The 144,179-nt window shown below is 35.8% G+C and overlaps 3 protein-coding genes and 2 long non-coding RNA genes across 24 annotated transcripts; 3 read left to right on the forward strand and 2 right to left on the reverse strand.

Moving 5' to 3' along the window:
* Nucleotides 1-33,608: 33,608 nt before the first annotated feature.
* LOC131594755 (uncharacterized) lies at nucleotides 33,609-47,569 on the forward strand. 13 transcript variants are annotated; one of them, XR_009281488.1, is made up of 11 exons: nucleotides 33,609-33,968; nucleotides 35,120-35,215; nucleotides 42,628-43,125; nucleotides 44,023-44,123; nucleotides 45,330-45,425; nucleotides 45,509-45,601; nucleotides 45,680-45,750; nucleotides 46,183-46,326; nucleotides 46,431-46,508; nucleotides 47,056-47,161; nucleotides 47,312-47,569. XR_009281488.1 is itself a non-coding variant. In XM_058866955.1 (3 exons), exons 1-3 carry the CDS (start codon nucleotides 33,849-33,851, stop codon nucleotides 42,850-42,852), a joined length of 441 nt encoding a protein of 146 aa, XP_058722938.1. In that variant the 5' UTR covers nucleotides 33,616-33,848; the 3' UTR covers nucleotides 42,853-44,010. The 13 variants fall into 13 exon arrangements, 3 of the variants coding, with proteins under 3 accessions (XP_058722938.1, XP_058722940.1, XP_058722939.1); XR_009281491.1 differs by lacking the exon at nucleotides 42,628-43,125 and adding an exon at nucleotides 46,864-46,962 and having other exon boundaries at nucleotides 33,612-33,968; nucleotides 47,056-47,169; nucleotides 47,312-47,554; XR_009281490.1 differs by lacking the exon at nucleotides 42,628-43,125 and adding an exon at nucleotides 46,864-46,962 and having other exon boundaries at nucleotides 33,612-33,968; nucleotides 47,312-47,554.
* A 4,938-nt stretch (nucleotides 47,570-52,507) lies between these two features.
* Nucleotides 52,508-55,165, reverse strand: LOC131599103 (serine carboxypeptidase-like 45). Of its 3 annotated transcripts, none has more exons than XM_058871581.1 (6): nucleotides 54,663-55,159; nucleotides 53,847-53,949; nucleotides 53,637-53,765; nucleotides 53,459-53,523; nucleotides 53,254-53,371; nucleotides 52,508-53,120 (listed from the first exon to the last, which is right to left on the reverse strand). In XM_058871581.1, the coding sequence occupies exons 3-6, from the start codon at nucleotides 53,760-53,762 to the stop codon at nucleotides 53,049-53,051; spliced, it is 381 nt and encodes a 126-aa protein (XP_058727564.1). In that variant the 5' UTR covers nucleotides 53,763-53,765; nucleotides 53,847-53,949; nucleotides 54,663-55,159; the 3' UTR covers nucleotides 52,508-53,048. The 3 variants fall into 3 exon arrangements, 2 of the variants coding, with proteins under 2 accessions (XP_058727564.1, XP_058727565.1); XR_009282557.1 differs by having other exon boundaries at nucleotides 52,513-53,120; nucleotides 53,459-53,551; nucleotides 54,663-55,157; XM_058871582.1 differs by having other exon boundaries at nucleotides 53,847-55,165.
* Nucleotides 55,166-74,393: 19,228 nt separating this feature from the next.
* Nucleotides 74,394-75,260, forward strand: LOC131597130 (uncharacterized). Its single transcript, XM_058869842.1, has one exon. It carries the CDS (start codon nucleotides 74,394-74,396, stop codon nucleotides 75,258-75,260), a length of 867 nt encoding a protein of 288 aa, XP_058725825.1.
* An 851-nt stretch (nucleotides 75,261-76,111) lies between these two features.
* LOC131594756 (uncharacterized) lies at nucleotides 76,112-85,341 on the forward strand. The gene is made up of 2 exons (XR_009281496.1): nucleotides 76,112-76,453; nucleotides 84,342-85,341. It is a non-coding gene; the product is annotated as an uncharacterized LOC131594756 (long non-coding RNA).
* Nucleotides 85,342-105,982: 20,641 nt separating this feature from the next.
* On the reverse strand, nucleotides 105,983-109,711 carry LOC131594757 (uncharacterized). 6 transcript variants are annotated; one of them, XR_009281498.1, is made up of 9 exons: nucleotides 109,323-109,708; nucleotides 109,167-109,246; nucleotides 109,037-109,086; nucleotides 108,620-108,839; nucleotides 108,152-108,269; nucleotides 107,979-108,042; nucleotides 107,249-107,657; nucleotides 106,454-107,149; nucleotides 105,983-106,359 (listed from the first exon to the last, which is right to left on the reverse strand). It is a non-coding gene; the product is annotated as an uncharacterized LOC131594757 (long non-coding RNA). The 6 variants fall into 6 exon arrangements; XR_009281500.1 differs by having other exon boundaries at nucleotides 107,979-108,269; nucleotides 109,031-109,086; nucleotides 109,323-109,711; XR_009281502.1 differs by having other exon boundaries at nucleotides 107,979-108,269; nucleotides 109,163-109,246; nucleotides 109,323-109,711.
* Nucleotides 109,712-144,179: the final 34,468 nt, after the last annotated feature.

The following is a 144,179-nucleotide window of genomic DNA, read 5'->3' on the forward strand; positions in this document are numbered from 1 at the left end:
TTGGTCAACTCCTTTACTGCTAACTAAATACCTTGGACTCTCGCAAAACTTACATTCCTCCAATTCCCCATCATTTGTACCAAACGCGTTGTCATAAAACAACATGCAACCTCTAATGCAACAATCAATCTTTTGTATTTCTAATCCCAACTTCGACACCATACTCTTTGCATCATAATAACTTGTAGGCATGTTTTCTTTCACAGGTGTAGCGGGGAAAATCTGAGATCGAAGCCATAGGATTGGCTTGACTCAATATTTCGTTTGAAATCGCCACCGCACTTTATTGTTTCCAAAAGAAAAGGGAAAAGAACGTAAAACCCAAAGTTGTTTTTAAAACAAAAAGAGAACTCAGGTTCGGGTGTTGATTATACAAGGGGAAGGTTTTAAGCACCCCTCATATCTGTGCTATTCCACAGGAACCTTTTTGAAAATCTGTGTCGTGTGTGCTAAAAAAGGGTTTGTTTTATTTTTAAAATAAGCTCGGCAAGACATTAAGCCTTGTGCCTACATACCTCCTCGGTGCAATGGAGAAGTCAAAGCTAATTTAGTTCCGCTAAAAAGGAAAACATTTTAAAACGAATAAACACTTTATCGTCGTCGGAGAGAAATACTCAGCCATTGATCTTGAGATGAGAACAAACGAGTTCTTTGCATCGCTAATGAAAGAAGGGCTCCAACTCGGATAAAATCAACGAGTATGCCACTAGCTCTCTCACGCGGAAAAGATCACATTATATCAATCAATTTCAAAATCGTGGGGTATAACCACTCGTTTCGACAATCAGTCGTGTCTAAACTTTTGAAGAAAAATGCCACTAAGGGAAAAAGATATTTTTAAAGAAAAGGTTTTAAAAGAGGTTTTACAAACATAAGAAGGTTTTTGAAAAAGGGAGAAGATTTTGAAAATTTAAGAATGGGAGGAGATGAAGAGGCTATCCTATTGCATTAAGCACATTAAAATTCTGACGAAAATCGGGCAGAGTAACGGCTGTTTTCGGGTAAAATCCTTATCTCACTGCCTTGGACTTAACCATCAAGGACTGTCAAGGAAATACCTGCATACACAAATAGACAACAATCCAATGCCAGACAGACAGAATAACAGCATAGTAACAACAGAATAAGGGTCCAGAGGCACTAAGTCCATAAGTCCGAATCTCCAAAATGCTCGGGATAGTAATCAATAGTCCGAAAGAGAGCCTTAAACGTTTTTTAAATTTTTGTTGTTTATTAGTGTTTTAGCATAAAAGTAAAGTATGGTCCAAGTGGACATAAAGAAAATAGCGGAAATACAAACATGATGAAATTATAAAATAAAGCAGTAAAGCGAAAAATAAAAGAGCGATATAATAAAATGCGGAAATTAAAGTCAATTGTTAGATGTTAAGGATAACCATCTTGAAACTTGTCAAGTATGTAATCAAAGTTAGTAATAAAGATCGATGGTGAGTGAAGGATGTTCTCGGATTTAAATTCAATGGACATTTATCAGAAGCTTGATAAAATCATAGCGACTACACGATAAACCTCCATAAGTCTTAAATAAAACGCATACAATTCTCTTCCATATTTGATCTTTTTGATTCGGGACACGAAATATTGAGCTATGTTAAGCAGATCGCCAAGTGATTTATGTAGAAATCACCCTACAACGAGGCCGGTCAAAACTTTATGTGCTAATGCATGCGAGAGAAGCGATATGTAGATCACTCTCCGAAAGCAATACCGCACGAAAAGAAAAATGAGGAGTGATCTCGTCTTTACCAAGAATCCATAAGAATCCTCAAGGTATTAAGACTTTCATCGATCAAAAGAAAAAGAAATAAAAGATGGAACCACATTAAAAGCTCCTTTCATCCATAATTTCAATCACTTAATTTTGCGGATTTGGATTCTCATCCTATCGACGCCCTAAGTCCATTGATATTAGAGAGAAATTAGGCCTCTAATTTGTGATTCAAATAAAATATCAAAAGAATGGAGTAGAAGAAGAGTTAGAACCAAAAACAAGTCAAAAATAGCAAAAACAAGCATTCTGCCTCACTGGAAATCGATTAACCTCTGTAGGAAATCGATTTCCTGCCTGCAGAATTCAGATCTGGCGCAAAAAACAGAGTGGAAATCGATTTCCCTCTGTAGGAAATCAATTTCCTACGCTCAGTCTTCAAAAAAAACAGCATTATGAACTATAAAACTTGATTTAGACAAACATACAAACACCTTATGATCACATATCCATTGGAGCACAAATTTTCCACCAAATCACCATCAAATGGGACCAATATAGCATCAAAGATGCATTGAACACAAGCAACAAATATCTACATCTTAGAATTTAGGAATTTACCAATTCTTGAAACAAATTGTTGGAGTAACTTCAAGAACAAGCACAAAGTGTGTAGATCCTTCAAAATTGGAGATGAACAAACAAAGCAAAGAGAGAATGTAGGAGGTTTAGTTCAAAACTAGTAAGATTCAATGTGAATCTCACTAATTCTATGAGAATGAACTTTGGGTGAGGGTTTTGAAAAGGGTGAGAAATGAATTTGCAAGCAATTTTTTGGCTCTCCAAGCTTGAGAAATGAGAGAGTAGAGACCTCTATTTATAGGATGAGAGCAAGAGTAGTGGCAATTTGTTCATTTGCTCTTGGTTAATTAACTTGTGTTTAATTGGTACTTAAATGGTATTTAAATGGTAAAAATGGTAAAATGAGGTTTAAGTGGGTTTAATGAAGGGATTAATTTTGGTGAGGTGGAAAAATGGCAAAGTGATCAAATAAAAAGGTGCCAAAATGATGTCAAGCTTCCCTCCTTATATTTTTTTGAATTTTGCGCACAGGAAATCAATTTCCCATAGGGGTAAATCGATTTCCACCTTCAAATTTCCAAAAAATGTTTTCTTGCACTGTTTTGATTTTTGCCCAATCTTTTACTTGTAAAATATAAACAAAAGAAACAAAACATATATTATTTTGATTTTGGTTAGTATGAACAAATAAAAAGCTAAAAGTGCTTGATGATTCCCCTCAGAGACACTCACAGTATCAAAGATAGAGCCTCACAATGGTGCTCTTGATTAATGATTAATATGCAATTGATGTATGATTTTAGGGTCAAAAATTGGGGTATGACAGATGCCCCTATTTAAGTTTCTTCGGTTCGGAGATACAATGATTGGAAATCATCATTTTGACGAAATTGAAGAGACTTAAATACATAAAACACAATTTTTGAACCTAATACATAATGCGATGTTTAATGAATGCATATGATGACGATGAAACACGACAACACTGGGGAGGCAAAGGAACTCCACTGGGGAAAACAAAAATGTCCTGCGAGAAGAACTCCACTGGGAAGACAAGACTCTGTTGGAGAGACGAAACTTTGCTGGGAAAAGAAACTTCACTGGGGAATACATTTCGCGCCAGAGAGGTTAAAGCATCCTCTTTCACTGGGGATGAGAAAAGGGGCATCCTCTTTCACTGGGGATGAGAAAATATGCATCCTCTTTCACTGGGGATGAGAAGATATATCACCTTTCACTAGAGAATCAGAATACCCATCTTTCCACTAACAAAGAACACACCATCGTTCCACTGATGATATGAATAGAAATGCATCGACGTACCACTGACGATAAAAATATAACAATATACACCAACGTTCTACTGAAGGTGAGCAGAGAGATGCCCCGTCGTACCACTGACGATAACAGATACCAACGTTCCACTGGAGGTAGAAAAGAGAAATACATCGTCGTACCACTGACGATGAAGATAACCATATACACCAACGTTCCACTAAAGGTGAGAAGAGATGCACCGACGTACCACTGACGGTGAAGAGCAATCAATAATACTTTGCTTTTCTTTTCAAAGATTGAGAATGCAAACACAAATGCATAATCTCAACATTCATCATCCAGCGACCAAAATTCAATCCATGGCCAAAATGGAAAGAAACTGCCAAATAAGACCAGATCAAGTGAGGGAATAACTCACTGGATTTCTGTTCGTAGGAATTTTGAACAGCACAACTGAAACATATTATCCACCTAGAACCAATTTCAGTGGGTGTCGCGGGGAAAAATCATCGTTTGTGGGATGAGACACCTGATGCCTTCTTTGGGCTCGAGTGCTCAAGAAAAAGATTTTTCTTTGTTTTTGTCACGACCAAACTTTTTATTGTTTCCAAAGTAGGAAAAGGAAAAAAGCTGCAATAACCTTAAAAGTGGGGGAGAGATCTTGGGTAAGAGGGTTGGTTATACGAAGGGAAGGTATTAGCACCCAACTTATCTATAGTACTCTATAGGCTTCTTTGTTATGTTTGTTTCATTCTATGCTATTGAGAGGTTCTGTTGTGAAATAGGTGGGAAACTAAGGTGTTTGTTTGATTATGCTCGCAAAGATCATCGCGATCCTCTGCATACATATCCCTTAGAGGGAATCAAAGCATCTGTAGCTCGGGGTCTAAGGGTGCTAAGGTTTGAGTGGTTTGAGGGAGAAGTTTTGCTCGCCAAGGATACGACCTTGTGCCTACGTATTCTCAAAGGGATGTTGAGAATGTCAGAGCAATCGTAGTTCCCACTTATGCTAGTGGAAGCAAAGGATAAGAGACAAATGTCATCTAAATGTTCGATGTATCTAATCTATATCATCACATACATCTGTTTGATTTTGTTTGAAATCTTTTCATTATAAGCCCTGGGCTGTGCAACTTATGGTGCTTAGAATGATAAAGATGTTTTTGTTTAGCCAGCCTTGTGGCAAAAAAAAGATGGATTAGCCAGCCTTGTGGCAAAAACTTTCAATGAAGTCAGCCTTGTGACAAAAAGTTTTGATTAATCAGCCAGCCTTGTGGCAAAAGTTTCAATGAAGCCAGCCTTGTGGCAAAAACTTTGATTAATCAGCCAGCCTGGTGGCAAAAGGTTTGATTGATTAGCCAGCCTTGTGGCAAAAGAGAAATTTGATTGATTGATTGTTTGTGATGATATAGATGAGATACTCCTATCATAGAGATGATAAATGTCTAATCTCCTAGGGTATTTGATTTGGATATTGGGATGCTTATAAGAAGCCCGTGGGTCCTTGTACGAAGCCCAAGAGGAAGCTATTCGAGGGTCCTTGCATTGTAAGCCCAAGAGGAGGCTATGGGAGGGACAATCGAGGGTCCTTGCATTGTAAGCCCAAGAGGAGGCTATGGGAGGGACAAGTCGTTTGTACGAAGCCCAAGAGGAGGCATGGTATAGTTGGTTTGAGCTCTTAGAGCGATTTCACCGGGAAACCATACTCTATGTCCTAACCTAAACTAAGGGATATTCTTTGCACGAAGCTCAATAGGAGGCTATGGGGAACCTAGTGTTGTACTAAGTTGAACAAGTATATATAACACAATCACAGATATGAACAAGTACGAACAAATATTGACAAGTACATGAACATATATGAACAATTATATATGACAAGGTGTGTGTATACAATGGAGTTTATGAAGGAAACATACCTGTAAGGATGATCCGTTTGTATGCACGGGGGCTCGGGACTTATACTCGGGGAGAGGCCCATTGAGTTTATTCAAAAGCTATGTAAACAAATATTTACAAAGGGGCTTGGGACTTATACCTACATGGAGGCCCATGGTATTTTTGGGAAGATTTAAAGAAAACCTTCATTTTTGATTTGTTATTCAAGGTTAAAAACAAATTGATCGAGGTATGTACAAAAAGGTGTATGTACAATGAAATACCTAATTTCATGTAAGGGAATGGGACTTATACCTATGTGGAGGCCCATGTTTTATTTTATAAAACATGGTTGATTGTTTTGTTAAAAACGCGAGGTTTCGTCGTTTTGAAAAGCTGTTTGAAAGTTTTGTTTTGAAAAACAGTTTTCTGTTTAAAGAAAAACTGTACAAAGAAAAAGGAATGGGACTTATACTCTCTAATATTCGAGAGGCCCAGTTGTTTTGAAAATCAATTGATCAATCCAAAAAGATTTGATCAAGAGTTTTTTTTGAAAAGAAAACCAAAAAGAAATGGTTTATTGTTTTGAAAAACTTTGATCGTTTGTTTTAAAACAGTTTGAATTTTGACAAAAGTCAACTTAATTAAGATAAAAACAAATTTTATGCTTAATTAAGACCTAAGTGATTAGGGTTTGATCACAAAATATTTACAAGTGATTAAGTTTTGAAAATTAAGTGAAAAAAACTATTTTTAAAGTATTAAAAACATTTAAAAACAAGTCACTTTAAACTTAATAAAAACACATTAAATAAATATTTTTTTGTGATTTTTTTGGATATTCATAAAATATATATATTAAATATGAAGTGTGCAAAAAATGAAGTAAAAATAATTAATTTTGATTGGTTAATTAATTAGATGAAGTTGTAAAGAAAATGAAGAAAATATGTGTTAAAAAAATGGTTTTGTCTCCACAAGGGTTTGAACCCACGCCCTCACTCTCACTAACCAAAACACTTACCAACTGAGCCACGCTTGTGGGTTGTAATACACACGCGTTCCATTGATTATATTTAAAAACAAACCTTTGAATTTTCTGAATCAAAAAATGGCGCCAAGAACACACCTTCAACTGAAATTCGAAAATCTTCAAAACTGTGTTGTTTTGATCAAGTAAAGGGTCTATCTCACTCGGTTTTGCACGAGGAACATGATGGTGATCTCACAATTCATTTATTTTTGCTCTAAGGTGGTTAATTTTCGTATGAACATGAAGAACCCTAGAACTGAAATTCAATGTGAAATTGTGTGTATGCAAGTTATGATGCAATTGATTGAGGGTTAATGATCCTCATAGGTGCAGAAACAAGATGGTATATCAATATTTTTTTTATGATGCATGTATGTATGAGTTTGGAGTTCATGAGGCTTACCTTAAAAAACGGCAAAACTGGAAATTGAATTTCGAGCTAGAGGTGTTACAGATGCTTTGTAATGATCTGGATAGCTTCAATGATGATTATGGAAGGTGTCTGGATGCTTGGAACAACCTGAATTCATCTGAGCATGGTCATGGAACCCGATCTGCAGAGCTTTGGAGTATGAATCAAATTTGAAGATTCAGAGGTTACAGGTCATGAATGATGGTTGGGATAGCTCACATATGGTATATGGAATGTGTTTGGATGATTAGCTTGGACAGAATTGGCCTGGAATTGATTTTGGCATGATAAGGCTAGTGTTATGCATAGTTGGGAAGTGAGATGATGATTCTGAGTTTCAAGGTGTTTTGGGGTGTGTGAGTGGTTCAAACACTTCCTAATTGATGTTTAGAAGTTGTTGAAATCATCACTTTGGCCAGAACTTCAAGGATTTGAAGGTTGGAATTTCTACCCTCTTTGAAACTTATGACTTGGATCTTAAGAAAGAAGAGAGAAAACCTATGCTTATGAGGTTTTGGTGTGATTTGAAGAGTGGAAATGACCTCTATTTATAGGCCAAGCTTTCTGAATACAAAGCCTTTGCAAGTGGATCAAAGAGTGATGATTTGGCTTAAGAGATAGAATGGAATCTTTTACATTAAATGCAAATGGTTAAAATGACTTAACCATGGTTAAACTTCCAAGCTTCTTATCTCCTTCCATTCTGATCTTCAAATCAGAAAATATCTCTCAATTATTGCATTGATGCATCATTACTTGCATTATAGGTCATATAGTGTTGAAACTTAGTGAAAATGGTTTGAAATTTCATGCATAATGACCTCTAATGACAAAATTCAAAACCATGGCTCCACTCAATATTTTTTCATGCTCTTGGACATTTTGGAAAGCTCATGTTATGTACTTCAAAGCCCTAGTTGAAAGTTTCTTCAAGACCTTTAAGGAAATGGGTGAAAAAGAGCCATGAACTTGGAAGAAAGTGAGATTTTAAGTGTATTTTTCAAAAGATACCAACTTTGAAGCTCCATATCTCTTAAATGGTTGATCTTTTGGAAAAACATTTTATGTGACAAAGTTGTTTATTGGATCAAAATCTACAACTTTCATGTTGGAAGTTTTTTTCAGTTTGTAGGTGAAATTTTGAGTTATTCCCTTCCAAAGTTTGGAAAAAACCATTGAAAAACACTTAGAAAATTTTCTAAGTATGAAAGTCAAAATTTTGACTTTTTGATTCTTGATTGATTTTCTTGATTTTCCTTGATCAAATGACTTCATATATCATATATTGATGATTTGAAACTTCAAAAGTCATGGTTGACCAAAATTTCCAAAAAGTCAATGGTGATCTTGTACAGTTGACTTTTTTCAGACGAATCGCGTTTCTGGAGATTTCAAATGAACCAAACTATCCTCACCAAATGAATGGTATGAATGGATCATGTTGAGTTATTGGAGGACCTTGAGCCATGGTTTAAGTTGTGGCACCATGTTCTGATTAAAAGGTCAGTTGTTCAGGTGAATTAGGTCAAAAACCCTAATTGTCGACCTGATGAAATTGATGACCGTGGATCTTGAATTGAGATACAATTTCCATGGGATATTGTCATAGGGATTATTTGAAGATGATTAAAACCTTTGAGTGATCCCCTGGAGCTTTTTAGGGTTTCTCAAATGTAATCCCTGATTTCAGTCCCTGATAGTTCAAAAACCCTAATCTGATGATTTGAAATTTCACTGTTGATCAGTCCCTGTGTAGGGGATGTCCTGAGCCAATAGATTAGGTCAAAATGATGTACTTTGGGTCTTGAGGTCATGTCCCAAGTCATTAGGTCAAATCCTGAGCAAAAGTCAGGGGTATGCTATCTTCAGTCAAAACCCTAATCTGGTTGATTCAAAGTCTCTGAGCTTGTTGAAATGAATCTTTGAGGACCAAATGTTGATTGTTGATGAAGATGATTCATTTGAGATGAAGGGAGAGCAAAACCCTAATTGTTATTTGTACTGATGAGTGATTTCTTGTTTAAACCCTGCTGAGCACAAGTAGCAAACACAAGCTATGCAATTTGTTAGAGATGCAAATGATGCATATGCAAATGATATGAGGTGGTATGTTAGGTCAAAAATTGGGGTATGACAGTGGGGATTTCAAGGATATTGAGTATTTTTTGCTTAAGACACTCTAAATGAAAGAGCAATCTGATTGACAATAAACTTCATGATAGCAAATATAAATGCATGACTGTTTTTGATGCAAGTTAATGATGCACATGCTGCCAAAACTTAGCACAAGGATTAACTCAAGAAATAGAGTACAAAAATAACATAATCAAGCAATGTCTCAAGCTGAACATTAGAGGTATCATCCACAAACATGAGCAGAAATTGCTACAAACTTTTGATGGCCTCAGAATAAATGCTATCCAACACCAGGGGAACATCGGAGTTGAAAGAACAAAATAGCTGAGTTCTACATCATATTTGAACCAGGCCAAAGGTACACCAACTGGAATATATTCTTCCTCTTTTGCATGGATACATCAACATATCCATTCCTTGTAATGCACTCATGAATCAAAGTAAAACTTCTTTTATATTTTTTCAAAAAATATTTTGTTGAGATCAATTTTCTCTTTGTTTCAAAAATTACTATCAACAATAAATGATATTTTGAGAGATATGGATGAAATAAGATTGCAAATAACGGGCAAGGGTTTAAACCTTTTTAATAGAATGGTAGCCTGCAAAAGGCAAGACCCCACAGATGATTACCAAGTTTAGAAAGTGGTAATTTTATGGAAAAGGTACATTGAAATGTAATGACCCCATCCTCTCTCTCAACTTGGAATTCCTGAGCAAAGGCTTCCGTTGAAATGTGTTGAACTTCTTCATGATAAACAGATGACTACTGATGATCATGTCTTGTCTGATGTAGTTACTTGCCATGGATCCCTAACTTTTGCCTGGACCGCCCTTTCGGGTTTTCAGTCCACCGGGTTTTTTATTCTGTTTATGTCTCTAATTTTTTCCTTGACCGCCCTTTCGGGTTTTCGATCCACCAAGACGCTCTTTTTTTTGCCTAAGCCGCCCTTTCGGGTTTTCAACTTAGCGAGCTGTTCTTTTATTATTTTTAGGCGAAGAATTTCTTGACTACATCAGCATTCACGGGACGTGGGAGCTCTTCTCCATCCATAGTTGCAAGAACTAATGCACCGCTAGAGAAGGCTTTCTTAACAACATATGGTCCTTCAAAATTAGGAGTCCACATGCCCCTTGAATCGGAGGTGAAAGACAAGATCCTTTTGAGCACGAGGTCGCCTTCTCTGAATACACAAGGTCGAACCTTCTTATCAAAAGCTTTCTTCATTCTTTTCTGATATAGCTGACCATGGCATAAAGCCGTCATTCTCTTTTCTTCTATCAAATTCAATTGATCAAACCTGCTCTGACACCACTCAACCTCAGATAACTTGGTTTCCATTAAAACTCTCAACGATGGAATCTCAACCTCAATAGGGAGCACTGCTTCCATACTATAAACCAAAGAAAAGGGAGTTGCCCCGGTTGAAGTACGAACAGATGTACGATACCCATGCAAAGCAAATGGGAGCATCTCATGCCAGTCCTTGTACGTAACAACCATCTTTTGCACAATCTTCTTAATATTCTTATTTGCTGCTTCAACAGCTCCATTCATCTTTGGCCTATAAGGCGAAGAGTTGTGATGTTCAATTTTGAAACTTTCACACAGTTCTCTCATCATACTGTTATTCAGATTCGAGCCATTATCAGTAATGATCTTGCTTGGTACACCATATCTGCAGATAATGTTATTCTTGATAAATCTGACCACAACTTGTCTTGTCACATTAGCATATGAAGCGGCTTCTACCCACTTGGTAAAATAATCAATTGCTTCCAGGATGAATCGATGTCCATTCAAAGCCTTGGGTTCAATCATGCCAATCATATCAATACCCCACATAGAGAAAGGCCATGGAGAAGAAATAACATTGAGAAGTGTCGGAGGCACATGAATCTTGTCAGCATACACTTGACACTTGTGACACTTCTTTACAAACTTGTAGCAATCAGATTCCATTGTCAGCCAATAGTAACCTGCTCTAAGCATCTTTTTAGCCATCGAATGTCCATTGGCATGAGTACCAATAGAACCTTCATGAATTTCATGAATCAACATGTCTGCTTCGTGTCTATCCACGCATCTGAGCAAAACCATGTCATAATTTCTCTTATACAAAACATCAGCATTGATGAAGAAACTTCCAGCCAATCTCCTCAAAGTTTTCTTATCCTTATTTGATGCCCCAAGTGGATACTCTTGGGTCTGAAGAAAATGCTTAATATCGAAGTACCAAGGCTTTTCATCTGTTGATTCCTCAACATGTCTGCTTCGTGTCTATCCACGCATCTGAGCAAAACCATGTCATAATTTCTCTTATACAAAACATCAGCATTGATGAAGAAACTTCCAGCCAATCTCCTCAAAGTTTTCTTATCCTTATTTGATGCCCCAAGTGGATACTCTTGGGTCTGAAGAAAATGCTTAATATCGAAGTACCAAGGCTTTTCATCTGTTGATTCCTCAACTGCAAATACATGAGCAGGTCTATCAAGACGCCTGATTGTAATCCGGGGCTCCTCATTATGGAAATTCACTTTGTACATGGAGGACAATGTGGCTAAAGCATCAGCCATCTGATTCTCATCTCGTGGGATGTGGTGGATTTCAACTTTGTTGAAGAATGTCAATAGCCTTCTGGCGTAATCTTTGTAAGGGATTAAACCAGGATGACGAGTTTCCCATTCTCCTTTTATCTGATTAATCACAAGCGCAGAATCTCCATAAACATCAAGGATCTTAATCCTTAGATTAATGGCCTCTTCAAGCCCCATGATGCAAGCTTCATATTCAGCAATATTATTTGTACAATCAAAACATATCCTTGCAGTGAAAGGAACATGCGATCCTTGCGGAGTTATAATAATGGCACCAATACCAATGCCCATGAACATTAGAAGCTCCATCAAAAATTAAACCCCATTTGGATCCAGGCTCTGGCCCTTCTTCTGGCAACGGTTCATCCCAATCTTGAGCTCTCAAATACATTATATCTTCATTCGGGAAGTCCATTTTGATAGATTGATGGTCATCAATTGGTTGGTGAGCGAGATACTCGGCTAACACACTTCCTTTCACAGCTTTTTGAGCTCGGTATTCAATATCATATTCTGATAACAACATTTGCCAGCGAGCAATCCTTCCGGTTAACGCAGGTTTTTCAAATATGTACTTAATTGGATCCATTTTGGAAATCAATAGGGTGGTGTGATTCAACATATACTGTCTCAGTCGGCGAGCAGCCCACACCAAAGCACAGCAAGTTTTCTCAAGCAGCGAGTATCTTGTTTCGCACTCGGTAAACTTTTTGCTAAGGTAGTATATTGCATACTCTTTTCGACCAGACTTGTCATGCTGACCCAACACACATCCCATTGAATTCTCAAGCACTGTGAGGTACATAATCAAAGTTCTTCCCTCAACTGGAGGGAGCAAAATGGGAGGTTCAAGCAGATATTTTTTGATGTTGTCAAAAGCTTTTTGATAATCTTCATTCCACACACATCCCTGATTTTTCTTTAAAAACTTAAAGATTGGCTCACAAGTAGCAGTCATATTGGAAATGAACCTGGAGATATAATTCAAACGTCCGAGGAAACCTCTCACTTGTTTCTCAGTCTTTGGTGCTGGCATTTCCTGAATTGCTTTAACTTTATCAGGATCTACTTCAATTCCTCTCTGACTGACAATGAAACCCAATAATTTTCCGGAACGGACATCAAAAGTGCATTTGTTTGGATTTAAGCGGAGACGATACTTTCTGAAACGCTGAAACAACTTTAAAAGATCCTCCATGTGCCCTTCCTCTGACTGGGACTTGGCAATCATGTCATCCACATAAACCTCAATTTCTTTGTGCATCATATCATGGAAAAGAGTGGTCATGGCCCTCTGATACGTCGCGCCAGCATTCTTCAACCCAAAAGGCATTACTTTGTAGCAGAATGTCCCTCATGGCATAATAAAGGTTGTCTTTTCCATGTCTTCAGGTGCCATCTTAATCTGGTTGTATCCTGAAAAACCATCCATGAAGGAAAAACCTCAAACTTTGCCGTGCTATCTACCAACATATCAATGTGAGGTAGAGGAAAATCATTTTTTTGGACTCGCTTTATTCAAATCTCTATAATCAACACACATGCGAACTTTTCCGTCTTTCTTTGGAACAGGCACAATATTGGCAATCCATTGAGGATACACAGAAGTGACAAGGAAACATGCGTTTATCTGCTTCAAGACCTCATTCTTAATCTTCTCTGCCATATCGGGATGACTCCTTCTTAGCTTTTGCTTGACAGGAAGACATTCAGGTTTCAACGGCAAACGATGCTCCACAATATCCGTGTCCAACCCAGGCATGTCTTGGTAGGACCACGCAAAAATGTCAACATACTCTTTAAGAAGCTCTGCAATCCTCTTCTTAACATCTTGACCAAGCAGTGCCCCAATCTTGACTTCCTTTTTATCTTCTTCAGAACCCAAGTTGATGACTTCTAATGGCTCTTTATACGGTTGAATGGTGTCTTCCTCGTGCTCAAGCAGTCTGGATATCTCATCAGGAATACATTCATCACTCTCTTCTTCCGCCTCATACACAGGACACTCGAAGTTAGGAGAGGGTGCAGGGTCATTACTTTCAACGGTTTTATTGATTAATCTGCACAAGTGATTATTATTTCAGGAAAAGGAAAGATATATGCAAACATGTAATCGTGCAGATTATGGCAAATGAAAACATTTTTTTAAGGTTTTTTTGTGTTACCACTTTCCAGAAAAAGCAAAAAGATAAAAAGCATGTATATGCAGAAACAAAATGACTTTTATTGATGATTTTAATGTTTAAAACAAACAGGAAAAAGCCCCAACAACTTCACTTTCATCTTGGGCAGAATGAAAGGATTTTGAAAAACATAAAAGCAAATTACTTTGAAGCATGAGTACACTCAGGAATATCAATGGTGATCCAATTCTTAATCATCTTTCCATGTGTCACAAAGCTCGGCACTTCTGGCTCTGATTCGTCTTCAATAATAGCGTTCACTTCTGGAGGAGTCTTCCCAGGATATTCATACACCATGTTCACAATAGATGCTTCATGAGTCGGCAACGGATTGTTCTGCACATTTGGGCCAATATCACGGAAGGAAAGCATACCAGAACGGACCAATCTTTGAACTTCATTCTTCAGAGGCCAAAAATTTTCCAAATCATGCCCAGGAGCATTCTGATGAAAAGCACAAGTGGCATCAGCCTTATACCACCAAGGGAGTTTCTCTGGAACAGGAGGTGGTGACCTTGGTTGAACCAACTTCTTATGAATTAGTGCAGGATAGAGTTCAGTATATGTCATGGGGATAGGATCAACATTAACTCGAGGATACGGATTCCGCCTTGCTGGTTGTTGATTAACAGGAGCTACAGGCATTGAATTCACAACAGGAGTTACTGACGCCACTTGTTGAGATTGATTTCTGAATCGACTATTCCTCCCATGAGAAACAACATTAGCATCTGATTCCTTCTTCTTCTGGAATGAAGAACCATACTTCTTCGCACCACCAGACGAATTGTCATTCCGAACCAGACGGCCTTCTCGCACAGCTTCTTCCAACCTAACACCCATACCCACCATTTCGGTGAAGTCTACATGAGCACTTGCAATCATCTTCTCATAGTAAAACGGACCAAGAGTCTTAAGGAAAATCTTAGTCATCTCTTTCTCTTCCATCGGAGGAATCACTTGGGCGGAAACCTCACGCCATCTCTGAGCATACTCCTTGAAGGATTCCTTCTCTTTCTGCATCATAGCTCGCAATTGATCTCGATCAGGAGCCATGTCCACATTATACTTGTATTGTTTCACAAACGCCTCAGCTAAGTCATTAAAAGTGAGAAAATGGGTGCTATCAAGGCCCATATACCACTTAGAAACAGCTCCAGTCAAACTGTCTTGGAAATAATGGATCAACAGACGTTGATCATCAGTGTGAGTGGACATCTTCCTTACATACATCACCAGATGTGCCTGAGGAAAGGAATTTCCTTTATACTTCTCAAATTCAGGCAGCTTGAACTTAGCAGGTACTTTCACATTGGGAACAAGGCAAAGATCATGCACATTCTTTCCAAACAATTCTTTCCCACGCAGGGCTTTCATCTCTTTCTGCATTTCTTCAAACTGATCTTGGGAACCATCCATTCTGTCATGAATTTCACTTGGAGCAGCATCATAAATGGGCTCTGGGACAAAAGGACCAGTATGAACAATAGGAAATGTGTTGACCATAACAGGAGTCAATGGACGAGTCATCTCAGGAACAGACAGATAACCTTCAGGCATACCCCAGGGATATCCATTAGGCATACGTTGTTGAGTAGCACCAACAGGAACAGCAGGAATTGTTGTAGCAGCAACTTCAGAAATCACAGTGGCCTGACCCTGAGCTTGGGCATTGGGAGGAGGAACCTGATTCTGATTCTGAGTCTGAGCATCCATTAATGTCTCAACCAGAGCAGTGAGACGATCCACACCAGATCTCAAAGTAACAACCTCTTTGCGTAGCTCACGATTCTCTTGTTCAAGACCTTACATCTTCTTCTTGCAGTTAGCTCGAGTGTTATACCGGTGAGATAGCTTGATTTTGTATGAAGAATACTGAATAAGACCTCGGGAATACTCTCGGAAGTAAAGACCAAAATGCGGAATGATGCATGAAATGCAATGCAAATGATTTTTATTGGTTTTCAAGGAACTTTAAGACATTAATTGTAAACATTAGCAAAAACATAAAACATAATAACATTCTTTCATTAGTAATGGGAAAGCTTACAAAAGGATTCAAAGATCCAAAATTACAAAACAAAGGAAAAGCTAAAAACTAGAAGGGAACACTTCTGACGAAGATCCAACTCCTCTCTGCAGCTTCCTACGGAGCTTCTCCAATTCATCTTCATAAAAGGCCTTCAAATGAGCATTCTCGACCCTCAGCTTATCAGCAACTTCCTTCCATGCAACTGAATCTTCATGACTACTAGAGGAAAATAAATCCTCTTGTCGTCTCTTTCGCTTTTCTCCATGTTGTTGAAGTAACTCTTCTTGATGACGGATCTGATCATCCTTTTCCATCAACCAACCATCTTGGATATCAAGCATTTCATCCTTTTCTTTCAAGTGTATCTTCAATTCTTTATTCTCCATTTTCGAAGCATGAAACTTCTTCTCCCAAGCATCTCTTTCCATTCTCATCTGGGCCACGAGCTCTAGATGCTCTTCACTACTCTCGATGGGAATAGTGGAAGACAAAGGTGGAATAATGAGTAGAGAAGGCTCCTCGAGTAAGTAAGGCATCTGAAAGGTGTGAGCTCTAGCTTGAACCCAATCAGTATAGTCTTTGAGAGCAACACATTGCTTCTTTCCCAAATGTCTGTTCCTATCGATATGGTGCCAAGCACGCACAAATCGATTTCTCATATCCAAATTTCCATCCTGATTAAGATAGAAGATTCCTGACACAAGAACACTAGCGGGTCGCTCCTTCATGGGGTAACAAAATTGACGCCTTGCAAGAATGGGGTTGTAGGTAATTCCTCCTTGTATACCAAGAAGAGGTACATTAGAGAATTCTCCACAACTATCAATAATCTCACCAATGTCATAAGCAGGATTGTACCAATGGATATTCCCATTAGTAAGAGGCATGATCTTCTGAGACCAAGAGAGACCATCAGGGTTGCTCAAGAAATTCTTAGTCTGAGGTAAGTGTAAAATAAACCACTTATAGAGAAAAGTAGTGCAACAGTTGATAAGTCCACCTTTCTTATCAGTCCTATGGGGAATGGAATGATAAGTATCCCCAAGCAAAGTAGGCACAGAATTCCCGATCATGAAGATCCGACTAGCATTAACATCGACGAAGATGTCAATGTTGGGAAAGAGTATCAAACCATTGATGAGCAAGGCCAAAAATATCTCAAAAGCAATCCTACTTCCTTTACTAGCCAACATAGAAGCCTTTCCAATCAAGAACTTAGAAGTCAACCCTCAAATTCCTCCTTTTTTGGTCATATTTGCTTTCACATCTGATATTTTCAACTTAAGAAGCTCTGCTATCTCATCAACCTGAGGCTCTTTCTCTAAACCACTAAACGGTATATCATTCGTAACTGGCAAACCAATCCAATAAGAATACTCCTATAAAGTGGGCATAAGCTGATAATCTGGAAAGGTAAAACAATGATAAACCGGGTCATAAAACTGCACAAGAGTCTCAAGAATACCCTTTTCCACTTTGGTCTTCAAGATAGAGATCAATTTCCCATAACGGTTTTTGAAGTTGTCAAGATTAGGAACCAAAGTTGCTAGCTCTTTCAACTCTTTTGCATTAGAATTCCTGAAAGTGTACTTCTTGATGCTTCTCTTTTGATCCATGGTACCTATGATGTTTACAAACAAAGTCTCTAAGTTCCTTGAAAACCATTTGTGAAGAACATTTTTATGAATGCATGAATGCATGGTTTATGCATCAACCACAATCAAGAGCACACAAGACCACATCAAATCACACAAAATCACACAATCCAGGTTCAAAGGTTCGACGTCACGAGCATGGAGCCATGGGTCTACCCATCCCACAAGGTGTGATCTAGGGAATTTTGTACCTGCCAATCGGGTTCTACAAAGGTTCCCAGAGTTTTCAATCTTCTATCGGATATTACCGGCACGCACAATTGCTCATGGGCGCCAATAATATGCCTAAAAAGACCTCGTCTGAGCGTAGTATCGCATGACAACAAGCTCAAATTGGTACTTGATCTTGTTTCTGCACTACATCCTAAAAAGGCTTAGATGGGTTAAAAAGGTTATAGGCCATTCAGCTTCTACGGACACTCACTATTGAAAGTAATAGCGTTATCACGATGGTTCGTAACAACCTCTACTACCTTCCATGAGGCCTCCACTGATTGGGGTTCCACCATATGACGCTCATGGTAAGGATTGCTCCTGACATGCGACTATTGGTCTTACCACCTCCTATCTCAAGTTACTCACCAAAGTCCGGGTTAGAACTTTATCTCATCACAGAGGAACCATCGAGCACCAAAAAGAAAAAAGAAAATAAACAAACAAAACACACAACAATATATACAAATAAAACACACAGATAAACAAAAATAGGCTTAACACACTTAAAACTGGGTCCCCAGTGAAGTCGCCATTTTTCTATAGCGGGGAAAATCTGAGATCGAAGCCATAGGATTGACTTGACTCAATATTTTGTTTGAAATCGCCACCGCGCTTTATTGTTTCCAAAAGAAAAGGGAAAAGAACGTAAAACCCAAAGTTGTTTTTAAAACAAAAAGAGAACTCAGGTTCGGGTGTTGATTATACAAGGGGAAGGTTTTAAGCACCCCTCATATCTGTGGTATTCCACATGAACCTTTTTGAAAATCTGTGTCGTGTGTGCTAAAAAAGGGTTTGTTTTATTTTTAAAATAAGCTTGGCAAGACATTAAGCCTTGTGCCTACATACCTCCTCGGTGCAATGGAGAAGTTAGAGCTAATGTAGTTCCGCTAAAAAGGAAAACATTTTAAAACGAATAAACACTTTATCGTCGTCGGAGAGAAATACTCATCCATTGATCTTGAGTATGAGAACAAACGAGTTCTTTGCATCGCTAATGAAAGAAGGGCTCCAACTCGGATAAAATCAACGAGTATGCCACTAGCTCTCTCACGCGGAAAAGATCTCACTATATCAATCAATTTCAAAATCGTGGGGTATAACCACTCGTTTCGACAATTAGTCGTGTCTAAACTTTTGAAGAAAAAGGCCACTAAGGGCAAAAGATATTTTTAAAGAAAAGGTTTTAAAAGAGGTTTTACAAACATAAGAAGGTTTTTGAAAAAGGGAGAAGATTTTGAAAATTTAAGAATGGGAGGAGATGAAGAGGCTATCCTATTGCGTAAAATAAAAGCTAAGGAAAGAAACAGTCTAACCGAAGAAGAAGCCAACACTTGACATTGTGAGTCAAGGTAGATTTCCCATCCTTTGGACTTATCAATACCAAACCAACACATTACCACTTGGGGATCCAGAGAAACTTATTATCTTAGCACCACTTTGCATTAAGCACATTAAAATTCTGACGAAAATCGGGCAGAGTAACGGTTGTTTTCGGGTAAATCCTTATCTCAATGCCTTGGACTTAACCATCAAGGACTTTCAAAGAAATACCAGCATACACAAACAAACAACAATCAATGCCAGACAGACAGAATAACATCATAGTAACAACAGAATAAGGGTCCAGAGGCACTAAGTCCATAAGTCTGAATCTCCAAAATGCTCGGGATAGTAACCAATAGTCCGAAAGAGAGCCTTAAACATTTTTTAAATTTTTGTTGTTTATTAGTGTTTTAGCATAAAAGTAAAGTATGGTCCAAGTGGACAAAAAGAAAATAGCGGAAACATAAACATGATGAAATGATAAAATAAAGCAATAAAGCGAAAAATAAAAGAGCGATATAATAAAATGCGGAAATTAAAGTCAATTGTTATATGTTAAAGATAACCATCTTGAAACTTGTCAAGTATGTTATCAAAGTTAGTAATAAAGATCGATGGTGAGTGAAGGATGTTCTCGGATTTAAATTCAATGGACATTTATCAGAAGCTTGATAAAATCTTAGCGACTACACGATAAACCTCCATAAGTCTTAAATCAACTGCATACAATTCTCTTCCATATTTGATCTTTTTGATTCGGGACACGAAATATTGCGCTATGTTAAGCAGATCGCCAAGTGATTTATGTAGAAATCACCTTACAACGAGGCCAGTCAAAACTTTATGTGCTAATGCATGCGAGAGAAGCGATATGTAGATCACTCTCCAAAAGAAATACCGCACGAAAAGAAAAATGAGGAGTGATCTCGTCTTTACCAAGAATCCATAAGAATCCTCAAGGTATTAAGACTTTCATCGATCAAAAGAAAAAGAAATAAAAGATGGAACCACATTAAAAGCTCCTTTCATCCATAATTTCAATCACTTAATTTTGCGGATTTGGATTCTCATCCTATCGACGCCCTAAGTCCATTGATATTAGAGAGAAATTAGGCCTCTAATCTGTGATTCAAAGAAAATATCAAAAGAATGGAGTAGAAGAAGAGTTAGAACCAAAAACAAGTCAAAATAGCAAAAACAAGCATTCTGCCTCACTGGAAATCGATTTACCTCTGTAGGAAATCGATTTCCTGCCTGCAGAATTCAGATCTGGCGCAAAAAAAAGAGTGGAAATCGATTTCCCTCTGTAGGAAATCGATTTCATGCGCACAGTTTTCAAAAAAACAGCATTATGAACTATAAAACTTGATTTAGACAAACATACAAACACCTTATGATCACATATCCATTGGAGCACGAATTTTCCACCAAATCACCATCAAATGGGACCAATATAGCATCAAAGATGCATTGAACACAAGCAACAAATATCTACATCTTAGAATTTAGGAATTTACCAATTCTTGAAACAAATTGTTGGAGTAACTTCAAGAACAAGCACAAAGTGTGTAGATCCTTCAAAATTGGAGATGAACAAACAAAGCAAAGAGAGAATGTAGGAGGTTTAGTTCAAAACTAGTAAGATTCAATGTGAATCTCACTAATTCTATGAGAATGAACTTTGGGTGAGGGTTTTGAAAAGGGTGAGAAATGAATTTGCAAGCAATTTTTTGGCTCTCCAAGCTTGAGAAATGAGAGAGTAGAGACCTCTATTTATAGGATGAGAGCAAGAGTAGTGGCAATTTGGTCATTTTCTCTTGGTTAATTAACTTGTGTTTAATTGGTACTTAAATGGTATTTAAATGGTAAAAATGGTAAAATGAGGTTTAAGTGGGTTTAATGAAGGGATTAATTTTGGTGAGGTGGAAAAATGGCAAAGTGATCAAATAAAAAGGTGCCAAAATGATGTCAAGTTTCCCTCCTTATATTTTTTTGAATTTTGCGCACAGGAAATCGATTTCCCATAGGGGTAAATCGATTTCCACCTTCAAATTTCCAAAAAATGTTTTCTTGCACTGTTTTGATTTTTGCCCGATCTTTTACTTGTAAAATATAAACAAAAGAGACAAAACATATATTTTTTTGATTTTGGTTAGTATGAACAAATAAAAAGCTAAAAGTGCTTGATGATTCCCCTCAGAGACACTCACAGTATCAAAGATAGAGCCTCACAATGGTGCTCTTGATTAATGATTAATATGCAATTGATGTATGATTTTAAGGTCAAAAATTGGGGTATGACAACAGGAGTCGCGTCCAACATCATTCTCGCAAAGAATTCTAAACACTGATCAGGAACATTCCCATTTGATTTCGCAGCCAAAAGTATCACACACATTGATAGCTTAGAGTCGGAAGACCCCTCAAACAATGGTATATTTATTTCTTTCAACAGCTGATAAAACCTTTGAGCTTTCTCATTCGGGAGCTCTTCTCCATCTAAGTCTTGTGGTTCATCATACGCCACATTCACCCCTAATGCGTTAGTGAACATCTCCTCGACGAGATTAAATTGCTCCTAGCATTGCATATGTGATGAACTACTCCCTGGATCAACTCTATTTATATCTGGTTCTATATGTGTTTGACTGCTAGAAGCCTCTCTATTCATCTCTTGCATTGTTTCCCCATTAGATGTCCAAACCCAGTAATTTAGCCTAAAACCCACTCTCTCCAAGTGACGTTTCACTTCACAAGGATCACTAATAATATTTCTGCAACCACAATTTAAACATGGACACCTTACCCCTCCTTCCTTGCGACAACATTCTTGAGCAAACGCATATGAGAGAAACGCGGCAACTCTGTTGAAGCAAGCATAGCGGCAAGCAACAAAAAAATTGGAAATATTGATCCGGGAATTATCGTCCTCGGAGATGGAGAGATGCCATTCAATAGTTTATACGGACTCGAACTTTGGATTGAATGAACAAAAGATAAAAAGATATGAACAGGTAAAAATGAACATATTCTTAGAAGAGAAATAACTTATCAGGAATGTAAATATATTCACTCCTCACAAACATACACTTACCAACCCGTTATACTCAACCTACGATACTCATCTATGTCATCACGTATCTCTCACAAAAGCGTCCATCTCTGGAGCACAAACGAGATCATCTCACAACAAAGGTTATCTCTAACGCGAAGTCGCGAGAACATCCGTATTCTCGCGTCGGCGATCTCTCGCGCGCCGCTCAAACACGAAAGCGTTAAGAACAAATACAAACAGTGAATGCTAGCTCTAAATCTATCTCTAGAGTTCAGAACCAACAGATTATCATCCTAGATAAAGATTCAAGCAGTTTATCTCTAAAGCAACCTAAATCCCCAGCATAGAGCAAAAATCCAGGATAACATCAACACATATATGTAAAGCAAGTTAAATATAACATTATAATCGGTAAATATACATAAGATTCAAGTAAATATACAAACAAACCCAACCAAAGAGAAATACACAAAGAATAGAGAAGATAAACCAAACATCTCGCGGTTTGTCAGCTCCAGTTGATGAGAAATCCACCTCCGATCTTCCAAGTGCATGACCCAGTGTTGTTTTCTAAGCTAATCTTGATCTAAGAATGAAAATGATGGAGTTGGAACCAAAAACTCTCCAAAACCATACCCTAGAAATGTTACAAATGAAGAAATATAAACACAATTTCTGCTACGGCCGCTTAGCGGCCAAACCTCGCTGAGCGGACTACACGTATTACAAAATATCTAGAACAGTAAACAGGGATCCGCTTAGCGGCCAGGAAAATTGGTTCGCCACTGGAAAGCGCGCTGGACGGGCGCTCAACGGAGCTTGCTGAACAAACATTCTCCAAAATGGCTCCAAAATCGCTCCAAAGTGTTCCAAACTTGCCCACTTCATTCCAAGCTTCCCAAAATATAAAATACCTACAAAAATATAAAGAAAAGCTAGTAAATGATACATAAAACAAATGAAACTAAAGTATGCGAATATATACACAAAAGTGGGGATTTTATTACAAAATCAGAATGAATATAATCGATAAGTGCCACAATTATATACTCAAAATAACAACATTTTGGCACTTATCAAACTCTCCCCAACTTGAAACTTTGTTTGTCCTCAAACAATGTCAAATAAATCAAAGAATCAAAAGTAATAAACCAAATAATTGTGAATCAACAAGTTTAGAAAAACCAAAAACAAATGTATGGTTCAACACAAAAACGTATAAACAAAGTAAATACTTACCACTATCCTACAACGACAACATGTAAACGAAACGAATCCTAAGCACAAAAAGCATACAAAACATTCTAACACAATACATGCTATCTCATGAATCACACCTAGAAAAATTTCATCAATGGATTAAGAACACACAAAGGTGAAGGACTTTTAACACTCATCCAACAATCTTGCAAACAAAAGATTAAATTATGCATTCATCCAAAAATCACATTGAAATTACAAAAGCAAGAATGGCAAGGGCTTTTCAAGGTTGTAATGTGGCTTGGTTAACAAACAAGGGATATGTCCTAAGGCTAATCGAAACAAAAACTTGCATAAATCTAAGGGAGTGATCAATCCACCAAAGATTCAAACAATAAAACCTCGATTAAACTTCTTCCATAACCACAAGTTTCTCAAACCAATCACAATGCTTATTAGCACAATTATTCACTTCTCTTTTCTTGTTATTTTTCAAAACTTTTTCTCCTTTTTTTTTCCTTTCCTTTTCTTTTCATTTTTTTTCTTTTCTTTTTCTTTCTTTTCAACCTCATAGCAACAACCACATAAGTAACAACCATTTATCTCCCTAACTTGAATTCAACCACACCATCATATGAATACTCCATACTTTCTAAGGCAAGTTAAAAATTCATACCAAAAATCATGGTTGAGGGTTCAAGAAAACAAGGAATCAATCATCCATGCAAAAATGACAACTAAACACTCAAAGATAAGCATTTAGCAAAAACAACATGGACATTGACAAAAAGCTCAAAAGGGTTAACAAATGATCACACACTCACAAGGTGAATTGACTATTTAGTTATGGTGGTTGTGCTCAAAATGAAACAAAATGCCTTGATCATTTTCATGCTTTCATAAAATCAACATAAACAAAAGATTAAGCATAATAAAGTCCCGTTAAAACAAAGATTGTGGCCTCCAGCTTATTTGAATAATGGAAAGCTTCCTCACATTTATGGTTTTGGAACTAAAGTGATTCAATCAACAAGCAAGTAATGCAAAAGAATGAATGGTATGGTAATTGTACAAATGAAAAGTTTCCTAAACATGCTATGCTATAGAAAGCGATAAATGAGTACCTTGAATGATACGACTTAAAAAATAATATCCTACCATACATCCGCAAGTTGAAACACTCAATCTTCGGAAAATCACCTCAAAAATCTTCGAATTACCGACAAAATTCGAGTACAAACAACAAATAAAAGAATTAGAAAAATAAAACTAATATATATTACTAATTATCCTTGGTAAAAGTGGGAAAAAATGAGTGAACCAAGTGGAATAGGAACCCCACTGGTACAAAGCAAGAAAACAAAAATTTACTGTCATCGCTTAGCGGAGCTAGGCTCGCTTAGCGGATGACAGAAAAACCAGAAAAATCAGAACAGAAACAGCTGTTCCAATCTTCCTCCACTTCACCTAAATACCTCATAAACATAAACATAACCAAAACTTTACAACCGTTGGGGTGCCTCCCAACAAGCGCTTGTTTTACGTCGTTAGCTCGACGCCTTTATTGTTTTGGTGTTTGGAAAGTAGCTTCCTCCAATCATGCCATGGTGACGTATCACCGCACAGCCTAAAGAAAGTTTCCTAACCAACCACTCAACAAACGTTACGACTTACGAGTACAAATATATACAACAATTTCACAAACATAAAAGAAAACACAAGTATAAAAATATGTACACAAACAAACACATATATACAAGTATGAACACATACATGTATTATTATACAAAAAGAGAAAAGTTGGTGAATGTTGGATACGCAAGTTGAAAAGTGAAGATTTTGAATAACGAACTGGTCCGATCTCAACGTGTTTCACCAACATTCACCAACAAAGTATACTTGTATGCAAACATATACAAGTAACTATATGGTGAACATAAATAAGTAAACATGTACAAGTAAATATATACACGTGAAACTATACAATATATACGTTATATACAAAGCTCAAAACCACGGAAACTATTGCGATGCAATCCACATCCATCCCCGACAACGGCGCCATTTTGTTGAAGCAAGCATAACGGCAAGCAACAAAAAAGATTTGGAAATATTGATCCTGGAATTATCGTCCTCGGAGATGGAGAGATGCCATTCAATAGTTTATACGGTTTCGAACTTTGGATTGAATGAACAAAAGATAAAAAGATATGAACAGGTAAAAATGAACATATTCTTAGAAGAGAAATAACTTATCAGGAATGTAAATATATTCACTCTTCACAAACATACACTTACCAACCCGTTATACTCAACCTAAGATACTCATCTATGTCATCATGTATCTCTCACATAAGCGTCCATCTCTGGAGCACAAACGAGATCATCTCATAACTAAGGTTATCTCTAACGCGAAGTCGCGAGAACATCCGTATTCTCGCGTCGGCGATCTCTCGCGCGCCGCTCAAACACGAAAGCGTTAAGAACAGATACAAACCGTGAATGCTAGCTCTAAATCTATCTCTATAGTTCAGAACCAACAGATTATCATCCTAGATAAAGATTCAAGCAGTTTATCTCTAAAGCAACCTAAATCCCCAGCATAGTGCAAAAATCCAGGATAACATCAACACAGATATGTAAAGCAAGTTAAATATAACATTATAATCGGTAAATATACATAAGATTCAAGTAAATATACAAACAAACCCAACCAAAGAGAAATACACAAAGACTAGAGAAGATAAACCAAACATCTCGCGGGTTGTCAGCTCCGGTTGATGAGAAATCCACCTCCGATCTTCCAAGTGCATGACCCAGTGTTATTTTCTAAACTAATCTTGATCTAAGAATGAAAATGATGGAGTTGGAACCAAAAACTCTCCAAAACCATACCCTAGAAATGTTACAAATGAAGAAATATAAACACAATTTCTGCTACGGCCGCTTAGCGGCCAAACCTCGCTGAGCGGACTACACGTATTACAAAAATATCTAGAACAGTAAACAGGGATCCGCTTAGCGGCCAGGAAAATTGGTTCGGCATTGGAAAGCGCGCTGGACGGGCGCTCAGCGGAGCTTGCTAAACAAAACTTCTCCAAAATGGCTCCAAAATTGCTCCAAAGTGTTCCAAACTTGCCCACTTCATTCCAAGCTTCCCAAAATATAAAATACCTACAAAAATATAAAGAAAAGCTAGTAAATGATGCATAAAACAAATGAAAACTAAAGTATGCGAATATATACACAAAAGTGGAGATTTTATTACAAAATCAGAATGAATATAATCGATAAGTGCCACAATTATATACTCAAAATAACAACATTTTGGCACTTAACCCCAAGCAATCTCATTTATTTGCGTGAAGATTTACCCCTGGCTAATTCCCCTGGCTATTCTAAGGAATTCTTGTAGTGTATATAGCTCTAATGGTTACTGAATAATCAAATTACTATTGCATTTTTAATATTTTAAGAGTAGATTTTATAAAAAATAGGCAATATTTATAGTCCCACTTTTTTTCTTTAGTTTAATACAATCTTATTAATAAAATGGCTAAATAATAAATAGAATAGATAAAAAGCAATCAAAATAGAAATAAATTTAAAACACAAGACGTGTCCAACAATTATCAATATACAAATAAAAATCAACAAAGAAAACACCACCACCACCATAATAAAAACAAACAAACCAAAAATATAAGAAAAGACATTCTAGATAATATTCGAACTGTGCGACTGTGAATAGTGTTAGAATGACCTCCAACTGAGGAAATATAAAATTCCCCTACGCTAAATTAAAGAATGATTGAAATGAATATCTATAACATTCATGATAAACTAAGCTTCTTAATTTTAGATTTTTCCGTTGTACAACAATTAAAAATTTATGAAACACTTTTCTCCTATTACTATGTTAAATTAATATAATAATACTTACAACAAACCAATTTATAATATGTTTTTTTTAGACTTTTTTCATATGTATAAAAAAAATATTTTTTTGCACCTCATTTAATTAATTAAATTATTTTCTCTTAATACTATAAATTTTGTTGTTCCAAACTAATTTAATAATATTATAAATTTTATTACCATACTAATTTAATAATATTATTTAGAAAATTTCCTCAAATTAATTTAATAAAAAACAAATAGTATAACGGTTTATAAGAAAAAATAGTATATATTTTCTCAAACATATTAAAAAACAATGAGAACAATATAATAAAGTTAATTATATGTTTTAAGCATTTAATATTGACATTTTTAAATAAGATATTAAAGAAGTCTTTGAAGTGTAGTCATACACAAAAAATCTTTATCACTAATCAATTAATTAAATTTAGTTTAAAAAAGAATAATTATAATATAAAAACTTGAATCTATTTAAACAAGTCATACACATGCACTATAATTTTTTTACACGATAATATTTTATGTATTGTTTTTTCAGTTCATCTTTAAACCTGTTGGGACATTTGTGTGCATGGATCATGAAACTATGGAGAGGAAGAGGATGGATGTAGCAAGGTTCCTTATTCGCACAAAATATTCCCTGGTCCTCAATGAAACTATCAATATTGGAGTGAATGATAATGCATATAGTATCAAACTGGTTGAGGACATGCATGGTCCTAAGAGGATTGTTGTACCCAAAGAATGGCATGATGGAATTTTGCATGAAGGTTCGTCGGAGTCGGAGGTAGGAGACTGGGAGGAAAGTGACGGGGACGTTGGGGAGAAGCATTTCAGTGATGTCAGAAGCGGGGCAGATGAAAAGGAGATATCACTTCATAGCCCAAGGGCTACTGTAGCTATGGGGGTTAGAGGGGAAGGAGAAACTCAGTATGTTTTGGAGGAAAGCACTCAACCTTTGACGGAAAAAGTTGGTGAGTCAGGGGATTTTCAGAGAAATAATAGGGATTCTAGGGGAAAGTCTACCCTCTCTGCGCCAACTGTTGCGACAAAAGTTAATGATGATGGAGAGGGGGTATTAAATGTGGAGGAACTTGATAGGTCATATCAAGAAGAGAGAGAGGAGGCTTGCAAAAGTCAGCGTCACGTGGTATCAATAACCACTGGAAATTGTGTATTGGGCCTGGTGGATAAGGAAGGTTTGGATGTTGGTCAGGATCAAGTAGAGTCGGATCCAATTTCATCGTTTGGGCCTGGGAGTCAAAGAAAGCCCAAGAAAATTAAACAAGTGACCCAGATTTATGAGAACTTAAAGATCCCCTTTGCTCCTTCTTATTTTTTTTGGCTCTTCTCCACTCACAAGAAAATCATATCCGTCATTCCCTAAATGTGTCACCAGCGAGAGATGAGATTCATGGATCGCATTCAGGAGGATCGGGAGATTCTCTGCTTTGTGGAGAATCCATTAAAGACTCAGGGGTGGAACAGGGGAACAAGCGTATTTGGAAATCTATTCAAGGGGTACCATGATGGGTGTGGAAATCTATCAAAGAGTTGGGGGTTGAGGGGGAAGAGGATGATGAAGTGTTTGAAGGGGTCGCGCGTGACATTGAAGCAAGAGAACGAGCATGTTTTGATGCGGGGAAGGCGAAGATCAGTGGTGTCCAATGAATTTTGGAACTTTCAACATAATAGGGGGTGGTAATTTGGTAAAGAGAAAGAGGGTCTGTAAGATTTTTTCAAAGGCGAAGGTTGACTTATGCTTCATTCAAGAAACAAAGATAAAAAGTATGGAGTAGAATATTATTAAGAGTTTGTGGGGAGTGGAGGAGTGTGAATGGTCGGCGCTGGATTCTGAAGGACAATCGGGGGGTGTAGTTACGATTTGGAGAAAAGGAGTCATCAATTCTGAATTTAGTTTCAAAGCTAAAGGATTCCTGGGAGTTAAAGCTTCTTGAAGAGGTACTAACTGTTATTTTGTTAATGTATATTCCCCTTGTGGTATTGTTGATAAGAGAAGTCTGTGGAGTCAATTGTTGGAATGGAAACATAAACTGCTAAGAGGAGAATGGATAATAGGAGGAGATTTTAATGCAATAAAGGTAGGGGGTGAGAGAATTGGGAGGGTGTCAGCCAATTGAGTTGAAATGCAGGAGTTTTCAAACTTTATAGAAATGCTTAAGGTGGAGTATCTACCGGTGTTAGGGAACAAATTCACATGGATAAATTCCAGCGGTAAAGCGAAGAGTAGAATTGATAGAATCTTGCTTTCGGAAGGGATTATCAATCTGTGGAAGATCGTGGCTCAGGTGATGGGGAACAGAGACATCTCAGACCATAGGCCTATGTGGGTGAAAGCTAGAAATGTGGACTAGGGACCGAAACCATTCAAAGTGTTTAATTATTGGTATGATCATCTGGAATTTGTAGAGTGTGTGATGCAGGAATGGAATTCGAAGCACGTTCAAGGGAGTAGTGCATTTGTTCTAAAAGAAAAGCTGAAACATCCTAGGGATAGATTGAGATGGTGGAATCAAAGAGTATTTGGGTGGCTGGATGTGAAGATAGAGGATGATGTAGACGAATTAAATGCAATAGAAGAGGAAAACATGTTCATTTCAACTTCGTTGAACCAAGATGTGTGCGAGAAAAGGAGACAAATTCAGCACAGTATATGGTAAAATCTCCACTACAAAGAGAGTATGCTGAAATAGAAGGCAAGGGTGAGATGGATAAAAGAAGGAAATAATAATTCAAAATATTTTCACTCTATGTTGAAGACAAGAAATAAAAGGAATATGTTAGTTTCTATCCAAACACCACAGGGTGTTGTGGAAGGAGTGGAGGAGATAAAAAGTGAGGTGAAAAGGCATTATGAAGGGAGATTCAAGAGGCTGGTTAGACCAAGACTGAAATTGCAAGTGCTGGAGTTTAATAGGCTCTCAAGGGAAGATATAACACTATTAGAGGAGGAATTCTCAAGGGAGGAAATTAAAGAGACTGTGTTCAATTACGAAGGGGACAGAAGCCCAGGGCCAGACGGTTTTAATGTTTCTTTCATCAAAAAAATGCTGGGACGTGGTGGGGAATGATATAGTAAGGTGTGTTCAAGACTTCCATAGCAAAGCTTCTCTTCCAAGGGCATTAACAGCTTCGTTCATTGCTCTAATTCTCAAATTTGATCATCCTCAAGGATTAGAGGAATATAGACCTATCTGTTTGATTGGTAGCATATACAAAATAATATCCAAGCTCCTAGCAGCAAGATTAGGGAAAGTCATTGGCAAGTTGATATCAAAGTCTCAAACAGCTTTCGTACCAGGTCGTCAGATCTTAGGTGGTGTGTTAGTTACCAATGAGATTGTAGATTTGGCAAAGATATCAAAGAAGAGCTGTCTGTTGTTTAAAGTAGATTTCGCCCAAGCCTATGATTGTGTAGATTGGATGTTTTTAAAGCAGATGCTATTAAAGATCGGGTTCGGACACCGATGGATTAAATGGATGGATGTGGGAGTGTTTAATAGTAATATGTCAATCTTGGTGAACGGGAGTCCGTCAAGAGAATTTCAAGTTCAAAGGGGACTACGGCAAGGTGACCCGTTGTCACCATGTCTTTTCACTATTGTGGCTGAAGGACTTGCAGGACTGGTGAGGCAGGCTATTAGAGGAGGAGTATATAGTGGCTTCAAGATAAGTGAAGATGTGTCATATGACTTATTACAATTCGCAGACGATACCGTATTTGTTGGGGGATGGTTCATGGAGAAATGTGTGGGCAATCAAGATCATGTTGGGAGCAATTGAGATGGTATCGGGGCTGAGAGTAAACATGTGGAAAAGTAAGCTTTATGGTGTAGAGATTGATCAATCCTTTCTACAGGCAGCAAATCAATTTCTGTGTTGTAAAATTGATAGCATACCGTTTAAGTTCCTAGGGATAACAGTTGATGGTAATCCGAGAAGATTAAGTTTCTGGAATCCGATTATTGATAATATTAGGGCTAAGTTGTCTCCTTGGATTGGAAGGTTGCTTTCAATAGGTGGAAGAGTGACACTCATCAACTTTGTGATAACAAATATTCCTGTTTACCATATGTCCTTCTTCAAAATGCCAGCAAAGGTGTTAGATACAAGTGTAAAGATGCAGCGCAATTTTCTATGGCATAATGCAGGGGAAAAAAAGGTGTTGATTGGATAAGTTGGAGCACAGTTTGTATGAGGAAAGAAGATGGAGGGTTAGGTGTTAAAGACATGGAAAAATTCAACAAGGCTTTGTTAACTAAGTGGCTATGGAGGTTCTTGATGGAAGAGGGAGCAATATGGAAAGGGATTCTAGAGGAAAGGTATGGTCTTTTATATAAAAGATTATTATTTAAGAAACTAAGTGGTAGGCACTCCTTAGAATCAATATGGTTGAGAGACTTGATGAATATTGGTGATAGCAGTAGCGCTGTAGGATTCACTCGAAATATTTCAATTCGTATTGGCGGTGGAAGCAAGGTGCCGTTTTGGAGCAGCAGATGGTTGGGTAGAAATGCATTGCGCTGTGAGTTTCCTAATCTGTTTCAGGTTCTGGATTGTGAAGTCAAAAGTGTGAAGGAAATGGGTGAGTGGGTGAACAATCAGTGGAGGTGGCGGAATATGGAGTTTGAATCAAATCTGAGCCAGGCAGAGTTAGAAGAATGGGGGGAGTTGAGACAGCTTCTATTAGATGTAGCACCTAAGTGGAGGGAGAAGGATTTCTTTGTTTGGCCATTAAATGGATCGGGGGTGTTCAATGTAAAAGACTATTATGGGAGCATGGTTTTGGAACAGACTGATATGGAAGAGGAGCCTGCGACCACAAAAGCTTGGTCAATAGTGTGGAAGTCATGGATGTCGTCGAAGGTTAAAATTTTTGCTTGGAGATTGTTCAAAGATAGATTGGCAACGAGGGTAGAGCTTGTAAAGAGAGTCATTGTAGAAAACAACGATGCATCATTTTGTTTATTTGGCTGCCAATGTCAGGAAAATATTCACCATTTGTTCCTTTCTTGTGGTATAGTAGTCAGGGTGTGGGGGAAAGTTTATCAGTGGCCTGGAATTGCTCAGCAAGTTCACACAGTATGTTGTGAAGACTTTTTGCATATGGTGGGGGTGTTGAAAAGGAGCTGCGTGAAGAGTAGGGTGGAAGTCATATGGGTGACAGTTTATTGGTGTATCTGGAAACAACGTAACGACTTGATCTTTAACAATGGTGTAGTAGACTTAGAGGAAATTGTCCACAATGTGAAAATGTTTACATGGTGGGGGTTAGCAATTGGTAACAAACAAAAGATTTACTGTAATTTTTATGAATGGAGCCATTGTCCTCTAGATTATTTGTAGGTTTTAGGAGTTTACATGGCTGTTAGTTGGATCTATCTGTATTTGTCTGTAACTGTTTGAGAATTTTCTATTCTCTGCACATGTTGCATCTATTTATATACAAATCTCATTGATTATAAATAAAAAAAAAATGCATCTCAAAACTCTAATTGTATTTTTTTTTCAATGATATTTTTAGATAAAATGTATAGATTCTTCTATTATACAATAATAAAATTTCTCGTGCACGGATTTTCTACTAATTCTTAATAAAATTATATTTTGTAATGAAGAATATATTTTAGTCAAACACCAAACAGTTACAATTAAAACAATTGTTTTAATTGCGTTATACCAATAGACGATTACTTTGAAGATATGAAAAATTAAGTAAATTTCAAATGTTATTGTAAAAACTATTATTAAAAATCATTATTATTGATTGTAAGAGAATTATTAGTAAGTATCAAAGAAACTTGTTAAGAGAATTATTATTGATTATAAGTATCATGGTAATAGAAACTTGTTAAAAAGATTATTATTTTTTTCAATAAGCAATTGTATTAGTAAATCGCATTAGGGGTGCAACCCTCACAATACAAAATAACCTTATAAATCGGTAAAACAATCCAGAAGTATCTTGTACCAATCGTAAAAGTAATCCTTCTGATGTCTTATAAGTTATAACTCCTATAATAATTATAACAATTTTTACAATAAAGTAATTCTTCATAATAATTTGTAATAATGTATAGATATTAAAGATATTTAAATATTCTAATAGAAAGTTATATTACTTAGTTATTTTTTAAATTTCCTTGATTTTGATAAAAATATTTCTCATAACCTTTTAAATAAAATATTGTATTCTTACTATAATTGTTTTACTGAGTATGTTGTATTCTTACTATAATTGTTTTACTGAGTATGAATTATACATTTTCCTTTTAAAATGTTTATAACACGAGATTATTTATTTCATAAGCATTAGAAACAATAAAAAATTATTTACAAAAACCAAGGCGGCATCCCTCACCCAACATGCTCTTACTTTCATCCTATAAAGTCTGAGATTTCTCACCTCATCCTAAAAGATAAAACGGATCTACAAAAAGAAAAAAACAAGGCCATATTTCTCCTTTCAACACTTCATATCACCTCCCACGAAACCAACCTTCTTCAACACCATTGAACAACATAAACCGAATGTATAGCCACCATTGATTCTCATCCAACAACAATATTCTTGTTCTCTCATTTACACAACTATGACTCTGACCGATCCGCACATCTCACGACACCGAGGCGCACAAACCTGCTCTGCAACTGTGAAAGCCCCACTACTACCAAGTCATGATCTCGATCCGTCGTCGCCTTCGAAGCTACCGGTAGTTTGTTTTTTCTTTCAACCATCTTCATTTTGCTTGTATTGCTTTGTGTTGCACTGTTTTTGTTAAGAGTGTTCTTGACGTGAGAACATTTTGGTTCAACATTTTGGTTCTTGATATATTTGTGCATATTCCATGTGAGAATAAGAGAATTCTTGGGGTTGTTTAAATCAATTTTGATTTTTAGACTTTAAATGGTGTTTAGTAAATTTGTATTAAAAACTCTTTTCGAAAAAAGAATTAAAAAAATTGTGTATGGCAATCTAAGTTTTTAAAACAGTTTTATAGATAAAAAATAGAAAATCTATTTGGCAATAAAACTGTTTTTGGGATGACCAAATAAAAATAAAACTTTTAGATATTTCATTTTTTAAATTTATTATATTATATTAAATAATTAAAAATATAAGAAATAAAGAAAATTATGTGTCAGTATAGATAAAAATTAGTAATAATATAATTTAAATATTAATTAATATGTTTTATAACTTAAATAGTACATTATTGTTTAGAGAAAATTTTTTTCTTTTAAACTGCAGTTATAATTAAAAAGAGAGTAGTTATTATTAAAATAAAATATAATATTATAAGGGCTTAATAATTAAAAAGCAGTTGAAGAAATTAAACAAATTTTATAAGATAGCATTATTGTCAGAAACTTTTTTTATTATTACTAGATAATAACATAAATATAAATATACATGTAGTGTGTTGAACACAAGCTGAAATTTAAATGTATATGGCTTATACAAAGTTTTATGAGTGTAATGTTGTGCTCTGTGTTCCACTGATTTTGTTAAGAGTGTTTTTAATCATTTTGGTTCAACTTATTGATGAAAAGATAAATTTGCGCATTTTCATGTGAGAATAAGAGATTTCTTGTCTTTATTTAAGTAAGTATTGTTGTAAATAATTTCCAATAAGGTTGGTAGATTATTTTCCTTTTACTTTACGTTACGATTTCAGGAGTTTATCTTAGCCGCTGCCTTACTTTATTTTGTTCTCTCTTTCTATTTTGTTTAATTTATATTCACTCAAATCAATCCACACTAATAGGTTAGCCCAACCGATCCAAACCAACCCACTCTTATAATTTTATTGAATAATTTATAGTTTTTTTATTATTTTACCACTGTTATTTAATTTTGCAGGACCTGAGTGTTCTACTATTGGAGCATTTGGTCAGCATGAGTCTTTTAAACCCACAATCAAAAGATCAAAAAGTATTTGGTCAGAGCTCGACTAAGGTGATTTTTACTTCAATTTAAATTTGCAATCTTTTAATTTAGGAGTACTTATTGGTTTTTATTTATATTTTTTAATTATAGATAGTTCATTTAAAATTTATCTAATTAAATGACTTTAACTTCAAATTGAAAGAGAATAAAAAATAAATAGTTTGAAGATTTTAGTTAACGGGAGTGCGACGAATGATTTTTCGGCCCAAAGAGGTTTGCGTCAAGGTGATCCTTTGTCGCCTTTCTTATTCGTGCTTGCTTTGGAAGATTTGACCGCTTTAGTCAAAAAGTCGGTGGAAGTGGGGGATTTTAAACCGTTCAAATTTGGAGAGGATGATTGTGTAGACATTCTTCAATTTGCGGACGATACCGTTATCCTTGGAGAACCGACTTGTGACAACCTTTGGAGTATGAAAGTGATTTCCAAGAGTAATATTATAGGAGGGCATATTAGTGATTGGATGATGCATAAGGCAACATCGTTTCTAGCTTGCAAGAAAGGTAATGTTCCGTTCAAGTTTCTTGGCATTTGGGTGGGTATCAATCCTAGAAGGAAGAAGGGGTGGAAGGAGGTTCTATCTCATATCAAAAATAGACTTTCGACTTGGAAAGGTAGAAATATCTCCATTGGAGGTAGGTTGATTCTTATCAATTCGGTTCTAAATGCTATTCCAACGTTCACTCTTTCTTTTTATAAGGCTCCTAAGAAGATCATCCCAGAGATAAGAGGGCTTCAAAGCAACTTTTTGTGGAGTGGCAATGTTAACAACAGAGGTATTCATTGGATCAAATGGGATGTTGTTTGCAAACATAAAAGCAAGGGTGGATTAGGGATTAGGGATGTCAAAGAAATGAATAGAGCATTACTTTTAAAATGGAAGTGGAGGATTCTAAGGGAGAAAATGCCATTTAGAGTAGATTTCTAGAGGTGAGGTATCATAATCCTAGATTGATTGTTCAAGTGTCTAGTGGAGGTGGTTTAAACAAAGACGATTCTATTTGGTGGACGGACGTGATCTAAAACGATTTAAATCCAGATATCTTTGATGAAGGTTTCTCCGGTTGTGTGAAAAGCATTTTAAACAAGGGAGACAACATTCTTTTTTAGCATAGTATTTGGTTGGAAGATCAATCTCTTCGCGGAATATTCCCGGAATTTTATGATAGATCAACCAAAAAACTGTGCACGGTGGAGCATATATCGCAATTCATGGATGGCGTTGATTTGTGGAACTCTTCTGAGCTTTTTGCAGAGGCGGAAATCGCTGCCAGCAACTCTGTTCTGCAGCTATCTACAGCCGAAGCTGCTGCTGGTGCAGACTCAGTGGGGTTGCAGTCGTAGGCAGCGGTGCTGGCCCAATCACTGCACGACTACTGGCAGTAGGTTAGGAGGGATCAAAACGCGGAGGACTTGCATGTTTGGATTCTGAATGGGAACGGAAAGTTTTCGGTCTCGAGCTTAACAAGCTTATCGGAGGATAACTCAGACTTCGCTTGACTATGGACAAGGTAAACAATATGAGAGTCATTTGGAACCTGTCGTTACCGCTTAGAATAAAGGTCTTCTCTTGGAGTTTTTTGCTAAAAGAATTCCTGTTAAAGACCTTATGCTACAGCGGGGTGTTTCCAATTTTCCAACGTATGATTGCGTTTTTTGTTCGGCTCAACCGGAAAGTTTGAAACACTTGTTTTTTGATTGTTTGATCTCTAAAGAGGTGTGGGAAAGAATATTTATTTCGATGGGAGAAGCTAGCCATATTTCTTTTCAAGATTTCATGTGTTTTGAGTCTATTCAAAACAAGGTGAAGAATTCCAAAATCAAGGCCTCGATTAATGTTATTTGGATAGCCACTGTTTGGAGCTTGTGGATAATGAGAAATTCTATTATTTTCGAGGATAAATCGTATAGTTTTGATGAGGTGTTTTCTAATACTTTGTTTCTCTCTTGGAGATGGTTAGGTTTATCTCATAAATTAGCTCAGGATAGTTTTTATGTCTGGTACAAGAGACCTTTGGATTGTTTCAAGTATAATTAGTTTCCTGTGATGTAAGGGTTGCACCCCTAGTGCGATTTCTTTTAATCATTTGCCTATTGAAAAAAAAAATAGTTTGAAGATTGAAAAAACATTAGAGAAACAAAATAAATACTATTATCAAACTAGAACATACAAAAATTACTGACACTAATGGATGAATCAGAAGAAGGTGAACTAATTTAATGACACTAATAATAGATAGTTACATTATAATTTAACTAAAAAAATTGTTTATGTGAAAAGCTTTTAGAACTATGGGAGACTGATTTCTGAGATCTTCGGCTTAAACTCCTAACCTTAGGGTTAGGGGCCTTGGTCTTGGGGATTGGTTTTTCTGGTTTTTGCTAGCTGTTATTTTGTTTTCTGTCTTTTTTCTTCAAGATGAGAGATTCTGGAGTAGGACAATGGCATACGGTTAAGGGAGGTAGGAGAAGGGTTTTGAAATGGGATATTGCAAGAGAAGGCCAGAGGAAGCAAGATGGAAAGACAGTTTCTTCATCTTTCTTTGTAACAGAATTTGGTGATAGATGGAGAGCAAGAGATTTGTATTTTGAGTTTAAGGAGTTGGGTGAGATAGAGGAAGTGGTAATTTCACCTAGAAGAGATAAATTCGGTAGACGCTTTGGTTTCGCTTGGTTTTTGAAAGTTAAAGATGAAGAGTTGATGGCTACCAAGTTGGACAATATTGTTTTAGAAGGAAGGAAGTTATTCGCGAACCTACCACGTTTTAGTAGGGCAACTTCAGCTCAGGGTAGGAGTAAAGTTTCTGCGGTGTTGAAGAAGGATCTTGCTAACAATAATCTGAAGGGTCACGGAGGTAATGGCAAAGGAACGTTTGTAAACGACAGATCCTATGCGGATGTTATTAATAACAGAAGTGGAACATCAAATGCTTTTGGTGGCTCACAGGGTCCTAAAACCTTGTTTTTTCAACCTAGCTATGAAGAAACTAATCAATACATTAAAGCTTATACAGGGAGCATCAAAGAACCCGGGAAGATGGTGGACTTTAAAAAGTTGTTTCATGAAGAAGGTATCTTCAACATTAGGGTTACTAGCTTGGGTCCCAATTTCTGCCTTTTGGAGGATTTGATAGGAGCTGATGTTGAATGCTATATTGAGGAGAGGAAAACTTGGTGGGAACAATGGTTTAGCTTTATTAAACCATGGAAACCACAGGATGTAGATGCAGAAAAGTACGCCTGGCTAAGGGTTATGGGTGTTCCATGCCATGCTTGGGGAGAGAGATGCTTCACTCTCTTAGTTAAAGAGACAGGTTTGTTTGTTAAAAGTGATGAGAGTACCTCGCTGAAGCAGAGGATGGATGAAGCAAGGATTTGCATTAAAACTAGGGCAAAGGAGAGGATTGATGACACAGTTAGATTATCCATAAAAGAACAAATTTTTAATATAAGGATGGTGGAGTTTTTTGATGGGTCTTGTCATATACCAATAGCGGGTTGTGATCGGGATGAATCTGAATCTGGGGATTCAACATCGCCGGAGTTTGGTCTGTATGATGAAGATGGAGGCAAGGAAGGATTGTTCATGGAGGAGGTAGATTCGGCTCAGAAGAAGGGTGATGGGACGGGTGATAGGTGTGAAGCTAATAAGGAGGAGTCTATCAAGGATAGGCTGCAAATTTCACAAAAAGGAGAGAATTGTCAGATACATGAGGGAAAGGAGATTTTTGACGCTTCTTCTCCTGGGAAGAAGGAGTATTCCGAGGCAATAAAGAAGGGAGCATTAAATGCACGCGTGGGAAACTGTTCCATAAGTTGTGTGGGGGAAACAGAGGGGTTGGAAAATACGGAAGAGTTTAAAGGCTCTGCTGACTCAGCTTCGGTTAGTAACGGTAATACTCATCTTGGGCCGGTTTTCCCTTTGGACCAAATCCATGGGCCTGGAAATATTCTGGATAGCCAAATTGGGCCGTTATCTTTTGATGAAGAATGTAGGAGGGTGACCCAAGGGGCTCCGCCCGTAACCAAACAATTAAACCCAGTCAACAAGAATAATCGAAAATCCAGAAGAATGAGATTCGTTGCGGACCTGGGTAGCAATGTTCCAATTGCTAATTCTTACTATGCTTGTATTGCCCCCAGATCGGTTTCTCTTGGAGACGATGGAAACAGCAGAACGAGCAGTAAGGGTCTCGATTCCAAGGCAGGCGAGAATAACATCAAAGCTTCGTCTTCTGATTCGATTTCTTCAGGTGAGTCCTATTCTGTTTCCTCTATAGCCGAATCTGATATTGTTAGATGCAATAAGCGTCTTAGTGAGAAATCGGATGTGGGGATGAAGGTGTGGAAGTCTATAACTAATCTGGGTGTGGAGAGTGTGAAGAAGGATGTCGTTAATGAGGGCCTCATTACTGCTATGGAGAATAGAGATAAGGAGGGGTTGAGAAGTCTGAAGGAGTTGAAGAAAGGTGTACGATGAATCTGCTTTCATACAATATTAGAGGGGGAGGTTCTTTTTCTAAAAGAAAAAGAGTGAGTTTTTTAATTCAGTCTAACAACATAGATGTTTGCTTTGTCCAGGAGACTAAATTAGCTTTCTTTGACGATGCTCTGGCTGGTTCTTTTTGGGGTAATAAAAATGTAAAGTGGACGGCGAGCCATTCTATAGGGGCATCGGGAGGGATGGTAATCTTATGGAGGAAAGAAAGTATTGTGGTTAATCATAGTTTCTTAGATAACGGATTTGTTGGTATCAATGTGACGTGGAAAGGAAATGTTTATAATCTTGTAAATGTTTATGCATCTTGTAACAGATTAGTGAGGAAGCATCTATGGGAATCCTTAATTAGAATAAAAAATAGTAGGTCTAATGAGGAATGGTGTGTGGTGGGTTATTTTAATGAGGTCTTGAGAAAAGAAGAGCGTATTGGGGAGGGATGTTATCGGAATTGGGGAGGAAAGGAAGAATTTCGTAGCTTTGTTGAGGAGATGGAATTAGTTGATATTAATTGTGTTGGCGGGAAGGTTACATGGTTCAAAGATAATGGGAAATCCATGAGTAGATTAGATAGACTCTTACTTTCGAAGAAGTTGATAGAGAAGTGGGAGGTGGTTGATCAAAGAATCGAAAAAAGAGACATATCGAACCACGCCCCGATTCGTCTTAATGTGGGGAAGATAGATTGGGGTCCAAAACCTTTTTGCTTTAATAACTCTTGGTTCAAGCATGAAGGTTTTAATGCTTTTGTGGGTGAGGAGTGGAAGAAGTTGGTGTTTAGAGGAAGGGGGGATTTTGTGCTTTATGAGAAATTAAAAAAATTAAAGGAGCGTCTTCGGGAATGGAATAGGGAGGTGTTTGGTTGGATCGATTTGAGAGTGGAGGAAGCATCGGCAAAGATAAATGCTCTTGATAAGGATATTGAGGAGAATATGGGGGATGATGTAGAGGAGGAGGTTGAGGATAGAAGGAAGGCTACTATAGACTTTTGGTCTCACTTGAATCTTAAAGAAAGTATGCTTAGATTAAAGTCTCGAAATCTTTGGTTGAAGGAAGGCGATAAGAACTCAAAATTTTTTCACAACTCTTTGAAGGAGAGAAATAGACGGAAAGCGATTACTTCTTTGGAAGTCTCTAATGGGTGTTTAGAAGGTGTGGATAATATCAAGGAGGAGGTTAGAAGATATTTTTGTGACTTTTATAAGGAGGACGTTAGGGAGAGACCGGTTCCGGAGGGTCTTTTTTACAACACCCTTGAGGAAATGGAGGTGTCTTGGTTGGAAAGAAGATTTTCGGAAGAAGAAATTAAAGAAGCGGTGTGGTCGTGTGATGGGAACAAAAGCCCCGGACCGGATGGTTTTACTCTTGAATTCTTCAAAAAGAATTGGGAGTTATTAAAGGAGGACGTTTTCTTTTTTGTGAAGGACTTTCATGAGAAGGCAAAACTCACTAAAGCTTGTACTTCTTCTTTCATAACGCTTGTGCCTAAAGTCAATAATCCTCAAGCTTTGTATGAATATCGTCCAATTTGTTTGGTGGGTAGTTTGTACAAGATTTTGGCTAAGTTGTTGGCAAATAGACTTAAGAGGGTTATTGGGAAACTTGTGTCTAATAATCAATCGGCATTCATAGAAGGAAGAAATATAACGGATGGTATTCTTGTTGTGAATGAGTTGTTGGATTTAGCTAAAAGAGAAAAGAGGAGTTGCGTGGTGTTGAAAGTCGATTTTGAGAAGGCCTACGATAGAGTAAGTTGGGATTTTGTTAGATATATGTTCAAAAGGATGGGGTTTGGAGTCCGGTGGATGAGGTGGAAGGAGTGCTGTATTTTTACTAATTCTTTGTCCGTTCTTGTAAATGGGAGTGCGACCAAATATTTTAGAGTGGAGAAAGGCCTTAGGCAAGGCGATCCCTTGTCTCCGTTTGTGTTCGTTTTAGTCATGGAGGTCCTTACGGCTTTAATGAAGAGATCTAAGGAGTTAGGGGAATTTCGGGGTTTTAAATACAAAGAGGACAAAGAGGTGGATTTGTTACAATTTGCGGATGATACTATAGTTTTGGCCGAAGGGGATACCGCGAATTTATGGAGTTTGAAAGCAATGCTAAGAGGTTTTGAATTGATGTCGGGATCGAGGATTAATTTCCACAAGAGTAATATCTATGGCATTAATGTGGGTGATTGGTATTTAGATGCGGCCTCGTCTTTTTTATCTTGTAAAGTGGGTTCTCTCCCTTTCAAATTTCTAGGAGTGAGAGTTGGAGAAAGTCCTCGGAAACTCTCGATGTGGAAGGATCTCTTAGAGCCGCTTAGGAAACGTTTGAATGTGCGGAGAGGTAGATTCCTTAATTTGGCGGGTAGGGTGGAGTTGGTCAATTCGGTCCTAAACGCTATTCCTATTTATTCGTTATCTTTTTACAAAGCCCCAAAGAAGGTGTTGCAAGAAATTAGAACTATCCAAAGTAAGTTCATTTGGGGCGGAGTTGATAGCAAAAAGACCATCCATTGGGTTGGTTGGGATACGATTTGCAAACCAAGAAAGGAAGGTGGATTGGGAGTGAAAAATGTGGAGATAATGAATTGAGCATTATTAAGTAAATGGAAGTGGCGTATTCTAATGGAAAAAGAGGCGGTGTGGCAAGACTTGTTAGAAGCTAGATATGGTAATACGAAGTTAAAAGTGTTGATTGGTGATATATCGATCTTGAATAAAAAGGATTCTCATTGGTGGAGAGATTTAATGTTATCGGATAATTATGAGAGACTCCTCTTCAACAATTTCTCGAGTGCAATTAGGTGTAATGTTGGTAACGGAGTTCATACTTCTTTGTGGTATGTGACTTGGACGGGGCAAAAAACTTTGATGGAATCTCATCCCGAGCTTTTTTCTTTGTCTGAAAATTATTTGGATTCCATTAATCTTGCAGGGTATTTTATTGAAGGAGTTTGGCGTTGGAATCTTCCGGTTTGGTTCGGGGAGGGGTCGGCTGAAACCATTGCGGCTGTTACGGCGGATATCTCTAGCAGGCAGCGCTTCTGTCCTGCTGCTGCTGCTACTGGCAGCGCCAGTTCTGTTCAGCCTGGGACTGGTTTTGAGTCCAGCACTGCCATGCCTCCCGAGCAGCATTTCGAGGCTTTTTTGCGGCCTTTGATGGAAGCCCTTAATCGTGTTCCGGTTAGGGAGAATTGTGAGGATACCTTCTCGTGGGCCATGAATTCTAATGGATGCTTCTCCGTTAAGTCTTGCTATGAGTTTTTTATGGCCTTTCTTTCAGGTACTTCTTTGGACGGCATTAAGGTCACGGCTTTGAACTATCTTTGGAAGTGCAAAGTTCCCTCGAAAATACTAGTTTTTGGATGGAGATTTATTCACAATCGTTTGGCCACAAGGGATCAACTGGTGATAAGGGGAATTTTAGCGGAAGGTACGGATTCTTTATGTCCTTTATGCGGTGTGGAGGAGGAAAGTCTTCCTCACCTATTCTCGTCTTGTGTTCTCACTATCTGAATATGGAGAAGGGTGTATATGTGGCTTGATATATCCGACTATTTAACTCTCGAGGAGTTTGGAGATTTCTTTTACAATTGTGGGAAAGTCTCTTGTTTAAATAAGAGAATGTTAGTGGGGAATATTTGGCTTGCTACGGTTTGGTCAATATGGTCTAAGCGAAATGCGGTGATTTTCAAGGAGGAGCCGTTTAATTTCATCGAGTGTATGACGGAGATAGTACATATCTCTTGGAGGTGGACTTCTACTTATCATAAGCCGGTTAATCTTTGTAATTTTCATTTATGGAATATTCGACCTCTTGATTGCTTTGAGAGGTAGGAGCTTTCCTCCTTGTATTGGGGTGGAGCATCCCTTTTGCTCCCTTTAATACTATTTGCTTATTTAAAAAAAAAATTATAATTTAACTAAATTAATATTAAACTTTATATCAAATCTAAATTAATTGTTTGTTTTTTTATGCCAAAATATATATACATATATCAAGTAACTAATTTTAAGTTATAAAACATAAGATAGAGACAAAAATTAAATAGTTTTAAAATAGAAAAAAAAAGTTAGCAAGTAAAAATAGAGAGACCAGAATTAGTTTTTTGGTAAGAGAAGAATATTTCTTTACCATAATCTTTGTTTTGCAATTTATATTTAAATATCATTGGTATTTTTTAAAAAGTTAAAAAACATTTACTAATAAAATAAGAAAACTAAAAGATAATTTATAGAAGGCTAATTTACAAGCAGTTAGAAAAAAAATTAAAAAAACACGGATGCTATATTTTCTCTCTCTATTTTTTATATTTATTTAATTTTCCAGGACCTAGAGCCTCTACTGTTGGAGGAGGAGCATTCGGTCAGCATGGCCCTTTCATGTCCACCATGAGGGGTTTGATAAAAAATAGTACAGCAGAAATAAAGGTAATTTTATTTAACAGAAATGCTATTCTTACACCTACACCGTATGTACGGACGATACTGTTCATGTACGGATGACACTGTTCATGTACGGACGGATACTATTCATGTATGGCGTGAAAACTATTCATGTACGGACATTTATTTTTAATACCTGAACGTGCATTAACCAACTTCATTACTGCATTAACCAATTTTTACACTGCATTAACCAAGTTTGATGATCGCTAAAAATTATTTTTAATACATAGATGTTGCATTAACCAACTTTATTACTGCATTAACCAAATTTTTACACTGCATTAACCAAGTTTGGTGATTGCCAAAAATTATTTTTAATACCTGAATGTTGCATTAACCAACTTTATTACTGCATTAACCAAATCTTTACACTACATTAACTAAATATGATGAACAGTGTTTGGTGTAAGTATTTAATGTAATAAATGGTGTAAGAATAGCATTACTCTTTTACTTAAACAACTTGATTTTTCTTTTTGTTGTAAGGCTTGATTTTTCAACTGAAATACAATTTTAGACTTACGGCAACTTTTAGTATAGTAGCATGTGAAGTGATAAAACTATTTATTTTATTATTTTTATTTAACATATATATTATAATATTATTATTATTATTATTAAAAATTTCTATACTAAATATCGTAAAATAATGAACGACATCTCTCCTTAGCTAAATTAAACACTATGTTAAATTTCATAAGTATAATTATGTTTTTATATAATTAACTTCGATGATATTATATAAAATTTATGATATAAAATTTTCTTAAGTTTTTTTATTTATGCAAACTTATTACTTATAGCTATAAATTTGTTAAACAAATATTAATATATTACTTGTTAATTTAGACTAATATGTTGGGTTATATTAAAAAACTTTATAGAGTTTGATTATTTCTTCTCGTTTAATTTTCTTAATAAAAAAAATTAAAATTTGAATAATTATGTTTTATTACTTAATTAATAAAAATAATTGTTGTACTAATTTATTTTTACAAAACTATAGGTACAATTTTTTAGTTAATAATTATGGCTCTGTCTAATATTTAGACAAAACTCAACACTTTTTCTTGCAACAAGTGTGCAAAATCCGACACTTTATTATTAATAAAACTATCTATGCAATATCATTTTATTAGTACTAATTAAATCTTTGATAAAAGTTATCGTAAAATATTATTATTACAGTGGCAAACATGCTTTATCTTGATTCTCCTGCTGGGGTGAGTTTTTCTTACTCCACCAACAGTTATGACTATTTGCTTGTTCCTGATGAAATGAGAGGTAATAAACTTTAAATTTAGCAATTTTTATATTATTTTATCAATGCTATAAATTTTATCATTACTAACTCTTGTGATTTCCAGGAAGGGATCACCTTGTTTTCCTTCAGCATTGGTTCAACAAATTCCCAGATTTCAAGACCAATGAATTCTTCATGGCAGGAGAGGGCTATGCAAGTAATATTTGTGTTTAATGATTTTTTATTTTATTTTTGGATTTGGTTTATTAATGATTCTTTATTTGATTGTCTTCAGGTCACTTTGCATCTCAACTTGCACAACTCATTCTCGAAACCAAATCCGAAATAAATTTAAAGGGGATTGTTGTGAGTAAAAAATATTTTTCATTTTAATAATTATTAGAATAAAAATAATTTCTTCATTTTCTTTCGAAGGACATGGAAAATCATTTTTCTACAATACTGGTTTTTCTTTAGTACGATGGGAAAAAAAATTTAGAATTTTCAAACCGTGCAAGATAGATTTTTTTTTTATTAATATAATATATTTTTCGTAAATATTTGTTGTAAATAGTTTTAACATGCTAATATAATATATATGACAAAATATGTGAAAAACCAACACCACCTATAACATGCTAATATAATATATATGACAAAATATTTGAAAAACTAACACCACCAGTAGTAGTAGCCAATGAACAAATAAATTTGTGACTCTCTTTATTTTATTAGATGATAAATAGATTTTAATACTATATATGAAAAATAACAGACTTATTTAATGGTTTTCTTCAGATAAGAAATACTCTTTTGGAGTAAGATAATGACTATAACTCCACGGATGATTTATGTGGTCATGCTTCTATTAGAAAGGAGTATATCACTAAAAAAAAATATAGTGAAGCTTGCGAGGATACTAATACAAAGATGTCCATTGAGGTGTGTAAGGAATATATGGATTTTCTTAAAAGGATATTTTCATGTATATTTGTTTTAATAATATTTCACTTTATTAACTTGAGTTTACATTTCATCATGTGCAGGTGAATGGTTATACTAACACATTCAATGTGTATGCTAACACATTCCTAGCCCCTCGAGAAAATGAAAGTTACCTACAGGTATATATTATTTTTTTTCCAATTCTTTAAGTTTAAATTCCCCTTTATAAATTTGTTTTTAATGTTATTCTTATGCCTATTCTTTTTCGTTGTTTAGTAAACAGAAGATAAAACTTATGTATGCATTAGAGAAGCAACTAATGCATATATGAATAAACAAGGAACATTAAAATCTTTACATGCATAGCCGGTAGGGAGTTAAAAATGGTCCATTTGCAATCAATAAGTTTTTTCATTGACATAAATATTTTGTTATATGGTTATAGTTTATTTTTCTAAAAAAATTGTTTAGAAAAATTAAGTAAGCAACTTTCCTTTGATTTTATTTAATTGCATTGATTTCTTTAAGTATTAGGGTTCACTTCTATAATCCCTATGAGCAGTTCAACCCAACCATCACTTTACTAGAGACACTTGTTAGCTCAGGTGTTAGGGTACTAGTATTTATATTTAGGTAATACTGTAATATTATATTTTTATTTCATCTACTACTAATCTATTTAATATTTAATTCTTTTGACTAAGCAAAGTTGTTTTTTCCTTGCAGTGGTGATACTGATTTTCTCATTCCATTTATAGGGACATGGTCCTTAATACGTGAAAAGGCGAAAGATTTTCAGTTAAGACAAGAGATTATCAAACCTGGTTTCAAGGTTGTCACGTAAAATATTTGTCCTATTTAAGTGTAAAAAATTTGATGTGTATGAATGTTTAGGCTTAACAATTTTTTATCTTTTTTTTTACCCTTTAATTATCACTTAATTTCCTATAAAACTAACTTATTTTGATATTTGGTTTGTAAGATCGTTGGACAGACCAAAGTTTTTCAAGACATCCTAACACATGCTACAATATTAGGAGAATGTCATTGAGAGTTTCTTCACCAAAGAATATGCTTCTGATGCTGAAGACTTTTTTAGAAGGAAAACCACTGCTAGAAAGGCACCCTTTTCCTTTTAAGAATAGGCATAAAAGTTAATATATTAGTGATGTTTGAAAAGTTCTATTAGACCATCATTGTTGTGCAAAAATAAAAATTCTCTTGCAGTTTTTTTAATTTGATGTTTGATTAAACTATTTAGAGAATAATTTGGTATAAATATAAGAGTTTTTTTTTTTGTGAGTGCAGTTAGAGACTTAAGTACACAACAAACCATGTAATTATCATTACAACAACCGCTAATTATCATTACAACTACTAACTCACAATCTTCATAACAACAGAATCAATTAAGGAGAAAAATAATCATAATATCAAGTTCAAGATCATATGTGAAACAACTTTCATAACATGCAGAGATTTAAATCTGAACAAAATGTGAACTAGTTTCCAACTACAAAGTAACCATTCAAAAGAAACAAGATCTTAGTAGTTGAGTCAAATTTACAAACATGGGCAATGAACGAGATATTCCACTGAATGTTGTAAGGCTCCCTAAGTAACCAGCCGTTATTCCTATGGCTAGATGCTCTGACATGTGAAATATGTCTTTTTTGAATTCAACACCAAGCCTCCCCGTAGGAAATTAACCAATCTAAATTGAAATTTAAAAAAAAAAAAAAACACATTAGCATCATGTTACTTGAATCAAGTTCCTTTTATGTGCATTTCAAAATGGACTTAACAAGTTTCACATTCACCTAACAGCAATTTAAAACTTTTAAAAATTGATTATTTTAAACCAAGATACATAAGTAATTTAGAATTCTGTTCTATTGATAAATAAAGCATGTTTCTAGGATTGTGTTGGCCTGATTGATTATGAAATAATATTTAGAAAGATGCAGAAAAATTTCTTTCTATTGTTTATCTGTAGATCATGGATTTAAGATACGCAAAGTGATATCTAGTTAGTAACTGTGGGAATCCAATTGGAAGCCATCTATACTGTACAGAAAAGCATATAAAACCAAAACAAGTAACACTCAACACCCAGACACATGCAATACCCTACCAATACTATTGCATTCCAAATAGTTTGAACAAAAGAGTATTTGTACCACACAACAAAAATTGAAAACTCAAATTGGTTTAATCATGTAAATGGAAATCAGGGATAGCTAAATAAAATGAAAATAAAGGAACAAATTGAAAGAGGGGAAATTACATAAGATCACGGTGGTTGTTGTTGTTGTTGTTGTCCTATCAGGAGAATCATGAAATTCATCTACCTCTTCCACCTGCTACTCCTTGAGATCGAACTCGAAAGTCTGTTCGATTTGGTATCGCTCCTGCTCCCTCTTGAGAAATCTTTTGTTATCTGATTCCATTTTTGAAGTGTTGGAGGTTTGTTCAGTTGTATGCAAAATAACGAACATTACTATTGTTACAAGGAATATGGTGAGAGACCTAGCTCTACTAGGATTTCATATGGTGTGAGACGAGAGTGAGAGCTTTGTTAGAGTAGGAAGTGAAATAGAAATGAGTGAATATTAGGTATTACCTGTGATTTATGTCCACCCCGAGTTCCAACATTACCTATTCATCCAAAAGCTACGTACTATAAAATTAATTTTTTTTTTTGGTTTATAACCACCGGTTTAGTCCGGTTGGCATCAAGTGGGTCAAGTCCACTCCCGATCGTAGTTGCGGGGGATCGAACCGTGGTTCTCCCTACCAAGTCCAGCGCCAATCACCACTGGACCAACTAACGATTGGTGCAAATTTTTTAAGGGTTAAATACATTTGTAGTCCTTATAAATACGTGACCCTGCATTTTTAGTCGCTATAAAATTTTCCTTCAATGAATGGTCCTTATAAAATTATTATGCACTTAGTTTCAGTCCCTACTGTCAAACCAACGTGTATTTTAAAATGATTATTTTACAGACATGTTCATAATGTTTTAAAAAGTTCCTAGAAAAAAAGAAACTCAAAAATTTAATTTCTAAGTTGAGATTTTCATTACGTTTATCATTATTTTTTGAAATTTGAAAAATTCATATTTAATTCTTCTCGTATTAAAAAATTTTAAAACTTGGTAAATAAGTTATTTACAGTATTCTATACATATATAAAAAAAATTATTCAAAAATTTAAAAATTAAAGGGTAATTAAACAATTTTTAAAATTTTAGAAAATAGCAGGGACTGAAATTGCATGTATAAAAATTTTAGAAGGACCATTCATTGAAGAAAAAATTTATAGGGACTAAAAATGCAGGGTCGCATATTTATAGGGACTAAAAACATATTTAACCCATTTTTTAATTTTACACTCGAAGAAGTTGTCTCTAATAAATAAGACGAAAGGAAGTTTAAAGAGGGTGTCCTTTGGCGTCAGATAGAACCAAGTCTCTCAAATATTTGGGACATTGAGATTTCGAATACTTGGACTAGATTCAATTATTTGACATGTACTTTTTTATGAATTAGTGGAAATTATCTATACCGTAGTTTGGTTTTCACTTATTATTTTACTAGATATCACACACTAATTCATAGAAAAAGCTAACATAATATATTATGTTTGTGGTGGTGGATTAATATTTAAGGTCTCACTCAAATACCTACCTATGATAGTGGGATGCACAATACCTCCAATTTGTGGAGTGTCATAGACAAAGGTATGTGCTGTGTTAGGTAAAATTAGGGTGATTTTGTGTCTTTCTCTCATCTTCACATGAATCTTTTCTTTTTTTTCACTTTATCTATCATCAAAAGTATGAAGTTTCAAAATCAGGACATTGGACACCATGGTGCAAGTTGTTGTACAATAACCTTTTCTAGCATTGGGCAGCAACTCAGGACATGTTTCACATGTTGATTGGTGGAGAAGGGAGTAAAAAAATTTGGTTTCAATCAAGAGCTTGAAAGCAACGAGAATCTTCCCAGAAAGCACAAACGCACATGTATTTTTTAGCATTATCCCTTTAAATCCTGGTTTATACAACAAGGAAGGAAACATATAAACATTGTCCAAGACAGGTGATATTGACATAACTCTATTTTTGTTATATTTTTCTTTTGGCTCTTTCAAAAAAAACTCTATTTTTGTTAGTTTCATCATTTTAAACATTGCTTGCTTATATGACAGCTGTAAGCCCTTGATTTCATTCATTAATTTATGACCAATTTAAACATTGTTTATATGACTATTGTTTAGCCTCAGTTTCAAATATGATTAATAAACTGATAATAAATTTATCTTTGTAATATTATCCGAGTATTTTTTTACTATAATCCATCAGTTATGAATTGCTTCTGAAATTACTATTTTATGACTATGTTACTTTTGTACTATAAGTCAACTACTATTTTTAGTAATTAATTATAATAAAAGAGTAACTATTTTTTAATTAATAATATTAATGACTTTTAAATTGATAATGAAATAGTGGGATTATAGATTTAGTTTTTATTAATTAATTATAATAAAAGATAAACTATTTTTTAATTAATAATATTAATGACTTTTAAATTGATAATGAAGTAGTGGGATTATAGATTTTCTTTTAATTAATTAATTAATTATAATAAAAGAGTCTTGACGGGAATGTTTTTATAGAGAAGTTGTAGGGTTATATATATATATATATATATATATATATATATATATATATATATATATATATATATATATATATATATATATATATATATATATATATAATTAATAATATTAATGACTTTTAAATTGATAATGAAGTAGTGGGATTATAGATTTGCTTTTAATTAATTAATTATAATAAAAGAGTCTTGGCCGGAAAGTTTTTATAGAGAAGTTGTAGGATTATATATATAATATATATATAATTTATGTTTTTACCAAATTAGTTAATGTAAAAAAATTAATATTGAACAAAATATTTAATATTAACGGAAACATGAAGTTACTTATAAAAAAAAAGTAATACTAACGGGAACATGAAATTATTAATCAAAATATTTAATATTAATGGGAACATGAAGTTATTGAACAAAATATTGAATATACTAATCAAAATATGAAGTTACTGGTCAAAATGTTGAAAATTAACAGGAAAATGAAGTTTATGATCAAAATATTAAATATTAACGAGATCACGAAGCTTACTGATCAAAATAATAAATATTAACGGGAACACCGACTTATTGACAAAATATTGAATAATAACGAGAACACGAAGTTACTGATAATGTTTTTGAATATTAACAGAAACATTAAGTTACTGGTCAATTTTTTTTAATATTAACGGGAACACGAAGATATTGATCGAAATAATAAATATTAAAGAGAAGAAGGAGTTACAGATCAAAATAATGAATATTAACAGGTACATGAAATTACTGATCAAAATATTAATACATTAACGGGAACCAATTTGGAATATTATTCAATCTAAAACAATATAAACTTTATTTTCTTAATTACTTTTTATTTTTAATATTCAATTTTTTTAATAGTAGTATTTTTATAATTTTTTCATTTTAACTTAAATTTAATCTTTTAATAATACTTTTTATTTTCCTCAATCCAAATGTGGGTAAAAGACGGGTACCCGTGCGAACGCACGGGAATCACACTAGTTGAACTCACAATGACACACGCTCCATCCAATTTAACCATTTAATTCCGAATCCCATACTTTTCATCACAAACCGTAGGTAATTCCAGCTTTCACAATCATATGCTTTCTCGTAATTCACTTCAGAAATAGACAGCTTCTTCCTTCCCTGTTAGCAAAATCCAGCAACTCGTTGACAACCAAAACTCTATCCAAAATATTCTTATTTTTGATAAAGGTTGATTGTTTCTTCGAAATTAAGCGGTCGGTCAGTTGTTTAGAACCTTATGATAAAAAACATGTGATATTGACATAACTTTTTTTTTATTAGTTTCAACATTTTAAACATTGCTTGCTTATGTGACAGTTGTAAGCCCTTGATTTCTTTCATTAATCTATAACCAATTTAAACATTGTTTATATGACTATTGTTCAGCCTCAGCTTCAAATATGATTAATAAAGTGATACTAAATTTATCTTTGTAATATTAACCCGAGTAATTTTTTACTATAATCCAGTTATGAATTGCTTCTATAATTACTATTTTATTACTATGTTACTTTTGTATTATCAGCCAAGGTTGGTTTGAAGAGAGAGAAAGAACATGAATAAATGGTAGATGAAGGCAAGATGGGCAGCAGCAAAGAAGACACAGGAGAGGTTCTAAATCCATCAGCCAACTACAATTTTTAGTAGGGTATATTTATAAAAAATACCAGTCAATACACATTTCATTAAAATCACATCAAATGTATTCAAAATAAAAAAAATAATGTTACATAATTGTATTTTTTGCTTAAATAATGTTATATAATTGTATTTTTTTCCTAATATCTTTTTTTAATAATGGAATGGGGTCTCTTTCGAAGTGGTTTTCCTTCCAAAAATGTCTTCCACATCACAAATGTTCTCTCCGGTGGAAAAGCTTCGGCTGAATATGACTCGCGCCTTTTATTGTCGTAAATGTTAGAATATTCCCAAGTATTGGAAGTGGTTTTCCTTCCAAAAATGTCTTCCACATCACAAATGTTCTCTCCGGTGGAAAAGCATCGGCTAAATATGACCTGCGCCTTTTATTGTCGCAAATGTTAGAATATTCCCGTATACTTGGATCCATCCTGCCACCTTGACCAGTAAATATCAAAATAAGTTATTTTTACATGTATGAGTGGAAGAAAAGATAAAAATTGATAATTACGATTTTAGATTGTGGATACATATTCACATGTCAAACGTATACTAATATTTTCATATTTACCTGCACTCCTTGAAACCAAGATTCATGCGGCCTTGTGATTTCCAATCCAATTTTTTTGGCCATTTCCTCTATCAAGAACTCTGTCCCAATAAATGGAATTACAGAATATTGATCACCACTGCAAGAGAAAATAAACAGCTTTAAATAAATATTAAATATTGATAGTAAAAATTTGAAGGAAAAGAATTTGGTATTAAAGTATTACCTAAATGCTAGAACCCTTACACCAGCCTTGACAAGGGTCTCTAGAATAAAGATGGTTGAAATCAGCTGATTTTGGGAATTATATAGGAAAAACCTATTAGATAATAAAATTAGTATCACTACTCAACAATTTTTTTTAACTAATACACTCATCACATTTCGTAAATTAAATAACTTACGGACTGCAAGGTGACCAACTTTTGATCCCTACAAGCACGGCATGAAAAGCTTTTTGTATTTTTTTTCTTGTTCATGATGTAGGCAATTGTTGCATCTCTTATGCATACAAAAGTCTTCTCACCCATTTGCTAAATAAAAAATGAAGGCGTAAGAGGGATTATTTATGTGACATAACAATGTAAAGTTTAGATTGGATGAAATGTATATACCTTTAGGTATTCTTGATTTTCAGGATTTTAACCTGACTTTTTGTGGGTTTGAAAGACTCATGCTCCAACCAAATGCTCCTGCTCCAACTAGAGAATCCAAGTCCTGTAAAATTAAATAGCCGTGGTAAAATTAAATGAAAAGTAATAAACTATAAATTACTCAATAAAGTTATGAGGATGGGTTGGTCTGGTTGCCACTATAGTCTATAATTTTCCTTCTTCTTCTCAGTTTGTTTTTATGTTTTAGTTTAAAGTTTTGTTAATCAAAGCGATAGAAACCCGCCTATAACCCACAAAATTGAAAATTGAAAAAAATGGCAAAAATAAAACAGGCATACAAATTATGAAATTAAATGCCCTTTCAGAGAATCAAAGAAGAGATAACAGGCATACAAAACAGAAACAATACAACATCTATATTTCATGGTACTTAGCAATAAATCAGAATATCAACAAAATCAGACTAACTAGGCCTATGTTTGGTACCGAAGTGAAACACCGCTACCGTGCGTTCAAATTAGTTTCGACCGTGAGTTTGAAAAGCTAGTGATTTTTCACCGCTAGAGCCAAAGTTTCCAAACATAGGCTAATTCTTTCAGTTTTGCAAAGTATACATATCAATCAAGAGCCGTCAGATTATCAAAATCAGGCATATGAATCGCAAAGGTAAAATCTATACATATGCTAAATATTGAACTCACACAGGTTGAAACTCATTAACCGCATAAAATCATATCAGAAGAAACTACTCTAATGAAAGCAACAATAAATCCTTAAAACTAGACTCGCATTGAATAACGACAAAGTAAAGCTCACCGACAAGCCACAACCACAAATACTAAGCACAGCAAGACTCGTCCAATGGTGACCGCCACCATGGGGAATACTCTCGTCAACCTCCGGCGTCGTTGAAACCATTTCAGACCGCAACAACCTTATCAAAACACCAGTGCCATCACTCTGCAAACCAGAAATAACAGCCTTAGCCATTGTAATACGCCTAAGCGGATCTCTTCTCTTAACCACCTTCATACTCAAATCACGTTCAAAAGAGTAATTGTTAAATTTTTGTTAAATGGCATATCATCACGTTCTCTCCTCTCTTCACAAATCTCATCAAAATATTCCAATATCTTCTTTTTCTTTACAATCCATGTGCACTCTAATTCTTACATCAAAAGTGGCATTATATGTGCATATATATACACTCTTCATGTGCACTCATTCCTAGCTATAGAATTAAAGCATTTGTAGGACAACATTTTCACATGTATTATATGATCAAATCATTGCTTCTTTAATTTCCACTAACGACACTATTTTACCTTTTCCTTATTCATGAATTACTCATCGGTGTACGACCAAGTCACCAAACACAATATACTTTTTCATATTATTTAAGATTGCCTTATAATACATCGATATATGACCAAACATTATATAGTTTTCATATTATTTATGATTGTCTCATAACTTTTAAGAATAATATAATATAAAATTTAACTTTAATTTATTAAAAATAATATATATAAAATTAAAAATAGTTATTTAAATTCTTTAGAATATTATTCATTATAAGATTTTGAAAGAAGACTCAAGGGATATTCATTTTTCAAGGGAAAACACCAATTATAAAAAAGTGTCAAAGCACTATCAAAACTATACCCCACGTACCATCCATTTACCCTACTTTAATAATTTTGATGCGTTTTATGTTTTCTTAAAAAACAAGAATCTATAGGGATCCAAATTGACTTGTGTTGTGTCTACTACTTTCTATTCTCTATTGTCAGTCAATTAATAATTGCAAGCATCTTTTGGTATCAACTATCTATCTTTACTTTTATTGTTTCTATGGTTTACATTTCTGTTAAAAATGAATAGCTACATTAATTAATACCAATAATAATTAAAGAAGAGTGAAATGTAAAATATATAGAAGAACTAAATTAAAAAATGCATTTTTATTTTCAGTTGTCAAGTTCCTAATTCTTTTCTGCTACTTAATTACCATCTTCAGTCTCAAAGCAAGTGGTCATTTAATTTCATTTCAATATTTTTTTTTTTATGTTTGTGCTCTTGGTTATCTGAATAGTACTTTTGGAAAGGATTCAATTAAGCTTCAGCTTTTCAAGGTTTTTCAAACTTAATTCCTTCCTTGCTTTTAGTTTTTCAAATTTTCGGTAGGAATGTATTAGAGAGGCCAAGCTTCAAGAAACTCCATAACAATAATATTTTAACTTTTAAGAACTTTTTAACTTAAACGCATCTATGGGAGTTGTTGTTTTTTTTTTTTTTAAATTTAAGATGCTATGCTAGTTGTTTTTTTCCGTATAAAAGAAATATTTGATTATCCAAAGGTGTCCAAAAATATTTTTAAATTGTTTTATGCAAGTTTATTATTTATTTTTATTTAATTAGTCTCTGAATAATATATTTTAATATTCATTTTATTTCTTGAACTCTCGTTTTACAAATAGAAGAAAAAACTAGATTATTACAGTATTATTTTTATTTAAGGAGCACTACAATTTGAACTTAAAAAAGAACAATGAGAAAAGATTTTCATTATCATTATTTTTATTGAAAGAGTACTACAATTTGGCCTTATAAAATAACAAAGAGAGGACATAGAAAATGAATAGTTTTGATATTTTGAGAGAGACAGATGATAGAGGAGAATAAAGTGAAAATAAAGTTTGAAACAAATGGAAGAGAGAATTAACATGGCATGGTATAAATGTTGTCAAGTTGTAATTGGTTGAAATTGTTTGTTGTCAACTTCTTATTGGTTTATATTTTGAGAGTTAGGTGATGGTTATTCTTCACATTCACATGCATTTGAAGAAATTCTTGAACTATACACTACTCGTACTTGTTTCTCATTCATTTGGTTTTGAGAATTTTTTTTAGTATTTAAATATTATTCAAATATTTGACTTGATTGGTTAGTGTTGTTATATATTTACCCATAATAACCACGTAGAATATAATTTTGTTTTAAAAAATAGTTATGTTATAATATTTTAGATATATTTTGAAAGAAACTCTTTCAAATACTTTTTTACAACATTTTTATTTAATAATATGTCAATCTTAATTTTTGATCATTTATTTTTAACTTAAAATGTTAGTTTAAATTTATTTAATATATACGAAATTTATTAATAATAAATTTTAAAAAAATGAAACTTATAGTCAAAAGAAGATAAAAAATATAATATTGTGAAGTTAGTTTTTTCTTGTAAAAATTTAAATATGTTTACTATTAAGTTCAAAAAGAAGATATTTCAGAATTAAAGTCAATTATAATTTAGAAATAGTGAAAATAATTAAATATAAATTTTTATATAATTACAATTTTATTAATAAAATTATATAAACCAAAAGAAATGATGTATAAATAAAATTGCTATGAGATTTCATAACAATAATGTTTTAAGAAATTTTTTAACTGAAACACATCTTTGATCAAAAATAAATTTAAGACGCAATAGGAGCCATTTTTTTAATATGGCGAATATGACTTTGTTTGGAAGTTTGAAGGGGAAGGGAGGGGAAAATTTAAAAAAATATGAAGAATTGAGTGAAAAGAATAGAGACATTTGGGTTGAGAGAGTTCTGGAAGGTTAATTTTATTCATAACACCAAAAATTCCCTAATTTGGAGAAATTTCATATTTGTACTGAATGAGGATTTTGGAAGATTAACATCAATTTTCTAAATATCTTTTATATTGTTATAGTATTCTAAAAATTAAAAATATAATAACGATTGACATTATTTTATCATTCTATACAAAATAATTTTAAAAAAAAATATTTCGAAAGCTTTTCCCTTCCTTCATCTCCAAACTCGCAAAGAGAGTCTATATAGCTCTAATAGTTACTGAATAATCAAACTACTATTGCATTTTTAATATTTTAAGAATAGATTTATTAAAAAATAGGCAATATTTATAGTCCCACTTTTTTTCTTTAGTTTAATACAATCTTATTAATAAAATGGCTAAATAATAAATAGAATAGATAAAAAGCAATCAAAATAGAAATAAATTTAAAACACAAGATGTGTCCAACGATTATCAATAAAAAAATATAAATCAACAAAAAAAACACCAGCACCACCCTAATAAAAATAAACAAACCAAAAAAATAAGAAAAAACATTCACTATGACAAATAGGCTATTTAATAGCGTTTTTTTTTGTTTTTGATAGCGCTTAAAAGCGCTATTAACCGTGCCGCTATTGTAAATAATGTTTTGTTTAATAGCACTTTTAAAGCGCTATTAAAGTACGGCTTTTTAATAGCGTTTTTCCTTAAGCGCAACTAAAGTGGGCACTTTGTGCGTTTTTTATTTGATTTTGATAGCACTTTTAAACTAAGCGCTATTATATGGCACATGTTTGATAGCACTTTTAAACTAAGCGCTATTATATGGCACATGTTTGATAGCACTTTTAAACTAAGCGCTATTATATGGCACATGTTTGATAGCACTTTCAAACAAAGCGCTAATATATGGCACATGTTTTATAGCACTTTCTCTTAAAAGTGCTATTATAGAATATTTCATTAATAGCACTCTTTACAAAACGCTATTGTAGTACTTTTTTTAATAAATAATCACTCCTTTGGTGTGCATATATCAAAAAGCTACATATTATGGTGTGCAAATACCAAATAACACAATCACTCTTATGGTGTGCAAATATAAAATAACGCTTTAAGTTACTCATTGCATAAATATTATGATCCATCAATACCAAATTATATTTTTAACCAAATCCACTTGTTTAAATATCATAACATATATAAAGGGCATTTAGTGTACTACAAAAAAGAGGGCATTTGCATAGCCATATTTGTAGATGCATGCATTCCAACTAAAGAGTACTTCAATCCGAATCCCAAAGCCAGCAACTATTTTTGCTGCTTTGGGCGGAAACCGACCTTCAAGTTGAGAATCCATGAGCACAGACAAGTTGTCGGCTCAGAAAGGCTGACCCATTTAACTAACTTCCTCTCTCTCTTGGGAGATTTATGTCAAAATTCTTTCTTCCTGTAAGTAGCTCCAGAAGAACAATTCCAAAACTCCATACATTTCTTTTTGGAGTAAGCTTTCCTTTTCTCCATGTCTCCACTGAAAGATTTCCTGTCGCATGTATTCACAAAAAAAAATGATTGTGAACAAAACTAAAAGATCATAGCTAAGGACAGTAGCGTTACCCCCACTCGCGACCTTTAGGTAAGGGTCATGAGGCTACAACCTTACAATTGCACCGAGTTCGACTTAGAACGAGAACATACTATCGAAACAAACATAGATTTATAAAATTAATGTTCTATACCAGCACACACAATGCGCATATGCATGAGTCAAAGAACTTACAGCTAAACTTCTTGAAAACGCTTCCTCAGCAATATGTCCAACAAAACCATATCCTAAAAGCTTTGCATTGAAATCTATATCAATCTGTTTGTTCGCTGCTGAGAAATCATTATACATTGCCTGCTAGAGATTCAAAGGTGTATCAATGAAGATTTTCATTCTTATGTAGGACCTTGTGCAACAGAGAAGGTGATTTTCATTCTTGTGTTCCAATGAATCGAAGGGCCGTTTTATCACTAGGTTGTTGACTCTCTACTAGTTTTTCAGGTTTTGGAACAGATACATATAAGTAGAAGTAAAAAAGCCCAAGTTTGTAGAGAAGAATTGATAAACATGTCACTCAACTTCAAGTTATGGGACACTAGTGGGTACTAATATAATTCAAAAAAATTAACATACTAAATGGGTTTTCCCGATCCATAAGTTTGTTAAGAGATCAGATTTTCATGAGTCATTTTTTAAGTTAGCATTTTAAGAAGGCAGGCACACAATTGTAATTTAGTACAATGTAATAAACAAAAAACAAGAAGTTAGCATTTTTGAAAGTTATTTATATTATAAATGAAATTAAGTAAGTGATAAATTAATAAATTTCTAAATAAAATATACTTAGATGAACCACACTTGTAAAATGGTGATGCCTAATTCTCTTGTATCCATAGAACCATACCTCTATCAGGTAACCGTGTTAGGTGCGGTAAAACATATCTACAAATAAGTCACCTCTTCAATTGGTGCTATCATTGGCTATAATTGAAACAATCACAAAGCCTTCTCTACCTAAACCATGTATGAAACGTAAAAGAAATAAGCAATTAACTTTATACATAAACCACTGCTAAACTAGTCTCTCACAACTTTTGAGAAACTACATAAAAGTAAGCTACAAAGAAAGACATAATAATGTCACTTAGTTATCTTTGACCATACTTTTCTCTATACCAAAAAGTATGATTATCTCCATAAAAATTTACAAACTAATTATGCAAAGAATAATCATTTATTTTAGTGAAGCATTAGGATATTCCATAGCTTTAAATTCCTTAAAATTATTAATGCAGCCCAATCCCATTAGAAGCCATAGAAAAGAGTGACACTTTCATAGTATGTAATTAAAAAGAAAAAATGCTTCAATCCAAGCATGTATATGCACTAGAAAAAACTTACTAGTTACTGGAATTTTTTTCCGTATTGTGTGGCCCATAATCTTGTATAGAAGAGCAATGTCTCATAAGATGGGAATTGCCACCTCCGTTGAAATAATATCAATATGATTGGTTAAATCTTCCAAGCTTGCAATCCATTTGCTACTTCAATAACTGATACAAACAAAAATAAGATCTTATCTAAATCTTTCAGAAGAAAAAATGGAAGAAAACTAAAGAAAATTAGGAAGAGACGAGAAGAACCGATTATTTCACCAAGTGATTTTCTATTCTGATTTTATATGAATATCTTGGAGTATTTATACAACTGGAACAAGTTCTTTTCCAATCCACATACTGAAACCAACAAACCACATACACTACATTAACACTGAACACATGCAGTCAACAATCATAAATAATATTATACTTTTCACTTAAAATAATCATATTCACGCCATAAGAAAAGTACTAGCTCATACGTCTATACAGAAATGTTATATACATCACATTTTAACTGCCTATTACCATTGCTCAATCATAATAAGAGGCTAATTGACACAAATTAGAAAGTGGCCTACCTTAGAACTCTGCCACTGGAAATTAGTCAATAAGGAAGCTTGAGTTCCCAAATTTCTTAGGGAAGGATGAAAGATTCATATCTTCATCATCAGAGTCACGCATCTTTAGTGCACGATTCTCTTCTGAGGTGTTGGCATGCTTCTTATTACGCCTAAGGCAATAACTACATAAAGAGAGACCTTTTTAAATAGATAACCATTTCACAGTGATTTTTATAGTATCAAATATTGCAGCAGCAATTTCAAAAGCTTGCTAATTAGTACCTGGATGATGCCAGCAAGGTCACCCTTTGAGTGCTTAGATGAAGTGTTCAACCATTCTCTTGAAAGTTAAAAGTGTGCCTCTGTCATCAAAAACATAGCAAATAAAGCTTCTCAACTGGATAATCAACAACTAAAATATACAAGATGGTGTTTTGTCGTGACAATAGGCGGTTCTTTCTCGGGATCAACAATTTGAGATAAAGACATCTACGTCTGGCAAGTCAGACTTTCCTGTAGGATTCTCAGGACTTAGTACTTCGATTTTCCCCCTCAGAAGGAGGCTTCTAACAAACACTCATTTCAATTGCTAAATGTAAGAGTCCCTTCTAGTAGAAGGGGCTTCTACTATAGTTTCTATAACAAAAGCATCTTGTAGAGTGTATTTTCTTAGTGATTTAGCGTGGGTTTGGTAATCCGTTTGGAGGGTATTTCTCACATCCCTATGCAAAGAAAATTTGAGAAAGTAAGAAGCTCCAATTAGGAGCATAGGCCAGACAGCGTCTTTTAGGCTCATAGATGCGGAAACAAATAGAAGCTTAAGAGATAAATCAAATGAGTGATGGCAACACAGGCTGGGTTTAAGTGACTTTAGGAGGGAAAGTCACCATGCTATTTAACATAACATGTTATCAATGAGCTGCCATAACAATGTTGTAACATAGTACTTAGTAGTAGCATAGTAGAATTTGAACAAACACCGATTATGCATCCCGCAATTGATGAAACACGCGTGAAAAAAACACAATCAAGTATCAAACTAACTAACAAAACATTCAATCAAGGATTAGACTAATTGATCTGAGACGAGTTCAACAATTAAACTAACAAGCGAAAGACATTTGAGGATGTTCATATTGATATTTTTTCACAGCATGTTTGTATTGATACCTGCACCAGTGGCACCATAACAAGGAACACATTTATCAACAACAGCAACCGATAAGTCCGAATCCATCAGAAACTGGTGAGCAACGGTCAAACTGAAAGGTAATTCTAAAGGCTGAGAAGTTAGGGCTCTGTCACAAATAGGTAATTTTACTTTAACAAAAACTTGAAAGATAGAGAAGCTAAGAACTACCTCTACTTATGGATCATGCAGCTAGAAAACCAAGCTACTGGAAACTGAAAATTACAAAAACAAACTATGGAATATCCCTCACAATCCCAAAAACGACTTTCCAAACTGAATCTTCAAGTTGTGTTATAAGTTTCTCTTTACTCACTCAAGCTGAACATAAAATACACAAAAGTCTACAAGATTTTGCCATATTTAATCAACATTAATCTACAATTAGGGATCCTAGGATTCTCTTATAGTTAGTCAACAATTAGGGATTCTATGATTCTCTTATAATTAATCTACTATCATTTATTTCAAATCCCTGTAAATTTACAACGCAGAACAATAATATGAGAAAAGAAAGATTACTAGATACCAATGAAGAGAGGCACGATGATGGTGAGCGGGCGAAGGGATGAGTTCGACGGAGAATGAGTTTTGTTCGTTCTTTCTCTCTGTTGTTTCCTCTTTCTGTTCAAGTGGTGAATCTATATCGATCGTGTTTTCACTTTATGGTGATGAATCGATGAATCTATGGTGAAGAGTGTGTGAGTTCTGGGATAATGAATGGAGAAGAATGTTTGGTTGGGTTATGGGTCCGACAGCTTGGGTGAATCGAAGGAAGGTAGGTTCAACGAAGACGTGCGTGAATCAAAGACGAAGGAAGATTTCATGCGTGAGTGGGTTTTAGGTTTTCCGAGAGAATGGGTGTTTTGGCTTTTGGTGGTGAGTGGCCAAAAATTGTGTGCCAAAACGAAAAAGTGTCCGCCAAAGTGTTTTGTTTTGTTTTTGTTTTAATTTTATTATTTATTATTATATTATTTATCATTTTATTATAATATTTCATAAAGTTCAACAATAGCACTTTTTCACAAATGATAACATAGGTTAGTAAATTAATAGCGTTTTATAAAAAGTGCTATCTTAGTGAAGAATATTAATAGCGTTTTAAAGGAAGCGCTATCTTAGTAAAGTTTTATAATAGCGTTTTTTCTTAAAGTACTATCAAAATCATATTTTATGTATTCTATAATAGCGTCTGACCCTAAAGTGCTATTATAGATTTATTTTTTCTCTTTTAATAGCATTTTCTTTAAAAGTGCTATTAAATAAGGCGATACAAAAAATCAATTTTGGTGTAGTGATTCTAGATAATATTCGAACTGTGCGACTATGAATAGTGTTTGAATGACCTCCAACCGAGGAAAAATAAAATTGCCCTACGCTAAATTAAGGAATGATTGAAACCATAAACTAAAAGAGTGCTCCTGCAAGTGTTCTTCTCTTGGCTGGTTAACCCTTTATCTTCTCCGTTTTCTTTCTCCGTCGACGGCATGGCCTGGCAGCAGGTTCGCAAGAAGCCATTTAGGAATTTTCCGATTAGATGGGACATTTTTCCGCTTGGAGGGATGCAAGGATGTTCTAGGGAGGAAATATCTTCGTTCTATTTTTCTCAGTTCCCCAACAGGATTAGGGCTATAGACATTTTTAAGTTAATCGGCTGCATCGGCAATGTTGTAGAAGTTATCATCTCTCCTCTGAGGAACAAATGAGGGAGGCGGTTCGGCTTCGCAAGATTTAAAGAGGTTGAAGACATAAGAATATTGGGTGTTAAACTTGATAACATCTCCATTGATGGCAAGAATATTCATGCCAATCAACCGAGGTTCAACAGAAGGAAAATGCACGGTGAGGGCGGGGATCGTTTTTTTGTGAATACTGTGCGAAAGGAGGAAGCTTGCATGAAATACCAGAAGGGCAAGTTGAAAGGTGTTCATAGCAGTGGTTTGGTTGGAACAAAATCTTTTGCAAAAGTGGTGGCTGAAGGTAAAGAGGATTGCATTCAGAAGGTTCCTATTTATCTATCTTACAACTCAGCCTCTGATGGGGTAGATAGATGGAGCAAGGTTTATGTATGGGAGGTGGTTCATCCACGAGAGACCTACAATATTCAAAACCATTTTGAGATGGAAGGGATTTTATCTCTCAAGATTACTCCTTTGGGGGCAAATCTTTGTCTAGTGGAGGAGGTAGATAAAGGTTTCTTGCTCAAAATGCTCAGTGACGGGTGCTTTTGGTGGAAACAGTGGTTCAAATTCCTAAGGCCTTGGAAGAAAGGGGATGTAGATAACGAGAGAGTCTTGTGTGTGAGGAATCATGGAGTCCCTTGTAATATATGGAGCGTGAACTTCTTCGCTTACATCGCCAACTCCTTAGGATCATTGATCTGTGTGGATGATAATACCTCTGCTGGGAGTAACATGGACATTGCTAGGGTTCTCATTAGAGTCCCTATGGATTTCTATCTTGTTGATCAAATTAACATTCTTATTGACGACGTTACCACTGTTTTAACGCTCAGGGAGAATTCTTTTGGTCCGATCTGGGTGGTGTATCAAAACGTTAATCCTTTGAGTACCTCTGCTCGCTCGTCCAGCTCTGATAACTCATGGCCTCTATTTGAATATAGCAACGGTGGGGAAGATGAGAGTTTTAAAGATGGTCGTTCCATCTCCGACGATTACAGCGCGTTCAGCAGGAGTAAGAAGGAGATTGGGACTCGTGAAGATGATACTACCTTTTTGCTGAAAAAAAACTATGAAGTGATAGGAGACGTGGGATCAGAGGATAGCTTAGGAAAAAGTGTGAATAGTATCAGAGCTTTATCTTCTTTCGATGCAGAATTATTAAAAGTTGCAGCATCAAAGGGCAAGTTACACAATAAGGAGACGGCGTCAGCGGCTGACAGTGCATCTGAGCCTATTTCTAATTCCCTAAATATTTCTCTGGTCAAAGAATCATTGGAGCATCTGGTGGTTTGTTGTCGATGTGGAATCCAGCCGTTGTTACTGTTATTTTCAGCTTTTGTGGCACTGGTTATTTGGGTTTGAAGGTTCAATGGAAGGACAAGTTCTACTATATTGTTAACATATACTCTCCCCGCTCCACTATTTTGAAGAAAGACCTATGGAAGAAGCTTCTGGAACTGATGTATAATTTTTCAGATGGAGATTGGATTTTCAGCGGAGATTTTAATGAAGTTAAGAGCAGAAATGAGAGAATCGGTCGTTCTATGATTTCCAATTCCTCGGTAATGAGAGATTTTTCAAACTTTATTGATGATACCGAGCTTTTAGATGTTCCTTGCAAAGGAAAAAGATTCACCTGGTTTGGTGGAGATGGAACTTCTAGAAGCATATTAGATAAGTTTCTCGTGGATGCTAGTGTTGTCTCCGATTGGGGGGTTGTTGGGTAGGTTATTGGCGATAGAGATGTGTCGGACCATTGTCCGATTTGGTTGGAGGTGGAAAAATGTGATTGGGGTCCGAAACCTTTCAAGTTTAACAACGAGTGGTTCTCCCACAAGGATTTTCTCCCTTTCGTTGAAAAAGAATGGGCGAGTTTGGTTGTTAGAGGGATGGGTGATTTTGTCTTAAAGGAGAAATTCAAACTCATTAAAGATAGACTAAGATGGTGGGATAAAACCGTTTTTGGCAAGTATGATTTGGAAGTGGAAGAAGGAGTTAAGGATTTGAATGATAAATATGACTTGGAGTTTCTAGATGCGAAGACTTTATCTTTGAAAAAGGATGCCAGCAATCGTATATGGTTAAATCTCAAGATCAAGGAGAACATGCTTATAAAAAAGTCTAGATTCAAATGGTTGAATGATGGCGAATCAAATAGCAAATTCTTCCATAGAGTTATGAAGGAGAGACGGAGGAGGAACCATATTAGTTCTATCGTTACTAATAACGGTATTATGAATAAGGTTGTGGATGTAAAAGAGGCGGTTGTGGATCACTTTAAATCCAAATTTGCAAAAGATCGAGTTATTAGACCCATTCTTGAAGGTGTCAATTTTAATTCTTTGTCTTCGGAGGACTCTTTCTCTTTGGAAGCTCCTTTTTTGGTGGAGGAAATTAAGTCGGCGGTGTGGAATTGTGATGGATCCAAGAGCCCGGGCCCGGACGGTATGTCTTTCCTCTTTATTAAAAATTGTTGGTCTTTTATTCAAAAAGATATTATTGCTTGCCTTAACGATTTTCATTCCGGAGCTCTCTTATCCAAGGCCATTATTTCTTCTTTCATCACTCTTATTCCAAAGTTGGATCATCAGTTGAGTTTAGATGATTATAGGCCTATTTGCCTTGTCGGAAGCATTTACAAAATCATTTCTAAGGTGCTGGCTTGTAGGATTAAAAAAGTCTTGAATTCCATCATATCCAATAGCCAAACCGCTTTTGTTCCGGGTAGACAAATGATTGATGGTGTCCTTATTGCTAATGAGTTAGTAGACTATGTCTCGAAGGAGGGTAGGAAGTCTCTCTTGTTCAAAGTCGATTTTGAAAAGGCATACGACAAAGTAAGTTGGAGTTTCTTAAGACATATGATGAGAAAAATGGGGTTTGGTGAAACTTGGATGAAGTGGATGGAAGCTTTAATTTTCTCTAGCAAGATGTCGGTGTTGGTAAACGGTAGTCCTACTAAGGAGTTCCTGGTCGAAAGAGGATTGAGGCAAGGTGATCCTATAGCTCCTTTTTTTTTGTCATCGTTGCGGAAGGATTAAAACTCTTGGTGAACAAAGCCGTGTCCAATGGCGATTATAAGGGATGTGATATTAACGGGAAATGTTTCGTTGATGTTTTACAATTTGTCAACGATACTTTGATGGTGGGTGATGGTAGTTGGAAACATCTTTGGGCTATTAAATCGGTTTTGAAGGGTTTTGAGTTGGCTTCGGGGCTTGGTATCAATTATCACAAAAGCAAACTCATAGGTTTCAACATTAATCCTCGTTTTCTTGAAGTTGCTACTTCCTTCCTTGCTTGTAGAAAAGAAGAGAAAGTATTTAAATTTCTTGGTATTATGATTGGTGTCAATCCGAGGAGGGTTAATTCTTGGAGACCTTTAGTTGACAAAATTAAGAGAAGGTTGATTTCTTGGAAGGGAAGATGGTTGAGTTTTGGTGGGAGAATTGTTCTCGTAAAATCGGTCCTTAGTAGTTTGGCTATTTTCACCCTCTCTTTTTACAAAGCTCCCAAGAAAATCATAAGCGAGATTAATAGTATTCAAAGCAACTTCCTTTGGGGCGGGGCGGAAGATAAAAAGAAAGTCCATTGGATAAGTTGGAACGATGTTTGCCTTCCGATCGACAACGGTGGTATCGGTTTAAGAAGGTTGGAAAATTTTAATAAAGCTTTACTCTATAAATGGAGATGGAGAACTTTAGAAGATTCGGATAGTCTTTGGGTCCGATTGTTGAAAGCTAGATACGCGGATATTAATTTAAGAGCGGGTAACGGTGCAATTAAGTTAAACACAAAAGAAGAGAGTTCGGTGTGGTGGAAGGATTTGTGTTCGCTTTGTAACAAGGGTGTGGATGATATTTTTTCGAAAAATTTCTTTTTTCGTGTTGGAGAAGGTTTCACCACTTCTTTTTGGAATTCCCTTTGGTTGGAAGGGGAACTCCTTAAAGACCGGTTTCCTCTTTTGTTCGATAATTCTCTTTTGCAGGATGCGTCTATCGCTAGCTTGGGTGGTTGGAGGAATGAAGTTTGGAATTGGCACGATTTCGGAATCCCTCCCGGGCAGCCGCTGATTTGGGGCTGCTGTCCCTCTATCTTCCGGCCACTTTTCCTTCTCGGTTCGGCCGGGATCGTGTCGAATGGAAGCTGTCCAATGACCAAGCTTTTTCCGTGTCTTCTTGCTACACCGCCCTTTGCAATACTCACATTCCGTTAGGTTCGGCAAATCATTTTGATATAGCCTTTTCTCATATGTGGAAGATTGATATTCCCTTTAAGGTTCGTGCTTTCGGTTGGCGTTGCTTATGGAATAGGATTCCAATGAAGGATTTGCTTAATCATAGAGGTATTCTTCCATCGTCTTCCAATCTCCTTTGTGCTTTTTGCAACGTTATACCCGAATCTTCTTGTCACTCCTTAATGGATTGTCAAAAAGTGGTTGGTGTTTGGAAGGAAATTGCTGGGTGGTTGGGCTTGCCCCATGTTGTTAACGTCGGTTTCAAAGAATGCTTCCTTTCTTGGCATAATTTGTGCTGTTTCTTGAATTTCAAAAGAGGTAAGGAAGGGTGTGCTTGGTTAGCCGTTTTATGGTCCCTTTAGATTTCTAGGAATGACATTTTCATCAAAGAGGGAGAGTGGAATGCAAGTGATGTTTCTTGGAATTGCAAAGCTTTTCTTTGGAGGTGGTCTTACATAGGGAAAATTACACATTCCAATTACAACTTCTATGATTTTAGCAAAAACCCTTTGCTATACTTATCTTAGAATTTATTTGATGTGTAATTTTCCTTTTTTGTGGCTATTGCCTAGATCTTCTCTTGTAATCTTGCTTTGATCTTTTGATCTTTCTTAATACAACTTGATTAAAAAAAATTATAAACTAAGCTTCTTAATTTTAGATTTTTCTGTTGCACAACAATTAAAAATTTATGAAACACTTTTCTCTTATTACTACCTTAAATTAATATAATAATACTTACAACAAACCAATTTATAATATGTTTTTTTAAGACTTTTTTCATATTAATATTAATATTAGCCTTTTTCTCTTAATACTATAAATTTTGTTGCTCCAAACTAATTAATAATATTATAAATTTTATTACTATACTAATTTAATAATATTATTTAGAAAATTTCCTCAAATTAATTTAATAAAAAACAAATAGCATAACGGTTTATAAGAAAAAATAGTATATATTTTTTTAAACATATTAAAAAACAATGAGAACAATATAATAAAGTTAATTATATGTTTTAAGCATTTAATATTGACATTTTTAAATAAGATATTAAAGAAGTCTTTGAAGTGTAGTCATACACAAAAAATCTTTACCACTAATCAATTAGTTAAATTTAGTTTAAAAAAGAATAATTATAATATAAAAACTTAATCTATTTAAACAAGTCATACACATGCACTATAATTTTTTTACAAGATAATTTTATATGTAATGTTTTCTGAGTTCATCTCTAAACATGTTGGGACATTTGTGTGCATGGATCATGAAACTATGGAGAGGAAGAGGATGGATGTAGCAAGGTTCCTTTTTCGCACAAAATATTCCTTGGTCCTCAATGAAAGTATCAATATTGGAGTGAATGATAATGCATATAGTATCAAATTGGTTGAGGAGATGCATGGTCCTAAGAGGAATGTTGTACCAAAATAATGGCATGATGGAATTTTGCATGAAGGTTCGTCGAATTCGGAGGTATGAGACTGGGAGGAAAGTGACAGAGACGTTGGGGAGAAGCATTTTGGTTATGTCAGAAGCGGGGCAGATGAAAAGGAGATATCACTTCATAGCCCAAAGGCTACTGTAGCTACGGGGGTTAGAGGGGAAGGAGAAACTCAATATGTTTTGGAGGAAAGCACTCAACCTTTGACGGAAAAAGTTGGTGAGTCTGGAGATTTTCAAAGAAGTAATAGGGATTCTAGGAGAAAGTCTACCCTCTATGCGCCAACTATTGCGACAAAAGTTAATGATGATGGAGAGGGAGCATTAAATGTGGAGGAACTTGATAGGTCATATCAAGAAGAGAGAGAGGAGGCTTGCAAAAGTCAGCGTCACTTGGTATCAATAACCACTGGAAATTGTGTCTTGGGCCTGGTGGATAAGGAAGGTTTGGATGTTGGTCAGGATCAGGTAGGGTCGGATCCAATTTCATCGTTTGGGCCTGGGAGTCAAAGAAAGCCCAAGAAAATTAAACAAATGACCTAGATTTATGAGAACTTAAAGATCCCCTTTGCTCCTTATTGAAAGTGTTTTGGGTAAATATTTTCTAATATCGTATCCACAGAGACTGAGTTAATATTACTGTCGTTCTATAGTTAATTTATAATGAGTAGTGAAAAATATTGATTTTGATTGTTTTAATCTCCACTTGCAAATAATAGAATAATAATTGAATGAATAAAAGCTTAAAGACGAATAACAATGGTGAATGAATATGTTGAGTTCTAGGGTTCATCAACCAATTCATATGCAATAATCAATTAATCCACAAGTGAACATTATCTAAGTTATTATCTTCATTCATCCTCAAAACTGATATTATGTCTAATCAATCTAGAACCACCTCTACCGGTATGATATTCGATCTCTCATAATAACTATAAAGATAAAGGGAATTAACCACGATGATTTATGAAAACTTCTTCAAAATCTCATCTCTGAGTATTAATCAACAAGTCAATATAAGAGTCTAGGGCAAAAGTATAAACCCTATCTCTCGATTGATAGTTCAATAATGATATAAAATAAAAGCAAGGTTCTTTATTGATAATAAAACTTAAACAATTGTTCACAAGAATTAATCAAAGTAATTGCATCTTCATAGGTTGACTATTACCTTAAACTCAACACAATGGGGTTTAGCTCTCCATAGACATGAAGAACACACAAAGCTCCATAGAGGGATTCATCTTCATCAAGGGAATGTCTTCAATTGATGTTGAATTCTCCGTCGGATGTTGTTTTCTGTTCTGGAATAGGATTGCTCTCTGAATTTCGCTCACCAAAGATACCGCTCTTATGAGGATTAGGGCTTCTATTTATAAAATTTTTACTCTTTTACGAAGCTACCGCGGCTCGACACGGATTGGCGAGGCGCGAGCCAAAGTCTGAAGGTTTCGTACGTCTCTTCCCTAATCACCGCGGATCGGCCTCTACTTCATCCTCCTTATTTTTTATTTCTCTTCTCCAGAACCTCTACCGCCTTCGTGTTTCTTCGTATTTTACTTTTCAACTTTAGAATCTGCACAAATAACACTCAAAGTGATGCAAGTCTCTCTACAATTAGCATCGAACCTCTAAAGTTCAATTCTAACCATAAAATCCTTAAAAATCATGAGATATGTTCGACTTAAGATCAAAAGGTAGTTATTTTCACACCTGAAAACACTACTAATTCACTCCTAACAGTCCTTCTTATTTTCTTATGCTCTTCTCCATTCACAAGAAAATCATATCCGTCATTCCCTAAATGTGTCACCGGCGAGAGATGAGATTCATGGATCACATTCAGTAGGATCAGGAGATTTTCTACTTTGTGGAGAATCCATTACAGACTCAGGGGTGGAACAGGGGAACAAGGGTATTTGTAAATCTATTCAAGGGGTGCCAAGCAATGTGTGGAAATCTATCAAAGAGTTAGTGGTTGAGGGGGAAGAGGATGATGAAGTGTTTGAAGGGATCGTGTGTGAGATTGAAGCAAGAGAACGAGCATGTTTTGAAGCGGGGAAGGCGAAGATCAGTGGTGTCCAATGAATTTTGTAACTTTCAACATAAGAGGGGGTGGTAATTTTGTAAAGAGAAAGAGGGTCTGTAAAATTTTGTCAAAGGCGAAGGTTGACTTATGCTTCATTCAAGAAACAAAGATAAAAAGGATGGAGAAGAATATTATTAAGAGTTTGTGGGTAATGGAGGAGTGTGAATGGTCGGTGCTGGATTCTGAAGGACAATCGGGGCGTGTATTTACGATTTGGATTAAAGGAGTCATCAATTCTGAATTTAGTTTCAAAGCTAAAGGATTCCTGGGAGTTAAAGCTTCTTGGAGAGGTACTAACTGTTATTTTATTAATGTATATTCCCCCTGTGGTATTGTTGATAAGAGAAGTATGTGAAGTCAATTGTTGGAATGGAAACATAAACTGTCAAGAGGAGAGTGGATAATAGGAGGAGATTTTAATGCAATAAAGGTAGGGGATGAGAGAATTGGGAGGGTGTAAGCCAATTGAGTTGAAAAGGAGGAGTTTTCAAAATTTATATAAATGCTTGAGGTGGTGGATCTACCGGTGTTAGGGAACAAATTCACATGGATAATTTCCAGCGGTAAAGCGAAGAGCAGAATTGATAGAATCTTGCTTTCGGAAGGGATTATCAATCTGTGGAAGATCGTGGCTCTGGTTACGGGGAACAGAGACATCTCAGACCATAGGCCCGTGCGGGTGAAAGCTAGCAATGTGGACTGGGGACCAAAACCAATCAAAGTGTTTAACTGTTGGTATGATCATCCGAAATTTGTAGAGTTTGTGAAGCAGGAATGGAATTCGAAGCACGTTCAAGGGAGCAGTGCAATTGTTCTAAAAGAAAAGCTGAAACATCTTAGGGATAGATTGAGATGGTGGAAGCAAAGAGTATTTGGGTGGCTGGATGTGAAGATAGAGGATGATGTAGACGAATTAAATGCAATAGAAGAGGAAAACATGTTCATTTCAACTCAGTTGAACCAAGATATGTGCGAGAAAAAGAGACAAATTCAACACAGTATATGGAAAAATCTCCACTACAAAGAGATTATGCTGAAACAGAAGGCAAGGGTGAGATGGATAAAAGAATGAGATAATAATTCAAAATATTTTCACTCTATGTTGAAGACAAGAAATAGAAGGAATATGTTAGTTTCTATCCAAACACCACAGGGTGTTGTGGAAGGAGTGGAGGAGATAAAAAGTGAGGTGAAGAGGCATTATGAAGGGAGATTCAAGAGGCTGGTTAGACCAAGACCGAAATTGTAAGGGCTGGAGTTTAATAGGCTCTCAAGGGAATATATACCACTGTTAGAGGAGGAATTACAAGGGAGGAAATTAAAGAGACTTTGTTCAATTTCAAAGGGGACAGAAGCCCAGGGCCAGACGGTTTTAATGTTTCTTTCATTAAAAAATGCTGGGACGTGGTGGGGAATGATATAGTGAGGTGTGTTCAAGACTTCCATAGCAAAGCTTCTCTTCCAAGGGCATTAACAGCTTCGTAATTCCCAAAATTGATCATCCTCAAGGATTAAAGGAATATAGACCTATCTGTTTGATTGGTAGCATATACAAAATAATATCCAAGCTCCTAGCAGCAAGATTAGGGAAAGTCATTGGCAAGTTGATATCAAAGTCTCAAACAACTTTTGTACCAGGTCGTCAGATCTTAGATGGTGTGTTAGTTACCAATGAGATTGTAGATTTGGCAAAGAGATGAAAGAAGAGTTGTCTGTTGTTTAAAGTAGATTTTGCCCAAGCCTATGATTGTGTCGATTGGATGTTTTTAAAGGAGATGCTATTAAAGATGGGGTTCGGACACCGATGAATTAAATGGATGGATGCGGGAGTGTTTAATAGTAATATGTCAATCTTGGTGAATGGGAGTCCGTCAAGAGAATTTCAAGCTCAAAGGGGACTACGGCAAGGTGACCCGTTGTCACCATTTCTTTTCACTATTGTGGCTGAATGACTTGCAGGATTGGTGAGGTAGGATATTAGAGGAGGAGTGTATAGTGGCTTCAAGATAAGTGAAGATGTGTCGTATGACTTATTACAATTCACACACAATACAGTATTGGTGGGGGATGGTTCATGGAGAAATGTGTGGGCAATCAAGATCATGTTGAGAGCACTTGAGATGGTATCGGGCTGAGAGTAAACATGTGGAAAAGTAAGCTTTATGGTGTAGAGATTGATCAATCCTTTCTACAGGCAGCAAGTCAATTTATGTGCTGTAAAATTGATAGCATATCGTTTAAGTTCATAAGGATAATGGTTGGTGGTAATCCAAGAAGATTAAGTTTCTGGAATCCGATTATTGATAATATGAGGGCTAAGTTATCTCCTTGGATTGGAAGGTTGCTTTCAATAGGTGGAAGAGTGACACTCATCAACTATGTGATAACAAATATTCCTGTTTACCATATGTCCTTCTTCAAAATGCCAACAAAGGTGGTAGATACAATTGTAAAGCGGCAGCACAATTTTCTATGGCATAATGCAGGGGAAAAAAGGTGTTGATTGGATAAGTTGGAGCACAGTTTGTATGAGGAAAGAAGATGGAGGGTTAGGTGTTAAAGACATGGAAAAATTCAACAAGGCTTTGTTAACTAAGTGGCTATGAAGGTTCTTGAAGGAAGAGGGAGCAATATGGCAAGGGATTCTAGAGGAAAGGTATGGTCTTTAATATAAAAGATTATTATTTAAGAAACTAAGTGGTAAGCACTCCTTAGAATCAATATGGTGGAGAGACTTGATGAATATTGGTGATAGCAGTAGCGCTGTAGGATTCACTCAAAATATTTTAATTCGTATTGGCGATGGAAGCAAGGGGCCGTTTTGCTGGAGCAGCAGATGGTTGGGTAGAAATGCATTGCGCTGTGAGTTTCCTAATCTGTTTCAGGTTCTGGAATGTGAAGGAATTGGGTGAGTGGGTGAACAATCACTGGAGGTGGCGGATTGTGGAGTGTGAATCAAATCTGACCCAGGTAGAGTTAGAAGAATGGGGGGAGTTGAGACAACTTCTATTAGATGTAGCACCTAAGTGGAGGGAGAAGGATTTCTTTGTTTGGCCATTAAATGGATCGGGGGTGTTCAATGTAAAAGACTATTATGGGAGCATGGTTTTGGAACAGACTGATATGGAAGAGGATCCTGCGACCAAAAAAGCTTGGTCAATAGTGTGGAAGTCATGGATGCCTTCGAAGGTCAAAATTTTTGCTTGGAGATTGTTCAAAGATAGATTGGCAACAAGGGTAGAGCTGGTAAAGAGAGGCATTATAGAAAACAACAATGCATCATTTTGTGTATTTGGCTGCCAATGTCAGAAAAATATTCACCATTTGTTCCTTTCTTGTGGTATAGTAGTCGGGGTGTGGGGGAAAGTTTATCAGTGGCTTGGGATTGCTCAGCAAGTTCACACAATATGTTGTGAAGAATTTTTGCATATGGTAGGGTTGTTGAAAAGGAGTTGCGTGAAGAGTAGGGTGGGAGTGATATGGGTGACAGTTTGTTGGTGTATCTGGAAACAACGTAACGACTTAATCTTTAACAATGGATTAGTAGACTTAGAGGTAATTGTCCACAAAGTGAAAATGTTTACATGGTGGTGGTTAGCAATTGGTAACAAACAAAATATTTATTGTAATTTTTATGAATGGAGCCATTGTCCTCTAGATTATTTGTAGGTTTTAGGAGTTTACATGGAAGCTAGTTGGATCTGTCTGTATAGTCTGTAACTGTTTGAGAATTTTTGATTCTCTACACAGGTTGCATCTATTTATATACAAATCTCATTGATTATAAAAAAAAATGCATCTCAAAACTCTAATTGTATTTTTTTCAATGATATTTTTAGATGAAATGTATAGATTCTTCTATTATACAATAATAAAATTTCTCGTGCACGGATTTTCTATTAATTCTTAATAAAATTATATTTTGTAATGAATAATATATTTTAGTCAAGCACCAAACAATTACAATTAAAACAATTATTTTAATTGCGTTATACCAATAGACGATTACCTTGAAGATATGAAAAATTAAGTAAATTTCAAATGTTATTATAAAAACAATTATTAAAAATCATTATTATTGATTGTAAGAGAATTATTAGTAAGTATCAAAGAAACTTGTTAAGAGAATTATTATTGATTATAAGTATCATGGTAATAGAAACTTGTTAAAAAAAGTTAATTTTTTTAATAAGTAATTGTATTAATAAATCGCACTAAGGGTGCAACCCTAATAATCCAGAGGTACCTTGTACCAATCGTAAAAGTAATCCTTCCGATGTCTTATAAGTTATAACTCCTATAATAATTATAACAATTTTTACGATAAAGTAATTCTTCATAATAGTTTGTAATAATGTATAGATATTAAAGATATTTAAATTTAAATATTCTAATAGAAAGTTATATTACTTAGTTATTTTTTAAATTTCATTGATTTTGATAAAAATATTTCTCATAACCTTTTAAATAAAATGTTGTATTCTTACTATAATTGTTTTACAAAAACCAAGGCGGCCATCCCTCACACAACATGCTCTTACTTTCATCCTATAAAATCTGAGATTTCTCACCTCATCATAAAAAGATAAAACCAAGGCTACATTTCTCTTTCATTCTTCCACCGGATCTATTTCTCCTTTCAATGCTTCATATCACCTCCCACGAAACCAACATTCTTCAACACCATTGAACAGCATAAATCAAATGTGTAGCCACCATTGATTCCCATCCAACAACAATATTCTTGCTCTCTCATTTATACACCTATGAGTCTGACCGAGGCGCACAAACCTTCTCTGCAACTGTGAAAGCCCCACTACGTACTACCAAGTCATGATCTCGATCCGTCGTCGCCTTCGGAGGTACCGGTAGTTTGTTTTTTCTTTCAACCATCTTCATTTTGCTTGGGTTGCTTTGTGTTCTACTCTTTTTCTTAAGAGTGTTCTTGAAGTGAGAACATTTTGGTTCATCTTATTGATGAAAAGATGCATGAAATTCTTGATATATTTGTGCATATTCCGTGTGAGAATAAGAGAATTCTTAGGCTTGTTTGAATCAATTTTGATTTTGAGTTTCTAAAAAATGTTTAGTAAATTTGTATTCAAAACTCTTTTTGAAAAAAGAATTAAAAAAATTATGTATGGCAATCTAAGTTTTTAAAACAGTTTTATTGAAAAAAATGAGAATCTATTTGGCAATAAAACTGTCTTTGGGATGAGAAAATTAAAAATAAAACTTTTTAATATTCGATTTTTAAATTTATTATATTATATTAAATAATTAAAAATAAAAGAAATCATGGTATATTTTTAGAACTATAGAAAATTATGTGTCAGTATAGATAAAAATTAGTAATAACAGTTACCGATGCGCTCCCCGGTGGTAGCCCCGTTTTAGGGCTTCTTCGTCGGCGTTAAGCTCTAGATATTAAGGGTTTCTCCATCTCTTCTTCTCTATCTTCGGTTTAAATTCCTGATCTTAGGATCAGGGACCTTGGTAGAGTAGTCGATTTGGGGCTTTTGATATCTGAGCTTCTTTTCCTTTTGCTGGGCGTTTTCGGTTTTGTTTATCTTCTGCGATTTTACTGTCTGATCTACGTTCTTCAGGTTAGGTTTCTTAGTGGTTTCTGGATCTTTTGTTTTATCTTTGTCTTCTGGGCTGGTGCTTTTTGGGTGAAGGTGTTTTTTCCCAGTTAAGATGTGCAAGGGTTTATGGTCTGAAGTTAAGAAGAAGATTTTTAGGAAATGGTCCCCTGTCTGGGATTCTTTCCCTCATAAAGCTTTGGACAGAATCGGTTTGGGGGAGATTTTTTCGTTCTATATTTCTGAGTTTCCAGACTCTACGAGGGCGGAAGACCTATTTGGTCTGTTTGGTTGCATTGGCAAAGTCGTTGAAGTTTCGATTGCTCCTAGAAGAAATAAGGTGGGGAAACGGTTTGGTTTCGCGAGGTTTGTGGAGGTGCAGGGGCCGCGCCTGTTAGCTGTTAGATTAGACAATGTGCAAATAGGTGGGAGGAAAATTCATGCAAATGAACCTAGGTTTGATCGTAGAGCTCCGGTGGCTGGTGGTAGGTTCGGTGTTAGAAGGGGTTTTTCAAGTGGTGCTTTTAAGGATTCTGTTTTTAGCAGTGGTTCTCGTCATCCGGTTTTAAATACAGGTGGAGGTATCAGGAACCAGACCAGGGACGGGAAGAAGACGTTTGTGGATGCGGTGCTTAACAATGTGGTGAATGGAGCGTCGCTGTTAGTTGAGAAGCCTCCGTTTTCTTATAACTCTTCGGAGGAAGAAAAGAAAAGGCTCCGCAAAGCGTTTGTGGGGAAAGTGAAGACTTTAGGGTCATCTTACGGTATGCAAACCAAGATAGAGATGGAGGGTTACTATAATGTTAAATCCACCCCTCTGGGTGATTCTCTATGCTTATTGGAAGAAACAGTAGAGGGGACCATAGAGAACTTCATAAAGGAGGGGGAGTCTTGGTGGAGGAATTGCTTCGAAAACGTTACCGCGTGGACGGAGGATTCGGTGGATGTTGTAAGGCCAATGTGGATTAGGATTTATGGGGTTTCTTTACATGTTTGGAGGGAAGAGTTTTTTGTAGACCTTGCAAATTTTTTAGGTTCTTTCTTGGCTGTGGACGTTAATTCAATATCTGGTGACACTCGTGATGTAGCAAGGATCCGTTTATCAGTGCCGTTGGATTATTCATTGCAAGAGAGGTTATCGCTTCAGGTGGACAACAGGGATTATTCTTTGGTGCTTAGGGAAGACACGGGCAGCTTTTCCTCTAGCTATGGTTCGGGAAGTGATTATATATCAGATTCTGACTCGATTTCATCCTCATTGGAGGCTGCTGTGGCTTTTGATATAGAAGAGGAGGAGGATGAGATTCAAGAATTTTCTTGTAGCAGAAATGCGGAATTTTCAGAGGCTCGGAAGGTGGTAGCGGAGAGAGACACCGACTCGATTGTTGTTGGTTTAGCGAGGCCAGCAGAGGAGGCTACAGTTCTGGTCCCTGTTGATGAGGGGTTTTCTGTAGGTGTGGAGGGGCAGGCTAATTCTTTTTTACCGGCGGAATCTCATGGTTCGGTTGAGGGGGCTTTCGAAGACAGCGGCAGTTCTGGGACTGTAGTTCCCATCACTCGGGTTTTGACCAGCACAGCTGGTGTTTCTCGGAAGGAGTCTGGCAGTATTCAAGGAGATGGAGTAAATTTACTGAAGGGAACGAGTGGTATTAATGATGATATTCCTTTGGCACCAAACACGTTTGGATCTTTTGATAAGGCCATCACCGCTATTAAAGAGAGGAAGAAACGTAGATTAAAAAAGATGGCTTTCAAGAATATGTCGGAGATAACAGGCTCGCTTCATCACAGAGCTTTAAGGAAGGTTAACAGACACAGACGGAAAGTTTTGTTGGCAGGCGACAAGAAACCGGTAGTGCACAGACGTGCGTCCTCAGCTACTGGAAATGCCTTACAAGCTGGAAGTAATGGTATCGATAGCAAAAGCGGAGCTGTTAGCCTCCCTTTGCATGCTGAACCGAGTGACTGCAGTATGGGCAGGGGCTGTTTTTATGGTAATTTTAGCGGTAGTAGCGACATCGAGAGGAACAATCGTAGGCAATGGAATGAATTGTTGGGCGAAGAAAGTTCTAAGGTGTGGAAGGCGATGGAGTCTTTGGGGGTCACTCACAAAGGGGAGAGTTCCGAAGTTGTTAAAAGAATTGATTTGTTGAATAAACAAGCGGTTTTGAAAAAAGGTGGTTTGTCGGGGTCTAAGTTTAGTGTTCCATGATTATCGGAACATTAAATATTAGAGGGGGTGGCAATGCTTTGAAAAGGAGGAGAATTAATTCTTTGATTTCTAAAAGCAAGGCGGATGTTTTCTTGATTCAAGAGACAAAGATTAGAGAATTACAAGATTTTGTGGCGAAAAGTTTTTGGTGTGACGCCGATATTGGCTTCTCTTTTTCTAACTCGTCGGGGAGGTCGGGAGGTATTTTGACGTTATGGAAGGAGAAAGCTCTTGAGGTTATCTTTAGTTTTAAAGGGGAGGGGTATCTTGGTATTAAGTTTTACAAAGACAATAATTTTTTTTACTTATTGAATGTGTACTCGTCTTGTGAAGCTTCTAAGAAGAGAATTTTATGGCGGAAGATTTTAGACTTGAAAGATACTTGGAAAGACGGAGAGTGGATCATAGGTGGTGATTTTAATGCGGTCAAGGAAAGGAGTGAGCGGAAGGGAAGAGGGGCGGTTTCTAATAATCAAGAAGTAAGTGGTTTCGCGGATTTCATAGTAGAGTCAAGATTAGTAGATGTTCCTTGTAAAGGAAAAAAGTTCACTTGGTATAGCGGAGATGGTAGATCGATGAGTAGAATCGATAGATTTCTTGTCTCGGATAAAGTGGTGAATGATTGGGGCGTGGTTGGTCAATTGGTGGGGGAGAGGGATGTGTCGGATCATTGTCCGGTTTGGTTGGAAGTAGACAAAAGCAATTGGGGTCCTAAACCGTTTAAGTTCAACAATGAATGGTTTTCTTGTGCTTCCTTTTATGCTTTCGTGGAAAACGAGTGGAAGAGTTTTAGAGTGGTTGGGAGAGGGGATTATGTGCTAAAACAAAAGCTTTTTCTCCTTAAAAATAGCCTTAAAAAGTGGAATAAAGAGGTTTTTGGGAGGATGGATTTGGAAATTCAAGACGAAGTTAGTGCTATTAATAATGGTGATGTGTTGTTGGAAGCGGGAGATGAGCTTATAAACTCGGATATTTTATTGAATAGGAAGGAAGCCACGAGTCGTTTTTGGACGAAATTGAGGATTAAAGAAAACATGTTAGTTCAAAAAGCCAACTTGAAGTGGATGAAGGAAGGTGATTCCAATAGCGGTTTCTTTCACAAAGTTATGAAGGAAAAAAGAAGATTCAACCACATAGGGCCTTTTAATTCTCCGGAAGGTATGATCGAATCGGTTAAAGACATTAAAGATTTTGTAGCGCTTCATTTTTCTAAAAAGTTCGAAGAGGAGGAAGGGGAGTTTCCAACGCTAGACGGTATTTGTTTTGATAAGTTGAGCGGGGTGGATAGTCTTTGGCTAGAAAGACCTTTTCATGAGGAAGAAATTAAGGAGGCATTAAAGTGTTGTGGAGGAACTAAAAGCCCGGGGCCGGATGGTTTTTCCTTCTTGTTCATTAGGAGATGTTGGCCTTTTCTTAAAGAAGATTTTTTGAGGTATTTTGAGCATTTTTTTGTGGGAGGGGAATTATCAAAAGCGGTGACTTCTTCTTTTTTGGCTTTGGTCCCGAAATCCCCTAATCCTTTATGCTTAGATGATTATAGACCGATTTGCTTGGTAGGGTGCATGTACAAAATTATGGCTAAAGTTTTGGCGGGTAGGCTTAAAGTGGTGTTAAATTCTTTAGTTTCTCATTGTCAAAGTGCTTTTGTTCCGGGTAGGCATTTGCTTGATGGCGTTTTGGTTGCTAATGAAGTGGTGGACTATGCTCGAAAAGAAGGTATGTCTTGCGTCCTTTTCAAAGTTGATTTTGAAAAGGCTTACGACAAGGTCTCTTGGGAGTTTTTGCGGGGTATGTTGGTTAAGATGGGCTTCGGTGCTAAATGGAGAAATTGGATGGAGTTGTTGGTTTTTAAAAGTGACATGTCGGTGGTGGTTAATGGGAGTCCTACCAATGAGTTTGAGGTTAAGAGAGGTTTAAGGCAAGGCGATCCTTTATCTCCGTTTCTTTTTGTTCTTGTGACGGAGGCCCTTTCTAGATTGGTTAGAAAGTCTATTGAAGTTGGTGAATACGAGGGTATAGTGCTAAATAGAAGATGTGCCGTCGACATTCTTCAATTTGCGGATGACACCCTTTTAGTTGGTAAAGGCTCTTGGAAACACATAAAGGCTTTAAAAATTGTATTGAGGGCTTTTGAGCTTGTTTCGGGCTTAGGCATAAATTTTCACAAAAGCAAATTGATAGGGATTAATATTCCGACTCAATTTTTGGAGGCTGCTTCTTTGTACCTCTCTTGCAAAATCGAAGATAGCAACTTTATTTTTCTTGGTGTTCCTATTGGTTGTAATCCTAGGAAGGAGGCTACTTGGCTACCTCTTATGGAGAAGATGAGGAATCGTTTAAAGGGGTGGAGTCATCGTTTTCTTAATCTTGGAGGTAGGATTACTCTTTTGAAATCTATATTGAGTTCTTTATCTATTTTCATAATGTCTTTTTACAAGATGCCGTCTAAAGTGGTTAAAGAAGTCACCAAGATTCAAGCCAATTTTTTATGGGGAGGGGCGGTTGAAAAAAGAAGCATTCATTGGGTTAGTTGGAATGAGGTGACTTTACCTTACTCTAAGGGAGGTTTGGCTATTAAGGATATAAAAGATTTCAATTCGGCACTTTTGAATAAATGGAAATGGAGGATAGCGCAAGAAGGTGGATCCTTGTGGCATGATGTGTTAAAAGCCCGTTATGGAGATGTGTGTATGCATGCTTTTACCGGTGGAGATGTTTTCAAGCCTATTTCTTCTTCTTTTTGGTGGTGCGACTTATTAAAGGTTGGTATTTCTACTCCGTTCCAAAAGGACCCTTTCTCTTCCAATTGTAGTTTTGTCGTGGGAAATGGTTTTACTACACCTTTTTGGGAAGTAGTTTGGTTAAATAATATTTCTTTGAAGGATAACTTTCCGGATCTTTTTGAGCTTTCGTCTCTTAAAAGAGTGTCCGTTGCGGCTATGGGAGGTTGGAGAGAGGAGGAATGGTTTTGGGGTGATCTAGGAATTTCGGAGGAGGAAGTGGTGCAAGCGGGTTTAGAGTCGGAGTTGGGAGTGCTCCGGTCCCTCCTTGAGGTTTTTGGGGGGTTGAAAGGTGGTAGAGATTCCGTGAGTTGGAGTCTTGAGTCGGAAAAAATGTTTTCGGTAGCTTCGTGTTACCACCGGTATGTTTCTTTTCGTACTCCGTTTGGCCCATCCAAAAGGTTTGAGGAGGCTTTGGAAATTGTTTGGAAATTGGAGGTCCCTTTTAAGATTAAAGCTTTTGCTTGGAGGCTTTTTGTGAATAGGCTACCCACTAAAGATCTTTTAGTGTATAGAGGTATTTCTTTTGCTTCTTCTAATTCTAGTTTAAATTGCATTTTTTGTAACACACACTTGGAAGAAAAAGATCATATTTTCTTTAAATGTGTTGTGATCAAAGTTGTTTGGAGGGAAATTGGTGTTTGGTTGGATTTTCCGGATTGGAGAGAGGAGGAGGGAATGTCTTCTTTTATGGAATGGTTTCTCTTCGGTCGGAGAAAGGGAATTAAAGACGGTAAATTGGGGGTGTTTTGGCTTGCCGTTTGTTGGAGTATTTGGTTAACAAGAAACGGTTTTTGTTTTAGGAATGATAAGTGGAATATAAACAATATAGTTTGGAATATAAAGTTTTTGGTGTGGAGGTGGGCTTCCATTGGCGACATTGCTTATTCCAATTGCAATTTTTACGACTTTTGCAAAGATCCTTTGTATTTTATGTCGTAGTTGGAATTGGTTTGTAATTTTGTCTTTTTGTCGGACTTTTTCCGCTCTTGTGTATCAAGGTTTGGAGAATCCTTAGTTCTCCCATATATGAAATTCTTGCTTACACAAAAAAAATAAAAAAATAAAAAAATAAAAAAATAACATAATTTAAATATTAATAGATATGTTTTATAACTTAAAAGAGTACCTTAATGTTTAGAGAGAAATTTTGTTCTTTTAAACTGCAGTTATAATTAAATATAAGTAGTAATTATTAAAATAAAATATAATATTATAAGGGTTTAATAATTAAAAAGCAGTTGAAAAAATTAAACAAAATTTATATGATAGCATTATTGTCAGTAACTTTATTATTATTACTATATAAATATACATGTAGTGTGTTGAACACAAGCTGAGATTTCAATGTATATGGCTTATTCAAAGTTTTATGAGAGTAATGTTGTGCAGAGAAGTTCAATAATCAAGCCATAACTTCAATATTTTAATTAAACATGAAATACAATATTTTTACATAATTATACTATTGCTATTAAAAAAATTTGACCCATTTTCATGTTTATATCAGTTTGGTAAAGAGAGAATAGAAATTCAAAACACCCTTTGGCTGTTTTAGTTTTTCAATTTTAAAAACAAGAAAAACAAAACAGTTTTGAAAAATAAATTTTATTAAGAAGATATTCAAACAAGTTTTATAATTTAAAAAATTTTAAAAACTAAAAACAATTTTTCAGAAGCTAATCAAACAGAGCCCTTGTCTTTCTTTTTTTTGGTTTACAATTTTAAAACTATTTGGTCCAATTTTGTATTATTATGTGACTTGTATTATTAGGTTGGTTTTCATTCAAAGTATGATGGTAGTAAGTAGGATAGTCATTTTTAAAATGATTTGGCAGATAGGTTTTTAACCTTAAAGCCCATATTGTTTTTTGTGTATACTTAGATGTTTATTCATTTATTTAAGTAAGTATTATTGTAAATAATTTTCAATAAAATTTATTTTAGCCGCTGGCTTGGTTTATGTTGTTCAGAACATAAAACAACTTGTTCTTTCTTTCTATTTATTTAATTTGTATTCTATAAATATTTGTGATATAAATGAAATCGAGTGACCCAAATCGACCCACACTAACCGGTTGGCTCAACTAAACCAAACCAACCCTTTCTTATAACTCTATTAAGTAATTTATGTTTTTTCTTTTTTTAATTTTATCACTGTTATTTAATTTTGCAGGGCCTGAGTGATCTACTATTGCAGCATATGGTCAACATGAGTCTTTCAACAATTAAAAGTCAGGTCAAAAAGTACTTGGTCAGAGATTTAATGCAAATGCAGGAGATGAGTTTGAAAGTACTAATAACATCTTGTTTCTCTACTATATAAACACCTCTCCACTACCATCTCATAATACATAATATGACACTTTCTAACCGGTTTTTATTCATTTTTATCTTTTATAAATTTCTTTCTTCTACTTATGAAAGTTATAAAATAATGAGGTTGTCTACTTAGCCAATAGTAGAATTCAAATAGCATACATGTTATGTTACCATTGATGTAAACTACAGTAGATAACTCTTCTATTACTTTGTGGAGGCAGAAAACTCATCTTGCCTAAAACCGGTAGTACTCGGATTATATGGGGTAAATAATTAATATATTAAATTAGAAATATAACTTTAAATTAATTTTGTAATGTAATATATTAATTCCTTATCCCATGTAACTAGAGTACTACTGATTTTGAGGTAGAATGAATTTCCGCTTCCACAAAGTAATAGAAGAATTTTTTATCGTGGTTTACATCAAATTCTACTCTTGGCTAAGTAGACAACCTTGTAATTTTGTCACTTCCATAATAGAAGAAAGAAATATAACAAAAGATAAAAATGAATAAAAATCGACTAGAAAGTGTCATATTTAAAACAGAATAGAATGTATTATGAGATGAAAGTGGTAGAGAAGAGGAGAGTTAGATTGAAGCATAATAGTTTAGAATGATGGAAGTATAAGAGAGGAGATCTATTTATTTATATAATAGAGAAGGAAGTATAAGAGAGGAGATCTATTTATATAGTAGAGAAGGCGAGGTGTTTAAAATAGTTTCACATGTGTCACCCACTTAATTTTCATTTGGCTGTAGTACTACTATGTGTTTCAAATGGAGGAGTGTAATAATTCAAAACCATAATGTATATGTAACTATTAAATGTAACTATAGTTTTTTACTTAATTTTTTTTCCTACTTTATTTTTTAAACCATACATGTATAGTTTTTTCACCTAAATTTTGCAAAGAATTTGTATTTTTATACATGTATTTTTAATTAAAAAATGTACTTTTATATATTAAGTAGTATTTTAATTTTGCAAAGAATTTGTACTTTTAAACCATACATGTATTTTTCTTAATTTGAAAATTAAAAATTAAAAAATATCATAAATTTATATATAATATTGTCCCTATTACTTAATTTTTTTTAACACCATCCCTGTTTTCAATGTTTTCGGTTTGAAACAGTTTGAGAAATTGATGTAGCATATTTCATATGTTTTGATTCAAACCTAGTCACTATTTATAAAATAATATTTCACCAAGTTGAAAAAATCCAATTAGTGTGCGCCTCATCTGTTATACATTATTTAAAAATCTTTATCTAAATAGGAATTTTTTTTTTAAATAGTAACTTTTTCATGATTAATTGTAACTTACAAAATATATTTGATTGAAACATAATCACTAAATATGTCTGCCAACTTATAGCAATTTGGTTCATGTACCTCAATTTCATTTTTTATTTTTCAAATCTAATTAAATATTAAAGTAAGTAAAATAGAGATAATTAATATGTATTTTATAAGGAGATATATTTTTTTATGTAAGCAAGATATATTAATAAGGAGAAGTTCCTTCAATTCTTCTCGCCCCTTGGCCAAGTTAAGAATCAAAGCTTGGAATTCAGCATTCTGAGTTTGGAGATTCTTGACAGATTGTTCGAGATCCATTTTTCTCACTGAAATAAACAGCGGTAAGATGAGGTATTTGTTTTTATGAAACCTGTAATGCGATGTTTATGCATATGCAATGATCTCAGGGAGTTAAAGGCTTTTTAACACATTTAAAAAAAAAGAAAATAGAAACAAAACAAATTAATTAATTTAAATAGAAACCAATGTGTTATATGTTTTTTTGTTCCTTTTTTTTTTTAAGTTACATCAAGGAGATACTTAGAGAAATTATAAATAAAATACAATGAAAGTAATCATTCTTCAAGTCGGCGTTTCCTCTTCAATCCTCTGATTTCTTCTTTATGGGCTTTGGCCATCTCATTCTTTTCTTGAACAAGTCTATCAATCTCTCGCTCCCATGATTGTATTTGCTCAGGTGAGATAAAGTCTTCAATCTTCCGCTTGCGGGAAAAATACTCAAGCATACTATCTCGCTCTTTAGCATTAGCCACTAATACTGCTTTTTCTGCCTCAACCTCTTGTAGGCGCTTTTCAAGATTAGCCTTTTCTTGTCTTAAATGAGCAACTGTAGTAGCAAGGTCTTCGTTCGGAGCGGGTACATAAGGCTCCAATTCTATGTGAACCTCTGAAGGAGCGATCCTTGGAATAATAGGTGTGTCTGATGGATACGGTATGTCAAACTCGACGACTCGGTCATATATCCATTTAAAGTAAAGATCTTAGGGAGTATGGATCCTTGTTCCCAAATCTCTTGCACCTACCTTTTTTACTTCGTACCAAGCTTTAATGAAACGATTCTTCTTTTCGGTTGTACCTGAACCATAGTCAAAACTTTCCGCACTAAGATATATGGAGCGAGGCTTATCATTCAAAGCAAAACCAAACTGATGTCGAGCAAGTATAGGATTATAAGTAATTCCTCCTTGGGTGCAAAGAAGAGGCACATTAGGGTACTCTCCACAATGGTCAAACAACTGAACTCCTTCGAACACTTTTGGATACCAAATGATGTCATCGTACGAAAGTCTCATGATCCTCTGAATCCAAGTCAAACCTTCTTCATTCTTTATTGTTGATCGGGGTAAGTGAGAAATAAACCACTTATGCAGAAGGGGAATGCATCCTAGAACACAACCTCGTCTCTTTGTCACTCTAGCATCAATGGAATGCAATAAATCACCAAGTAGAATAGGAACAAGATTCTTGCTAAGGAAAATTTTGATAGCAACCCTATCAACAACTTTGTCGCAACGGTGAAACATAACTTGTCCATAAATCCGTAGAGTTAGGACATTTTCCAAGGCATCCATACTTTGAGCTTCAGTAAAGATCTTGGCTTTCTCGTACAAGAAATCTGCGGGTATTCCAGAATAGTCTCTTTTATTGATCCAAACCTCGTTAATTTCTGATCTTGGTAGGTGCAGAGCAGCAGCAACATCTTCCAACTTAGGACCTCCTTCCTCACCAGTGTAAGGAATTTGATCAGGTATGGGTATATCCATTATATGAGAGAATTATTCCAATGTAGGTACCAGTTGAAAATCTCTAAAAGTAAAACAATGGAGGAGAGGATCATACAACTGCATCATGGAATTGAGAAGAACTTCATCCACTTTGGTTCGCATTAAGCTTATCAGTTTGTTCAGAGGCTCGGTGAGAACGAGAGAACCAGTAATATCATCGCACAAGAGTCTTAGTGCAGTAGGTACTTTCTTGAAGTTGAGAAAGAAAGGCTTTCGGATTAGAATTCCCATATTCAAATAACCTACAAAACAAATTATGGTTAAAAGACCTTTTTCTCCTTGAGATGGGTTAGCCATGTCATGAATGCATGTATGCATGATGCATCACAAAAAAACAAATCCACACAAATCACACAGATTTTGGCTTAAGGCTTGCATGGAGTTTGATCAGGTGTCCTTTCCAAGGGTATTTCTATGGATAAGGAGATTTTAGCAACAGGTTCTATAAGTTATCCAGAATTGTCAGCCCTTCTAAAGCACCCTCGGACATGATGCATTTGCACCATGCAATGATACTTTGAGAGAGAACCTATCTGAATTGTAGCATCGGGTAGCGACTAGTTCTTAACATTTGTCAAGAGTAGCCCCCCCACTACGTTCCTAAAGGCCAAGATGGGTTAAAGGGTAACTAAAGGTCCTTGAGCTCCGGCGCACCCACAGACACATACATAGACTCCCCTCATTTGAGAAAGATGTGCATATGTTATGGAGTCCTAACTCAAGTGTGAACTTCATATTGACTCATCTCCCACATATGTGAAAGAGGTCGCCATGACTATGCCACTCCTAATCTTAAGTGTTCTTGAATCCAGGAATAGGATCCGTCCTTCATTTAATTCCCAAAACGCCCCTAAAAACTGAAACAAACAAAGCAAACAATAGAAAACATTTAAGTGAATCCTAAAATTTTAAGGTAACCCCTCTTTTATTCGAAAAATCCCCAGCAGAGTCGCCAGTTATGTAATACGGTGAACTGACTTTATTCGAAATGTGCGGATAGCAAGAGTCGCCACCGACTTTTATTTTATCCAAATATTCAGAAAGGCTAAAAGAACAGAAAAAAAACCTTTTTAAAAGAAAACGGGTTCGGGGGGTAATTTATGCAAAGGGAAGGTGTAAGGCACCCTTTGCATCCATGGTTTTCCATGGGCTCTTAATTGCTTTGCTCGTTTTTGAAAAGAAATGTAGAAGAAGTGAATACGGACTTTAGCTCGTAAATGAGCGTAGCCATTTTGAAGGTTTATGAGAAAGAATATGAAAATGTTTTTAGCCAGAGCAAGGCAATTAGGAGCAATTATCTTAATAATGTAAAAAATAGTTCTTTTAGCCTTTCAGGGTGAAAGGGTCTATCCATGCCATAAGAGGGCAAGAAGCCTTTCATTTGGAGGTTGAAGGGTCGTGTCAATATTGTTCGCCATAAGACTGTCCCATGCCATAGAGAGGCAGGTACTCTAAGGGAAGGATCAGAATAGCCATCTTCGTTAGGCAACCAGAGGATACCTCAGCCTTTCGTATGCAACTTCCGAGGGACGAGTGAAGGATAGAAAAACACTTAGAAAGGGGGGGATTGAATAAGTGTGACTTTAAATTTTGGACGATAAAAATAAATTGCACAATTATTTTTATCCTGGTTCGCTGTTAACGAAGCTACTCCAGTCCACCCCCGCAGAGATGATTTACCTCAACCTGAGGATTTAATCCACTAATCGCACGGATTACAATGGTTTTCCACTTAGTCCACGACTAAGTCTTCTAGAGTATTCTGATCACAACTTGATCACTCCAGGAACAACTGCTTAGACAACTTCTAAGACTTTTCTAGAGTCTACTGATCAACCTGATCACTCTAGTTACAAACTGCTCAGCCAACTGCTAAGACTTCCTAGAGTATACTGATCACACGATCACTCTAGTTCCTTACAACTTAATGTAATCTATTCAAGAGTTTACAAATGCTTCTTAAAAGCTATAATCACAAACTGTGATATTTCTCTTATCGTTTAAGCTTAATCTCACTAAGATATTACAACAGCAATGTAGTGAGTTGATGAAGATTCTGAGCTTTGATTGAATAGCGTTTCAGCAAGTTTATTTTCGTTCAGAGTTGTTAAGAATTGGTAACCTTGCTTCTCATCAGAACTTCATATTTATAGGCGTTGAGAAGATGACCGTTGAGTGCATTTAATGCTTTGCGTGTTCCGTACAGCATTGCATTTAATGTTATACGCTTTTGTCAACTACCTCGAGCCTTGTTCACGCTGTGTCTACTGACGTTGCCTTTAGTAGCTTTAACGTTCCTTTTGTCAGTCAGCGTAGTCTGCCACCTGTACTTCCTTCTGATCTGATGTTTGTGAATACTACGTTTGAATATCATCAGAGTCAAAACAGCTTGGTGCATAGCATCTTCTGATCTTCTGATCTTGAAGTGCTTCTGTTGCGTGATACCATCTTCTGATCTTCAGTGCTTCTGATCTCATGTTCTTCTGATGCCACCATAGACCCATGTTCTGATTCTGCTTCGACCATCTTCTGATGTCTTGCCAGACCATGTTCTGATGTTGCATGCTGAACCATTTGAGACACAACTTCTGAGCGCTGAATTATGCGTACTCTTTATATATATTTCCTGAAAGGGAAATTGCATTGGATTAGAGTACCATATTATCTTAAGCAAAATTCATATTATTGTTATCATCAAAACTAAGATAATTGATAAGAACAAATCTTGTTCTAACAATCTCCCCCTTTTTGATGATGACAAAAACATATATAAATGATATGAATTTGCGATCAGAAAGAGTAGACGGCAAAAGACAAAATACACAGCTATAGCATAAGCATATGAATATGTCTCCCCCTGAGATTAACAATCTCCCCCTGAGATAAATAATCTCCCCCTGAAATAAATACTCGAAGAACTTTGATAAAAGACTTCCCTGATTATTTCGGTAGAGACGATCATATAAGCTTCTGCCTTCAGAGAATTCATAGCTTCTGACTTCTGCTTCCATTGGACAGCTTCAGAACTTGAATTTCTCTAGATCCTTAGAACACTCACAGCTTCTGATTCCTGCTTCCATCTTGGACAGCTTCAGAACTTGAATTTCTTTGATCTTCAGAACATTCACAGCTTCTGACTTCTGCTTCCATTCAGGACAGCTTCAGAACTTGAATTTCTTTGATCTTCAGAACATTCACAGCTTCTGATTTTTGCTTCCATTCAGGACAGCTTCAGAACTTGAGTTTTCTGGATCTTTTAGAACATTCACATCTTCTGATTTCTGCTTCCCTCGGATAGCTTCAGAACTTTGAATGTCTACCAACATCACTTCATGCTAGATTTGTATCAGAACATTGTTGAATGTACCAGAGCATCATCAGAGCATCTCTACATCCTGAAATGTTACAGAACAAAAACTAAACGACAAAAGTCAGCATGAACGAGTTAGAACATAAAATGTATGTTTGAACACATTATATGTATCAGAGCCATATAGGCTGAAATAATGTATCAGAGCAAATAATGTATCAGAGCCATAACATTATATGTATCAGAGCAAATAGAATTTTGTCAGAACAGGATAGACAATGATATTCAAATTCTATTATCAGTGCTACTGATTCATTCTTCTTTCTTGCTTCTGATCTCTGAAGCTTGACAGCACTCAGCTTGCTTCAGTTTCCAAGAGCTTATTCCCTTTTACAGAATAACGCTTCTTATGGTTTTGCTTCTGGTGTTTGCTTCTGAAGATTCACTTCACTTCTCTGTACCTGCAAAACACTTAAACCATATAGAACTTGCAGTTCTTGTTAGTGAATGTGTGGGAGCCTCTTTACCCAGCAACTGATAGATTTAATCAAATCATTTATCATTTATCTTCTCCCCCTTTTTGTCATAACATCAAAAAGAATATTTAAAAAGATTCAGATGCAAAAAACGACAAATAAAATCACTGGAATGTAAATCAAAGAAACTTTTTCATTGATAATCAAAAAGGTTTACAAGAAATTCCTATGTTTAACAAGCAGAAGCAACAAGGAAAAGAAAACTACAAAGACCAAATCCTAGGACCCTAGCTAAGACAACGTCTGTGCCAGCATGCCATGAAGGAGTGAAACGCTTCATTGACTGCTTCTCGGGCTTTCAGGCGAGGAGTCAGGGAGACTTGGTTCTGATGCAGATCTTCCACCATCTTTACCAGAGACAGCATTCCCAGCAGGTGAAGATGAAGAGATTTCTTCAGAAGAGACTAAGGGAGAGGAAAGGTTAGATGAAGAGGAAGCTGAGTCTTGAAGGTCGAAAGATGAGGAAGAAGATGGAGATGATGGAGGGCTTTCACCAGGAGGATGAAACACTCGTCTAGAATAATTTCCAGACAACATTGCTTCGAATGGATTCACCTTGAGAGGATCATAGGTGATTTTGATCTTTTTGGGTTTGGAAGGTGATGTTTCAACAGCTTTTCTTTTGTTGTTTTGATCATTTTCATTATTTCCTGGGCTTGATGAAGAGTTCATGATGGGTTTGCAGAAAAATGAACAAGTAGGGTTTGATATGGAAGAGAGAGAGAGAAAAAAAAAGAGATAGAGAAAGATGAGAGGGAAAGAGAAGAGTTTGAAGAGTATTTAAAAAGAAATAAAATGAAACGAATGATGACTAGCATTTAATGTTACGTGACGTGAGGAGAGATAATAAAGACAAATGAGGTGACTAGCACAGTTACCTATGGTCGGCGTCCCTTCAACTGCACGCGCGTTTATCCATGAATAGTAACGACAGGTTTACCATCCCGAGATAAAACGTAACAGCTGTTTTGCTTTAAAAGAGGTTCTGAATCAACTTAGACAATGAAACGTTAGTAATAACCGAATCATAATTTCTAAAAGATTTCAATTAGAACTTCTGATTGGAAAATCACATTTCATTTCAGAAGATACTCATATATAAGAACTTCTCATCTTCTCATTCTGGGCATAGATCCATACTGATGTTCTTCAGAATGAATTTAAACCTATCTTCAGCCAGGGGTTTTGTAAAGATATCAGCCCATTGATGGTCTGTATCCACAAAGTTTAAAGAAATAACACCCTTCTGAACATAGTCCCTTATGAAATGATGTTTAATCTCAATATGTTTAGCTTTTGAATGAAGAATAGGATTCTTAGATAAACATATAGCAGAAGTATTATCACAGAATATAGGAATGTTACTCTCATATATCTGATAATCTTCCAACTGACTCTTCATCCAGAGCATCTGTGTACTACAGCCAGCAGCAGCGACATATTCTGCTTCTGTCGTTGATAGAGCAATAGTTGCTTGCTTCTTGCTATACCAAGAGATCAAATGACTTCCGAGAAATTGGCAACTTCCTGAAGTACTTTTTCTTTCAATTCTGTCTCCAGCATAATCAGCATCACAGAATCCTACTAAGTTGTATTCTTTAGATTTTCTGTAAACTAAACCAACATTAGTAGTACCTTTCAGATACCTTAGAATTCTCTTAACAGCAGTTAAATGAGATTCTCTAGGATCTGATTGGAATCTAGCACACAAACAAACACTGAACAGAATGTCAGGTCTAGAAGCAGTCAAATATAGAAGAGATCCAATCATACCTCTGTATAACTTCTGATCTACCTTCTTACTCACCTCATCCTTACCTAGGATGCATGTTGGATGCATAGGAGTTTTGGCTTCTTTGCAGTCCAGAAGATTAAACTTCTTCAGAAGTTCCTTCACATACTTGGTTTGGTGAACATATGTTCCTTCTGATGTTTGATTTATTTGTATTCCAAGGAAATACTTGAGTTCTCCCATCATGCTCATTTCAAACTCAGCCTGCATAGACTTAGCAAACTCCTTTCCAAGTGTAGCATTAGATGTTCCAAAAATAATATCATCTACATATATTTGACAGATTAAAATATCCTTTTCAAAGGTTTTACAAAAGAGAGTAGTGTCCACTTTTCCTCTAGTGAAACCATTATCTAGAAGGAAAGAACTTAAGCGTTCATACCAAGCTCTGGGAGCTTGCTTCAATCCATATAATGATTTCTTTAGTTTAAACACATGATTCGGAGACATAGAGTCTTCAAAACCAGGAGGTTGATGGACATAAACTTCTTCATCTATATAACCATTTAAGAAGGCACTCTTAACATCCATCTGATAGAGAGTGATGTTATGTTGAGTGGCAAAAGAAATTAATAGACGAATAGACTCTAACCTGGCCACTGGTGCAAAGGTTTCTGTATAGTCAATCCCTTCTTGCTGACTATAACCCTGAGCCACCAATCTGGCTTTGTTCCTTACCACCTCACCTTTCTCACTGAGCTTGTTTCTGAAGACCCATTTTGTACCAATTATATTAAATCCATCTGGTCTAGGAACAAGATCCCAAACATCATTCCTTGTAAACTGATTCAGTTCTTCTTGCATAGCAATTATCCAGTCTGGATCTTCTAGAGCATGATCAACAGAAGTTGGCTCGATCAAAGATACAAGACCTAATTGACAGTCTGCATTGTTCTTAAGGAATGCTCTTGTTCTGATTGGATCATCCTTCTTTCCAAGAATGACATCTTCTGAATGACCAGAGATGAGTCTAGATGATCTTCTGACAGATGGTTCTTCAGAAATACTTAGATCTTCCAGAGAAGCTGATACTTGATCTTCAGATTCTTTGCTTCTGAGAAGCTCTGCTTCTGATGCATTGCTTCTTGGCTCAACAACTTCTGATATGTCAATATCATAACCTGCAAAATTATCAACCTGCTTTGGTTTTTCAGAACCAAGCTTATCATCAAACCTGATATTGATTGATTCTTCCACAATCAATGTTTCAGTATTGTATACTCTGTAGCCTTTTGAGCGTTCAGAATATCCAAGAAGAAAACATTTTTGAGCTTTGGAATCAAACTTACCAAGACGATCTTTAGTGTTCAGAATAAAACATACACATCCAAAAGGATGGAAATATGAAATGTTGGGCCTTTTATTCTTCCACAATTCATAGGGAGTCTTATTTAGAATAGGTCTGATAGAGATTCTATTCTGAATATAGCATGCAGTGTTTATTGCTTCTGCCCAGAAATGCTTAGCCATATTGGTTTCACTGATCATGGTTCTGGCCATTTCTTGCAGAGTCCTATTCTTTCGCTCTACAACTCCATTTTGTTGTGGAGTTCTAGGACAAGAGAAATCATGGGCAATACCAATCTCTTTGAAGAATTCTTCAAAGGATCCGTTCTCAAATTCACCACCATGATCACTTCTGACCTTTATGATTTTACACTCTTTTTCAGATTGAATCTGAATGCAGAAATCAAAGAACACTGAATGAGTCTCATCCTTGTGTTTCAAGAATTTTACCCACGTCCAGCGACTATAATCATCTACGATGACTAATCCATATTTCTTTCCTCTGACAGATGCTGTTTTGACTGGTCCAAACAGATCAATGTGCAAGAGTTCTAATGGCCTTGAGGTAGAAACAACATTCTTAGACTTGAATGCAGGTTTGGAGAACTTGCCCTTCTGACATGCTTCACAAAGAGCATCTGATTTGAATTTCAGATTAGGGAGTCCTCTGACAAGATTCAGTTTGTTAATCTGAGAGATCTTTCTCAAACTAGCATGACCTAATCTCCTGTGCCAGACCCACTGCTCTTCAGAAACAGACATAAGACAAGTCACCTTCTGACTCATAAGATCTTGCAGATCTGTCTTATAAATGTTGTTCTTCCTCTTGCCTGTAAATAGGATTGAGCCATCCTTCTGATTTACAGCCTTGCAAGACTTTTGATTGAAGATTATATCATAACCATTGTCACTTAATTGACTGATAGATAAGAGGTTATGAGTTAATCCTTCTACAAGAAGTACATTAGAAATGGAAGGAGAGTTACCAGACTTTATAGTTCCAGAGCCAATTATCTTGCCCTTCTGATCTCCTCCAAACATGACTTTTCCTCCAGACTTAAGCACCAGGTCTTGGAACATAGACCTTCTTCCTGTCATGTGTCGTGAGCATCCAGAGTCCAGGTACCATGACATGTTGTGCTTTGTCCTTCTTGCAGCCAAGGATATCTGCAATAGGAATAATCTTATCCTTAGGTACCCACATTTTCTTGGGTCCTTTCTTGTTAGATTTTCTCAAGTTCTGATTGAACTTGGGTTTGACATTATAAGCAATAGGAGGAACAGCATGATAATTTTTAATATGAGTTTCATGATATTTCCTAGGTTGTGTCACATGCTTCTTGGTGTGTGTTATGTGAAAACTTTGTGCATGTGAAGTGTGCCTAATATCATGAGAGTGGCCATACTTGAACTGATCATACAATGGCTTGTATGTGAGTTTCATTTCATCAACAGGTTCAAGTTTGTATGGGGTTTCACCCTCATAACCAATGCCAACTCTTTTGTTTCCGGATACGGCATATATCATAGAGGCTAGCTGACTTCTGCCAATACTTCTAGATAAGAACTTCCTGAAACTTAAATCATATTCTTTCAGAATATGGTTTAGGCTAGGAGTGGATTTTTCTGAATTAGAAGGAGATCCAACATCATTGGATAATTTTAAAAGTTTATCTTTCAATTCAGAATTTTCCAACTCAAGCCTCTTTGTTTCAAATTCAAATAGCTTTTTCAGCTTTTTGTATTTAATACAAATCTGAGACTTGGATTCCAGAAGTTCAGTTAATCCGGAAACTAACTCATCTCTAGTAAGTTCAGAAAATACCTCTTCAGAATCTGATTCTGATGTAGATTCTGATCCGTCATCTTCTGTCGCCATCAGCGCACAGTTAGCCTGCTCATCTTCTGAATCATCTTCTGACTCATCCCAGGTTGCCATAAGACCTTTCTTCTTATGAAACTTCTTCTTGGGATTCTCCTTCTGAAGATTTGGACATTCATTTCTGAAGTGTCCTGGTTCATTGCATTCATAGCACATGACCTTCTTCTTGTCAGATCTTCTGTCATCAGAAGATTCTCCATGTTCAAATCTCTTTGAACTTCTGAAGCCTCTGAACTTCCTTTGCTTGCTCTTCCAGAGTTGATTTACCCTTCTGGAAATCATGGACAGTTCATCTTCTTCTTCAGATTCTGATTCTTCAGGATCTTCTTCTCTAGCCTGTAAAGCGTTAGTGCATTTCTTGATATTTGATTTTAATGCAATAGACTTACCTTTCTTTTGAGGCTCATTTGCGTCCAGCTCTATTTCATGACTTCTCAAGGCACTGATAAGCTCTTCCAGAGAAACTTCATTCAGATTCTTCGCAATCTTGAATGCAGTCACCATCGGACCCCATCTTCTGGGTAAGCTTCTGATGATCTTCTTTACATGATCAGCCTTGGTGTATCCTTTGTCAAGAACTCTCAATCCAGCAGTCAGAGTTTGAAATCTCGAAAACATCTTTTCAATGTCTTCATCATCCTCCATCTTGAAGGCTTCATACTTCTGGATTAAGGCAAGAGCTTTTGTCTCCTTGACTTGAGCATTTCCTTCATGAGTCATTTTCAAGGACTCATATATATCATAGGCTGTTTCCCTGTTTGATATTTTCTCATACTCAACATGAGAAATAGCATTCAGCAAAACAGTTTTGCATTTATGATGAATCCTGAAATGCTTCTTTTGATCATCATTCATTTCTTGCCTTGTCAGCTTTACGCCACTGGCATTTACTGGATGTTTGTAACCATCCATCAGAAGATCCCATAGATCACCATCTAGACCAAGAAAGTAACTTTCCAGTTTATCTTTCCAGTATTCAAAGTTTTCACCCTCAAATACCGGCGGTCTTGTATAACCATTGTTACCGTTGTATTGCTCAGCAGAGCCAGATGTAGATGCAGGTGGATTTGTCGGAGTTTCACCAGCCATCTTTTAAATGAAGCGTTTTTCTCTTCCTGAATCTTTTCTAAACACGGTTAAGTGCTTGCACCTTAGAACCGGCGCTCTGATGCCAATTGAAGGATAGAAAAACACTTAGAAAGGGGGGGGATTGAATAAGTGTGACTTTAAATTTTGGACGATAAAAATAAATTGCACAATTATTTTTATCCTGGTTCGCTGTTAACGAAGCTACTCCAGTCCACCCCCGCAGAGATGATTTACCTCAACCTGAGGATTTAATCCACTAATCGCACGGATTACAATGGTTTTCCACTTAGTCCACGACTAAGTCTTCTAGAGTATTCTGATCACAACTTGATCACTCCAGGAACAACTGCTTAGACAACTTCTAAGACTTTTCTAGAGTCTACTGATCAACCTGATCACTCTAGTTACAAACTGCTCAGCCAACTGCTAAGACTTCCTAGAGTATACTGATCACACGATCACTCTAGTTCCTTACAACTTAATGTAATCTATTCAAGAGTTTACAAATGCTTCTTAAAAGCTATAATCACAAACTGTGATATTTCTCTTATCGTTTAAGCTTAATCTCACTAAGATATTACAACAGCAATGTAGTGAGTTGATGAAGATTCTGAGCTTTGATTGAATAGCGTTTCAGCAAGTTTATTTTCGTTCAGAGTTGTTAAGAATTGGTAACCTTGCTTCTCATCAGAACTTCATATTTATAGGCGTTGAGAAGATGACCGTTGAGTGCATTTAATGCTTTGCGTGTTCCGTACAGCATTGCATTTAATGTTATACGCTTTTGTCAACTACCTCGAGCCTTGTTCACGCTGTGTCTACTGACGTTGCCTTTAGTAGCTTTAACGTTCCTTTTGTCAGTCAGCGTAGTCTGCCACCTGTACTTCCTTCTGATCTGATGTTTGTGAATACTACGTTTGAATATCATCAGAGTCAAAACAGCTTGGTGCATAGCATCTTCTGATCTTCTGATCTTGAAGTGCTTCTGTTGCGTGATACCATCTTCTGATCTTCAGTGCTTCTGATCTCATGTTCTTCTGATGCCACCATAGACCCATGTTCTGATTCTGCTTCGACCATCTTCTGATGTCTTGCCAGACCATGTTCTGATGTTGCATGCTGAACCATTTGAGACACAACTTCTGAGCGCTGAATTATGCGTACTCTTTATATATATTTCCTGAAAGGGAAATTGCATTGGATTAGAGTACCATATTATCTTAAGCAAAATTCATATTATTGTTATCATCAAAACTAAGATAATTGATAAGAACAAATCTTGTTCTAACAACGAGATCATATTAGTGTATCGAAGGCAGCATCATTAGGGTCTTATGACCTTTGCATAATCGAGGCAACATGGCTGAGGTATCCTCGTATTCGAGGGACATGGCTATTCTGCAAAAAACACAAGGCAACAGGCAATAGGCAACAGAGAGGTTACCCCAAAAGTGTGCGTGGGTGCAACAATCACGTGATTTGATTCAGTTATTTATCTTATAATTAATTATTCTAAGTTGATTACAGGCTTGCACTCCCCAAAATTACTAACCACAACAATTAATATTAACAATTAAAATAATAATGGGGAAAGAGAAAATGAAACCAGCGGGGGGAAGGGAAATTAAAACCAGCGGGATAATAATGCTATAGGTCTAACACAAGTAATAATTAAGATCAGGGTTTAGGGTTACCGACTATTCGTATCTTTGGCCATTGGCAAACCCTGAAAAAATAGGAAACAGGATATATGTGAGTGCATTATCAATTCAGCCATAAATATGGTTAACCTTAATCAATAAAAGTAAAATATAAGAAAAAAAGGAAAAGAACGCTTAGCTTTGATTGATGAAGGTCGATGGGCAAAGGTTTGCCTTGAGCATTGACTCTGACCATCTGAGAATTGTCATAAGATAATAGGACGTAAGTGTAGAAGGAGTTCCATTGACAAGAGAATTAAATCCTAATAAAATAAAATAACAGGTAAAATAATATTTAAAGAAAGGGGTTAGAACTTAGCTTTGCATTTGACGTTGCGCATAGTCGGAATGTATTTGAGAAGCAACCCTGAAAAAAGGCACGGAAAACAAATATCTCAGTGTATGGAATGATCTTCGTAAACCCTGATTAGGGTACGAATTGAATAACATAAACGATTTAATTAATTATTGGTCTCGCGACCTAATTAATTAAATCGAAGAAAAGAAAGCAAATATAATCAAACAAAAGTATTTTCGTGATTTTGTGAATTAAAATAGAATAAAGGTGAATTTATAAAAAATATTAAAATAGATGACTTAATTAAAATAAATAAATAAAATAAATATACTAATTATTATAAATACATAATATACTAATTACTATAAATGAAATAAAATAAATAGTATAAAAATAAATAATAGAATATAATAAAAATAATTAATATAAATAATAGGATAAATACTATAAAATAAATATAAATATTATTATGTAGATAAAAAGTATAAGGTTTTATTAAAAGGAAAAGATGTAAAAGAAAAATATATACATAAATATATAAATAGAATAAATATAAGAAATATATAATTAAAAGTAAAAAAAAATTAGAAACTTAGCGCAGTTATCCAATGTGGCGCAGTCCTGAGGGTCTATGATGCTCCAACAATCTCTGTGCGTTGGATTTGGAGAGATCATGATCTGATGGTGGACGGTACGAGCTTGCTTCATGATTGTGTGAACCGAGACACACTAGATCTATCTGGGCCAAAATAAAAAGAGCGCGCAAACCAATTCGAAACCGGCCAATCAACTGATGACACCTGGTCGTCTTCTTCCTTGGATTTTCTGCAACAACACCTTTTACAACGTTTGTTTGCAAAAGCACTATAAAAGTCATGCCTTTTATACCTGCCATTTACGAACACCACAAAAACAAACAAAAAATATTTCGTGACCCTTCCCACAAGATCGTCCAGACTCCCTGATTCCAAATATGCCATTTATTTTTACTAATTTTGCTTCAATCAAGAAGCCCTAATTTCAGAGCTAAGAACCCTAAACGACAATCTATGGCAATCGTGCATGGAAATGCAATTAAACATCCAGAAATAATCTACACATCATGGCAAACAATAATATGCATTCAAACAACATCAATGAATCCTGAATGACACAAATCGAACCAAATTTTAAATCGACAAACCGTGGCTAATTGGGGAACATTCGAAGACTTCTGGTTGTTGGCAAGGGTGTGTTCACGTTCAGAAAGCCTTTAGGAATCGATTGAGACACGTCTTTTAGTCGGAATCAAGCTGCAACACTAAAAACGATTTCCAAGTTTTTTCTTCAACTTTGAGAGATTCTGTTAGGACTTTTGAGGCAAAGAATTCGTGTCCTTTAGGTCTGCAATCCTTGCTTATATATGGGAGAGTGAATTAGGTTACTAAAACCTGAATAAATCTCAAGGAATCAATCATTGGAGATTTGATTGAAATATGATTTCAAGCTTTCTAAATTAGCTCCAATTTCAATCTTCCTTTATCCAATCTTCCTTGCACGAAATTAGATGTGATCTTGTGATACTTTGGTGATTGGAATAAATCAAAATCAAGAGCAAATCAAATATTCCCTTACTCCTTCCAAATATTTGACTTTTATTGTATTTTCCATCAATTAAATTCAATAAAAAAAATCAAATATTAATTAAAAATTCGTGTCATTAGGTGTGGATCTCCTTGGCAACTTGAGTGACAAGATTGGGCCATAAAAACTTGGGCCTCTTTGCAAAAGAAATAAATTTGAGGCTTTTGATTTCATATTTTCTCCCTCAAATTTGTCCAATTTTGACAAGGCATATCTCCCTCAATTTTTGAGGTATGGAAGATTTCTAAGACTTTTTAGAAACCTTAGGGAGTCCTCTAACCAGTGTCTTTGGTCTCATATCAAAATGAGTTTCTATGCTCCTTGTGTGTCCTTTTAAAAAAAGTGACTTTTTGTTAACGTTTGAAAAGGACCTATAATGTTTTGGTCTATACCTCTCAAATGAAGCATTTTTAGACTTGGCATGTCAGACACAAAATTGTAGAGAATCCAATTTTCTTCAAGATGAGCTTTGGATGGAAATTTTTGGATGTTCTATGTGAAAGTTATGGCTGGTCAAAGTTCAGTTGACTTTCTCCTATGAAAACCCTAATTTAGAAACTTTTTGATTTGTTGATTTTTTATCTTTCCTTGATGAACCATGATCAATTCTTGATCAAATGGTGAATGATACTTCAATATGAGGATCTTGACAAAAAAATCAGGAGTTTTGACTATATTTTGACCATAGTTGACTCTTAGGTCAAACTAGTCGACTGTTGACTTTCTGAGCATTTGAGTGACCAATCTTTTGTATTGAGCCCTGAATTTTGTCATGGAGGTAGTTTGGAATATCATAAACCACATGAGGTGCCTTGAAGCCATTGATTCATTGATTTTCCTTTGAGCAGACCAAACCCTAGTTTCTGAGCCTTGTATAGAAGAATGTGTCTTGGAGCTTTATGTATTGATTTGAATTTGTATAAGAGAAATAGTACGGGCAAATTTTGGGATATGACACTCTGATACCTAACACTCCGTGGAATGAATGCTTGTTTCTTTATTGTTGCTATTACTTTAGTTGCTGAATTCTAAGTTGATTTCATTAAGTATATTTTTGTTTTGAAGTTGTTTTTCAGTTGGACAAGATGTTAAGTCATTAAAGTTGAGTTTGTGATTCTGCTGCTTAAATAATGAAAGTTTTTTTTGTTTTCAAAGACTAAATCATGTTGTTATCGCTTCATCCGAGTTTTAAGTGTTATGTATCTGTTTTACATGCGGTTAAATGTTGATGTTTTAAGTAGTAAATCCTGTTTATATGTTGGAATTTTTGTAACTCTGATTTTAAATATATTCGTCAGGTAAATGGGGTGTTACATTTATTACTATTATAAACTGTTTATGTGAATACTTTAACCCATTAGAACCCTTTAACCCAACTTGGCTATTAGGAAGTAGTGTGAAAACTTTATTTGGATTAAATTCCATAATGGTTGTTACACGATACTACACTCAGATGAGGTTCTCTTGGAATATCATCAAACAAGCAAGTAAGTTGCAACATTTATAATTCCCAAGTATAATTTCATAAATTTGGGAACCCTTTTTAGAAAAAATTTCTTGAGGTGCAAAATAACCACAATACATAACTTTAAGATGGTTAGACTCATGACTCTGTGCTCGTGACATTGAACCTTAGAACCCCCATGTTTGTAACCATGTTTGCATTGCATATCATTTGCATACTTTACATTATTTATGCATACATCCAGGTTGTCCAAAAATCTCATTCCAAATATGTCTTTCAAAAGTTACCTGTCAACCGTCAAGCTTTTTCCTCAACACGAGTATGGAACTAGAGCTAACAACAAACGAAGAATGGCAGACCAAGAACAACATAATGTGGAAGTTAGAATGGAAATTGATGAGTTGAAGTTGGGCATGACCAAGCTCACAAAATGTTGCAAGTTTTTATTACTAGAGGGGAGCCTTATACATGATTCATCATAAGAAGAGTACAACAACTACATCAGATAGTACGTCAGAAGCTTCAAAGGAAATGAACAAAAATCAGGAACAAGAAGCCTTGCAAACTCAGAAGATCACGCATATATAAGATCAGAAATTCTAAAGTTACAAGTGTTTACAAAGCAGTGACTTACAAAAGATAAACAACAAAGAGTCACATGTGAATCAGAAGATAACCTTCAGCTCAACAAGCAAAATCAAATAAAATACAAAGGATCAGAATTAAGAAGAAATTTGTTACAAACATCATCATTAGCTAAACAGCTACAACAATTATAAGGAACAACTCCCAAGAATGATTGAAGAACACTACAAAAAAATTATGGAAATTATGGCGGCTAAAAATGTCAAATTACGGCGGTTTCAACCGCCACAATTAACAAAAATGGCGCTTTTCAAATCGTCGTATATATTGATGGCGCTTTTATAATTTAAATTGGCCACTCTAAAACGTTTAAAGCATGACCAGATGAGCTTGCATACTCTCCCTCTCTTTTTCAAACTTTTAGATATTCTTCTTCATTCTACATTGAGTTAACACTTCAACTGAATCTTTGAATCATCTTATTGATAAGACCTTAAATATCTTCTTCTTTATCATATGCCATCATCTAGAAATACCAGACACTTGATATCAACTCGCTCTTTAATAGTCGCAAAGAACTCTCAACATCCAAAAGTTATCTTCTCAGCATGAGTTATTATTGTAAAATGAGCAAATCGACCTTATACCTATAAATAAAAAGCGAATAGTGAAGAAAATGAAATTAAAATTTTGTTAAACAAACTTACATTAAACTTACATTATGTAAATTTGAGAACTTTACTTCTTTAGTTATGATTTAGATCAAATTTTTATCTTATTAAAAAATCAAATATCTTAAGAATTTCTACATAAGCTTATAATGAGTCTCATCAGTTTCTTTGTTTTAATTATGTCATAATTTAATATTATTAAAAAATTTATTACTCTTATTTAATTATACCATAATAAATCAATTTTTTTTTAAATGTATCAAATTTATTAAAAAATGGTTGAATTTCAAACTAACTAAGCATCATGATTATAATTTTGGTAGTTGTTAAATTCTTGTTTTTGGAGAAACACTATGAATCTATTGTTTTCAAAAGAGTAATTGTTAAATTTTTGTTAAATGGCATATCATCACGTTCTCTCCTCTCTTCACAAATCTCATCAAAATATTCCAAAATCTTCTTTTTCTTTACAATCCATGTGCACTCTAATTCTTACATCAAAAGTGGCATTATATGTGCATATATATACACTTTTCATGTGCACTCATTCCTAGCTATAGAATTAAAGCATTTGTAGGACAACATTTTCACATGTATTATATGATCAAATCATTGCTTCTTTAATTTCCACTAACGACACTATTTTACCTTTTCCTTATTCATGAATTACTCATCGGTGTACGACCAAGTCACCAAACACAATATAGCTTTCATTTTATTTAACATTGTCTCATAATTCATTGATATATGACCAAACACAATATAGCTTTCATATTATTTAAGATTGCCTTATAATACATCGATATACGCCCAAACATTATATAGTTTTCATATTATTTATGATTGTCTCATAACTTTTAATAATAATATAATATTAACAAAATTTAACTTTAATTTATTTAAAATAATATAGATAAAATTAAAAATAGTTATTTAAATTCTTTAAAATATTATTCATTATAAGATTTTGAAAGAAGACTCGAGGGATATTCATTTTTCAAGGGAAAACACCAAATATAAAAAAGTGTCAAAGCACTATCAAAACTATACCCCACGTACAATCCATTCACCCTACTTTAATAACTTTGATGCGTTTTATGTTTTCTTAAAAAACAAGAATCTTGTGTCTACTACTTTCTATTCTCTATTGTCAGTCAATTAATAATTGCAAGCATCTTTTGGTATCAACTAATCTTTACTTTTATTGTTTCTATGGTTTACATTTCTGTTAAAAACTAGTAACAAATCCGTGCATTGTTCTCGTATGGGACGCGTATTTGTTGTAAATGTATATTTTTTTAATAAAAAAATATTTGGTATCTTTGAAAAAATAATAATTAAATGTATAGAAAAATGTCTGGTACTCATGAAAAATAATAATTAAATGTATAGAAAAGTATCTGGTACCTGTGAAAAAAAAATTTTAATCACTAACTTTATGTTCTCATTAATGTTCAATATTTTGATTAGTAATTTGACAGTCCCGTTAATATTCAATATTTTGAACAATCACTTCATGTTCCCGTTATAATTATTTTAATTTGGTGTTATAAAAAAATAAAAATTATCATCCTAGCAAAATACTATTTTTAAATATATGTAATTATAGGTAAACAAATTATTATTTCATTTTCTCTTCATGATAATAATTTTTGGTAAGTCATTTTGTTTCAGAACATGCTACTTTCTTTCTAAGTCATTTTGTTTTACTATTTATCGTCATTTTCCTTTAATTTTTTATCTACACTATTTTTTCTTAATATAATTAGTATTTTATTTTCTTCTCATTTTTACATATAATAACTGATGGAACAGTGAGAGTAAACACAACGATATATTTTTTTGTCGAAGAGTTTTACTTAAATATAAAACCAGACTCCTCATATAAGCTTTACCTGTTTTGGCACGGGCAGATGGAACATCTTGCAAAGGATTGCAAAATTCGAGATCCTAAATGACGTCCAAGAATGATAGTTGTTTAATTGATTTTTTTTATTTGGTTCTCATATTTTTTCATATGTTTTCAATCTCATCCTTAATTATTTTTCTTTCACTTTTTTTTTTTTATTTCACAAAACTTCATTTTTTATTATTCAATGGTTTATATAATTGTACTTATGAGTTTCTACAAATTGCCGTCATCATGATTGTGCTAAATTCACTATAATTTTTGTTGTTGAAGATTTTGGAGAAATGAAGTTAATTGTCAATTGATACAGCACTACTGGCTTCTTAAAACATCTTATTTATTTTTCTTAGCTCATTACAACATTGTTACAGCATGCATATAATAAAGTAACTTCAAATATAATTTGTAAAATTAGTGATGAGTTATATATCTATGGACACTTGAGCTTTCCATCATGTGTGGTGATGGATGCATAGCAAGGACACAAATCTCAATTCCCAGTTGTGCCTGGTGGAACACAGTTGCATACTCTACAACAATCACTGCATGCTCTCAAACATATATTTTGCCTTGAAGCTTTGCTACATCTATAATTGCACTTATCATTACAATCTGCAACATACATACAAATTTAGTTATCAATAAAGTTTTAACAATAAGAGTGAGAATATATTTCTGTAAGAAACCATTGATATCTCACACACACCTAACTTTTGCAATTAATGAAATATGAAAATATATGATCACCGAGAACAAAAATTACAGACATGGAACTCATTTTTGCTCCTCAAACCGTCTGAAAAAGATACTATCTTGTTTCCACCTTATCTTGTACTTTAAGACCATTGCCCTCGTGTTGGCATTCCCTCTTGTTGAGTGATAGGATTGTCTCCCACAGGTGGTTCTTCCACACTAGTAGGTTTATCCACTTTCTCAGCAAACTACTAATATATTTAGAGTCAACAACAGCAATATACACTTTGTCAGCACTAAACTTCAACTTGTATATGGATAAGCTATGAGACAAACCCAAGCCCATTGGAGCCATGGCTTGAACAGCTATACATGCTATGAATTTAAATATCTAAATATTTTAATTAATTAAGTTCATTGGAGCTCATTGGAGCCATGTCTGGATAAACTTGTATTCCATTTTCTTCTTGCAACTATCATCGTCGCTTCATGTATTTGTCCCACATTCAATTGAAATTAGCTATAAGTTGTTGTAAGTCATTTGTAAGTCATTCGTATACAATGGTACTTTGTTGCTTTACAGGTTTAAATGAAAGCTGCTGTAAGTCATCCATAAAACCAGTTCAGCATTCAAATTTGTAATAACTGGGCCCATAGCTTTCATAACCACTCATTGTATGTAATATTGTACTCCTGATGTAACTATCCCCTGTAATCACAAATCACAAAGCACACATTTAGTTTTTATTCTACAAAATGAGAAGTTTGACACCTAATGTTAACCGATAATGACTTATATTATTCTGACCGCATAAGCTGGGGCGAAGAGCCGTGAATCCCAACCAAGAGCCCAAGCATGAAAATTATGACGCTCAACGATAATTGTCGTAACAAAGCTTTGAAGTGCGCCAGTGAAACAAACTCATGTAGCCAGCGACATGGGTGCCGGGTTCTTTCTCAATGTTATGGCGTGCAATATGTTAAAGGCGGAAAAGCCAGCACATCCAATGAGGAGGAAACATGTTCCTATGATCCACCTGTCATTACCGCAATCGTTCACAATCTCGGGATGGTTGGTAGCATGACTAATGGATGACTTCACAACACTAACTACAGGACCTTTGTATAGAGCCATTAGCAATGTTCCTGCAAATGTTACTGCAGTACCGATCATTTTGGCTTGACATGCTACTTCCTTTATCTTCATGTGCTCCAATCTGTACATTATAATCAATTGTTAATTAATTTACTAAAATTTATTATTCAAAAATAATTTAGAACTATGATATGTATCTATTAAATTGCTTGCTTTAAAATGACAGCAAACACAAAAGTAATGGAGGGAGCAGACTTCATCACAGCGGAAAGGAACGAAGCCGAAGTTAATTTCATCCTCAATAGAGCAAAACATTGATGAAGTATTATTTTGTAAATGCAATACAATATAGCTTAGTTAATTAAGTTTCTATAGAAAAATCGAGATTAAAATTCATATACTATAAACTATAAAGTATAAAATTATAATTATGATTAATTACTCGAAAAAAAGCTAGTAACATAATCTCTGAAAATACACGGAGACTCATCTTCGGCCTAATTTTCCTGAAAGAGAATAAACAAAACATAACTTTTAGAACAGCCTAATTAAAATGCTTGATACGTATAACTATAGTACTAATTATGAATGAATGAAAGAGGTTGTGGGAGAGACCTTTCTAGATAAAATGCAAATGGAACTAATGTTACAATGGCGATAGCATTACTGTAGACGGTGAAAACGTAATGGCTCATTCCTTTTTTTATAGCATCCATAGCGAAAATGAACATTCCTGCAGAACCAAAAGAGGATCTCATAAAACAATTAACACAAATCGAAGATCTCAAAAAAGCAGCAAGCAAATAGATCACAAAGCGTACAATGTTAACCAAACAGTATAACAAAACAGAGGTGGCTAGCAGTGGCTACACTAAGTAAATGAAGTATTATACTATAATAACTTCATATAATTACAAATTAGCGAAGTAAGGAGCAAATTACTTCATATAAAAACAAATCGGCGAAGTAAGGAGCAAAAAAGTTTTATCAATAAGCGTACACGATGTCTCTCGATATGACGGATAGATTAAGAGACTGATGTCACGTGACCCTAAATTAAAATTTTATAACTATCAAACCTACCATTGTATCAGCAGTTGTGGATTATTCAGAACCCAAACGGTGGATGTCGGTCCACAAAAGCGACGAGTAAAACATTTGTTTCTTGTTTCTCCAACTTTTATCGCCTGCTTGAACTCCATCCCCTTCGGTTTCCCTTGCTTCCCCGGTGAAAAATCACTAGAAAAAGGACCTGAAGACAAGATCGGCAAAGGCGATAACACCACACCAGCAACCGACCCGTCTGGACCTCATAAATTTGGAAGAAACAGAATATGAAACACAAATTTAACTGATATGTCACAGCAAAAAATTAGTTAGTTCTATTCATGTATCTTAAAAATTCTTAATAACAGTATATATCCAATAATATATTCATCTACAAAAATCAAATATAGGTTAAAATTAAAAATTACAAAGTCACTTCAGACTAACCATTACCTGCCGTTTGAGTTATCAATCAAAAGGACATACTACTCCAAATTTGAAATCTGCACATATAAACAACATTAGAAGAAAACAAAGAGAAAGTTGAAATCGAATATGTTTCAGAATAGTATTCGTCACCCACTGCGAACCAACACCGACAAAGTGCAAAACCTACTCTTTCAAACCATCCATTTTTTCCTCGGACAACCTCTTTGCAAAAACCTACGAATAACCCTTGATTCAAATACCAAAAAGAAAGAAAATCCTAAAGTTAAAATTTCATAACTTTCAAACCTACCATTGTATCTCTGACAAAAAGTAATGTAAATAATCAAACTTGTTAATCCAAAAAGAAGAACATATCTAAAAAGCAGAAAGAGGAGAAACAGATCCACCGAGCAACGATTTTCACTTCACCGAAATCATATGTCTTTCGGAAACGCAAAAATCCTTTAGATTAGGGATTATAGTTTTATCTCAGTGTTAAAGAAAGAGAAGGAAGAGAAAGAGAAGAAGGAAGAGAGGGAAGAGAGATAGAAAGAGGAAGAAATTGGAGGAAGAAGAATAGTCAAGAGAGAGATATTAGGGTTGGTAGTAGAAGCAAAATAAAAGGAAGATTGTTAAGGCATCCACGTGGCTAAATTTGGTAACAGAAGGACAATATAGTATTTTCCAGAGCATATGATTTTCTTATATTGTAGATGAATAGCTACATTAATTAATACCATTAATAATTAAAGAAGAGTGAAATGTAAAATATATAGAAGAACTAAATTAACAATGCATTTTTATTTTCAGTTGTCAAGTTCCTAATTCTTTTCTGCTACTTAATTACCATTTTCAGTCTCAAAGCAAGTGGTCATTTAATTTCATTTCAATATTTTTTTTTTTATGTTTGTGCTCTTGGTTATCTGAATAGTACTTTTGGAAAGGATTCAATTAAGCTTCAGCTTTTCAAGGTCTTTCAAACTTAATTCCTTCCTTGCTTTTAGTTTTTCAAATTTTCAGTAGGAATGTATTAGAGAGGCCAAGCTTCAAGAAACTCCATAACAATAATATTTTAAGAACTTTTTAACTTAAACGCATCTATGGGAGTTGTTTTTTTTTTTTTAATTTTAAAAATGGCTAAATCTATTAACAAATTTAAGATGCTATGCTAGTTGTTTTTTTCCGTATAAAAGAAATATTTGATTATCCAAAGGTGTGCAAAAATATTTTTAAATTGTTTTATGCAAGTTTATTCTTTATTTTTATTTATTTAGTCTCTGAATAATATATTTTAATATTCATTTTATTTCTTGAACTCTCGTTTTACAAATAGAACAACGAGAAAAGATTTTCATTATCATTATTTTTATTGAAAGAGTACTACAATTTGGCCTTATAAAATAACAAAGAGAGGACATAGAAAATGAATAGTTTTGATATTTTGAGAGAGACAGATGATAGAGGAGAATAAAGTGAAAATAAAGTTTGAAACAAATGGAAGAGAGAATTAACATGGCATGGTATAAATGTTGTCAAGTTGTAATTGGTTGAAATTGTTTGTTGTCTACTTCTTATTGGTTTATATTTTGAGAGTTAGGTAATGGTTATTCTTCACATTCACATGCATTTGAAGAAATTCTTGAACCATACACTACTCGTATTTGTTTCTCATGCATTTGGTTTGGAGAATTTTTTTTATTATTTAAATATTATTCAAATATTTGACTTGATTGGTTAGTGTTGTTATATTTTTACCCATAATAACCACGTAGAATATAATTTTGTTTTAAAAAATAGTTATATTATAATATTTTAGATATATTTTGAAAGAAACTCTTTCAACTACTTTTTTACATCTCGCGAAGAGAAACTGTTTTTAGGAGGAAACAAGGACATTTCTTCATCCGACATTAGCGAATTTAGCAATATTTCAAGAAACAATCACAGGTTGTGGGGTATCTTAGATGGAGAGGCGGGATCTAAAATTTGGAAATCAATGTAAGCTTTGGGTGTTGTTAATCACGGAGGGGAAGATAGTATATTGAAGAGATTGGAGGACATGGAGAATGAAGCGTCGTCGCGAAGAGAATGTAGGAAGGAGAACAACAAAGGGTCTTTATGTTAGTCGGTACTTTAAACATTAGAGGAGGGGGGAACGCTTTGAAAAGGAAAAGGATAAGTGCTTTAATTTCTAAATGCAAGGCGGATATTTTTTTATTCAAGAAACTAAACTTGTAAATATGCATGAGTGGGTGGCCAAGAGCTTTTGGAGGAGTGGTGATATTGGATACTCGTTTTCCAATTCGGTTGGTAGATCGGGAGGTCTCTTGACATTGTGGAAAGAGGACAATATGGAGGTGGTGGCTAGTTTCAAAGGAGAGGGATTGCTAGGTATCAAAATTTTGAAGGCTAATATATTTTACTATGTGGTGAATATATATTCTTCTTGTGATCTTACTAAAAACAGAGCTTTATGGAGGAAGATTTTAGAGTTGAAAGAAGCGTATAATGATGGTGAATGGATCTTGGGGGGGGGGGGGGGGGGGGGGGGGGGGGATTTCAACACTACCAAGAATCGAAATGAAAGAAAAGGTAGGGGGCGGTTTCTAATTCCAATTCTAACACTACGGAGATGAATGAATTCGCGGATTTCATTGAAGAAAGTAAATTGGTGGATACCCCTTGTAAAGGAAAAAAGTTCACTTGGTATAGCGGTAATGGCACATCGATGAGTAGGATCGATAGATTTCTTATCTCGAAGAACACGGTGAAGGAATGGGGTGTGGTAGGCCAATTTGTGGGTGATCGTGATGTTTCCGACCATTGTCCTATATGGTTAGAAGTTGACAAAAATAATTGGGGTCCAAAACCATTCAAATTCAACAATGAGTGGTTCTCTTTTGGATCCTTTTATTCTTTTGTTGAAAAGGAGTGGAATGATATAAAGGTGGAAGGAAGAGGAGATTACGTTTTGAAAGAAAAACTTTTTCGTTTAAAAGGAAGATTAAAATAGTGGAATAAGGAGGTTTTTGGTAAGGTTGATTTGGAGGTGGAGGAAGAGGCGAGGAACATTAATGATGGGGACGATAGGTTGGAAGTTGAAGGGGAAGATCTCCATCTCGAAATTTTAAAAGATAGAAGGGAAGCTACTAGTAGATTTTGGTCAAGGTTGAGAATTAAAGAGAACATGCTTCTTCAAAAATCTAGAATGAAATGGCTTAAGGAGGGGGATTCTAATAGTGGTCTTTTTCATAGAGTTATGAAGGAGAAAAGAAGACACAATCACATAGGGCCTATCAATTCTAGTAGAGGTGTTTTGGATTCGGTGGAGGGAATTAAGGAGGAGGTGTTTCATCATTTTTCTAGAAAATTCGGCGGAATTAATGTTGTCTCCACTAGTCTTGAAGGGATTTCTTTTGATACAATTAGTGAGGATGAGAAAAATTGGCTTGAGAGACCTTTTCATGAGGAAGAAATAATGGAAGCGGTTGGGAATTGTGGCGGATCTAAGAGTCCGGGGCCGGATGGTTATACTTTTCTTTTTATAAAGAAATGTTGGCCAATTTTGAGAAGCGATTTTATGAAGTATTTCGATCACGTGTTCAACGGAGGTGAATTGACTAAGGTAATTACTTCATCTTTCTTAGCTTTGATTCCGAAAGGTTCTAATCCGTTATATTTGGATGACTATAGACCCATTTGTTTAGTGGGTTGTATGTATAAAATTGTGTCCAAAATGTTGGCGGGTAGGTTGAAAAAAGTTTTGAATTCGATTATTTCACATTGCCAAAGTGCTTTTGTTCCGGGTAGACAATTACTCGATGGAGTTTTAGTGGCCAATGAGGTGGTGGATTATGCTAGAAAGGAGGGGGGTTCTTGTTTACTTTTTAAAGTAGACTTTGAAAAAGCTTACGACAAGGTATCATGGGACTTTCTTCGGTTTCTTTTAGGAAAGATGGCTTTTGGAGAAAAATGGAGGAAGTGGATGGAGCTATTGGTGTTCAAAAGCGACATGTCGGTGATGGTTAACGGGAGTCCAACAAAGGAATTCGGTGTTAATAGAGGTTTAAGACAAGGTGATCCTTTATCCCTGTTTCTTTTTGTTTTGGTGACGGAGGCACTCACGAGACTTGTTAGAAAATCTATTGATATTGGTGAATTTGAGCATTTTGATATCAATAGAAGGTGTGGGGTGGACATTCTTCAATTCGCGGACGACACTTTGTTAGTTGGAAAGGGGTCTTGGAAACATGTCAAGGCTTTGAAGATGGTTTTGAGAGCTTTCGAAATTGTCTCGGGTCTTGGTATTAACTTTCATAAGAGCAAATTGATCGGTATTAATGTGTCTTGTTTTTTTTGGAAGTCGCGGCCTACTTCCTTTCATGCAAGATCGAAAGTAGTAATTTTCTTTTTCTTGGAATTCCGATCGGAAGCAATCCTAGGAAGGAAGCTACTTGGACATCTTTAGTGGAAAAAAATGAAAAAGAGATTAGCGGGTTGGAAGAATAGAATGCTTAATCTTGGAGGTAGAATTACACTTTTAAAGTCTATTTTGAGTTCTTTAGCCATTTTCACTTTGTCTTTTTACAAGATGCCGGCAAGAGTTGTTAAAGTGGTAACGGCAATTCAAAGCAATTTTTTATGGGGAGGAGTGGAGGATAAAAGGAAGATTCATTGGGTTGGTTGGAAAGGTGTGACTCTTCCTCTAGAGAAAGGCAGATTGGGAATAAAAAATATAGCCGAATTTAATTTGGCTCTTTTGAACAAGTGGAGTGGAGGATAATCCAAGGCCATAATTCTTTATGGTTAGAAGTGTTGAAGGCGCGTTATGGAGATTTGTGCTTGCAATTGTTTTGTGAGGGAGATTCTTACAAATGTGCTTCTTATTCCTTTTGGTGGAGAGATATTTTGAAGGTTAGTATTGTTTCTTCTAATCCATTACATATTGATCCCATTGTAGCGAATTGTAGGTTTAAGGTGGGAAATGGATTTAATACTCCTTTTTGGGAATCTTGTTGGTGGAATAATTGTATTTTAAAGGAGGAATTTCCGGATTTATTTTTGGCTTCTTACCTAAAAAAGGTTTTGGTAGCGGTTATGGGTGGGTGGCTTGACGGGGTTTGGGAGTGGGGAGATCTTGGCATCTCGGTTGTTGGAAGGGATGCGGATTTTTTACACTCCCTCTCGGAGTTGAAGGAGATTTTGGTTAATTTCGGTAGCTTGAGGGATTCAAAGGATGAGGTAGTTTGGTTGTTGGACTTGAATTATGGTTATTCGGTTTCCTCTTGTTATAATTATTATGCTTCTAGGCGTATTTATTTTGGCCCCCCGGTTAAGTGTGAAGAGGCTTTCAATTTGTTATGGAAAGCGGATGTTCCCTTCAAGATAAAGGCGTTTGGGCGGAGGCTTTTTTTGAATAGGTTACCAACTAAAGACTTATTGGTGGTTAGAGGCATTAATTTAAATCATGATAATTTAATGTGTGTTTTTTGTGATTCTCATGTTGAAGAGGCGGACCATATTTTTTCTAAATGTTATGTGATTAAATTGGTTTAAGAAGAAATTGCTTCGTGGGTGGGTTTTACGGGTTGGTCGGAGGAAGATTGTATCCTGTTTTTTGTGGAATGGCATTCTTTGGGCCGTTGTAAAAAGATTAATAGCGGCAAATTGGGGGTGTTTTGGTTAGCTACAACTTGGATCATATGGATGACAAGAAATGGTTTTTGTTTTAGGAGTGATGTGTGGAACATTAACAATATGGTTTGGAGTATCAAGTTTTTGGTTTGGCGGTGGTCCTCTTTCGGCAATATTACGTATTCCAATTGTGGTTTTTACGATTTTTACAAAGACCCTTGGTCTTTTTTATCGTAATTGTAATTGGTTGTAATATTGTTTTTTGTCGGCTTTGGGTCGTTTTGTTTGTATTCGGGTTGGGGAACTCCTAGTTCTCCCTTCAATATATCCCTTGCTTACAAAAAAAAAACTACTTTTTTACAACATTTTTATTTAATAATATGTCAATCTTAATTTTTGATCATTTATTTTTGACTTAAAATGTTAGTTTAAATTTATTTAATATATACGAAATTTATTAATAATAAATTTTAAAAAAATGAAACTTATAGTCAAAAGAAGATAAAAAATATAATATTGTGAAGTTAATTTTTCTTGTAAAAATTTAAATATGTTTACTATTAAGTTCAAAAAGACGATATTTCAGAATTTAAGTCAATTATAATTTAGAAATATTGAAAATAATTAAATATAATTTTTTATATAATGACAATTTTATTAATAAAAATATATAAACCAAAAGAAATGATGTATAAATAAAATTGCTATGAGATTTCATAACAATATTGTTTTAAGAGTTTTTTTTAACTGAAACGTATCTTAGATCAAAAATAAATTTAAGACGCAATAGGAGCCATTTTTTTTAATATGGCGAATATGACTTTGTTTGCGATTTTGAAGGGGAAGGGAGGGGAGAATTTTAAAAAATATGAAGAATTGAGTGAAAAGAATAGAGAGATTTGGGTTGAGAGATTTCTGGAAGGTTAATTTTATTCATAACACCAAAAATTCCCTAATTTGGAGGAATTTCAAATTTGTATTGAATGAGAATTTTGGAAGATTAACATAAATTTTCTAAATATCTTTTATGTTGTTATAGTATTCTAAAAATTAAAAATATAATAATGATAGACATTATTTTATCATTCTATACAAAATCATTTAAAAAAAAAACATTTTCGAAAGCTTTTCCCTTCCTTCATCTCCAAACTCGCAAACAGAGTCTATCACTACAAGAATAACTGCAATTTGCCAGGGGCAAAACCCCTCACTAAAGGCAAAAACCCCTCACAAATGCACAATTTGCGAGGGGACAACTCCCCTAGCAAAACAGGGGGTCACAAATCCATTACCGAGGGGCTTTCAACTTCGCTAAATTGCTAGGGGCTAATCCCCTCGCTAAATGTAAAGTCAGATATTCTCCTCCGCAGCTTACAGACTAGGCACCAGCTAGAAGTCTGCAAGGGGGTAGACTGCATCAGATATTTTGCTTGGGGAAAAGCCCCTCGCAAAATGCAGGATATATTTTTCACTTTGCTTGGGGATTATTCCCCCCATCTTGTTCCTCCTCTTCTTGATCAACTCCTCCATATCCACTAGTTCCTCCAAGTCCATCGCCAATATTTTGTGAAGCAAAAAATTGATCAAACCTTTGTGACCGCTCATTTTCAATTCACATTGCTTCTTGATACTCTTGTATCTGCCTCCTCATTTCTTCCTCAAATTCTCTCCTCAATTCTTCCCGTAATTCTCTTTCTCTTCTTTGCATTTCCTCCTGCATCTCTAATTGTCTTCTCTTCATCTCTTTAATTTCCAAATTTCTTGCTGCTACTTGTTGTGCTGCCTCAGTATTTGCCAAGTTTCTCACAGTTTCAAGCATTTCGGCGATTAATATAGGTGGAGTGGATGATCCTTCTCCATCAGCATATCTCATTTTGAAATCTCTACTACGCCGCTTGATAATTTTGGAATACCCTCCAGTACAATACATTCTCCCATTTTTCTTCTTTCAACCTGAAACCTTATAACAAGTCTGAAAACCAATACTAGGGTCAACAGGATACCCCGGTGGTGGTTCGGGTACTTCAGGATGCTCTGACAACTTTATGGCAAGTTCTCTATCAAAATTCTCCTATAAAAAAATTAAATGTTATCATGATTCAAATAAACTATGTACATATAAAATTAATAAATAAAATATCTTTAATATAAAAATAACTTACTTGAGTGATTTTTTCGCGTTCGTCAATAAACTCTCTATTTCTCTTGAGATGAATCTCCATGTGGAGCTCATTAAGAAGTGGTGTTCTGCCTAATTCTTCATGCTAAATAAGTAAAAAAAATTAATTATACATAATGCAACATTTAAATAATAGATTTAATAAAAAATTAATAAATTTATGTACCATCCTTTGCGCAACTTCAGCCACACTAATACTTCCTGCTGTGTAGTTGCAGCCACCAACTTCAGATGCTATATTTTTCTTCGCCTGCTCAGATATTTCCTTAAACTTATCAGAATTCCAATGATCAATAAACTTTGGGAATATATCTTCTCCTATCCAACGTGGACGTGTCCCTTTTGCTTCCCATTTAAGTCTAACATTCCTCATGGTATCAGAAAACCGAGCAACACATTTTGAGTGAAAGCTTTCTTTAATCGCGGCCTCATCTCTAACATCCCAACAACATTGCTCCTACATTTTTGTATGAATTTAAAAATATTAAATAAAGTAGAATCATGAATATCACAAAAATTAAAAAGGAAATGTCAAAATGAATAAGTAAATTATACCTGAAATGCCTGAAACCATTTTTCCTTATCATCTTCATGTACAACTTCATAAGACGGCCAGAATTGTGTGTACTTCTCTTTAATAATCTTTGTTATGATCGATACTTCCTGATGTGAAGGAAAAATCCTAAACAACAAAATCTTAAGTTATTATTGATTAAATAAAACTCATATTTAAAATATAATATAAAAACACAAAAACTTACGATCCTGAATCGGGATAAATGATTAGTATGCCCTCATGATTCTTAATTTTTTGAGTCGTAATTTTTTCCAAAATACGCTTCCTCCCCGTTTGCTCCTCAGCACTAGTATCTCCAAGAGTGCTGGTATCTCCAGGAGCACTGGTATCTCCAGGAGCACTGGTATCGTCCTCTGAAGGAATGGGTAATGGCATGCTAGATCCACTTGTCTCCATATGCATGGGTAATGGCATGGTAGATCCACCTGTCTCCATAGGAAAATATGTGGGGTAAGAGTATCCAGGAGGACAAAAAAACCTGATCCAAGGGGCATTGATAGTAATCCAGTGAAAGATCCAGACATGGGTGGTGTATGATGCATAGGCGGTGGAGTAGAGCGTGTCATAGGAACGAACATATCTGAGTTAGGAACCTCCTCTACAATTAATCTGGTTCGACGAGGCTTTTGTTGACCCTTACCTTTTTCATCTTTTTTGGTGGCATTTTTTCCTGTTACACAAGATAATATTTGAAAGATAATATTATCAAGTTAATATTACATAAGATGATATTTGAAAGTTAATATTGCACAAGATAATATTTGAAATTTAATATTACACAAGATAATATTTGAAAGTTAATATTGCACAAGATAATATTTAAAAGTTAATATTACACAAGATCCTATTACACAAGATACTATTACACATGATAATAAGTGAAATACTCAAGATAATATTACATATTCAATTTATTCATCCTCATAATATTCGTTGTCTTCATCGCATCTGACATTATTGTCTTCAAACTCTCCTAGCTCTTCATGCTCTTCTTCTATAGGATTTGTTGACAACAAGATACTTGCGTCAACTTGTTGACCCTTAACTGCAGTATCACACAAACTTACAATCTCCTCCGTTTCAATTACCTCATTAACAGGTGAAATCTCATCATGTTGGTATGCAACATTTTCCACTGTAACTTCTTTTACGACTACACCATTAACTCATCAATTACCTTTGTAACTCCTTTTACGACTACACCACTGTTTACGGTTTTCTTCCCTACACTCCATTCCTCAGTGTGAAATTTGTAACTGTTTACAAAATATGTGTGCCATTCATTTACACGTTGACTAGGGCCTTTAGACAAATTTTGCAAATGTATTAAGTCAGGACTTGGTGCAACAATACATGATAATTTCTTCTTAAACCATGTTGGAAAATAGGCATATGTGTAACCAGTCGATGGTTGTTCGCTTGTGCTTTGATAATAGTAGGTACCAAATGCCCTATTTCGAAAATAAAAAAGGTTAGAGAAATTCCCTGCGGGACGACCGAAAACTGAAAAGGTAAATTGACTTCTTTCACTGAAGTGAACTTCGTTCCTTATGATTCTTGGAGACAACATCATGTGATTGAAGTAATGAGAGCAAAAATGTGATATTTCGCGATGTATATAATGTGCACAAATTGATCCCTTAACTCTTGCCTTTTTTTTAACTGATCGCTTTGAATCACCCATGAATCGTTCAAATGGATACATCCATCTATATTGAACAGGTCCACCTAGAAAAGCTTCATAAGCAATATTCGGTCCAATTTAATGATGTCGTCTACTCTTAAAGTTGACGCACAAATGTCTTTAAAAAATTGACTGATCTCATTAAGTGGATTAAGCACATTCTTGGGCAGTGAACTGAATGCAATTGGAAGTAATTGTTCCCTGAAAATATGACAATCGTGACTTTTCATTCCATGCAATTTCCCAGTATTGGCGTCAGCACATCTTGCCAGGTTAGAAGAATAACCATCAGGCATCCTCAATTCATTTAACCATCGACATACTGCTTTTGCTTCTTGAGGAGTAAGAGTGTAACAAGCTTTGGGTTTTAATAATTTTCCGTATGGTCGAGGTTTCAACCCCAATTCTTTTCGATTACACAAACGATCCATGTCTTTCCTAGCCTTCTCATTGTCTTTTGTCTTCTCATTATCCATCACTGTGTTAAATACATTATCAAAAAAGTTCTTCTCACTATGCATAACATCAAGATTATGACCCAACAAATTATCCTTCCTGTCATACCCCAATTTTTGACCCTAAGATCATACATCATTTGCATTTCAAGCATTTCTAGCCTTTTATTTGTTTTATACTAACCAAAATCCAAAAATATGTATTTTGTCTCTTTTGTTTATATTTTACAGGTAAACGATCGGGCAGAAATCAAAATAGTGCAAGAAAACAGATTTTTGAAGATTTCACTATGGAAATCGATTTACCCATGAGGGAAATCGATTTCCCTGGGGCGAAATTCAAAAAATATAAGGAGGGAAGCTTGACATCATTTTGGCACCTTTTTTATTTGATCATTTTACCAATTTTCCACCTCACCAAAATTAATCCCTTCATTAAACCCCATTTTACCATTTAAATACCATTTAAACACCAATTAAACACAAGCTAATTACAAAACACAAAAAGACCAATTTGCCACTACTCTTGCTCCAATTCTATAAATAGAGACCTCTACTCTCTCACTTCACAAGCTTTGAGAGCCAAAAAACCCCTTGCAATTTCTCTCCTCATCCCTACCAAATTCACCAAAGCTCTTTGTTCTTTCATAAAGTTTGTGAGTCACACCTTGAACCTCACAAACTTTGAGCTAAGCCACCTTTCATTTCACTCTTTTTCTTCAATTGTTGAGAGATCAAGATTTGTGTTGCTGATTCTTGAAGTAGATCTAAGTTTTGTTCAAGATTTGGTAATTTTCTTCATCCTTATTCATCCATCATAATGTGATTCTTTTGTGCTTGTGTGTGATGCATCTTTGATGCTATATTGGTCCTATTTGATGGTGAATTGATGGAAAATTCGTGCTCCAATTGATGTGTGATCATAAGGTGTTTGTATGTTTGCTTAAGTCAAGTTTTATGCCTCCTAATGCTGATTTTTTGAATGCTGCGTGCAGGAAATCGATTTCCCTCTGTAGGAAATCGATTTCCACCTTATTTTTTTCCAAAATTTGAACTCTGCACTCAGGAAATCGATTTCCTTCTGGCAGAATGTGTTTTTTTTTGCCTTTTTTATGCTTGTTTTGGCTTCCTACTTCCTCCACTTCATTAATATCATTGGATCTAGGATGTTGATAGGTTTGAAAGGACCAAATCCATAATATTAGATGAATAATATTAATGATAGTGTGAGTTGATTTTACTTTATGCATTTTATCTTCTTCTTCTTCTCCTTTTTTCTTTTGATCGATGAAAGTCTTAATACTTTGAGAATTCTTATGGATTCTTAGTAAAGACTAGATCGTTACCTATTTTCTTTTCGTGCGGTATTGCTTTCGGAGAATGATCTACATATCATGTCTCTCGCATGCATTAGCACATAAAGTTTTGACCGGCCTCGTTGTAGGGTGATTTCTACATAAATCACTTGGCGATCTGCTTAACATAGCGCAATATTTCGTGTCCCGAATAAAAAAAGATCAAATATGGAAGAGAATTCTATGCGGTTGATTTAAGACTTATGGAGGTTTATCGTGTAGTCGCTATGATTTTATCAAGCTTCTGATAAATGTCCATTGAATTTAAATCCGAGAACATCCTTCACTCACCATCGATCTTTCTTATTAACTTTGATAACATACTTGACAAGTTTCAAGATGGTTATCTTTAACATCGAACAACTAACTTTAATTTCCGCATTTTATTATATCGCTCTTTATATTTCTCGCTTTATCGCTTTACTTTATCATTTCATCATATTTACATTCCACCATTTTCTCTTTGTCCATTTGGACGTTTATATTCCGCTATTTTCTCTTTGTCCACTTGGACACTATGTTTATGTTTCCGCTATTTTCTTTTTGTCCACTTGGACCATACTTTACTTTTATGCTAAAACACTAATAAATAACGAAAATCTAAAAAAACACTTAAGGCTCTCTTTTGGACTATTGGTTACTATCCCTATCATTTTGGAGATTCGGACTTATGGACTTAGTACCTCTGGACCCTTATGATACTGTTACTCTGCTGTTATTCTGTCTGTTTGACATTGGATTGTTGTCTGTTTGTATGTGTAGGTATTTCCTTGAAAGCCCTTGATGGTTAATTCCAAGGCATCGATATAAGGATTTTACCCGAAAACAGCCGTTACTCTGCCCGATTTTCGTCAGAATTTTAATGTGCTTAATGCAAAGTGGTGCTAAAATAATAAATTCATCTGGATCCCCAAGTGATAATGTTGGTTTAGTATTGATATTCCAAAGGATGGGAAATCTACCTTGACTCATAATGTCAAGTGTTGGCTTCTTCTTCGGTTAGACCGTTCTTTCCTTAGCTTTTCTTTTACGCATTAGGATAGCCTCTTCATCTCCTCCCACTTCTTAGATTTTCAAAATCTTCTCCCTTTTTCCAAAACCTTCTTATGTTTGCAAACTTTTCAAAAAATTTTCTTTTAAAATATCTTTTGCCCTTAGTGGCCTTTTTCTTCAAAGTTTAGACACTGTTAATTGTCGAAACGAGTGGTTATACCCCACGATTTTGAAATTGATTGATATAATGGGATCTTTTCCGCGTGAGAGAGCTAGTGGCATACTCGTTGATTTTATCCGAGTTGGAGCCCTTCTTTCATTTGCGATGCAAAGAACTCATTTGTTCTCATGCTCAAGATCAATGGCTGAGTATTTCTCTCCGACGACGATAAAGTGTTTATTCGTTTTTAAAATGTTTTCCCTTTTAAGCGGAACTACATTAGCTCAGACTTCTCCATTGCACCGAGGAGGTATGTAGGCACAAAGCTTAACGCTTTGCCGAGCTTATTTTAAAAATAAAACAAACCATTTTTTAGCACACACAACACAGATTTTCAAAAAGGTTCCTGTGGAGTACCACAGATATGAGGGGTGCTTAAAACCTTCCCCTTGTATAAACAACACCCGTACCTAAGATCTCTTCTTTTTGTTTTAAAAACAAAGTTTGGGTTTTTTTCGTTCTTTTCCCTTTTCCTTTGGAAATAATAAAGCGCGGTGGCGACTTTCACTGAAACATTGAGTCGAGTCAACATAATGGCTTCGATCTCAGATTTTCCCCGCTACAGAAAAAATGGCGACTTCACTGGGGATCCAGTTTTAAGTGTGTTAAGCCTATTTTTGTTTATCTGTGTGTTTTATTTGTATATATTATTGTGTGCTTTGTTTGTTTTTCTTTTTTCTTTTTGGTGCTCGATGGTTCCTCTGTGATGAGATAAAGTTCTAACCCGAACTTTGGTGAGTAACTTGAGATAGGAGGTGGTAAGACCAATAGTCGCATGTCAGGAGCAATCCTTAGCATGAGCGTCATATGGTGGAACCCCAATCAGTGGAGGCCTCATGGAAGGTAGTAGATGTTGTTACGAACTATCGTAAGAACGCTATTACTTTCAATAGTGAGTGTCCGTAGAAGCTGAATGGCCTAGAACCCTTTTAACCCATCTAAGCCTTTTTAGGATGTAGTGCAGAAACAAGATCAAGTACCAATTTGAGCTTGTTGTCATGCGATGGTACACTCGGACGAGGTCTTTTTAGGCATATTATTGGCGCCCATGAGCAATTGTGGGTGCCGGTAGTATCCGATAGAAGATTGAAAACTCTGGGAACCTTTGTAGAACCTGTTCGGCAAGTACAAAATTCCCTAGTACATACCTTTGTGGGTGGTTCTTAACTTTGACTCCATGCTCGTGACGTCGAACCTTTGAACCCTGTTTGTGCGACCATGTGTGATCTTGATTGTGATTGATGCATAAACCATGCATCCATGCATTCATTTGATTTCCAAGGAACTCATAGGTCTTTCTTTGTAAATATCATAAGTTTCATCAAACTCAATGGATCTTGGGTGTTGATGGGGTGAAAACCCTAATCCACCAAAATGGATGATTGATCTTGATGATAACTTGATCACTACTTTGATCCAATTTAGGATTTACCTCCTTCATGTTTTGATAATTACAAATTAATAACTTGAATTCTTTGAAAATCAAACAGTAACAAAAACAACATTGCATACTTCATGCATTCATCCAGGTTGTCCAGAAAACTTATCCTTGTCTGTCTCCATCTTCAGAGTTGTCTGTCTACTGTCAAGCTGATTCCTCGACACATTGACCCAGAAGCATGTATTTGAAAAGTATGCAAGAACTTCAACAAGACCAAGAGTTGCTAAGAGTAGAAGTTAGCCAGTTGAAAAGCCAGATGAATCAGATCATGGGAATCTTGCAAGTCTTGTTGAAGAGAGAAGGCAACCTTCTTCCATTGGTTACAAAGCAAGTGGATACTACTATCATTCTTCCTAATCCTACCACATCCCAAAGGCAGTACCATCCAATGAGTACTCTAGTACCTGCCTGTGGCCCTCCTCCCAAGGATCTTCCTCAACCCTCATTCTCAAAATTTCCTGATCAATAATCTCTGTCTATTCTTCAACAAAGCCAAGGAAATCAGTGGCAAGACAAGAATTTGAGAAAAATTCTAAGAAAACAACAAAAGAGGCCTCGTCGCTTTGATTTGATTCCAATGACGTCTGCTGGATTGTTTCCTCAAAAAGTTCAAGTTCATCAACCTCAGGTTGCTAAACAGAGTCGAAATTGCAAAAGGGTTGACTTTGATCCTATTCCCATGACTTCTGCTGAGTTGTATCCATCTTTGGTCCAGAGAGGGTTGATTACAACAAGAGCTATGCCTCTTCCTCGAAATCCTCTTCCAGAAGGTTTCAGATCTGATCTTCATTGTCCTTTCCATCAAGGTGAAGCAGGCCATGATTTGGAAAGATGCTTCCCTCTAAAGGAAAGGGTTTAAGAGTTGGTGAGATCAAAGATGTTTTCTTTCAAGGATATGGGTCCTAATGTTGTCAGTAATCCTTTGCCAGATCAAAGTGGCTGAAGACAAGTAAAGCCAGATATTTTCCTAAAGCCAAGTGTTTCAGACGAGATAGCTCATCTTTGTTGCTGATTAGTCACTAGGCCTTGATTCTGTACTGTTTGTATTTCCTTTATTGTGCTTTTTACTTTTAGACTTTGTTTGTTTCTGAATGGTGATTTTAATGAAATGAGCATTGCATATTTTGAATTCATTAACATCCACTGTGTTTATGTTTATACCTTCTTTTACAAAACTTTTTCTTCCTTTTGCTTTCTCTATCAAACTTGTGTTTTATGCAAAGATTGGAGGGAGGATGATGACAACGAAATACCCAAGTTGTTGAACTGTATGCTTTCAAATAAAACTCTGCTGATGATGTACAGGCATTGTTTCAATTCCCAAACACTGGAGAAATAAGGAAGTTAATCCCTTGTCAACCCCTTTGAGCCTTCGAAGTTGGAGTTTCTTTCTGTACGAAAAAACCCGCAATTTTAACCTAGGGCAGGGTAGTTCTCAGTTAATTTGGCTGTGCATTCTATTTTAAGAGAATCATTCAGTACACCTTTCAACAAAGGTTTCAATCGCAAGCGTTCCTCCGCATACATCAAAGAAATGTTGGAGATGTCTGTAACAGCCCGAGCCTTCGGCGTTCCCGGCACTGTCACCTCACGATCTTCTCTACCCCCCTCACTAGTAGAGTTTTTTCCTTTCGTGGGAATCGAACCCTGTACCCTGGGGTTCAAGTACATGTTCATACTTGTCTTAACCTTTATGTTTTGACCTGTGATTCCATTTGCTTTACATCAATAACATCATTCCAAAAATGATTTTGATTTCAAAAACATTCTTTGAGCATTGCATTAAAATTACCATTCTTGAATGAACATTTTATTTGCAAGTAAGCACTCATTTTTCAGGAAGTTCAAACAGTCGAGAAACTTGACCAGTGATCCAATCAGGGGACGGTTATTTCAAGATCCTATTATTCAGATGTTCAGTCAAGATTTTCCTTTCAAGACTTATACTGGGGCAATCCATCCCAACATGCATTTTAATAATTGAAGCCATGATCAGTTCATCCCCAGTACAGTTCAGCTGAAGCAATGATCATTTAACTTGCAACGATTACTGAATCAGGGGCAATTTTCTTCAGCAATCCCCAAGCAGTTCATCAGTCCTTCTCAAAGGATCATCATTTTGATACAGTTATCCCTGCAATAGAAGTTTGTTTAGGCATCTTCTTCCCAAGCAGAGTTGGAAGAGTTCTTGTGTAGAGGAATCAAAGTTCTAATCTTGCCTCACAAAAGAGTATCCATCAGTTATCACCAACAATTGCATTGAATTGATCATATATCATGCATAGAAAAATTCAACATCATGCAATGAAACAAAATTCATGCTCATTTACATTCTCTGAGGTCCTGTTGTTATCAACATCTTACCTTGAGATCTAAGTCCAACTTACTTGGCACATACCAAAGTAGATGTTCGTCTGCCTGTTTCTATTTCCGTCCAATGCTACTCTTGGATGTGTAAACTTTTCTCTCTGTCCAATGTTACTCTTGGACATGTCGTTTCTCACTTTTTATCCAAAGCCACTATTGGATGTCACAATCCCTATTAACATGTTTCTCACCTCACTCAAAGCTACTATTGAATGAAGTTCATGTCTTTGAGCTGGAATAACATTCTTTTTGTCCAATGCCACTATTGGATGTTTATTGAGTTGTTTTCCATCCATTGCCACTCCTGGATGGCTACTCAGGTTTTTCAAACAAAATTCCTTTGTGTATTCAAAGCCACTATTGAATCTCTCTGGTTTCTTTTCGTCCAAAGTTACTATTGGATGACCCTAATATCTTCGAGCTTGGTTAACTTTCCTTTCGTCCAAAGCCACTCGTGGATGTTCTCAGGTTGTTTTCCTTTCCATCCAATGCCACTCTTGGATGACTACTCAATTTTCCGAATTGGTTTCCATTTTGTTCAAAGCTACTATTGAACGTCTCTGATATATTTCTGGGTTCAGGTTTCCATTTTGCATTCAAAGCCACTATTGAATCTCTTTGGTTTCCATTTTTGTCTAAAGCTACTATTGGATTGTTCCCGATGTTTTCCAGAGTTTGGATTCCTTTTGTTCAAAGCTACTGTTGAACGTCTCTGCCGTATCTTCGGGTTTGTAGGTCTCCTTTTGCATTCATTGCCACTATTGAATCTTGTTGGTCTCCTTCCATCCAAAATAACTATTGGATGTCTCCGCTGTTTCCTCAGAGATTGGACCCTTTTTTTCAGATTCATTCAATGCCACTTTTGAATGTCTCTGATGGTCGGTGTCGTCTAATGCCACTCTTAGACGTTTCTACCCAATATGTTTGTGTTCCAGAGTTCATTCAATGCCACTTTTGAATATCTCTGTTGATTTTCGTCGTCTAATGCCACTCTTAGACGTTCTTACTACACTTCTAACTTGGGTTTTATCCCTCCCTTACCAAGTATTGCTGGATATTTCTTTTCACCCTGACGGATAACCAGTAGTATCTTGTTTCCCCAGCCGCTCCTTTCATTCGAGTCTATCGCTCATTCCTTTTGTTCCCCCCAGTGGCATTATATTCCCCTCTATTTTATAATCATACTTGATGCATCCATTAGCATCACATCATACCTGAGGATTTTAACCCTCACATCTCCGGATAGAAGAAACTTAAATAGGGGCATCTGTCATACCCCAATTTTTGACCTTAAGATCATACATCATTTGCATTTCAAGCATTTCTAGCCTTTTATTTGTTTTATACTAACCAAAATCCAAAAATATGTATTTTGTCTCTTTTGTTTATATTTTACAGGTAAAAGATCGGGCAGAAATCAAAATAGTGCAAGAAAACAGATTTTTGAAGATTTCACTATGGAAATCGATTTACCCATGAGGGAAATCGATTTCCCTGGGGCGAAATTCAAAAAATATAAGGAGGGAAGCTTGACATCATTTTGGCACCTTTTTTATTTGATCATTTTACCAATTTTCCACATCACCAAAATTAATCCCTTCATTAAACCCCATTTTACCATTTAAATACCATTTAAACACCAATTAAACACAAGCTAATTACAAAACACAAAAAGACAAATTTGCCACTACTCTTGCTCCAATTCTATAAATAGAGACCTCTACTCTCTCATTTCACAAGCTTTGAGAGCCAAAAAACCCCTTGCAATTTCTCTCCTCATCCCTACCAAATTCACCAAAGCTCTTTGTTCTTTCATAAAGTTTATGAGTCACACCTTGAACCTCACAAACTTTGAGCTAAGCCACCTTTCATTTCACTCTTTTTCTTCAATTGTTGAGAGATCAAGATTTGTGTTGGTGATTCTTGAAGTAGATCTTGTCGCATGCTCGCGAAAATGAACAGAGTCGCCACCGATATATTTATCCCATAAGGGAAAGGAATATCAGAAAACCTAGAATAAGGATAAGAAAAGGTCTTGCGACCAAAGATCGGGTAAGAAGTCGGTTACGCGAGGGGAAGGTATTAGCACCCCTCACGCCCATCGTACTCGATGGTATCCACCTATGTTTGTTGCTATCTAAAGGGTGTATAAATCTAAAGCTTAATCACTAAGGGAATGCATGCAAATGAAAGAAAAGAAACACGGGGAAAATAAGGTTTATAAATAATTGTGCTCGCTTAGGCCCCGCGACCTAATGCCTACGTATCCTTTTCAGGAATCAGAGCGCCATAGTTCGGCTCCTTAGTTTTTGTTTGTTTTTGTGTTTTTTAGTGGACGGCGTTACATTCGCACTCCGCTGCTCGACCTCTGGAGTCTTAAGCTGGGGATGGAGCGGAAATAACGTGTCCGATTAGGAGAAAGAATGCCCTGAAGGCAAGAGAAAGAATGCCTCGGAGGCAAGAGAGAAAAGAGATTGGTTTGTGTCTTTTATGTGTGATTCCATGATGGACGAAAACCTACTACAAGGCATCGCATCACTTCCTCACTTTGATTAGCTCTGAGCCTTTATTAGATATTTTGAAGTGTTTTTGTTTAGGTGTCTTTTAAGGGAAATTAATTTGTGACTTGAATCATGCCATAAAAGAGAGTTTTTGTATATTTAGAGAATGCACATCGAGGCCTACGCCACAATCGTTTCTCTAAATGAAATACAATTTTTGAATATTTAGAGAATACACATCGAGGCCTACGCCATAATCGATTCTCTAAATAAAATATAGTTTTTAAATATTTAGAGAATGCACATCGAGGCCTACGCCACAATCGTTTCTCTAAATAACGGTTGAGAAATACACCGAGGCCTACACCTCAATCATTTCTCTTCCGCTAAGTGGGAAAGAACATACATCGGGGCCTACGCCCCAATCATTTCTTTCACACTAAAAAAAGGCATTAGCATGATTCGCGTCGTCCTTTATTAATGTTTTGAAGTTGAAAAGGAAAAGGAAAACTAGCCTAAAATGATCAACTAGTCTAATGTTATGGGAACCTCTAATTGTTAGGATTAAAACGGAATGAAAATACAAGTATAGCAAAATCAATATTACAAGTAAAAATTACAAGTAACCAAATGATACCTAATTAATGTAAAATGGACTAAGAGAGTGAATTGAAATGTGGTGCAAAAATATGAAAGCAAATGATGCGCAATATAGTACAAAAATTGAATTAAAGGGCTATTCATTTTTATTGATTTTTATATGACAAAAACAAGAACTCTAATCAAACAAAAAGAATTAAAAGAGAATTAGCTTAAACTAATATTTTTGTATGGATTATTTTCATATGTCAAAATGTGTATCAAAGTCTAAAAATGACAGAGAAATTAGTTTTTATTTATTTAAGAAGAAATGGTAAAAAACTAATTAAAACATGAATTCAATCAAATAATATAGATGGCCTCAAGGGGGTGTAAGACTGAAATGGATGTGTGAAAATCCAAGGCGCAGGGCCCAGCCCAAAGCAGTTTTTGTTACAGATTTTTGTACGCTCAAAAAAAGGGTTCACGGGCCAAGGGGAGGTGCAATAGTAATCCGGCCCAGCAGTCAGATTTTTGTATCAAAACAAGAAAAAGATGCATGGGCTATCAGGGGGTATGATAAGTAATTCGGTGGCCCAAGCATGGTTATTACAGATCCAAATTATTATTATTATTATTATTATTATTAAACCAGAATAATAATTGAAATAAAACAATTAATAAAAAATAAAAAAATAAAAATAAAAGAGAACAACGATTGGGAATTAGGGTTCTCCCAATGCGCCGTTTCAGCTTCTTCGTACCTCTCACTCTCTCTCGATGCACTCACGGCGGCGATATCCTCTCTCAGACGCCTCTCTCTTCTTCTCGCGAGATGGCGGCTATGAACGGCGTGGTGCGGCGGAGGTAACGGCTTCAACCTTCCCCGACGATGAATCTCCGGCTATTATTTGCAGATGAAGATGCGTTGCGAAAGATTTTACGAAGGTGATGAAGATTACAAGTTATCTTTCGTCTTTTCTTTTTGCGCTTTGCACTGTTGCTGTCGTGGTTGCCGTTTTTGTTGCACTGAAACTTATGCTTGACATTGTTGTTGCGTTTGTGTTGCAAGGATGATGAAGCTTTGATCAGTGATGATGATGAAGAATGTTGGATCTTGAAATTGCTGATTGATGAATGAAGAAGATGATGAGAGCGAATCGAGAGCTTGAAGTTGCAGAGATGAAGAAGTGTGGATTTGTGGAGAGTGAATGTTATGCAAATGGTGTAGAAGTGAAGAGAATCATTGAGAATGGAGGGAGAGAATTGAAGACGAAGTTCATTGTGGTGGAGAGTGATGAAGTGGTGATGAATGTTGAATCGAGAAGATGAAGGTTGGTGAAGATTGAGGGAGAAGAGTTATGGGATGGTGGAGTTGGTGAATGATGAGAGATGGAAGAGATGAAGGTTGAAGAATGATGGAGGAAGATGAAGATTATGGTACACTGAGAACTGGTGAAGAGATTGAGGTCCAGAAGCGTGATGGAGAAGATGATTGCTGAAGATGATGAATTATGGAGGTTCTGGAAATGAAGGGAGAGTCAAATGATGAAGTGAATTGTGGAGAGAGTTGAATGAAGGTGGAGAAGAGAATATATAGGTGGAGAAAATCGATTATGAAGGTTAGTTCTTTCTGATTTTCTTCTGTTTTGATTCAGTTATGTCTGTTAGCAATTGGTTGAAATTCTGTTAGACTGTTAGGTTAGTAACTGAATCAGTTTTTTGGGTTAGTTTTCTGTTATGGCAGTTAGGTGGTTGTTATTGCTGTTTAAAAGTTAGTTACTGATTCTGTTTTGTGGTTATGGATGGCTGCAAGTATTGGATTGGGGCTGTTTAGAGTAATGTAATGCTGGGGCTGCTGTATGTGATTATAGGAATGTTGGTTTGAATTGTATTTTTGCTGGATTTTGGTCTGTTGATGAGCCGATAGTGACGGTTAGGTTGAGTATGCTGTAACATGACTATTAAACTGACTGTTAGCAAAGTGTATGATGCAACCTCTTGTTCCTTTTTTTTTCTTTTCGTAACCGTTTCGATTCTGAATGTAAAACAAGCTTTTTCTCTTGAGCTAATCTTGGAATTTTTTGTGCACAGGTCTGTGAAGTCAAACTCAATCAAAGTAAGAGTGGTCATTGTTGAACGGTATGCTTGGAACAAAGCCGGAGATGGCGTAGAAGAAATGAAGAAATTAATATGCATGTTGTAATGAACAATGGTTTTGGAGTTGTAACAAGGCATGACTCCTTTTTTGCATGAATGTATTATAGTTTCTTTTTTTCATGTAATGTAAATGACCATTGAATATGATGTAGTATGGATTATGTAATGGGTATTTGAAGTGATGAATGGATTTTATGGAATTTGGGTGATGTATGAATCGGAACTGTTTTTGTCTTAAATTCTTGGCTCGTAAGATGAATGTAATGACAGGGGTTTGTGTATATATATTTTCTTTGCAAGTGACCTTGAATAATATTAGCTTTGTATGGACAACTTATAATTTAAGTAAAATGAAGTAACACCTTTTCTCTCCTTTCCTTTTTCTTTTCAATCACTAGCATGAACAGCATTCCATTTTGAGGCAAAAGAAGTCTCCAATATGATTATGGCAAAAGGAACAAGCTTTTTGGGACCGTCTTTTGACCAGGAGATTAAAGAATGAACCATAGATGCGTGAACTCATCTTGGAGTGTTCATTCACAAGACCATCTAGGGTTCTTTAATTGTTCCAACCTTCAAGAGGATCAAAGCTAATTATCAACGCCAATCATGACATATACTCCGTGTTCCCGTCACTTGAGTGAGGTCCCAAAACAATGACTCACGTCGACCCTAATAGCATGACCACTTCTCTGTTGAAGAGCACAAATTAAATAACCCTTATTGTTGAGAAATCCCCAAGCCTTTAAGTGAAACTCTGATTTTTTATAACCTTGATCCTGTGTCTGATTATTGATCCAATGAATGTACAATGTGCTGATGACCTAATGCAAATGAATGAGAAACTATAAGCCAATTAGAAATAAATTAGATGGGCAAATTTTGGGGTGCAACAGCTGCCCCTATTTAATCGTCTTAAACCTGAAAGTGAGATTGGCGCAAGCCTTTCGAACATTAAAGGTAGAAGAAGATTAAATACCGAAAGAACCTGAAAATTTGCCTGAAGAACGATGAGATCCACTGAAAAAAGATATCAACTCTAGGTTGGAAATGAAATAAACATCAACTCTGGGTTTAAAAAGAAAAGTGGGTCAACTCTGGGTCGAAGAATAAAGGGAGGTCAACTCGGGGTTGAATAAGAGGTAAATATTAACTCTGGGTTGAGAACGGAAAGTAAGAACATCAACTCTGGGTTGAAAACAAGAGATGGACATCAACTCTGGGTTGAGAAAAGGTAATTCAACTCTGGGTTGAAAGAGAAAAGATGAACAATTAGGAATAACCGTCAACTCTGGGTTGAGTGGGAATGAGAAAATAACCATCAACTCTGGGTTGAGTGGAAAAAGACAAAAGATAACCGTCAACTCTGGGTTGAGTGGAAAAAAGAAGAAATCAATTCTGGATTGAATAAAGGATAACCGTCAACTCTGGGTTGAGTAAAAGATAACCGTCAACTCTGGGTTGAGAGGGAAAGGAGGAAAGATAACCGTCAACTTTGGGTTGAGTGGGAAAGAAAGACAAGGATCAACTCTGGGTTGAATAAAAGATAACCGTCAACTCTGGGTTGAGGAATAAAGGGGAAGTCAACTCTGGGTTGGACAAGATGTAAACATCAACTCTGGGTTGAGAATAGAAAGGGAAATCAGTATTAATGGGACAAGAGATAGACATCAACTCTGGGTTGAGAGACAGTAATTCAACTCTGGGTTAGAAATGAAATAAACGTCAACTCTGGGTTGAAAAAGAAACGTGGGTCAACTCTGGGTTGAAGGATGAAGGGAAATCAACTCTGGGTTGAGGGCAATAGGTAGACATCAACTCTGGGTTGAGAGAAGGTAATTCAACTCTGGGTTGCAAGATGACCAATTAGGAATAATCATCAACTCTGGGCTGAATGGGAGAGAAAGAAGATAACCGTCAACTCTGGGTTGAGTGGGAAGAGATAATTAACTTGGTTAAAAGATGGAGGGAAAGTCAACTCTGGGTTGAACTTAAAAACATCAACTCTGGGTTGAAGAAAATGACCATGATTGGCTTTGGGAGATGACACCACAATGGTAACTCTGAGTGATCCAGTGGAATATCGATTGATTGCTTGTAGGGACCTCACCTGATGAGTAACTTGGCTTATGTTTCATATGCAAATGTTTGGTTTATTTTATGTACTTCTGGAGATGCAATGCTATGAATTCTATATGCAATGTACTGATTGATTGTTCAGGGTTTCTGCTTTGTGTGGGGGATATATTAGGTGGAGTTCTGACACTCTGTTTGTGAACCAAGGTAGAGTGGATGCCCCTGATTTGTTGATGATTGGATTATTGTGGTAGAAATATCAATGAGAACGCAATGCTATGCATGATGCATGCATGACTATGAATGGAATGATTTGTTTCCAAGGTACCAGGGATGGATGGAGAATGCCTTTGTGGAAAGGTAATTTCTTGAAGGATAGAACTTGTGAAGGTGAGGTGTTTGGCTTGACTCCTCGACACTTGTCTCGATATCTGACACTTGATTGAAGATGAAGAGATGAATTGTTACTAGCTTGCCCCAGCTTGTATGATCTCTTGAGATAGACCTTTGATAATGCTTGAATCATGGAGATTGGTGATGGCTTGCCCCAGTGTAGATCATGGAATGGATGCCCCAGACTGAAAGGAACTCTTCCACCTATGGATGTTTCAGATATTTGCTTAGTGGATGACCAACCTTCGCCTTTGTAAGATTACTCGATGGAATTTCAATGTTGAACTTTCCTTGGTATCAAGTACTTAATTTCATATTAGAGACAATTCTATTTTGAAAAAGATAATGAGAATGCAATGCACATGTTAATCTCAAAGAAAAAGTTTTATTTGTCAAAATGTTGTACTGATACTAACACAAATGACAAGCAACATTAGGAGTCAGGTTTGACATGATTTTACAGTTTGTATGCTTTCGGAACGAACCCTGCTTCAATTAGGACTTTTGAGGGTTGTAACGTGGTCGGGTTCACGGTTTGTGAAACAAAGGATAAAGGCTCAAGTTCTACTTAACCCACCCCTTCTTCGTGATGTTCTCCAGTCCTACGTTCAGCTAGTTCGACACGAGTGTTCTCCTTTCAGAAAGGATTGTGACGGATGAGGATCCGTTATGACTTTGATGGAAGTGGCAGCCACCCTTTAGTGCTTTTTGTTGATAGTCATAACAACTTGTCCCTCGGAGGATTCTTCTTTTGCTTTTTGCTTTCCCTAACTTTTGCCTGGACAAAATTTCTTTTGATTTTGGTTTTCGTTGTCCAGCGGGATATGCCCTAATTTTTGCCTAAGTCATTTGCTTCAAAGCTTTTCTTTTTTTCTTTTGACTTAGCGGGCTATTGTTTCCTTTTTTTTATCATGATTCATAACTTTCTTTTCATTCTCTTTTTTGTCTCGTTCGGGAACAAGTTGTATGACTTTGGTGATTGACTTGATGAAAAGGTTGCGACTGCCTTCTTCCCAGTAAATGAGAGACATCCATTGGGGATTGTGCTCTTCCTTTTTTGTTGTGAGATCTGAGATATGATTGATCCTCTGATGGAATACCTGAAAGTTGAGCGCTCGGTCGCACTAACTAAAGACTACCCTGCCCCTGGTTAAGATTGAGGGTTTTGTATTTTGAAAGAAACTACTACTCCTTAGGCTCAAAGGGGTTGACGAGGGTTTCACTTCCTTATAACTCCGGTGTTTAGGAATGGAAACAATGCCTGTACATCGTCAGCAGGATCTTGTTCCAAAGGCATACAATTAGTGATTCATGTGTTTTTGATTTTCATCATTCTCCTTTTTTAGTTGCTTAAGACAAATGAGTGAAGTATCAATGAACATAATGACAAAGATGAAATGATTTGAGAAAAACATGTATATTACATTTTTATTTATTCAAACAGAATGAGTTTCTTACAATGGATAGTACTTGATAACAACAAGAGTAGTACAATTGAAAATACTAGAGAAATCTATACAATGGCAAGCTTGGCCTTATTCTAATGCAAATGAAATGTTCTCTAACAAACATAAAGTCTTCATGGTCCACTGGCGGAAGCTCCATTGTGAGGTGGCATGGGATTGTTGACCACATTAGGTGCCGCAGGTGTGAATGTAATCTCCTTTGCATCAAGCAGATCCTGCACCTTGTCTTTGAGAACTCTGCACTCTTCAGTAGTGTGACCAGATCCTCCTGAGTGGAATTCACACTTGGCATTAATCTTGTAATTTGGAGGGAGGGGATCAGGAGGAGGCCTAGCTTCCGCTAATTGAACCAGTTTGAGGTCGAGCAAGGTAGCGAGAAGTTGGCTATAAGACATTGGTACACGATCATACACCCTTTTTGGCCTATTCTGCCTCTGTTGACCTTGTCTTTGTTGATAACCTTGTTGGTGTTGTTGTTGAACATATTGTTGATAAGGGACCCAAGGTTGTTGACCAACAGGTGCCACATAAGCTTGAGGAGCGGTGGCGGTCACTTGATAGCAAGGAGCTTGATCTTGAGCAGAAACAATACTAGTCTCGCCTTCTTTCTTCTTGACGAAATTACCCTGAGGCTTCTTGTACCCATGTTGATTAGCAGCAGCAGCATTGGAGGGATTCTGGATCTTACCAATTTTTAAGCCATTCTCAATTCTTTCACCAATCCTGACTAGATCGGAGAAGCCAGAAGAAACACTACCCACCATCCTTTCATAATAGTGCCCCTGAAGAGTATTCATGAACATATCAACTAGTTCGGATTCAGAAAGTGGTGGATTAACCTGAGCAGCCATTTCTCTCCACCTTTGGGCATATTCTTTGAATGTCTCATTGGTTCTTTGCACTTGATTCTGTAGTTGCAACCTAGTTGGTGCCATGTCAATGTTGTATTGATATTGCTTGAGAAAGGCATCAGACAAATCCTTCCAAGATCGGATCCTATTACGCTCCAGGTTCATATACCAGTTCAAAGATGCCCCAGACAAGCTATCTTGAAAGCAATGGATGAGCAATGAGTCATTGTGGATGTGAGAAGCCATCTTACGACAATACATGATGATATGGCTTTTTGGACAGCTTAAACCCTTGTACTTCTGAAAGTCGGGAGTCTTGAACTTGGGCGGAACAACCAGATTAGGAACTAGGCACATCTCTTCGGCGTCCATTCCATAGGCACTAAAACCTTCAATAGCTCGAATCCTTTCCTCAAGGATTTGGTACTTCTCAGCAGATCTCTCAACGGGTTGAGATCTTTCAACGGTTGGAATTGGATGCATTTCTGGATTAGCAAACCGAGGACCACAGAAAGCAGGGTAAGGAATCTCTGTATGAGGAGGTGGAGTAGGAAATGGGCAAGTAGGCCCAGTCATAGTTGGCACTCCAGAAGTTACAGGCATAGGTCCTCCTTGGTTTGAAGCTCCAAGAGTATCAACAGTCATGAAGCTAAATGGCATTCCAAGAGTAGCATTAGTCCTTGGTTGGAACTCAAGTGGATTAGTAGAAGGTGGAATGACATCAGGTTGACTAGCAGCAGTTTGATTAGCAGGAACAGGAATCTCTTGTACAACAGGAATCCTTTCATTTCTCAAAGCTTGGAGGGCTTCCAAAATAGCATCAACCTTGCCTTTCATTTGATCCATCTCTTCTCTAATAGCAGCTTGATCTTGTTCATAGTTCTCCATGATTTTTCTTCTGTGAGCTCTTGTCAGATATCGGTGTGGAGGAATCGTCTTGACTGATCTGATGGAGAGGAAGAGTATAAGAGTCTTGGTAACCATGGATGCATATGCATGAATGCAAAAATGTTAATGATGATGCAAATGTAGCAGGAATCAGGATCAAGGATCAAGGCCTCTTGGATAACATCTTCTCATGGTCAATAAAATATGGTCGAATCCTCCAGATTCAGAGGTTCGACGTTGCTCTCTGGATAAATAGCTTGTGCATAAGTCAAAGACGGTCGAACCCTCCAGATTCAGAGGTTCGACGCTGATTCTGATAGATAACCTTTGCATAAGTCACATAAGGTCAAACCTCCAGATTCAGAGGTTCGACGTTGATTATGATAGATAGTCTGAATGGCTTAGGGTAGGATGGAGGCATGTTTTCCTGCAAAACAAAATTTCCCAACCCCTCTCACAGGTAGGATCTAGTATATGGTAGGTCAAAAAGCCAACAGAGGATTCAAAGTAGGCGCAATCATACGATATTGCCTCGTTCAACCAAGCTCTGTCCGTGGATACATGATCGGATCAATCAGACATACGTCTTCTGTCCGTCATGGCCACTCTATTCCTAGTTCCTAAGGTATCACTCTGGCCTGGGTATTGGGCCTTTTACCTCATAGAAATCCCACCCAACCTGCAAACAGAGAAAATATGCGGCCCCCACGGGGACCCATAATATAGTCCAGAATGCGAGAAAATAAACATGATATGCAGGCAATAAATAGTCATGATATGCAAGGCATAAAGAAGTAAAGCAATAAAGCAGTAAAGCAATAAAGCAATAAATCAATGAATGAACACCCATAGAAAAGAAAGCAAACACAAGCTAGGATCGACTAAGCTAGGTCCCCAGCAGAGTCGCCAGCTGTCGCATGCTCGCGAAAATGAACAGAGTCGCCACCGATATATTTATCCCATAAGGGAAAGGAATATCAGAAAACCTAGAATAAGGATAAGAAAAGGTCTTGCGACCAAAGATCGGGTAAGAAGTCGGTTACGCGAGGGGAAGGTATTAGCACCCCTCACGCCCATCGTACTCGATGGTATCCACCTATGTTTGTTGCTATCTAAAGGGTGTATAAATCTAAAGCTTAATCACTAAGGGAATGCATGCAAATGAAAGAAAAGAAACACGGGGAAAATAAGGTTTATAAATAATTGTGCTCGCTTAGGCCCCGCGACCTAATGCCTACGTATCCTTTTCAGGAATCAGAGCGCCGTAGTTCGGCTCCTTAGTTTTTGTTTGTTTTTGTGTTTTTTAGTGGACGGCGTTACATTCGCACTCCGCTGCTCGACCTCTGGAGTCTTAAGCTGGGGATGGAGCGGAAATAACGTGTCCGATTAGGAGAAAGAATGCCCTGAAGGCAAGAGAAAGAATGCCTCGGAGGCAAGAGAGAAAAGAGATTGGTTTGTGTCTTTTATGTGTGATTCCATGATGGACGAATGATAACACGAAAATGTATCACATATTTGGCTTGATTTACAATGATTATTTCCCTATTTTGTCTTAATTATGTTGCTTTATGTTGGTATTATGCCGGTATTTTCTATGTTTTCAGGTTTTACGCTCATATTGAGACTATTTGTGAAAAGGAAAGAAATTGAGCTAAAATCACTACTATTTGTGCCTAAAATATGGAAAAGAGGTACTGTAGTGAAGTGGAGGTGCAAATGGAATGAATCAAATGTGAAGGGTGAAAATACGATGGATCAAGTGTGGAAGCCCAGCCCACGAAGGAGCTGAAGCTCCCACTATGAAGAAGCTGAGACGCCCGTCTAAGGGCCCAATTGCATGGAGACGCCCGTCTCCAAAGTTCTAGGGCCACGTCATCAAAGGAGACGTCCGTCTCCCAAGCTCACCCACGTTCATAGGCCACATCACATGAAGGAGACGTCCGTCTCCAATAATCCAGCCACTTTGAGACCCACGTCTCAAGACTCGTTCAAAGATAGTTAAATTTGAAGGCCCACGTCTCCGTTTTATACTCCACCAACCAAGTCTTCCTATATTTTCTCAACTTCCCACTCCACTATCTCCACTACTTCTCACGTGATGCTGAATGTAACTTCCATTTCCATTCACTATATAAAGGGTCTTAGCATTCATTTGAAGGCATCCAAGTTTTAGGCGCGGAAGCGCTGTTCATAGTTTTAGGCATAAATTATCACTTTGTAAAAGTGGTAGTTTCTCACATTGAGGAACTACCACACAATTAGTTTTAGGCCTACAATTTATGTACTCTTGGATCACAATCTTGCCGACATTATTTCAAAGCTTCATTCAAGTTTCAAGATTTGTTTTGTTCGCAATTTAATTCAAGTTTATTTCGTCTGCTTTACTTCCAGGTTTATTTATTTGCAATTATTTTAGTTTTATGTTCTTATAATATTGTTTTATCATTACTATTATAATATGGTTAGTAATTATAATTTCATGTTTAATAATTATAATTCCATGGTTAATAATTATAATTTCATGTTTGTTTCTTTAAGTATGTCTGGCTAATTTATTTAGATGTCGGTATGTAAAGTAATTTAACCGTAGGGATCCGAATTAAATTGGCTTAATTATGTTTTATTAATTATCACTTGTTTTTGGTTTGTATGTCTAATTTAATTAGTAAGTCTTAAAACCAATAGAGCGAAAGTTTGAGGGGTTAAGACGGTCAAAGGTTAAAATCAATAGAGCGAAAGTTTGAGATCTTTAACTGGATAGTAGACATAGGACATTAGTTTTAAGGATGGCGAAAGCGTATTAGAACTAATTAGAACTTATTTATTTTCAAAAAGTGTTTTTATACCCGCGCGGGATGGCGAAAGCGTACGTTAGGGATATTAGCATGTTCCGAGTCAACAGAGCGAGAGTTTGAGATTAGGAGATTTAAGTAGATAACGACTTCATAAAATAAGCATTTTATTAATTACGTTGTTTTCAAAAAGCGTTTCTAAATCTGGTGGGATGGCGAAAGCGTACATTAAGAGTTAGGATCGTAGTCTGAATCAATAGAGCGAGAGTTTGAGAGGAGGACTTTTATTCAATAAAATTAATAAAGATCTTTAATTGAATTAACACCATAGCCAATGGACCTTCGGATCACCTAAGTTAGATGAAATACATACTGATATCTGTTTGTTATTATATCTTATCTAGATTTAGGATTTTAGTTTCCCCATTTATAAAAAAACCCAAATATCATTAGCCTTAGCTTTACATAGTAACTTTAGATAACGGTAGGTCGATTTATAGTCCCTGTGGATTCGATATCTTTTAAAACTACACGACACGACTGTGCACTTGCAGTTATCCCGACTAATAGACACGCAAAGTCGCGATCAAGTTTTTGGCGCCGTTGCCGGGGACTATTCAAGTCGATATCGTAACTCTTTTAGTTACGCAGTAGAGACTAAGGAATTTTTTTTATTTATTTTATTAGTTACAATGTATCACCCAAACTTTTTCTACAACTCCCAACAACAGTATTTCGAGGAATCACCTGGATCCTATAAATCCAACCTCGAAATACTGTTGGAAAATTTCAATGCGTCACAAACTCATTCTTACCCAAACTACCTCTCCAACTATCAATCCCAACATTTTGAGGAGACACAAGAATTTTATAATCCCAACCAAACCTATCCTCAACCGAATTTCCTCAACGATCACCACAATCAATATTTCGAGGAGTCGCCAGAATCCCATAAATCCGACCTCGAAATAATAATGGAAAATTTTAATGAAACATCTATGATGACAAGGGACTTTGTGGAAACACAAAATGCAACGCCAACCTACTTCGAGGAACCACAAGATTCCAATAATTCTAACCTCGAAGCATTAATAGAGGATTTCAATGCAACGCCAACTTATCATCAACCAAGTTTCCTCTACGATCACCACGCCCAACATTTCGAGGAGTCTAAAGATTATCCTAAATCCAACCTCGAAATCATAATGGAGGAATTCATTGAAGCACAAACTCTCTCTAGGCTAGAATCTATGATGACGAAGCACTTTGATGAAACGCAAAATGCAACGCTAACTCCCTTTGAAGAACCTCAGGAATCCCATAATTTTAACTTCGAAACATCAATGGAGGATTCCGACGAGACGCTAACTCACTCTAGATTAGAAGCCATGATGGAGCACTTTGTAGAGACACAAACCGTTCAAAACCAAGAGTTTATCAAACAAAGTCTTCAAAACAATGAAACCCTTAGGCAACTGACCACTATGGTTGAGTCCCTCGCGACCCACAACATGACATTAGAGACTCAAATCTCCCAACTTGAACAAAACCTTCTAGGAACCTTCCTTGAGGAGTATGTGGATGTTGAAACAACCATTAGTGAAAAACAAATTGAAATTCCTAAGGAGAGTGATAATGAGATTGAGGAGAGTGATTATGAGATTGAGGAGAGTGATGATGTGGTTGAGAAGAGTTCTAGTGAGAGAAGAGTGGAGATTGAGAAAAATCCACCAACACCATCTGAAAGGGAGGTTGTAGAAGAGATAGAGAAGGAAGCACCTATTGTTATTCCTCTTCTCTATTCCCAACTGATTCCTTTCCCGCAAAGTTTTATGGAAGCTAAGGTAGACTCCAAATCCATAATGTATGTGAAGATATTGGAAAATATCCACACTAATGCACCTTTATTTGAAGTCTTGCATAAAAAGAGATATTTAGACGACCATGAAACTAAGAATATTGCTAGTGATAAGAGGGTAAGGTTAATCTTTGAGGTGGTGGATAATATCACTAAGCCCGAACTTGAAAAGCTGATACTTAGGATCGATCCAGAACCGCCACCACGATTTCAAAAGAATGAACCACCCCATAGAAGAAAGAAAAGAAAAGGTGAGGGATATGTGAGATGGCTTGATAAGTGGCCATGGAAAACGAGGTTTGCTAAAAGTTCAACCGAGGAGTCATTCTCGAGAGAACCACCTTGAGTGCTTGCACTCTTAAACCGTCGAGCTATCGACGTTAAACAAAGCGCTGCGTGGGAGGCAACCCACGAGTTTTCAATTTAATGTTTTCCTTTTATTGTTTGAACTTGCAGATAATAAAGATATGGATCGCCTGTCACGTCTCGATCATATCTAGGCGAAAAACCTATAGATGATCATCTCAAAGATGAGAGGGTCTCCACGCACATTCCTACGAGTGTTGCTGCTGGTGGTGACATAAATTGATGAGTATGATAAGAGAAGGTATTTCCTCCGGACGCGGAGTGGATTTGGTCGTGATAGCCCGCCGGTAGCATCCATACAGGTTCTGTTTTTCTTTCTCCACTTTGGATCGAAACATTGAGGACAATGTTTGGTTTAAGTGTGGGGGAGAAGCTTTACCGCTTTCATTTGTTGCTTTATTGTTTTCTAGTTATGTTGTCAAGTCTTTATATATGATTTTCTGTTGTTATCGAATTTCCCAAAAATTTGAAAATTTTAACCTCCAACGAAAATTTGAATTTTGACGCATGGCATACACACTCTGAAAGTATAGAGGTTGTCCTACTTTAGGCTTTGTTAGAAAGACTTGGAGATGTTTCAACAACATCGATACCGTCCTGACACCCTAAACCCCCTCTTTATGTGATATCAATTTGGATGCCCATTATGTCGAGACCTTAGGCTCAAGTGTTCAAAGTAGCTCTTAAGTAGTTTATATTAGCAGTCGGCACCATCTTAAGCACAAACTACGTAGGGAGTCGATGAATATAAGTGAATGATCCTGTTTTTAATAGATAAATGATTTGATTGAAAAAAAATAACCCTCTAAGTTAGGTGACCCTCACCCGGTCATTTAGCCCAACGGTTGTTACGCATATAAAGATTTAATAATTAGCACCCACTGTTGGTTGGCCTAGAGGGCACTGGTACTGGGCTTGGTAGGGTGGATTACGGTCCGATCCCCCGCAACCGCAGTTGGGAAAGATGGGGCTTCGCCATTTAAAAAACCAGAACCCCGTGCTAAAGAAAAGAAAAGGATCATAGTCGCTAACCGATTTCCCTACTATGTGCGTGTACAGATAACGGGCTTAATGTGATTGCGCTTGAATGAAAAGAGTGAAATGAAAAACGAGAGATATAGGTTAAGTTATAATGGCATAATTCGAATTGGTTTGTATAAGGAGGGAGTTTTTGAACATTGTGTCGTTACGGTATCCTTGGTGTTGGCATTTAGTACCTATCGATCTAACCTTAGCCTAGCAACCACGTATGACTAGGAGTCGTGTCGTGCCCTTGTTTCAAAAGCCTTGCTTAATCATTTTCTTTTACCGTGTGGTTGATTGCTTGAGGACAAGCAATGGTTTAAGTGTGGGGGTATTTGATAACACGAAAATGTATCACATATTTGGCTTGATTTACAATGATTATTTCCCTATTTTGTCTTAATTATGTTGCTTTATGTTGGTATTATGCCGGTATTTTCTATGTTTTCAGGTTTTACGCTCATATTGAGACTATTTGTGAAAAGGAAAGAAATTGAGCTAAAATCACTACTATTTGTGCCTAAAATATGGAAAAGAGGTACTGTAGTGAAGTGGAGGTGCAAATGGAATGAATCAAATGTGAAGGGTGAAAATACGATGGATCAAGTGTGGAAGCCCAGCCCACGAAGGAGCTGAAGCTCCCACTATGAAGAAGCTGAGACGCCCGTCTAAGGGCCCAATTGCATGGAGACGCCCGTCTCCAAAGTTCTAGGGCCACGTCATCAAAGGAGACGTCCGTCTCCCAAGCTCACCCACGTTCATAGGCCACATCACATGAAGGAGACGTCCGTCTCCAATAATCCAGCCACTTTGAGACCCACGTCTCAAGACTCGTTCAAAGATAGTTAAATTTGAAGGCCCACGTCTCCGTTTTATACTCCACCAACCAAGTCTTCCTATATTTTCTCAACTTCCCACTCCACTATCTCCACTACTTCTCACGTGATGCTGAATGTAACTTCCATTTCCATTCACTATATAAAGGGTCTTAGCATTCATTTGAAGGCATCCAAGTTTTAGGCGCGGAAGCGCTGTTCATAGTTTTAGGCATAAATTATCACTTTGTAAAAGTGGTAGTTTCTCACATTGAGGAACTACCACACAATTAGTTTTAGGCCTACAATTTATGTACTCTTGGATCACAATCTTGCCGACATTATTTCAAAGCTTCATTCAAGTTTCAAGATTTGTTTTGTTCGCAATTTAATTCAAGTTTATTTCGTCTGCTTTACTTCCAGGTTTATTTATTTGCAATTATTTTAGTTTTATGTTCTTATAATATTGTTTTATCATTACTATTATAATATGG

The sequence above is a fragment of the Vicia villosa genome, linkage group LG4 (assembly GCF_029867415.1).
Source record: "Vicia villosa cultivar HV-30 ecotype Madison, WI linkage group LG4, Vvil1.0, whole genome shotgun sequence".
Taxonomy (NCBI): Eukaryota; Viridiplantae; Streptophyta; class Magnoliopsida; order Fabales; family Fabaceae; genus Vicia; species Vicia villosa.

Excerpts from the sequence above, each read along its gene's own strand:
- LOC131599103 (XM_058871582.1), bottom strand. The coding sequence starts at position 53,762 with ATGGGTGAGAAGACTTTTGTATGCATAAGAGATGCAACAATTGCCTAC. Across the intron at positions 53,372-53,458 it reads GTAAGGGTTCTAGCATTTAG|TGGTGATCAATATTCTGTAA; the intron begins GTAATACTTTAA and ends TTTCTCTTGCAG. Across the intron at positions 53,121-53,253 it reads CTTGGTTTCAAGGAGTGCAG|GTGGCAGGATGGATCCAAGT; the intron begins GTAAATATGAAA and ends TTACTGGTCAAG.
- LOC131594755 (XM_058866955.1), top strand. The coding sequence starts at position 33,849 with ATGACTCTGACCGATCCGCACATCTCACGACACCGAGGCGCACAAACC. Across the intron at positions 33,969-35,119 it reads CGTCGCCTTCGAAGCTACCG|GACCTGAGTGTTCTACTATT; the intron begins GTAGTTTGTTTT and ends TTAATTTTGCAG. Across the intron at positions 35,216-42,627 it reads TTGGTCAGAGCTCGACTAAG|GGTATTTTATTGAAGGAGTT; the intron begins GTGATTTTTACT and ends TTAATCTTGCAG.
- LOC131597130 (XM_058869842.1), top strand. The coding sequence starts at position 74,394 with ATGGAAGCAAGGGGCCGTTTTGCTGGAGCAGCAGATGGTTGGGTAGAA.